Raw genomic sequence first — 139,629 nt, 5'->3', positions numbered from 1 at the left:
TCACCTCCCGCCGCCGATCGCACCGAAGCCCAGGAGGGCGATCCCAGCTCGAGATCCCGCGCCTCCGCCTGGGCTGCAACGTGGCCACGGGAGCCGGGAGACCCCGCCCGGGAGGCTGGAGTTAACGCCCCTCCCCGCCCAGTATTCGCCAGGCCCGGGATCTCCGAGGCCGCCTCGAGGTCTGCCAGGGCGGGAAACTGAGGCCCGAGAGGGCGGTGAACTGCCCGAGCCACAGCACTGGTCGGTGCGGGCGGCCTCGAACCCAGAGGCCCCCCTCGGACGGTCCGCGGGCCTCAGACCCAGCCCACCGTCCGGAAAACTCTGTCCATCTCTTCCTCTCTGGTCCCCCTCTCCCTGCTCGGCCCACTTTCCCGGCAGAGCCAAACCAGGGATGTCTCTGGGTACCTCCCTAGGATGGGCTCCTACACAGCCCGCGAGGGCCAGCCAAGCTTTGTTGGCCACCCACCGGGCCACCGGGGTCGGCTGATTTCTGCCTCTGGAAATTACCCATTTCGGCTTCCCTGGCCTGAAACCCACCGGCAGCCCCCAGGCTCTGCACTAGTGGGTGGAGGAGGAGGCCTGCGGTGAAGGTCGCAGGAATGCACAACCAAACCCAAGAGACTGGAACTTCTGGAAGACCCTGGAAGCCGGAGGTGTCCTCAAACATCTGCCCATGAACCTGGCTCCCGCCTCAGAGCCTTTGCCCTTGCAGTTCCTGCAGCCTAGAATGGCCTTCCTTCCCACCCCCAACCGCAGCTCCACTCCTCAGGACGCCTCTGGACACAGATTTGAGTCTCTGCTCAGTGGTCCCCTCTGGGACCATTGTAAAGCAACCTGCCCTGCAGTCTCTGTCCCATCCCTGGGGTGTTATTTCCCTCAGAGCACTCACTGCTACAGTAAACTTTCCTATGCTCATGCTTTTATTTTCTTGTTTATTGCCTGTCTCCCCTACTAAATTTTATTCAGTTAATACTGTACACCATAATAAATGTGTTAGAAGGTAATAAGTGGCATGGAAAAACAGAGGAGGGTAAGGGACATGGGAAATTGTGGGAGTAGGGAGGTTGCAATTGCAAATAGAGTGGTCAGGGTAGGCCTCACTGAGAAAGTAACATTGGACAAATACTTGAAGGAAATGAGGGAGCCAGCCATGCCAATTCCAGGCAGAGGGAACAGTCAGCGCAGTGGCCCTCAGGCCTGTTGTGCTTGAGGACCTGCAAGAAGGCCAGTGAGGCTGGGAGGCCTGGGGAGGGGCAGACAGTAGGAGGTGGGGGTGGAAGGGGTGGGATGGGGCTCTGTAAATCTGGGAGGGCTGTTACTCTAGACAGGGCTGTGAGGAGGGACCTGAGCGATTTCAAGGCATACTCTGGCTTCTGTGGCGAGAATCAATGTCAGTGGAGGCTGGAGACCAGTGAGGAGCCTGCTGCCACTATCCAGGCGAGATGTCACAAACGCGGCAAGAGCGGGGAGGGAGAGGCAGCCAGAATTAGAATGGCTGTTGAAGGTAGAGAACACAGGATTTGCTGAGGAGTTGGATGTGGGGAGTGAGGGAAAGAGCAGGCAGGACTGCACAGTTTTGGCTTGAGCACCTAGGAGAGTTGTCATTATCTGAGATGTGGAAAGTGGCCGGTGCTTGGTCTGGGTTATGTTTGAGACACCCAGTGGCCATCTGAGTGAAGGTGCTGTTGGGGCTCAGAAAGCGATGCCTAAAAATATGGCACTTGGGCATGCTGAGTACTTTGAACCAAAGGACACTGGAAGAGCCTCAGAAGCAAAGAATCTCTCTGACCTTCTCCTGCCCCCCTTCTTTCTCCCGTTTTTCTCCTGCAAGGCAGGCCATAGAAACTAAAAATCCTCCTCCCTAAGGTGAGTTATAGCAACTACAAATATTGGCTGGGCACAGTGGCTCATGCCTGTAATCCCAGCACTTTGGGAGGCTGAGGTGGGCGGATCACGAGGTCAAGAGATCGAGACCATCCTGGCCAACATGGTGAAACCCCATCTCTACTAAAAATACAAAAATTAGCTGGGCGTGGTGGCGTGCGCCTGTAGTCCCAACTACTTGGGAGGCTGAGGCAGGAGAATCCCTTGAACCTGGGAGGCGGAGGTTGCAGTGAGCAGAGATCGCGCCACTGCACTCCAGCCTGGTGACAGAGGGAGACTCTGTCTCAAAAGAAAAAAAAAAAAGAAAAAAAAGTAACTACAAATATTACTGGAAACATCCCCCACCTTTCTGTGTCGGGCCTGGCCATAAAGGAATTCTCTGACCTACCTTGCCTGATACTAGGTCGTAAGACTCTCATTCCAGAAGGGGTCCTGCCCTCCTCCCAGCAGGAGGGAATGCCACACAGAGAGAACAAGAAGAATCCGAATCTGAACAGACATTGCTGGGTTTCCACACTCAGCTATTAACATTAAATCATTCCCTTTTGTCTAATCGCGTTTATACACAGTTGTCCATTCCTTATTCCTTTTTTTTTTTTTTTTCTGTTGCCCGGGCTGGAGTACAGTGACACAATCACAGCTCACTGCAACCTCGACCTCCTGGACTCAAGCAATCCTCCCACCTCAGCCTCCCGAGTAGCTGGGACCACAGGCACCTGCCTGGCTTTTTAATTTTTTGTAGAGACGGGGTCTCACTATGTTGCCCAGACTGTCCTTAAATGTCTGGCCTCAAGCGATCCCCCTGCCTCAGCCTTCCAAAGTGCTGGAATTACAGGCATGAGCCACCAGACCCGGCCAGGGCTGTCCATTCTTCATCAAACCGAGACAGAAAAATAAAGATTTCCCTGAGTATTTGTGTCTTCATTCCTGAAGGCTCTCAAGTCACATAAAACATTGAGTAAATCCATCTATTACGCTTTTCTCTTGCTAACCTATATTTTGTTTGTAGGAGTGTCCGCTGTGACCTTTGGGATGAGTAAGGGAAAATATCACACCTTTCTGCTCCTACAATGCCCAGAACAAAGCATTTGGCACTTAGCAGTTTCTCAATAAATACTTGATGAATGAATGAAGAAGGAAGTAGCCCAGTCTGTGCGAGCAGTCCCTGAGCGTCAGGCGGGGAAGGAGAGCCGGCTGCCTTTGCGGGAGCTGTGACCGCCTGCTTTGGTGCCTCCCACGCACCCTCCTTGTAGAGACGATTAATCCCAGACTTCCATTTTCCTAGCAGCTCACTAGGCGGGCCTTGCTTCAGAGCAGTCTCTCATTTCCTCTGCACAAAGCCCTCAACAGGTATTCACTGCACGGCCGCTTACTGAGCGCCCACGGTGAGCCTGGCACGATCCTTGCCCTCTTGGTCCCCACAGAGGTGGAAGGACAGGCCTCGCGGGGTCCGGGCCACGAAGGACAGCCCCGAGTCCGTTCTGCCAATGCCAGCCTCGCTGGCACGCAGGGCGGGAGCCCAATGGGGAAGGGCTTAGGGAGGCTGGGAGGCCGGACCCATATGGGCGGGGCACAGCGTTGCTAGGGGGGATTCTGATAGGTTGCGCGAAGGGTTGCCTTCGTGAGGCCCCGCCCTCACTGGAACGCTTCAGACTTATCAGGTTACCGGATTCGAGTCAGAAGCGGCGGCAGGTCTGAACGCTTCGGTAGGATAAGTGCGGTGGGAGGGGGCTCTGCGGTTTTGGGGGGCCCAGGGCGGGAACCCGGACCCGGCTGGAAGTCCGGAGCCTGGCCGCAGCCCCGCCCCTCCGCTCTTTCTTGGTGACCTTAAGCCAGTGGCTGCCTTTTTCTGAGCCCGGGCGGGGCCGAAGGCGGCCCGTAGGCCCTCGGGACTCCCAGCACTGCAGAGGGTGTGAGGTCTGACATCCAAGACACGTTGTTTCGTATTTCTGAAGGAAGAACTCAAGCTCCGGGAAGTGATGGCTGGGGATGGGGCGGGCAACTTGGGGACCGAGTGTACGATCCACGCCTAAGGTTGAGGGCGGCCGAGCTAGCCAGGCAGCCGTGACCCCATTGCTTTTCAGACGTTTCTTAGCTTCCAGAGCCCAACACATACAGCTGATACACGCAGACCAAATCTGGTCAGGTCCTCGGAAGCTGAGTCCAGAGCGATGCTGCTGAAGACAGGTACCTACACCGGCTGGGGTGGCTTGGAAGGGTAGGGGTGAGTGCTACAAGGAGTGCTTTGGCGCTTCTTCCCTAATGTGGGTATGTGGGGAGACAGGTTCCTCTCTCTTTTACTTAGAGCTGGGCAGGAAGGGAGGAGATGCTTCCCCATACGGGAATCATTTCTCCTTCAAAGGGGCCCTTCCTTTCTCACTTCCTCTCCCTCAAGCACAGAGGCCCTAACTGATGGATATCAGCATGTGCGGAGAACCGCCTGTACAGTCCCTACAGTAACTCCATATTACAGATAAGGAAACTGAGGCCCGAGGGGGAAAGGTCTCACTTAGGTGAGCTGATTGGGTGCCCATCCTGGCTGGCTTACTTCTTAAGCCTCTCTGAGGCCTCTTGAGGGTCTGTGGTAGAGAGCAAAGAGCTCTGGACTGGGGCTCAGGAGACCTGGAGTCTGGCCAATGATCCCGACTTAACGATTTTTCAACTTTACTGTGGTGTGAAAGCGACGCACATTCAGTAGAAACCACAGTACGTATACAACCTGTGTTTCAGTATTCAGTAAATTGCATGAAATATTCAACAATTTATTATAAAATAGGCTTTGTGTTAGATGATTTTGGCCAGCTGTAGGCTAATGTGCGTTGTCGCACTTTTTTTTTTTTTTTTTTTTTGAGACGGAGTCTCACTCCGTCGCCCAGGCTGGAGTGGAGTGGAGTGGCGCAATCTCGGCTCACTGCAATCTCCATCTCCCAGGTTCAAGCAAGTCTCCTGCTCAGCCTCCTGAGTAGCTGGGATTACAGGCACTCGCCACCTCACCCCGGTATTTTTTTGTAGTTTTAGTAGAGACAGGGTTTCACCATATTGCCCAAGCTGGTCTTGAACTCCTGACTTACTGTGATCCGCCCACCTTGGCCTCCCAAAGTGCTGGAATTACAGGCGTGAGCCACCATGCCTGGCCTGTCCACACTTTTAAGGTAGGCTAGGCTCAGCTATGATGTTTGCCAGGTTAGGTGTATTAAGTACATTTTTGACATAATATTTTCTTTTTTATTATTTTGGGATGGGGTCTCGCTCTGTCACAGCCCAGGCTAGAGTTCAGTGGCACGATCTCAGCTCACTGCAGCCTCCGCCTCTGGGGTTCAAGTGATCCTCTTGCCTCAGCCTCCCGAGTACAGCGCATGCCACCACGCCTGGCTAAGTTTTTGAATTTTTAGTAGAGACAAGGTTTCACCATGTTGGCCTGACCTCAAGTGATCCACTCGCCTCGGCCTTCCAGAGCATTGGGATTACAGGCATGAGCCACTGCATCTGGCTGATGTGATATTTTCAACTTACACTGGGCTTATGAGAACGTAGTTCCGTGGTAGGCCTAGGAGCATCTGTACTGTTAAGTTCTATATATGGGATGGGAGGAGCTGATGGGGGTTATAGGAAGGGAAGGACATAAGGTGTTAGTTTTGCTAATTCCAGGTGTTAGTTTTGCTAATTCCAGGTTAGTTTTGCTAATTCCAGCACTGCTGTGGTGACGGCCAGACCTCAAGCCACTGCCTGGCCCAGGCACCATCCTCCCACTTACTGCTTTGCAAGAGCCAGCCATTGCAGGAAGAGCCAATTCTACCCTAAACCCAGGAGTCCAGTTTCCCTTATATATAGGCAGGCAGCCTCTGTAGGGCTGAGCAACATACAGATGGGGTGGGATGAGGGCTGGAGCTGTGGGGGCAACTGATAGTCACCATCCCCTCCTCCCTTGCCCCCTAGTGCTCTTGCTGGGACATGTGGCCCAGGTGCTGATGCTGGACAATGGGCTCCTGCAGACACCACCCATGGGCTGGCTGGCCTGGGAACGCTTCCGCTGCAACATTAACTGTGATGAGGACCCAAAGAACTGCATCAGGTGAGTAAGGTCCACACTCACCTGATGAGCCTTGCCCAGGGCCCTGCAGATTCGGGGGCAGGAAGTGGAGAGTCCACTAGAAAAGAGGGCAAGGTCAGAGTTCTCCATCCCAGAGACTGCAGCCAGAAGTCACTCGGACTGTCTGACACCTAGCCCCATGACCTGTCTGGAGCCTCTGCAGGGACTGTCAGGCCCCAACCTGGTCACGAGGCAGGGACCTTACATGGACCCAGCCCCTGAGATAACTCTTAGAAGGTCAGGCCAGGCCCCCTGTACTTCCTCTGACCCAGTCCTAGCTTTTGGCCTGGGGCCAGCCACTCCTTTCAAGCCAGCTTGCTTATGGCTCATCGCACAATCTCTGGTGGTCATTTACACTGATACCTGGCTTAGGGCTCAGCAAGGTCATGGTTTTTATAGCCCAGATTCAATCAGAGCTGAGGCAGGGTGTGGGTGAGGGCCGGGCTGGGTCCCTGAGCTACCCCATCCCTCTGCCCCTCACTAGTGAACGGCTCTTCATGGAGATGGCTGACCGGATGGCACAGGATGGATGGCGGGACATGGGCTACACATACCTCAACATTGATGACTGCTGGATCGGTGGTCGCGATGCCAGTGGCCGCCTGATGCCAGATCCCAAGCGCTTCCCTCATGGCATTCCTTTCCTGGCTGACTACGTGAGCCGCACCCCAGCCCTGCCCTTGGCCTCAGGGCTAGACCACTCCTTTCACCCTACCTCGCTTAGGGCTCACTTACATGATTGAGATCTCACAGTCTAGTGGGGGAAACAGACAAATCAACACCGACTTTTGGCCTATTCTGTTGAGTGAGAGCCAGAAAGGGCATCTCACGCAGCCTGGTATTCCAGGAAGGTTCCCTGGAGGAGGCATTTCTTGAGCTGAGCCCAGAGAGATGGCATTGGAGGCAGAGAGGATGGCAGGAGCAAAGGCCTAGGGGCAAGAAACAGCCGCTGGGAGATGTGTGTTGGGGGAGAGGTGGGCCATCGTGGGCAGAGGCCGGGCCAGCATGCTGGGACCATCTCCTTTGGTCCGTGGGAGCCACTGGAGGTTTAATGGGACGGGGTCAGATATGCCTTGAGGAGGCTCCTTGAGGGTCCTGCTTGAGCCCACTGTGTCCTCAAACCCCCACAGGTTCACTCCCTGGGCCTGAAGTTGGGTATCTACGCGGACATGGGCAACTTCACCTGCATGGGTTACCCAGGCACCACACTGGACAAGGTGGTCCAGGATGCTCAGACCTTCGCCGAGTGGAAGGTAGACATGCTCAAGCTGGATGGCTGCTTCTCCACCCCCGAGGAGCGGGCCCAGGGTGAGTTACGCAGCTGGCTGGGGCACGCAGGCAAACGGGGAGGGTGGCCATGGAGACCCACCCAGCGCCCACCTGGCTGAGCTTCCCAATTCCCCCTACCCAGGGGTTAGGGGGATTGTGGCTCCCAGGCTCCCTAAATATGAGTGGCAGCATAGCCCACCCTGGAAGCATTTGAGGCTCTGGGTATGTGGGGAGGCACCTACTGTTTGGAGCTTGTTTCTTCACATCTGTTGGGAAAAGGTCTGGGCTAAGGCCCCAGACTGCCTCCTGCACTTCCTCAGGACTGAAATAGGTTGGGCTTTCTCTAGGGTACCCCAAGATGGCTGCTGCCCTGAATGCCACAGGCCGCCCCATCGCCTTCTCCTGCAGCTGGCCAGCCTATGAAGGCGGCCTCCCCCCAAGGGTAAGCCATTCTGCCCCCTGCCTGATGGCGCTTCCCACACCCAGGCCTCCTTACCTCCTGAGTGCCAGGCTTCAGGGACGGGGCCTTCCAGAGCCAGGGCTGCTCTCACCACAGGTGCCCATATGGTGATTTGTAGGTGTCTAGAGACCTACATTAAGTAGCCGCAAAGAGCAGGTGGGCTCAGCCAGCCCAGAGAGGTGTGTGTGTTGGAGGGAGTGGCGGGCCTTAGAGAAGAGGCCCTTGTGAAGTGGGCTGAAGGAGTTGGCATCAGAGGCAGGAGAGCCATCTGTGCTGGCACACAGTGCCCAGGATTCCAGGAGGTGCCCATTAGGCGAGGAGACCCAGAAGGCTGGGGAGGCCAGGCAGGTGGGGCCAAGCCTCGGAGGAGCCTGTGGGCTCATGAGGGCTCCCTTAGCATGTTTGACACCAAAAAGGGTGGGCTCAGGCCTCTGGAGCTGAGAAGACAGCAGACAGCAGTTTCTCACTGAGAGAACATGGGGGTGGGTGGGTGTCAGGGAGGGTTGTTTGTGGGTGCACCAGCCTGGGCCCACACCCTGGGTTTGACCCAAGCTGGCATGAGAAGGCAGGGTAGGCTCCTGGCACCAGCATGCACAGAAGGGAGACCCCGGTAGCCCCACAGCAGGGCCACCCTCTGAGGCCCTCCTCATCCTGAGCAAGCCGGTGGGGCCTGTTCTCTTCCCTCTTCCCCACTCTCTGTCTCTCCTGCTGAGCCTCCTCAACTCCTGTGTGGGTCTCTGGGCTGCAGCATGTGATTCTGGTGCTGGACTCTGCCTTCCCCTCGACATCCAGGTGAACTACAGTCTGCTGGCGGACATCTGCAACCTCTGGCGTAACTATGATGACATCCAGGACTCCTGGTGGAGCGTGCTCTCCATCCTGAATTGGTTCGTGGAGCACCAGGACATACTGCAGCCAGTGGCCGGCCCTGGGCACTGGAATGACCCTGACATGGTACCAGGATGGAGGGGGATGTCCCTAGGCCCACCATCTGTGACGACCCTGCTCCCCACTGCCCTGTGCTTTCTTCCTTCTTGGAGGCTCACTGCCGGGTTCTAGGTCAGCGCTTCTGAAATGTGTCCCTGAACTGGTTGCTTTAGACTTGACTTAGAAGCTGGTTTCCAGGGCCCCATCCCCCACGTTTTGCATCACAATGTTCAGGGGAAGAACACTGGTAACCATCTCCCCAGGCAATTCTGATGTTTCTGAAAGCTCAAGAACTTGGGTCTGTAGTGACCCTGGAATAAGATGTTATTGCTGTGCAGGTTGAAGATCACGACCTTGCTATTCCTAGTGCCTGGACTGCTCTCCCCCGTGTGCCTCTGATCCTTTTGTCAATTTCCTGCCTCATCCTCCACAGGGACAACTGGCCCTCACAGTCCTGCTTCTAGCCCTTCCATTCTATCTCGGTCATTGCCCTGTGACATTTTGTTGTTGTTGCAATTTATAGCTTTATAGTTATCTGTTAGTCAACAAGCATTTACTACCTGATTGATCCTATGATGATTATAAGAATTACAAGTGCTAAGCCAGGTGGAGGGAGCAACCTGGAGGAGCAGGAACTGGCCTGCTGTGGAGTCCCAGCTCTAGCTCTGCCATTTTACCTTGGGCAAGTAACTTAATTTGTTCTGTGCCTCAGTTTTGTCAATTGGAAAATAAGAATAGTAGCTACCTTATAGGGTTGAGGGTTAAAATAACTCTGAAATGCTTGGCACAGTGATGGGCACACAGTGCTTAAATTGTTGTCACTAAGCCTGTAATTGTGTCCTGACTATGGATTGCTTGCCCTGGGGTCAGGAGTCCCCCTTGGTCCATTCAGCTGTGGCTAGGGCAAGTGGGTGTGGCCAGTGGTAGGTACAGGGACTTTGTCCCGTTCTGTTTCTTACCACTGTCACCTTGGAACATTTATTGACTTGACCTAGTTTATAAGCTTTTTGACAACAGGAGCCCATTTGATCATCTGAACAACCTGTGATGTAGCCAGGGCATATTACCACCCCCATCACCCCCATGGGGTTTTTGTTTTTTATTGATTTATTTATTTTTTGAGACGGAGTCTTGCTCTGTCGCCCAGGCTGGAGTGCAATGGCGCGATCTCGGCTTACTGCAACCTCCACCTCCCAGGTTCAAGCGATTCTCCTGCCTCAGCCACCCGAGTAGCTGGGATTACAGGCGCCTGCTATGACACCCAGCTAATTTTTTTTTTTTGTATTTTTTTAGTAGAGATGGGGTTTCACCATGTTGGCCAGACTGGTCTCAAACTCCTGACCTCATGATCTGCCCGCCTCAGCCTCCCAAAGTGCTGGGATTACAGGTGTGAGCCACCATGCCCAGCCTATTTATCTATTTATTTAGAGACTGAGTTTTGCTCTTGTCGCCCAGGCTGGAGTGCAATGGCATGATCTTGGCTGACCGCAACCTCCGCCTCCCAGGTTCAAGCGATTCTCCTGTCTCAGCCTCCCAAGTAGCTGGGATTACAGGCATGCGCCACCACACCTGGCTAATTTTGTATTTTTGGTAGAGATGGGGTTTCTCCGTGTTGGTCAGGCTGGTTTCGAACTCCTGACCTCAGGTGATCTGCCCTCCTCAGCCTCCCAAAGTGCTGGGATTACAGGCGTGAGCCACCGCGCCTGGCCTTTTGTTTTTTGAGTCAGAGTCTCACTCTGTTGCCCAGGCTGGAGTGCAGTGGTGCAATCTCGGCTCACTGCAACCTCCACCTTCTGGTTCAAGTTATTCTCGTGCTTGAACAAGTAGCTGGAATTACAGGTGTTTACCACCACGCCTGGGTAATTTTTATATTTTCAGTAGAAATGAGGTTTTGCTATGTTGGCCAGGATGGTCTCTAACTCCTGGGCTCAAGTGATTCACCTGCCTCTGTAGCAGGACCAGCCGCAGACAAAACTCCTCAGACACCAGATTAAAGAAGGAAGAGGTTTTTATTCGGCTGGGAGTGTCGGCAGACTCGTGTCTTAAGAGCCGAGCTCCCTGAAAAAGAAATTCTTGGCCTTTTTAAAGGCTTACAACTTTAAGGGGTCCATGTGAAAGGGTCATGATACATCAAGCAAGCGTGGGAAACGTGACTGGAGGCTACATGCATCAGCTAACAGAACAAAAAGTTTTACAATGCTTTTTTCATACCGTATCTGGAATTTACAGATAACACAAGTAGTTTAGGTCAGGGGTTGATGTTATTATTATTACTTTTTTTTAACTCCTAGGGCCAGGTGGTGGTGCCAAGGTTGTCTGGCTATTTATCTTACTTTTGTTTATTTCCAACTTTTTGCTTTTTCTCTCCTCCTGTCTTGTGAACTAGGCAAGGTTGGGAGAGGAGGGCAGCAGGAGTAGTAGTGGTCTCTTCCTTACCTCAGCCTCCCAAAGTGCTGGCATTTACAAGCATGAGCCGCCGCACCTGGCCATCTGCCCACCCCCCTACCGCCGACTCCTGTTCTTGATGGAAAATAAAAAGCTGATGCTCAGATGGAAGGTGACTTAACTCCCCCAAGGCCACAGGGCTGGGGAATGGTGTTTGCTGAACCAGGCCTCCTCCACATACAGCCATCTTTCCCTAATCCCTAATTGCTCTTCCTTGGCTACAAGTTTGAGGATGGTCCCTGTGTCTACCTCCTTGAGGAGATGAGAGCTGACTACTCCTCTTCTCTGCCCCCAGCTGCTCATTGGGAACTTTGGTCTCAGCTTAGAGCAATCCCGGGCCCAGATGGCCCTGTGGACGGTGCTGGCAGCCCCCCTCTTGATGTCCACAGACCTGCGTACCATCTCCGCCCAGAACATGGACATTCTGCAGAATCCACTCATGATCAAAATCAACCAGGATCCCTTAGGCATCCAGGGACGCAGGATTCACAAGGTACTAGGGTGTGGAGGGAAGGAAGGGGAGGACTGAGGAACTGGGTTCTCCTGAGAGAAAGGCTGCCAGCCTCCCTGGGGGCAACACCTGGCGAGGTACAGGAGTCGCCCAGTCCCCAACCAGGGCTACCCCTTCTGGTTGCTTATGGTTGAGGACTCTGATGGGAGCTGCTCCAACTGTCCTCCTCTTGCTGGGTGAGAGCAGGGCTGAGCAGGACAGCTCAAGGGAGTAGGGGATGAGAGGCGTCAGCCACATAAGTGCACATAGGAAGGGTGAGGCACAGAGCTTCTATACACCCGTGATGGCCTGCAGAGAGCTTGGGCTTCCCTCCAGAGCAGGAGGAGCTGGTTTGTTTGTTTTTGAGACAGGGTCTCACTCTGTCACCCAGGCTGGAGTGCAGTGGCACAATTTCGACTCACTGCAATCTCTACCTGCCGGGTTCAAGCAATTCTCGTGCCTCAGCCTCCTGAGTAGCTGGCACTACAGGCGCCTGCCACCACGCCCAGCTAATTTTTGTATTTTTAGTAGAGACACCATGTTGGCCAGGCTCGTCTCAAACTCCTGGCCTCAGGTGATCCACCCGCATCAGCCTCCCAAAGTGCTGGGATTACAGGCATGAGCCACCGCACTCGGCCAGGAGAAGCTGTTATAGCCAAGGAATACTACGACTACTAGTGGCTGCTATTTATTGAGTACCTACCATGTGCCGGGAGTTTTAGATAATTTTTCTCAGCAAGGTAGTTATCTTGCCATTTTACAAATGAGAAAAATGAAACTTCGAGAGTCTGAGTAACTTTATCCCAAGGCTACACAGTTGGTACAAACAAGACTGGACTTCAGTGTCACCTCAAAGCCTTTTTTTTTTTTTTTTTTTTTGAGATGGAGTCTCACTCTGTAGCCCAGGCTGGAGTGCAGTGGCACCATCTCAGCTCACTGCAACCTCTGGCTCCCAGGTTCAAGCGATTTTCCTGCCTCAGCCTCCCAGGTAGCTGGGATTACAGGTGTGCGCCACCACACCCGGCTAATTTTTTTTGTATTTTTTTCAGTAGAGACAGGGTTTCACCATGTTGGCCAGGCTACTCTCAAAACTCCTGACGTCAGCTGATCCACTGGCCTCGGCCTCACAAAGTAATGGGATTACAGGCATGAGCCACTGTGCCTGTCTGCCTTTGCTCTTTACCAAATCCTGGATTCTGGTAAAAAGAAACCTACAGAACTACGGAAGGCACCTATAGAACTGGTGATGCCCAGAGGAAGTAACAATTCCCTGCCAGAGGGGCTGATGGTGGAGCTGGGCCTGGAAAACCTTCTGGAGGATGGGAGTTCACATCCAGCTCCACTCTCCACCCTCCTGGAACAGAGTTCACTGTTCCCACTGGACAGCACCCTCCAGGCCAGCACTGGCAGCTGTTTGGGGCCAGCACTCATACGCTGTACTGTTGTTGCGCTTCCCTGTTTCTGCGTTTATCCCTCCCGTTGTCCTATGAGCTTCTGGGGCAGGGCCTCATGCAGCACTTGTCTCAGTGTGCTAGCATAGGGGCCGGGCTCAGAGTAGGTGTTCATGAGTATCTGCTGAGTCAGGGAAGGTGGGCAGATAGGGTTAGATAAGCTGGGGTGCTGGAGGCCCGTGGCATCCTCCCTAAACCTGTGTGACATGGAGCTGTGAACTGGGGGACCCAGAACTCAGGGAGGGCCAGGGAGGCAATGGTAGGTCGTGTCTGAGCAAGGGACCCCAGCCAGTAGCCACCTTCTGTGCCCAGGAAAAATCTCTCATCGAAGTGTACATGCGGCCTCTGTCCAACAAGGCTAGCGCCTTAGTCTTCTTCAGCCGCAGGACCGATACGCCTTATCGCTACCACTCCTCCCTTGGCCAGCTGAACTTCACCGGGTCTGTGATATATGAGGTGAGCACCCGGCTGCCTGCAGCCACCCGCCTGGGCTTCAGATTTCTGTGGGAGGGTATTATGGGGGGTGGTTGTTCACATATGGCCTCCCCTGAGCCGTGGGCTTAGGGCCTCTGGCAGGTGCCCATGGGGAGCTGCAGGCACTGAGAGCTGCAGCCAGTGCCGTGCTCTGCACCAGTATTTTCAACCTATGCAAACAGAACTACTGCATATAAATATGAATCCCATTAGCCTCTAGGGCTGTACTCCTCCTCCCAAGGGTCAGCACTTGCTGGCACGTTCCTCACAGTTTTCCATGGGCTGGGGCTTTCTCCACTGCCCGTGCTTGGGCACCTGCTGGATTTGCTGGTGGAGAAGTGATGGGGATTCAGGGTTCCCACTTCTGTAGGGCATACTGGAAGCCCAGCACAGACAGGCCAAAGTCCAGGCAGAAGGCTTCTACATCCTCTAGGGGGGGGGTCTCTGTGCAGCCACTCTCATGGTGGCATTGGTGATGTCCCTCCCCACTGCAGGCCCAGGACGTCTACTCAGGTGACATCATCAGTGGCCTCCGAGATGAAACCAACTTCACAGTGATCATCAACCCTTCAGGGGTAGTGATGTGGTACCTGTATCCCATCAAGAACCTGGAGATGTCCCAGCAGTGAGGAGCTGGGACATGTGACAGGCTGTGGTGGCACCACTGAGCCTAGACCATGGAGCCTTGGCATGCCCAGGGCAAGTGGGGAGGTTCTCTGCTCCCCAGGCCTGCTCGGTGACTGACCCCATCATACCCAAAGTGCAATCTCACGGCCAGGTTCTATGCCCTGTCCAAGCGTAAACCCTCTTGGAAACTTCTTTTGGGGCAATTTTCCTGTGGCCTTCCTGGCCTCTACTTCCATGTGGCAGCCCCACAGACATTGCTGAGCAACTTGCCAGCCTCCTGAGCTCCATGCCCATCAGGACTCTAGCCTCTGACCTTGCTGTTGACTCTGAAATCAGGATTTGGAAGTTTTCGAATTAGGAGTAGAGAGATCTGACCTCTTGCCAGGAATGCCCATGAATCATGTGATTGGCTTTTCTACCCATAGAGGGCCTTGCAGCCTGATACCACCTGGGAGTGAGGGTCACAAAGGAGACCTTGGCTCCCTCAGGTCACCAATAAACCTGTTCTTTAATCAAGTAGTTGTAATATGGACCTGGGGTACCTTTAGTTAGGGACTCTGGTGGCACTACACAGGGTGCTGGATTCAAATCTCACCTCTATGGATGATGTCTGGCATCGTCTGGCCCCTCCTTTTCCAAAGTGACCAGAAGATTGTACTTCCTAGAGATGCCAGACTTGCCTCACACCCAGGAGCTGCCCCTGCTGTGCCTGGCAGTGGTGATGGTGACAACACAATGAGGCCAAGTAGCAATGCTCCCAGGTCCTGCAGCTTGTGCTCTGCCCAGCAGTGCCCCTGGCCCAGCACCTCAGCCTGCTCTTCTCTCTGGTGGCTCCACCCCCACCCCTACTTCTTTTCCTTTATTTATCTCCCAACCTGGCTGCAAAGGAGGTTCATATTCCCCAGATGTGTCCACAAACCTGTCCAGGAGTTGTGTCTTAAAATTGATTTCCTGTCCCTCTTCCTAAGGACAGGGGTAACAGTCAAAGTGAAGGAATGATGGGTTCTTGCCTGTCTTGCTTTGGTCCTTATTTCCCAAGCCCTCCTCTTTTAGCCAAGGCTACAGGGCACTTGTCTTCCCTGGTGGCTCTCTCCCCTTTGGAGAGAGCTAGTGGCAGAGCAACCTAGCTAGGTCCTCCTTGGGCTTTGAATGCAGGAGCACCCAGTGCCCCAGGCCTTGCACTGTGCTGCCCAAGGAGTATTTTCTGGGTGGATCTCCCATACTCCTCAGGGTTCTGAGGTCCTTGTATTTAGGATATGGTATAAAAACTTACATATGCACATTTTGTTACATCATTTAAGATTACTGAAGCTTTACTGGTTAAGTATAGGGTCACCAGAGAAAGTTCCTTTCCCCAGTTGATGTCTTGAGGCTGTTGAGAAAGTTAGGACAGAAGCCTACCTCATCCCAGGCCTGCCCGTCCGTGCATAGCTCTGCCTTTGGGTCTTGTTCATAGTGCTGTTCAGGCAAAATGGAATAGTCTCAGGTGGGAACACCTTCTCTTGCTAGCTCCAGGAAGGCTTTGTGGGAAATGAGTTGAGACCATGGACTTGGGAGTTGGGGGCCAGAGTTGAGCCTGGACTTGACCAATTAATTCCCTTACCTTTCAGCCCAAGATAGCTACATGTCTTTACTTGCTGTATAAGTTATCCTTTTGTCCTGGGGGTGCCTGATTGATCCTATCTCTTCACCCTTCATTCTTTCAACAAACATGCCATCTATCTCCCAGGACATTTATTCCCTTCTATTCAAGGCCAGTTAGGAATGCAATTATTTTTTTTTTTCAGTTAAATACAGACTTGTCTGGACCCAAGGTACCCTTTCTCTTTTTAAAAACTTTTTATCATGAAAACTTTCAAATACAAAAATAAAATGGTAGAGTGAACCTCCATGTACCCAGCATCCAGCTCCAGTAACCATCAACGTGTACCATTATTTCATCTCTCTTCCTGCACATGCTCTTCTGATGTGTGAGCTAGAGTATCTGAAAGGAAATTTCAGAAAACCCTAAAAACCACTATGTCTCTAACAGATAAGGGCTTTAAAAATACATATATGAGCTGGGCGCGGTGACTCATGCCTGTAATCCCAGCACTTTGGGAGGCTGAGGTAGGCGGATCACAAGGTCAGAAGATTGAGACCATCCTGGCTAACACGGTGAAACCCCATCTCTATTAAAAATACAAAAAATTAGCCGGGCATGGTGGTGGGCGCCTGTAGTCCCAGCTACTCGGGAGGCTGAGGCAGGAGAACAGCGTGATCCTGGGAGGCGGAGGTTGCAGTGAGCCGAGATGGCACCACCACACTCCAGCCTGGGCGACAGAGCCAGACTCCATCTCAAAAAAAAAAAAAAAATACATATATATATATATACACACACACACGCACATATATGTATATATATGTATATATATACGACCTTAATACAATTTTCCTATCTAAAAAAACATAATTTTAAAATAATCTAATAACCAATCCATGTTCAGTTTTTGCCAGTTGTCTCAAAAATCTCTATAGTTTGTCTAAATCAAGATCCAGTAAAATAGTCCAGTACGAACTACTGAAAGTTTGCTCCCTTCATAAAAGCATTGAAAAACCTGCCACATACTATCAAAATCAACTTTCACAGAACTCTGGAAATTAGCCAAAAGCTTGCAGCAACCCAGAAAACTTCAACTGAAAAAAAAAAAAGTTGAATTCTAGTAGAAACAGCAAGCTATGTGGTATTTTACCTTATTGCCAGATTTTAAATCAGCTAGTTTAAACATGTTCAAAGAGCCAAAGGAAGCCGGGTCTAAAGAAATAAAGGAAAGAATAAGAATGATGCCCAAACAGAATAACAAGGAAGAGATAAAACTGTAGTGGGGAAGAAAGCACAAATTCTGAAGTTGGAAAGTACAATAGTTGAAATGAGAATTCACTGAAGAGGTTTAATAATAGTAGATTTGACAGAAAAAGAATCAGCAAACTTGAAGACAGATCTGTTGAAATTAACCTCTCTGAGAAAAAGAAAGAAACAAGAATGAAGAACAATGAGCAAAACTTCTAAAACCTTTGGGATACCACCAAATGTACCCATATACACATAAAAAAAGAGAAAGGGGCAGAATATTGGAAGAAAGAATGGTTGAAAATGTCTCACATTTGATGGAAAATATTAATCTACCTATCCAAGAAGCTCAGTGAACTCCAAGTAGGTTAAACTCAAAGAGCTCCATACCTAGACATATCATAATCAAACCCTCAAAAGACAGAATTTTGAAAGAGGCAAGATAAAAGCAACTCATCACACAAGGGAGTCTCAATAAGATTTACAACTGACTTCTCATCAGAAACCATGGAAACAAGAAGGCAATGGGTACATTTAAAAATAACTAAGTATAATTGGATTGTTTGTCACAAAGGATAAATGCTTGAGGCACTAGATACCCCATTTTCCATGATGTGATTATTACAGGAATGCAATGCCTGTATCAAAACATCTCATGTACTCCATAAATATATACACCTACTATGCAGCCACAAAAATTAAAAATGAAAAAAAAGGCAGTGGGTTGACATATTCAAAGTGTTGAAAGAAAAAGACTATGAAAAAATCTGTTATTTGGCCAAACTATCTTTCAAAAATGAAGGCAACATGAAAACATTCCCAGATAAACAAAAACAGAGTTCATCTCTAGCCACCCTGCCCCACATAAAATACTAAAGGACATCCTTCAGGCCAAAATGGAAGGAAACTAGTAACTTGAATCCACACGGAGAAATAAAGAGCACCAGTAAATGGAACTACATAAGTAAATATAAATGATTTTGGTTTGTAAGTCATTTTTTGTCCCCATCTGATTTAAAAGGTAACTTAAATGCAATAATTATAAACTAAGATGGGTAGACTATGTATAAAGATGTCATTTGTAACAATAACAGCATAAAGGAGGAGGGGAACAGCTATATAAGAAGCAAAATTTTTGTATACAAGTGGCATGAATTAGTATTAATCAGAATGAGATAGTTCAGAATAAGATGTTAATGGTAATCCCTATGGCAACCACAAAAAATCTTTAAAAATCTAGTAAATATATGACAGAGATAAAATGGTACAAAATAAAATGTCTAACACAAAAAAGGCAGTAATGGAAGAAATGTGGAACAAAAGAGACTTAAGACATAACACACAAATAGTAAAATGACAAATGTATAAACCTTATCAATAATTACATGTAAATGGATTAAACATAGATCGACGGAATGCATTTAAAAGATACACACACAAGTGCACACACAATCCAAAAATGTGCTTTGTTTAAGAGACACTTTAGACTCAAAGACATAATAAGTTGGAAGTAAAAGGACAGAAAAAGATACACCAAGCAAATGGTAGCAAAAGTACTAGGGTTGGGGGGAGGGTCTATGTTAATATCAGAAAAATACTTTAAGACAAAAATTGTTACTAGATCCAAAAGATTTTATAAAATTGAAAGGATCAATCCACCAAAAAAGATATAATTATACATATTAGTATACCTAACAAGAGTCCAAATATATAAAGCAAAACCAGACACAATTGAATACAGAAATAGATAATTCAACAATAAATGTTACCAATTATATTACCAATACTAATTATAAACCAATTAGACCTAACAGACATCTACAGAACATTCCACCCAATAGCAGCAGAATATACATTCTTCTCAGTACAAATGAAACATTCTCTAGGACAGACCATATGTTAGGCCATAAAATAAGTATCACTAAATTGTAAAAGACTGAAATTGCCAGGCACGGTGGCTCACACCTGTAATCCCAGCACTTTGGGAGGCCAAGTCGGGCAGATCACCTGAGGTCGGGAGTTCCAGATCAGCCTGACCAACATGGTGAAACCCCGTCTCTACTAAAAATACAAAAATTAGCCGGGCTTGGTGGCAGGCGCCTGTAATCCCAGCTACTCTGGAGGCTGAGGCGGAAAATCGCTTGAACCCTGAGGCGGAGGTTGCAGTGAGCCAAGATCGCGCCACTGCACTCCAGCCTGGGCGACAGAGTGAGACTCAGTCTCAAAAAAAAATTAGCTGGGCGTGGTGGTGGGTGCCTGTTGATGCAGGAGAATCATTTGAACTCAGGAGGCAGAGGTTGCAGTGAGCTGAGATCACACCATTGCACTCCAGCCTGGGTGACAGAGCAAAACTCCATCTCAAGAAAAAAAAGAAAAGAAAGAAAAAGAGGACACACACTTTCAATTTCAGTATCTACCAAAAAGCTACAGTAATAAAAACAGTGTGGTACTGGTATAACAATAGACATACAGTTGAGAGTCCAGAAATAAACCCATACATCTATAGTTAATTGATTTTTTTTCTTTTTTAGACACCAGGTCTCACTCTGTTGCCCAGGCTGGCGTGTACTAGTGTGACATAGCTCAGTGCAGGCTTAAACCCCTGGGTTCAGGCGAACCTCCCACCTTGGCCTCCCAAAGCACTGGAATCACAGGCATGAACCACTGCATCCAGCCAGTTAATTGATTTTTTTTTTTTTTTTTACAAAGGTACTAAGACCCTTCAATTAGAAAATAGTATTTTAAATAAATGGCGCTGGGACAACTAGATATCCACATGTAAAAAAAAAAATGAATGTAACTCAAAATGGTTAAAAGACCTAAATGTAAGACTGAAAACTATAAAACTCTTAGAATAAAACATAAGTATAAATCTTAGTGACTTTAGATTATGCCACAGTTTCTTAGACAGGACACTAAAATCAGAAACAGGCTGGGTACGGTGGGTCATGCTTATAATCCCAGCACTTTGGGAGGCCAAGGCAGGTGGATCACCTGAGGTCAGGAGTTTGAGACCAGCCTGGCCAATAAGGTGAAACCCTATCTCTACTAAAAATACAAAAAAAAAAAAAATTACCTGGGCATGGTGCCATGCGCCTGTAATCCCAGCTGCTCAGGAGGCTGAAGTAGGAGAATTGCTTGAACCTGAGAGGTGGAGGTTTCAGTGATCGTGCCACTGCACTCTAGCCTGGGTGACAGTGTGAGACTCTGTCTCAAAAAAAAAATTTTTTTTTAAATCAGAAGCAATCAAAAAAATGATAAGTTGGACTTGATCAAAATTCAAAACTTTTCTGTGTCAAAGTATACTATCAAGAAAATTAAAAGAGGCCCCGCACAGTCGCATACACTTGTAATCCCAGCACACTGGGAGGCTGGGACGGGAGGATCACTTGAGGCCAGGAGTTCAAGAGCCTGAGCAACATAGTAAGACCTTGTCTCATTTTTTTTTAAATAAAAAATAAACAAAGTTAAAAGACAACTCGCAGGATGGGATGCAGCATTTGTAAATCATATACTCCGACTAGGGTCTAGTATCCAGATATATACAACTTAATAAAAAGGCAAATGACTTAATTAAAAATAGGCAAAGAATTTGAATAGACATATCTCCAAAGAGTTATACAAATGGCTAATAAGCTCATGAAAAGATGCCCAACATTGGCCAGGTGTGGTGGCTCATGCCTGTAATTCCAGCACTTTGGGAGGCCAAGGCAGGTGGATCATGAGGTCAGGAGTTCGAGACCAGCCTGGCCAACATAGTAAAACCCTGTCTCTACTAAAAATACAAAAATTAGCCAGGCATGGTGGCATGCACCTGTAGTCCCAGCTACTTATGAGGCTGAGGCAGGAGAACTGCTTGAACCTGGGAGGTGGAGGTTGTGGTGAGCCGAGATCGCGCCACTGCACTCCAGCCTGGGTGAGAGTGACTCTGGTCTTAAAAAAAAAAAAAAAAGAAAAAGAGGAAAAAAAAATATGCCCATGTTACATTGTTAGTCATCAGTCACTGTAGAAACCTGCCTGGCAGTTCCTCAAAATGTTAAACAGAGTTACCATATGATCCAGCAATTCACTCTTAGGTAAATGCCTAAGAGAAATTTAAAAATATGCCTACACAAAGACTTGTATGTGAATGTTCATAGCATTATTCATAATAGCCAAAAAGTATAAACAACTCAAACGTCTATCAACTGATGAATGGATAAACAAAATGTGTTATATCCATGCAATCCACACAGTATATCCATACTGACACATGCTACAACACGGCTGAACCTTGAAAACTTTAGCTAAGTGAAAGCCAGACACAAAAGTACATGCATTGTATTATTCCATTTATAAGAAATGTCTGGAATAGGCAAACCTACAGAGACAAAAAGTAGATAAATGGTTGCCAAGGGATGGAGGGAAGAGGAAATGAGAAGTGATTGCTAATGGTTATGGGGTTTCTTTTTAGGTAATGAAAATGTTCTAGAATTACAGTACTTACGGTTGCCTATCTTTCTGTACAAATAACACATGGCTTTTGCCTCCTGACTGGAGCCTTTCAGGTATACAGAGAGCCTACAATTAGCTGCTGTTCAAGGATCCAGGTGAGAGACAGGGAGGCTGGGACAGGGGTGATCGCAGTGAAGATGAAGAAGGACTGGCCAGATCTCCAGGACTCAGTGACCGTTGGGAGGGGCTGCCAAGGCAATATGCACAGGCCAAAGACACATTGGAAAAATAGACAAAAGTGTTAGAAATTGTTGAAAAGTACCTATTTTGCCACTCTTATTTCCAGCAACAGTCTAGAATTTCTGGACTCTAAGGAAAAAATACAAGTGGGTTCCAGGCCTGGCACAGTGGCTCATGCCTCTAATCCCAGCACTCTGGGAGGCCAAGGTGGGTGGATCGCCTGAGGTCAGGAGTTCGAGACCAGCCTGGCCAACATAGTGAAACCCTGTCTCTACTAAAAATACAAAAAATTAGCTGGGCATGGTGGTACACACCTGTAGTCCCACCTACTCGAGAGGCTGGGGCACAAGAATCGCTGGAACCAGGTGGAGGTTGCAGTGAGCCGGGATCACACCACTGTACTCCAGCCTGGGTGACAGAGCCAGACTCCATCTCAAAAAAAAGAAAGAGGAAAAAAAATACAAGTTGGTTCCTGTTTAAAGAGCTTCAAGAAGTTCTCAGAAACTATTCCTCAAGACAGTCCCTGGAGAGGCTGTATGTGAAGGCCTACAAAGACAGACCTTTACCTCTACAAAGACCCTTTACCTCTCCAGGTTGGAACAAAGCCATCTGCACTGACTTGGGGTGTGTAAAATAATAAATTGAGATGATTTTCCTTACTAAAAAGACTGACCGGTTTATAGAATGAGAATAAGATGGTAATTTAGTTGTATATCCTAATACCTAGATTTAAATCCTTGCTCCACTTACAGCTGTGCAATCTTGAGCACCCTACTTAATCTCTCTGTGCTTCTTCCTCTATAATGGGGATAATGTATTATAATATTCTACTTCCTTTATAGTGGGGATAATAGTTCCTACCTCATGGGATTATCACTCAGGAATTAAGTGAGCTAATTTATGTAAAGCACTGAGAATGGCACCTGAATAAGTAGTTACTCAGGCCCAGGCTTTTCTACATGGTGGTTTTTGCCACCTAGCTTGGGAGCCCTCAGACATTTAAAAAGCTGTGGGAAATCAGTCTCTCCCTCTAAATGGGCTTCCCATCCCTCCCCTGACCCCAGCCTTTTAAAGACCAGGTTTAGGTTTCCTGAACAATTAAGCAGAAAATGCAGAGTTCCCATATACCCTCTCTTCACTCACTGTTTCCCCTATTGTTAACATCCTGCATTAATGTGGCAGATTTGTTATAATTGATAGTACTGATACATTATTAGCAAACGTTCATAATTTACATTAGGGTTTACATTAGGGTTCACTCTTTATGCTGTACATTCACTGGGTTTTCACTAATGTGTCATGAGGCACACCCACTGTTACAGTATCATACAGAATAGTTTCACTGCCCTAAAAATCCTTGTTCCACCTGGTTCATCCCTCCCTCCCTTCCCTCTCCCCCACTCCTGGCCATCACTGATCTTTTCACTGTCTCCATAGTTTTGCCTTTTCCAGAATGTCACAGAGTTTGAATCATACAGTAAATAGCCTTTCAGATTGGCTTCTTTCACTTAGCAATATGAATCTAGGGTTCCTCCATATCTTTTCATGGTTTGATAGTACATTACCTTTTAAGCAATGTGCTTAAATGAATAATATCCCATTGTATAGATATACCACTGTTTATCCATTCAACTATTCAAGGACATCTTTGTTGCTTCCAGGTTTCAGCAATTATGAATAAAGCTGCTATAAATATTTGAGTGCAGATTTTTGTGGACATAGATTTTCAACTCATTTGGATAAATACCAAGGAGCACAATTGCTGGGACATATGGTAAGAGTATATTTAGTTTGGAAGACAGTTTGGCAGTTTCTTACTAAAGTGTACCATTTTGTACTCCCAGGAAGCAATGAGCGTTCCTGTTGCTCCACATCCTCACCAGAATTTGGTGTTGTCAGCATTTTGGATTTTAGCCATTCTAATAGGTGTATAATAGTATCTGTTTTAATTTGCAATTCCTTAATGATATATGATGTTCAGCATCTTCTAATATGTGTGTTTGCCATCTGTTTATCCTCTTTGGTGAGGTGTCTGTTTGGGTCTTTTATCCATTTTTTAATTAGGTTTTTTTTTTGGGGAGGGGACAGGGGAATGGAGTCTCACTCTGTTGCCCAGACTGGAGTGCAGTGGCATGATCTCGGCTCACTGCAACCTCCACCTCCTGGGTTCAAGAGATCCTCCTGCCTCAACCTCCTGAGTAGCTGGGATTACAGGCAGGCGCCACAACACCCAGCTAATTTTTATATATTTTTAGTAGAGATGGGGCTTTGTCATGTTGGCTAGGCTGGTCTCAAATTCCTAACCTCAGGTGATCCGCCTGCCTCGGCTTCCCAAAGTGCTGGGATTACAAGCATAAGCCACCATGCCTGGCCCAGGTTGTTTTTTTTGTTTTTTTAATTATTGAGTTGTAAGAGTTGGATTTTTCGTTTGTTTTTAGAGACAGGGTCTCCCTCTGTCACCCAGGCTAGAAGACACTGGCACAATCATTGTTCACTGCAGCCTCAAGCAATCCTCCCACCTAAGCCTCCCGAGTAGCTAGGACTATAGGAATGCCCAGCTAATTTTTGTAGTTTTTTGTAGAGACAGGGTCTCACTATGTTGCCCAGACTGGTCTTAAACTGGCCTCAAGCAATCTTCCCACTTTGGCCTCCCAAAGATTACAGGCATGAGCCACCTGTAAATTTTAGATATAAAAGATGGCAGAATGTGCCACACCAAAATGTGCCACTTTTTTTTTTTTGAGATGGAGTCTCGCTTCTTTGCCCAGGCCGGAGTGCTATGGCACAATCTTGGCTCACTGCAACCTCTGCCTCTCAGGTTCAAGCAATTCTCCTGCCTCAGCCTCCCCAATAGCTGGGATTATAGGCATGTGCCACCATGCCTGGCTAAATATTGTATTTGTATTCAACCTATCATTTTTTTCTTTTTTCATGCTTTTGATGTTGTTTCTAAAGACTCACTGGAAAAGCCAAAATGTTTTTTTTTTTTTTTTTTTTTTTTTTTTTTTTTTTTTTTTTTTTTGAGACGGAGTCTCGCTCTGTCACCCAGGCTGGAGTGCAGTGGCATGATCTCCGCTCACTGCAAGCTCTGCCTCCTGGGTTCATGCCATTCTCCTGCCTCAGCCTCCTGAGTAGCTAGGACTACGGGTGCCCGCCACCACGCCCGGCTAATTTTTTGTATTTTTAGTAGAGACGGGGTTTCACCGTGTTAGCCAGGATGGTCTCGATCTCCTGACCTTGTGATCCGCCCACCTTGGCCTCCCAAAGTGCTAGGATTACAGGAATGAGCCACCGTGCCCGGCCTCCTATGTTATCTTCTAGAATTTTTATAGCTTAGTGTTTTACAATTAGGTCTATATTGAGTTAATTTTTATGAAAAGTGTAAAGTCTGTGTCTAGATTTTTTTTTCTTTTGGGATATGAATGTCCAATTGCGCTAGCACCACTTGGGAAGACTATCCTTTCTCCATTGAATTACCTGGGTCCCTTTGTAAAAAATGTTGGCTATATTTGTGCGGTACATTCTGGACTCTTCTGTTCCACTAATCTACTTGTCTACTGCTTTGCTAATACCACATTGTCTTGATTACTATAACTTTACAGCAAGTCTTAAGGATCAGTCCTTTGACTGTTCTTTTCAGTATTGTGTTGGTCATTTGTGAACAAAGTAGGTTTTTCCTTCATTCTGAATATATATGCCTTTTATTTCCTTTCCTTATCTTACTGGATTAGCCAGAACTTCCAACAGGAGGTTCAATAGAATAGGAATAGTGAGAGGGGACACTGCCTTGTTCCTGATCTTAGCAAGAAAGCATCTCATTTGCCACCACAGAGTTTTATGTCACCTGTAGGGTTTTTAGTTTTTGGACAGATGTTTTTTATCAAGCTGAGGATATTCCCCTCTATTCCTAGTTTGCTGAGGGTTTTTGTTTGTTTGTTTGTTTGTTTGTTTGTTTTTTAAGACCGAGTCTCGCTCTGTCACCCAGGCTGGAGTACAGTGGCGCGATCCTGACTCACTGCAAGCTCCGCCTCCCGGGTTCACACCATTCTCCTGCCTCAGCCTCCAGAGTAGCTGGGACCACAGGCGCCCACCACCATGCCCGGCTAGTTTTTTGTATTTTTTTTAGTAGAGACGGGGTTTCACCATGTTGGCCAGGATGGTCTCGATCTCCTGACCTCGTGATCCACCTGCCTCAGCCTCCCAGAGTGCTGGGATTACAGGCGTGAGCCACCGTGCCCGGCCTGCTGAGGCTTTTTATCATGAAGAGAAGCTAGATTTTTTAAGTGCTTTTCCTGTATCTATTGATATGATATTTTTCTTCTTTTTTTTTTTTTGAGATGGAGTCTCGCTCTGTTGCCAGGCTGGAGTGCAGTGGCACAATCCCGGCTCACTGCAACCTCTGCGTCCCCGGTTCAAGTCATTCTCCTGCCTCAGCCTCCCGAGTAGCTGGGATTACAGGTGTGCACCACCACGCCTGGCTAATTTTTGTACTTTTAATAGACACGGGGTTTCACCATGTTGGCCAGGATGGTCTTGATCTCTTGACCTTGTGATCTGCCCGCCTCGGCCTCCCAAAGTGCTGGGATTACAGGTGTGAGCCACCGCACCCAGCCTATTTTTCTTCTTTAGATTGTTGATGTGATGAATTATATTAATTTCAAATGTTGAAACTGTTCTGCACACCTGGATAAATTCTACTTGGTCATGGTGTATTTTTAATATATTCTTGGATTCCGTTTATTAATATTTTGTTTTGAGGATTTTTGCATCTATGTTTATGAGAGATACTGGTCTGCGGATTTTCTTTCTTAAAATATATTGACTGGTTTTAGGCTGGGTGAGGTGGCTTACGCCTATAATCCCAGCACTTTGGGAGGCCGAGACGGGCGGACCACAAGGTCAGGAGATCAAGACCATCCTGGCTAACACGGTGAAACCTCGTCTCTTCTAAAAATATAAAAAGTTAGCCAGGTGTGGTGGCGTGTGCCTGTAGTCCCAGCTGCTGGGGAGGCTGAGGCAGGAGAATGGCGTGAACCCGGGAGGCGGAGCTTGCAGTAAGCTGAGACGGCGCCACTGCACTCCAGCCTGGGCAACAGAGTGAGACTCTGTGTCAAAAAAAAAAAAAAAATTTGATTGGTTTTTTTTGGGAGGCGGGGGGTTTTTTGTTGTTGTTTTTGAGATGAGACTTGCTCTGTGCAGTGGCGTGATCTCAGCTCACTGCAACCTCCGCCTCCCAGGTTCAAGTGATTCTCCTGCCTCAGCCTCCCGAGTAGCTGGGATTACAAGCGCCCGACACAACACCAAGCTAATTTTTGTACTTTTGGTAGAGATAGGGTTTCACCATGTTGGCCAGGCTGGTCTCGAGGCATGAGCCACCACATCTGGCCATGGTTCTGGTATTTACATAGTTTTGGTCTCAGAGAATGAGTCAGCAAGTGTTTCTCTCTGCTCCGATTTTCTTTTCTTTTTTTTTTTGAGCTTGAAAATAAATCTTTATTTTCAGTTATTACCCACCAGTAAGAGAAAGTTAGGTTCACAGTTTTAGCTCTTGACACAAAGTGAACTAGGAGGCAAATTTATATATCCATCAGATATAACTAATGGACCAACTTTTTAAGTTCAGGCTATCTTGAAAGCTTGCAACATACCAGATATTGCTATGTTGTCTCTCACGACAGCAATGGATGACACTGAGAAGTTGTGTTTTGAATAGCAGGTGTTTTCTATAGTATGTTGCTGGAAATCAAGAGATTTATAAACATGCTGCATGTTTGGAAATGAGTTAGATACCTGAAAAGTCTAAACACACTGATTTAGGAGTGTATATGTTGTCATCTCAAGAGGGGTCAATAGTTCCTATGGACTAAATTAATCTCTGGGTAGCACGTATGTTTGTAAATATAAAATTATATTAGACATTAGCACCAGTGCAGAACATGCTCAGCATCGTAAGATCCAAAACACCAGGAAGTTTATCCATCATTAAAAACAATTACCTCCTTCCTAAAATGTCAGAAGAGTACGTCACTGAGATTAATAAATCTAATCCAAAAAAGTAACTCTTATAACATAAAATTTCTCCTTTAGAAGTATATGTGAGAACCAATCAGCTAAATAGAAATATTTAAGATTGAAGATGTCCAATATTTTTAAAATGGGACATTACCATATACAGGTAGAACATTTCTAAAAACGATGGACAAACAATTCTTAAAACTTTTAAAAAAATTTCTTCACTGTTTATCAATAAATGGGGCAGAATAAAAGACAATCCTAGAAAAACTTTTTTATTCATCATTCTATGTGTGTTTTAGTAAGTGGTGATGCTCCCATTATAGGAATCTATTATTAACCTAATTTTCTAATGGAGGAAGAGAGAAAAGATAATTACCACTTTCTGTGGAATACTCAACTTAGGACCAAATAATAACAATCTAGGAAATTTAGAAACAGTAAAGATTTTTGGTTTATATTTCATGGATAGTGCTGCTGTTCCAACCTTATAAAGTAAAGCTGTCTGATTCCCAAATTCCAAAAATTAAAATACTCCCTGCCTCACCCTACCAACCAGTGAGTGCCCTTTGGTTTTTGTTTGTTTTAGAACAAAGAAGGTTAAATGGTTGCTGATTATGGATGTACCATTTTGATTCTGGGACCTTTCACACACAGAAATCATACCAAATGGCCAGACACTTATTTTACAAAACAGTTTAAATATTACACATTGGCCAAATCAACTTATTCCACCCACCCTGGTGGAGGGGGAGAAAAAACCCATACCTATAAAACTACTTCACTTGACAGGATGTGTCTATCAACAATAAGTAGCTTAAACAACTTTCACCAATTAAGATGTCTAGTTTAGATTTTAAAATGGGAAAGTCAAGCATTTTAAAAGTAAATATAGTTGAAAATGTAAATCAGTTGTAATTTGAACCTTAATGAACCATGCAAGTCTCTCCTCCTATTTTCTGGAACATATTGAATTTACCAGTGAACTCACCTGAGCCTGGTGCTTTATTTTTTGGAAGGTTATTAATTATTGACTCAATTTTTAAAATACATATAGGACAATTGAGATTGTCTGTTTTTTCTTGTGTGAGTTTATCTTTCAAGGAATTAGTCCATTTCATCTAGGTTATCGAATTTGTGGGCAGAGAGTTGTTCACAATATTCCTTATAATCCTTGTAATGCCCATGGGATCAACAGTGATTTTTCTCTTTGATTTCTATGAAATTTCACTTCACAGAAATTTGTCCTTTTTCCTTAGTTAGCCTGGTGAGAGGTTGTTTTTTGTTTGTTTGTTTGTTTTGTTTTTGAGACAGTCTCGCTCTGTCGCCCAGGCTGGAGTGCAGTGGCATGATCTGGGCTCACTGCAAGCTCCGCCTCCTGGGTTCACGCCACTCTCCTGCCTCAGCCTCCAGAGTAGCTGGGACTACAGGTGCCCACCACCATGCCCGGCTAGTTTTTTGTATTTTTTTTAGTAGAGACGGGGTTTCACCATGTTGGCCAGGATGGTCTCGATCTCCTGATCTCGTGATCCGCCCGCCTCGGACTCCCAAAGTGCTGGGATTACAGGCGTGAGCCACCGCGCCCGGCCGAGGTTTTAAAATTTTATTGATTTTAGGCTGGGCATAGTGGCTCATGCTCCTAATCCCAGTGCTTTGGGAGACTGAGACAAGAGGATTGATTAAGGCCAGGAGTTCAAGACCAGACCGGGCAACATAGTGAGATGCCCATCTCTCTTAAAAAAATAAAAATAAAGAAAGAAAGAAAGAAAAAAAAATTAGCCAGGTGTGGCATGTGCCTGTAGTCCCAGCTATTCAGGAGGCTGCGGCAGGAGGATCAACTTGAGCCCAGGAGTTCCTAGTTACAGTGAGCTATGATTAAGCCACTGCACTCCAGCCTGGGTGACAGAGTGACATCCATCTCTACAAAATAAATTTTTAAAAATTTATTTTTTGAAACACAGTCTCTGTCACCCATGCTGGAATGCAGTGGCATGAACATGGCCCACTGTAGCCTTGACTTCCTGGGTTCAAGCAATCTTCCTGCCTCAGCCTCCCCAGTAGCTGGGACTACAGGCACACACCACCATGTCCAGTGAAAGTTTTTTATTATTTGTAGAGACAGGGTCTCCCCTCGTTGCCCAGGCTAGTCTCGAACTCCTGGGCTTAAGCAATCCTCCTGCCTTGGCTTCCCAAAATGCTGGGATTACAGGCATGAGCCACTGTACCTAGCCAAAACCAAAATTTTTATTGATCTTTTCAAAGAACGAAATTTGGTTTTGTTGATTTTCTCTATTAATTCCTGCTATGGCTTGAATGTTTGTCCCCTCTGAAACTCATGTTGAAACTGAATCCCCAGTGGGGCTGTATTGAAAGGTAAGGCCAGCTGGTCGCCGTGGCACATGCTTATAATCTCAGCATTTTGGGTGGCTGAAGTGGGAGGATCGCTTCAGGCCAGGAGTTCAAGACCAGCCTAGTCAACATAACGAGACCTTGTCTGTAGAGATAAAAAAAAAAAATTTTTTTAAATTAGCCGGACATAGTGACACATGCCTGGTGGGATAGGGACAGGGATGGATAGAAAGCATTCTAGGCACAGACTTGGTGAAATAGGAGAGCAAGGCACATTTGGGTAACTCTTCTCCAAACAGAAAAGACAACTATTGCCTCTCTGAGGCAACAGAGAAGGAAATCTTTTCTTTGGTTAACAACTTAAAACTCTAGCTGCAGGGCGGGCGAGGTGACTCACGCCTGTAATCCCAGAACTTTGGGAGGCCAAGGTGGGTGGATCACTTGAGGCCAGTAGTTCAAGACCAGCCTGGCCAATATGATGAAACACTGTCTATACAAAAATACAAAAAATTAGCCGGGTATGATGGCAGTTCCCTATAATCCCAGCTATTCGGGAGACTGAGGCAGGAGAATAGCTTGAACCTGGGAGGTGGAGATTGCGGTGAGCTTAGATCGCACCACTGCACTCTAGCCTGGGCAACAGAGCAAGACTCCATCTCAAAAAAAAAAAAAAATCTAGCTCCAGTAGTTTTGGCTAGCGTGTCAAAGATTGTTGAAAGAACATTTGGACTTTAAAAGCAATTTGCTTCTCCTCAGTTGTGCACATGCATGCAGCTGATCCAGAATGGTTGCTGGCCCTTCCCTCCATGCACATGCCTACAACTGGCCTTTAAATTCACAAGGATGCACACTACCAACCCCACAGCTACACACACACATAACTGCCACTGTGTGTGTGCCTAGAGTCAACTCCAGCCTCTACTGTTGGTCCTGGCCTTCACCACAATATATGCCCAAATCTGGCCATTGCCATCACACATGTGCCAGCAGCTGGCTCCCACAACTGAGCATATACACACCACCAGCCCTAGCCCCACACCAACAACTTGTTCCAGTCCCTTGCTGCTGCACCTGGAAGCATTGCTGAGAACTTCAACAGCCCTTGCAGCCACTGTAGGCCCCCACACCTCTTGTCTCCAAGGACCACACAGTTGCTGACATCACAGACCCAGCTCCCTGAGCCAATAAAACACTGTACTGCTCCATGAACCTGGAGCTGCCACATGCCCCCACACTTTGTGGAGGACCACTAGAACCAATGCCATGGCACACTGCAGCATGCTGCCCACCCACTCCTGAGGAGTGAAAGTCTTTCCTTACCAAAGCTACTCTATAAAACCTAGAAGAGATGGATTGCTTCTTCTCCTTTTTTTTTTTTTTTTTTTTTTTTCTTGACTCACTGCAACCTCTGCCTCCTGGGCTCAAGGGATCCTCCTACCTTAGCCTCCTGAGTAGCTGGGACTACAGGTGTATACCACCACGCCTGGCTAATTTTTGTATCTTCTTTGGTAGAGACAGGGTTTCACCATGTTGCCCAAGCTGGTCATCTCAAACTGCTGGGCTCAAGTGATCTGCCCACCTTGGCCTCCCAAAGTGCTGGAGTTGCAGGCATGGGCCACCATACCCAGCCAATGATTACTTCTCTAAATGTGCAAACACCTATGCAAGGCTAGAAGGATCACAAGGAATCAGGGAAACATGACAACACCAAAGGAAGAAAATAAGCTTCTAGTAAATAATCCAAAGAGATGGATATCCATGAACCGCCTGATAAAAAATTCACAATAATTGTTTTAGAGAAATTCCACAAACTACAAGAGAACACAGATAAACAATTTAATGAAATCAGGAAAAGAATACAAGAATGAAATGAGAAGTTCAGCAAAGATAGAGAAAAATTAAAAAGAAACATTCTGGAGCTGAAGAATATAATGACTGAACTACAAAATGCAATACAGAACTTCAGAAGATGACTCAAGTAGAAGAAAGAATCTGCAGACTCAAAAACAGGTTGTTTGAAATTATCTAATTGGAGGAGAAAAGAGAAAAAAGAACTAAAATGTATGAAGAAAGCTTATAGGATTTATGAGACACTATCAAGTGAACTAATATACACATTATGGGGTTATGAGATGAAGAAGAGAGACAGAAGGAAGTAGAAAGTGTATTTGAAGAAATAACTAAAAAGATTCCCAAATCTTTGGAAAGAAATAGACATCCAGACTGAAGAAGCCCATAGGATCCCAAATAGGTTGAACACAAGTCTACAACAAGACACATCACAATGAAACTGTTAAAATCAAAAAATTTTGAAAGATGCAAGAAAAAAGCAACTTGTCATTCAAGGGAATCCCTATGAGACTATCAGCAGATTTCTCCACAAAAATTTTGTAGGCCAGGAAAGAATGGGATAATATGTTCCAAATATTGACATAAAATGGCAACCAAGAATACTATACCCTGCAAAGCTATCCTTTAAAACTGAAAGAGAGATAGTCTTTCCCACATAAACAAAAACTGAGTTTGTCACCATTAGACCTGTCTTACAAGAAATGCTTAAGGGATTTCTTCAAATGGAATTTAAAACATGCTAATCAGCAATGTGAAAGCATAAATCTCACAGGCAAAGGTAAATATAGTCAAATACAAAATAATATAACACTGTAATGGTGGTGCCCAATTTACCCATAACACTACAAAAGTTGAAAAATAAAAATATCAAGAATAACTATAACCAAAAAAATTTGGTAATAGAGTCACAATATAAAAAGAAGTAAACTCTGACTTGAAGAGTACATAGTGGAGGGGAGTATGAGTGTAAAGTTATTGTATGCAATTGAATTTAAGTTATCATTAAATAGATGGTCGTAACTGAAAGAAAATGTAGCCAGGTATGGTGGCTCATGATTGTAATCCCAGCATTTTGAAAGGCCAAGGCAGGTGGATCACTTGAGATCAGGAGTTCGAGACCAGCATGGCCAACATGGCAAAACCTCATCTCTACTTAAAATTCAAAAATTAGCCAGGCGTGGTAGCACGCACCTGTAGTCCCAGCTTCTCAGGAGGCCGAGGCACGAAAATCACTTGAACCCGGGAGGTGGAGGTTGCAGTGAGCCGAGATCATGCCACTGCACTCCAGCCTAGGTGACAGAGTGAGACTCCATTAAATAAAATAAAATAAATAAATGAAATGAAATAAAATATATATACAAGCCTCATAGGAACCACAAAGAAAAACCCTGTAGTATATACACAAAAGATATAGACAAAGAAGAATGAAAGCAAACCAAAAAATCATCAAATAACAAAAGAAGAAAGGAAGAAAACAAAAGAGCTGCAAAACAGATTGAAAACAATTAACAGAATGGCAATATTAAGTCCTCACCTACCAATAAATACTTTAAATGTAAATGGATTAAACCCCCCCAATCAAAAAGCATAGGGTAGCTTAATGGATTTTTTAAAAAATCCAGTAATATACTGTCTACAAAAGGCTTACTTTAGCTATAAAGACACTCAGACTAAAGGTGAAGGGATAGAAAAAGATACTCCATGCAAATGGTAACCAAAAGAGAGCAAAAGTGGCTATACTTTTATCAGACAAAACAGACTTTTTTTTTTTTTTTAAAGACAGAACCTCGCCCTGTTGCCAGGCTGGAGTGCAGTGGCATGATCTCGGCTCACTGTAACCTCTGCCTCCTGGGTTCAAGTGATTCTCCTGCCTCAGCCCCCCAAGTAGCTGGGACTACAGGTGTGTGCCACCACGCCCAGCTAATTTATATATTTTTAGTAGAGATGGGGTTTCACCATGTTGGCCAGGATGGTCTCACTCTCTTGACCTCGTGATCTGCCTGCCTCAGCCTCCCCTCCCAAAGTGCTGGGATTACAGGCGTGTGCCACCGTGCCCAGCCAAAACAGACTTTTAAGTCCAAAACTGTTACTAGGCACAAAGAAGTCATATAATGATAAAAGTTTCAATTCAACAGGAAGCTATAACAATTATAAACATGTTATGTACTGAACATCAGAGCACTTAAATATATAAATCAAATATGGACAGATATGAAGAAAGAGGTTAAAAACAATTTAATAGTAGGAGAATTCAATACTCCACTTTTAATAATGGATAGCACATTCAGGCAGACAACCAATAAAAAAACAACTGATTTGAATAACACTATACACCAAATGGACCTAACATACAGAACTTTTTAGCCAACAGCAGCAGAATACAATTTCATCTCAAGTATACATGGAACATATTCCAGGATAGGTCACATGTTAAGTCACAAAACAAGTTTTAACAAATGTAAGAAGATTGAAATAATACCTGGTATCTTCTTAGGCCACAGTGGAATGAACTAGAAATTGGTAACATAAAGAAAATAGAAAAATTCACAAATTCATAAAAACAATACACTCTTGAACAACTGGATAAAAGAGGAAATCCAGAGAGAATTTTAAAATATCTTGAGACAAAAATAAAATTCTAACTTTCTAAAATTTACAGGAATCAGCAAAAGCCGTTCCGTAAGGGAAATGTATAGCATTAAACACCTATGTTCAAAAAGAAGAAAGATCTCGGTCAGGCGAGGTGGCTCACACACCTGTTATCCCAGCACTTTGGGAGGCCGAGGCAGGCAGATCACTTAAGGTCAGGAGTTCAAGACTAGCCTGGTGAACATGGTGAAATCTCGTCTCTACTAAAATACAAAAAATTAGCCAGGCGTGGTGGCAGGCAACTATAATCCCAGCTACTCGGGAGGCTGAGGCAGGAGAATTACTTGAACCCAGGAGGCGGAGGTTGCAGTGAGCTGAGATCGCACCATTGCACTCCAGCGTAGGCAACAGAGCAAGACTCTGTCTCAAAAAAAAAAAAGAGAGAGAGAGAAGATAGATCTCAATTAAAGAACCTAACATTGGCCAAGGCATGGTGGGAGGCCAAGGCAGGTGGATCACTTGAAGTCAAGAGTTCGAAACCAGCCTGTCCAACATAGTGAAACCCCACGTCTACTAAAAATACAAAAAATTAGCCGGGTATGGTGGCGCCTGCCTGTAGTCCCAGCTACTCTGGAGGCTGAGGCAGGAGAATCGCTTGAACCCAGGAGGCGGAGGCTGCAGTGAGCTGAGGTTGAGCCACTGCACTCCAGCTCTGGGTAACAAAACAAGACTTTATCTCGAGGAAAAAAAAAAAAAAAACCTAACTGTACAAATCAAGAAACTAGAAAAAGAGGAACAAACTCGACCCAAAGTTAGCAGAAGGACAGAAATAAGAAAAATTAGAGCAGAAATAAAATAGAGAATAGAAAAAACTAAGTTGGCTTTTTAAAAAGATCAACAAAATCAACAAGCCTTTAGCTAGATTAAAAAAGAAGATTCAAATAAATAAAATCATAAATAAGAGAGGAGACATTACAATGGATGACACAGAAATAAAAAGGATCATAAGGGACTATTATGACAACCTATATGCCAATAAATGGAATAACCTAGAAGAAATGGATAAATCCTTAGTAACACATACACTACCAAGACCAAATCAAGAAGAAACAGAAAGCCTGAGCAGACCGATAACAAAGAAGGAGTTGAATCAGTAATCAAAAACATTCCAGGCTGAGCGTAGTGGCTCACACCTATGATCACAGTACTTTGGAACGCTGAGCCAGGAGGATTGTTTGGGCTCTAGAGTTTGAGACCAGCCTAGGCAACACAGGAAGACCTCACTGATACTGGAAAAAAAAAAAAAAAGCCTGTAATCCCAGCACTTTGGGAGGCCAAGGCGGGTGGATCACCTGAGGTCAGGAGTTCGACACCAGCCTGTCCAACATGGTGAAACCCTGTCTCTACTAAAAAAAGTACAAGAATTAGCCAGGCATGGTGGTGGGCGCCTGTAATCCCAGCTACTTGGGAGGTTGAGGCAAGAGAATTGCTTGAACCCAGGAGACGGAAATTGCAGTGAGCCAACACGGTGCCACTGCACTCCACCCTGGGCAACGGGGTGAGACTCCGTCTCAAAAAAAAAAAAATTAGCCAGGAATGGTGGTGTGCACCTGTAGTCCCAGCTATGTAAGAGAGGCTGAGGCAGGAGGATCACCTGAGCCCAGGAGACTGAGGCTGCAGTGAGCAATGATCACACCACTGCACTGCAGCCTAGGCAACAGAGTAAGACCCTATCTCGAAAAAGAAAAAAAAAATCCAGCTGGACGCAGTGGCTCACGCCTGTAATCCCAGCACTTTGGGAGGCCGAGGTGGGTGTATCAGCTGAGGTCAGGAGATCGAGACCATCCTGGCTAACACGGTGAAACCCCGTCTCTACTAAAAATACAAAAAATTAGCCGGGTGTGATGGCAGGCGCCTGTAGTCCCAGCTACTCAGGAGGCTGAGGCAGGAGAATGGCGTGAACCCAGGAGACGGAGCTTGCAGTGAGCCCAGATCACACAACTGCACTCCAGCCTGGGTGACAGAGCGAGACTTGGTCTCAAAAAAAAAAAAAAAAAAAATCCAACAAAGAAATGCCCAGGACCGATGGTTTCATACGCTAATTCTACCAAATACTCAAAGAACAGTAGGCCTTCTTAAACTCTTCCAAAAATTAAAAAAGAGAATGCACTCCCAAACTCATTTTATCAAGTCAGCATTACCCTGATTCCAAAGCTAAAGATAACATAAGAAAATTACCAGGCAATATCCCTGATGAACATAAATGCAAAAATCGTTAATAAAACACTAGCAAACCAAATTCAACAGCACATTAAAATGATTATACAACATGATAGAGTGGGATTTATCCATAGGATACAAGGTCAGTTAACATATGAAAATCAACCAATGTAGTAAATCACAATAAGAGGAAGGAAACACAAAAAACAGATGATCACATCAGTAGACCTAGAAAAAGCATTTGACAAAAGTCAACATCCTTTCATGATAAAGACTCAACAAAACAAGTATGGAAGAAATTTACCTCAATGCAATAAAGGTCACTTATGAAATGCCCACAACTAACATCACACTCAATGGTGAAAGACTGAAAGCTTTTCTTTCCTCTAAGATACAGAACAAGGAAAGGATGCTCACTCTTATCACTGTTAATCAACATAGTACTGGAAGTCATAGCCAGGGCAATCAGGCAAGAAAAACAGAGGCTTCCAAGTCAGAAAGGAAAAAGTAAGATTATTTTTGCATGCCATGATCATATACATAGAAAACTCAAAAGACTACACACACACACACACACACACACACACACACACACACACACACACACACACACTCTCTCACTCTCTCTCTCTCTCTCTCCCCGCACCTCCCCCCGAAACTGGTAGAACTAATAAATGAATTCAGTAAAGTTTCAGGACACAAAATCAACATATAAAACTCCACAGCATCTCTATATACCAAAGATGAACTATCTGAAAGGGAAATTAAGAATGCAACCTCATTTACTTTAGCAACAAAAATTTTAAAATACTTAGGAATTTATGGGACTCAGCAAAATAACTGACACAAATAAATAGAATAAAAACACAAATAAGTGGAAAGACATCTCATGTTCACAGATTGGAAGAATTAATATCGTCTAAGTGTCCATACTACCTAAAGCAATCTACAGATTCAATGCAATCCCTATCAAAATCCCAATTGCACTTTTTACAAAAATAGAAAAAAAAATCCTAAAATTCATATGGAACTACAAAAAACCCTGAATAGCCAAAGCAATTTTGAACAAGAACAAAAAGCTGGAGATATCACACTTCCTGACTACAAATTATCTATCTTACAAAGCTATCACCAAAATAGTATGGTGCTGGCATAAAAACAGACACAGACAAAATGGAACAGAACAGAGAACCCAGAAATAAACTCACATATTAATGAACAACTTACTTTGACAAGGGTGCTAAGAACACACAATCGGGAAAGGATAATCTGTTCAATAAACAGTACTGGAAAAACTGGATATCTACACACACACACACACACACACACACACACACAAATGAAATCTGACCTCATCTCATACTACACAACAATCAACTCAAATAGACAAAAGGCTCAAATGTAAAACTTGAAACTGCAAAATTCCTCGAAGAAAACATTGGGAAAACCTTGACATTGGTCTTGTAATAATTTTCTCAATATGACACCAAAAGCACAGGCAATGAAAGAAAAAATAGATAAGTGGGATTACATCAAACTAAAAAGCTTCTGCAGAGCAGAAGAAATAATCCAAAAAATGAAAAGGCAACCTACAGAATGGGAAAATAATGTTTGGAAACTATATAGCTGATAAGGGATTAATATCCAAAATATATAAGGAACTCATACAACTCAATGCTAAAAATACAAATAACTGGATTAAAAAATGGGCAAAGAACCAAAATAGACAGTTCTCAAAAACGGAAATTCAGATGGCCAATAAGCATATGAAAATGTGTTCAACATTTGTAATCATCAGGTAAATGCAGATCAAAACCACAATGAGATATCACTTCACACCTTTTAGGCTATTATCAAAAAGATAAAAGATAACAAATGTTGTCAAGGATGTGGAGAAAAGAGAACCCTTGTACACTGCTGTTAGGAATATACATTCATACAGCCATTATGGAAAAAGTATGAAGGTTCCCCAAAAATTAAAAATAGAACACATGGCCGGGCACGGTGGCTCACGCCCGTAATCCCAGCACTTTGGGAGGCCGAGGCAGGGAGATCACAAGGCCAAGAGATCAAGACCATCCTGGCTAACATGGTGAAACCCCATCTCTACTAAAAGTAAAAAAAATTAGCCAGGCATGGTGGCAGACGCCTGTGGTCCCAGCTGCTCGGGAGGCTGAGGCAGGAGAATGGTGTGAACCCAGGAGGCAGAGCTTGCAGTGAGCCCAGATCACGCCACTGCACTCCAACCTGGGCGACAGAGCGAGACTTGGTCTCAAAGAAAAAAAAAATAGAACATATGATCAAACAATCCTATAGGATAGTAAAGGGATATCTGTACTCCCATTGTTCACTGTAGCATTTTGCACAACAGTCAAGATATGGAAACAACCTAAATGTCCTTCAGTGATGAACAGATAAAGAAAATGTGATTATACACACATACAAAACAGATTATTATTCAGCCTTTAAAAAAGAAAATCCTGCCATTTGTAACAAAATGAATGAAGCTGGAGGAAGTTATGTTAAACAAAATAGGCAAGACACAGAAAGAGAAATACTGCATGATCTCCCTTTTATGTAGAATCTAAAATAGTCAAACTATAGAAACAGAAAGTAGGATGGTGGTTGCCAGGGGCTGGGAAGAGGGGGAAATGGAGGATGTTGGTCAAAGGGTATAAAAATGGTAACTATATACAGGTAATAGATATGTTAATTAGTTGGAATGTGATGGTCATTTCACAATGTTTCACAAAAACATTCAGTTGTATACATTAAATATATATAATTTTTGTATGTCATAAATATTAAATTATTGCAAAATAATTTAAGAGACAAAAAAGTGATTCACCAACTGTGTTTAATAGCTACATATTAATGATGGCAGCAGCAGGCCATCTGGAGCAGCTGCTGCCATCACGCTGGCTGCAGCAACTAGGCATGGCCAGGGCTGCATGCTCCATGGAGAAGGCAAAAGCCAGGGACAAGCACGAGACCCGCCCCTTCCAAGTTGGGGTGGGAGCTTCCTGGATGCTGCTGCAGCCGCCCAAGCCATGGCTGCAGACCCAGGCATCCCTGTGCTCTCAGGGCCCAGAGGGGCAGGTGGGAGCTCCACCCTCCCAGGCACAGCTCCAGCTGCCCAAACCGTGGCTGCAGACCCAGGCATCCTTGCACTCTTGGGGGCCCAGGAAGGCCCCCCTTGTTGCGGGAAGTCAGGGACCCCAAACGGAGGGACCGGCTGAAGCCATGACAGAAGAATGTGGATTGTGAAGATTTTATGGACATTTATTAGTTCCCCAAATTAATACTTTTGTAATTTCTTATGCCTGTCTTTACTGCAGTCTCTAAACATAAATTGTAAAGATTTCATGGACACTTATCACTTCCCCAGTAAATATCCTTGTGATTTCCTATGCCTGTCTTTGCTTTAATCTCTTAATCCTGTCAGCTGAGAAGGATGTATATCGTCTCAGGACCCTGTAATAATTGCGTTAACTACATAAATGGTACAGCATATGTGTTTGAGCAATATGAAATGTGGGCACCCTGAAAAAAGAACAGGATAACAGCAATTGTTCAGGGAATAAGAGAGATAACCTTAAACTCTGACCACCGGTGAGCCGGGCAGAACAGAGCCATATTTCTCTTCTTTCAAAAGCAAATGGGAGAAATATCGCTGAATTCCTTTCTCAGCATGGAACGTCCCTGAGAAAGAGAATGCGCACCTAGGGGTAGGTCTCTGAACTGGCCCCCTCGGGGCGTACCTGTCTCTTATGGTCGAGATTGCAGAGGTGAAATAAACTCCAGTCTCCCATATCGCTCCCAAGCTTATTAGGAAGAGGAAATTCCCGCCTAATAAACTTTGGTCAGACGGGTTGATCTCAAAACCCTGTCTCCTGATAAGATGTTATCAATGACAATGGTGCCCGAAACTTCATTAGCAATGTGATCTCGCCCTGCCTCCACTTGCCTTGTGATATTCTATTACCCTGTTAAGTACTTGATGTCTGTCACCCACACCTATTCGCACACTCCCTCCCCTTTTGAAAATCCCTAATAAAAACTTGCTGGTTTTTGTGGCTTGTGGGGCATCACAGATCCTACCAATGTGTGATGTCTCCCCCGGATGCCCAGCTTTAAAATTTCTCTCTTTTGTACTCTGTCCTTTTATTTCTCAAGTCAGCCGACGCTTAGGAAAATAGAAAAGAACCTACGTGATTATTGGGGCAGGTCCCCCGATACCCCCTTGCCCTTGCAGGCATGGAAATGCCTGTTCCTACTGCCTAGCTTCTCCCTGCCTTCTCTGATCTCAGAGCAAAGTTGGGCAGTGCTGACACACCAGCCCCCTGCCGCCCTGGCCCCCTCCAGATTTTGGGCACAATGAGCATAGAAGGAAACTGAGGGGAGCTGAGGGCAGCTTGGCTTGGCACCTACAGCCTGGGTACCATCAACGGCAGGAGGCAGACAGGTTCCTGGGTAGAAGGGGATGGGTCCCTGGTGAGGTCACACCTTCAGGCCAGGGAGGGCTTGAAAGCTGGGGGCCAGGATGCCAGTCCCATGGACTGGAGTGAGAACTTGTGGTGGCTTTTCTGGGCCTGCCCATGGCCACATATGGACCAATCGATATGCATTTCTTCCCCTCTGAGGCCCATAAAATCCCTGGGCTCAGCCAGAGCTAAGCAGATGTTGGGACGACCAGCTGCAGAGAGGAGCTACCCATTCCAGGACCCCTCTCTGTTGAGAGCAGCAGACATCAGCACAATGAGCTGCAGTAAAGAGCTACCCACTCCAGGGCCTCCTCTCTGCTGAGAGCCACAGAGATGACAGGAAGACCTGCCTGCAGATAGGAGCTACCCACTCCAAGGCCTCCTCTGAGCTACTGTCACTCAATAGCTCCTGTTTGTCTTGCTCACCCTCCACTTGTCTGTGTACCTCATTCTCATTGCTCACCCTCTACTTGTCTGTGCACCTCATTGAAGAACTTTGGACCCACTAAATGAGGCTAAAAGACCTGTAACACAAACAGGGTTGAGACATGCCCCTTGCTCAACATGTTGTGGGCAAAGAGAAGAAAAGAAGAGCTGCAGCCCTTTGGGAAGCCCAGACCTGGGAGCTCTCCAAGCCAGGGCTGTGACTCCCTCTTTGGGGCCCTATGGTTCCTGGCATCTCCAAGCTTCTGGGCACCACCTTTTCCCTGGTGCCAGCTGTGGAAGCTGCTTGGAGTGCGACTGGTCCAGCTGCAGCCTCGTGGAGAGCTGGTGCCCATGCTGGTACCTGGAGCTGACCACCCCACTGCAGCAGCTGGCACATCTGACTGAAAAATAGCCAGACCCCACACTTCCCCACACACCCCTTGTCACTCCATGCAATCTCCCTTGGCAGGCATGGGATCCAGGCCGGTAGCATGAGCCAAGTGCAGCCTGCCAGGCCGGGTGGGTGGAATGAGCCCAGTGGGCCCAAGCAATACTTGGGCAGAGGTGCCACTTGTCCACAGAGGTTTCTGGCCAGAAAAGTGACACCCCAAAGATACCATAATATTAATAATTAATACCCTGTTTTATTATTTATAATAAATTCTAATTACTAAAAATTACAAGTTTCTTATATTGGCTACTAAATCATACATCTAAACTAATCAAACTGCTGGTCACATCTGTATAGACCCTTTCCCTTTGACAGAACCCCTTCTTTCTAATCCATTTAGGAAGCTTCAAAAAAAGTTTATTCTCTAGCAGTCCATGGTTGTCTGCCCCACCCTCTTCAGGCTCCAGAAGACTCTCAAGGCAAAGGCCAGGAAGAATATCGTACGTTTCACTTCCTACCTGACAATGAGGTAATCTGTGTAACAGAATAAATTTTTACATTATTAATTTGAATTGGGCTTCTACATTTTATATATATACATACATGATTTTCAAACAAGCAACCAAGTGCTAGGCAAGGAAAGCCAAGTCAACATGAAGGCAAAGGCTTTCTATTACCTTTTGGGTAAACCCAAATCCTGAGATTTGGATTAGGATAGATGCTTAAGAGATAGAGGTGATGCAGACCAACAGCACAGCTGAGAGGGCAGAATCTGGAAGTTTAAGGAATTGTCAGACTCTCAAGGATAAGGAGGCCTTTGGGGTCCTACTTCCCAGTTCTAAGGAGCAATATGGTACACAGAGTTGGATCTCTGACACCCTGGTTCTAAGCCCTACCCAAGATTCTGGGGTCCCAAGGAAACAAGCTTTTAGACTTGATGGGACTGCCAGGACTGGATAGTGGCTGTTTCAGAAGCAGTCTGATGACCAGAAGAAACTTCTCAGCATTTTGGTGCCAAATAAAATCTGGATACCTTTGCATAATCTTAGGATTTGTGAGGAGCCCACCAACAAAGCAGATGGTGGTGGGGATCTTGGTAACAGAAATAAATTTACAGAAAACAAAGACATGCAATATTTCTTGAACATATTAATCTATGGATTGAAAAATCGGCCAGGCACAGGCCGACGCCTGTAATCCCAGCACTTTGGGAGGCCGAGGCGGATGGATCACTTGAGGTCAGGAATTCGAAACCAGCCTGGCCAACATGGTGAAACCCTGTCTCCACTAAAAACACAAAAATTAGCCGAGCATGGTGGCAGGCACCTGTCATCCCAGCTATTCAGGAGGCTGAAGCAGGAGAATCGCTTGAACCTGTGGGGCAAAGGTTGCAGTGAGCCGAGATCGCGCCACTGCACTCCAGCCTGGGGGACAGAGCCAGACTCTATCTTGAAAAAAAAAAAACCAAAAAAGAGGAAAATCACACCAACTATATGTTTTTCTCCTGATATCTCAGGATAGCTGAGCCAGGAAGGTTCTGCTCCAGCAGGCTGGGGAGCATCCACTTACCCATGAAAAGGAGTATTTGGAGGCTCATTTTAGGGGCCAATACCAGATAGTCCAGGACTAAAAGGTCTTCTTATTTCTATCCCTTTATATTTCTAATAGGAAATGAAAGAGTAGACAACAGAGTATAGTTTCTGTATTGCAGCTGGGGAAGAGACATGAAGAGTGGAATCCACCAGCACAGTGAGTGAGTCAGAAAGAAAGTACTCAAAATGTCAGTGAGGAGCTGAGGAACTCAGCACATGAGTGCTCTCAGCATGCAGAAGGCTCAGCTGAATTCTGACTGGATTTGTCCTCAGCAAAGCAAAAACCAGGGTCCTTTGAATATACAGGACACAAAGCTCTTCTTATAGAACAAATTGGACTGAGCCTTTGGGGGAAACAACTGTACCAGACAGTGGGAGCTAACTAACAGTAGGTGTGCCACGCAGCACCATGTGGGTCCAAACTGTGGCTCCACTTGGTTCTATCCTTACACAGTCACAGCCTTTGGTTGTACTGGGGCAGTTTGGTGGACCAGGTAAACAGGTACCCTTTGCACAGGAGAACATGGTGGAATTCCACCTTTAAGAAACTCGAACCTGCTACGCTTTTCAGGTAACTGGACCCCACCTCAAATCTACCTGGTACAAGTATAACTAACATGAAGAGCAGAAGAGAAGTCTAGTTTGTATTCTTTTAGAATTCTAATCCCCAAATATTTGCCAGAGATCAGTTACTCGGAAAACTTTCTGATATAAAAAAGGCCTCACCCATTCACCCTGTTCTCAACTTACCATCACATTCCAGCAGACACTGAAAAGCTGAACAAGGGAAACCTTATCCCTGCTCTAGTTGGTTGAGTCTCTCCTCTCTTCCTCTCCTTGTCACTGTTGCCCACGTACTGTAGTTTGGAAGTAAGAAAAGAAGAAACTTAAAATATCTCATTATTTTCCTCCAAAAATTTTAGGGATAAAAGCGCCAGATCCTATGACCCATGTTTAAGATCCAATATTGCCTGGATTCCCTGTTTGGAAACTTTAGAGAGGTTTACAGCCACACTTTCCCTTTTCACTTCTTCCCTTCATGCCAGTTGCCTGGGCAAAGTGGCTGTCCCTGTGTTTTGACATTCCAGCTTCCTAGACCCATAACTCTATCCCAGTAATTTCTGAGAGGAAGCAGCAGCTACTTTCTATATATTTTATCTTCAAGATGTCCCACCCTGCTTTTTGTAAATTGGACATAAAGCTCTTTTACTTGGAATGGGAGGAAGAATGGTCTTTTGACTTGTCTTCATTTTTGGAAAGAGCTTTAAGGTCTAGCATACTCCAGATACCTGAAGTCCATTCTAATATCCCATAATTCCAGAAAGTGTTTCTCAGTTTCTTCCACTGAACAAAATGTTTACTGAATATTCTAAAATCAAATAATTTTGAAAAAACTGTAAATTTTGAAAATCTCTCCTTCTTGGAGATTTTGTCCATTAGTATAGTCAAGGCTCTAAGAAGTAGTAAAGAAACCAGTTTTCTTGTCTTTTTCAATTATATTTAACCCAGTTACTCCATTTCACATAAAACCCATTAATATCTACCTGACTTCCTTAAGAAAGGCTGTCCTTGAGAACGTGGGAGCATCTGGTTTCCTAATTTTCACTATGCAGATCAATCAATGACTCTAAGCTGTGTTAAGGAAAGCATTTAAAACTTTTAAAAAGCTCCATATACAAAGAAGTTAATCACGAAGTTGTAATAACAAAAACCTGGAAACAGTTCAAATACCTTAAAAGAGGGACTGAGAAAATACGTTATGGTGTAATTGTGTCACAGAATATTATGTGGTCACTAACAATATTTACAAGCATTTCTTCAAAACCTATGAAAATGTAAAATATCTGGTGAAACATTATATAGCATGATTTCAACTACATATAAGAAATATGCATAGAAGGCCAGGCGCAGTGGCTCATGCCTGTAATCCCAGCACTTCAGGAGGCTGAGACAGGAGGATTGCTTGAGACCAGGAGTTCAAGACCAGCCTGGCCAACATGGCCAGAACCCATCTCTATAAAAATAAAAAAAATTAGCTGGGCATGGTTTTACCTGCCTGTAATCCCAGCTACTCAGGAGGTTGAGGCACGAGAATTGCCTGAACCTGGGAGGTGGAGGTTGCAGTGAGCCAAGATTGTGCCACTGCACTCCAGCCTGGGTGATAAAGCAAGACTCTGTCTCAAAAAAAAAAAAAAATGCATAGAAAATATATTGATTTAAATGTCTTCTGGGTCAAGTGCACACCACAACACCTGGCTTTTTTTTTTTTTTTTTTTTTTTTTTTCCTAGAGACAGGGTCTCGCCATATTGCCCAAGCTGGTCTTGAACTGGCCTCAAGTGATTCTCCCACCTTATCCTATCAAAGTGCAAAGTGCTGGGATTACAGGCAACGTGCCACCACACCTGGCTACTAATGTGTTTTTAAGGCCTCCCTTTTAGGTGGCTTGATGAGCCTACAATAAGATAAGGAAAGGCCAATGAAATTAAGAACTTTGCCTACCTTGCCAGAGTGGGAGAATGGTGAGCTCTGAAGGGGCTGAAAGCCTTGAAACAGTCTAGAATAGTGGTCCTCAGCAGGGATGGTACTGCCCCCCAGGGAGCAATTAGGAAATAAGTGGGAGCATTTTTGGTTATCCCAATTAGAGGCCATTATTGGCACTTAATGGGTGAGGAGTCGAAGATGAGAGACATCCTGAAACGTACAGGGCGGTACCTTAATTGTCCTATGTCTCCTGACTTTCAAATGGCTCTCCAGCCAGTGATGTAGGTGAAGCATGTTTATAATCATTTGAGCCTACAGCCTAACTCTGTTTTATATGACTTTAATATATACAGAAATTTTCAGGAATTCAACCACTGTGTAAATCAAGGGAAGACTAAACTTTGTTTTATTTGGAAAATTTTCAAAGGTTGTTCACCATTTTGGAGAACAATATTGCCAATAGCAATGGAATTCAAGTCACCAAAGCAACATATTCATATCAGTTAGCATTTCTAATCTTTATACCTATGGTGACTATGTATATGGGAGTGAACCCTTGATTACTTCAGTATGTCTTCTAGTGTGGTAGAATCTGAGCATTTATATATTAAAACACTTAAAATTTTACTACAAACTCCTTTTATTTCCTCTATCACATTTATGGCCTATTAATTTTGGTTGAAATGGTGTGGAATCATATGCAATTATCCACAAACTTCATTGAAGTGAAGGAGACATTACAAAATATTTGTTATAAATATACAAATATAAACGTTTGTTATAAAATATAAATATTTGTTATAAAATGGGGCATTCAGTCTGATGAGGCTGAAAATCACTATAGTATATGCTCCCTACAACTTGCTTTTCTCCTTATCAACAAGTCTTAGAAATTTCTGCATACGTAGTATGGGCATACCATAGCCTATTCATATATTTCCTATTAATGGACATATAGGTTATTTCTAATTTTGTGCTGTTAGAAACAATGAATATAATGAAATCTTCCCACATGCATCTTTGTGCACACATGCAAGTTTTCTCGGAGGCAGATTTTAAGATGTGAAAGTGCCATATCAAGAGTTTTAATATTTGTAAATCTTTGGAGATAAAAATGTTTTCTCATCTCAGGTTGCATTTCCCTAACACTAGTCGAGCTGAACATCTTTTCAAACATTTTCTGGTCATGCTATTGCCTTGGTTATTCGGCAATTCATATTTCTGTCATTTTGGGGAGAATTGATTTGTAGTTATTCACGTATTCTGACTATAAATTAATATATATGTTGAAAATCACTTTTTCCTATTCTGTTGCCTATCTTTTAACTTCTGTCATAGAGAAGTTTTAAATTTTGATATAGTCAATTTATCATGCTTTTATTTGTTGTTTTTGGTCTCCTCAAAGAAGGCTTTCTCTACCTCTAGACATAGTTTTCAACAGGTGTATAATACTCCATTTTGTGGATCCACCGTAATTTATAATACTCTTACTATTGAAAATTTAGCTTTCTCAAACAACTAAGTGTTCAACATGACGTTTTTAGCATGCATCTTAGTGCCTAGCAAACGGAGCATAATAAATGTTTCTTGAATGAGGATGGGAAGACAGGAACCCTGAATGTGAGTGTGGAAAAAGTTATGTTTAAAAATGCAACCCAATGTCAACCAAATTACTGGGGAATTAGCCCCACAATAGTATTCTTCCTTTGGCCAGCTACTTAAGAGTTGATTCTGCTTCTAAAATCTAGGCACAGAAGTAAAGTTTCACCTTCCCCCATAAGATTGCCCTTCCAAAGGGTGGAACAACTACCTGCGAGAAGCCTGTGATCACATACCTGAGTCCTCCTCCTTATCCTGACTTCAATTTTAGGGTACCTCTTTGCTTGGTGAGTCTTCAAGGTTTACATCTTAGAAGGTTAAGAATGGACCTGAGAAGAGGAGGCAGAGGGAAGAGAAGCCTCGTTTTCAGGAGCCTGGGCTGCTGTAGATTCATGAGGCCTGGCTCCTGATCCAGCAGGTGAGGCTCTGTATCCCACAGGCGGGCCTTCATTTCCTGCAGGTGGGGCTCCATATCCGAGAGGTGGGGCTCCATATTCTGCAGGTGGGGTTCCATATCCAAGAGGTGGGGCTCCATATCCTGCAGGTGGGGCTCCGTATCCAAGAGGTGGGGCGCCATATCGCACAGGTGAGGCTCTGTATCCCACAGGCGGGCCTTCATTTCCTACGGGTTGGGCTCCATATCCTGCAGGTGGGGCTCCGTATCCGGGAGGTGGGGCTCCATATCCTGCAGGTGGGGCTCCATAGACAGTAACTGGGAATTATAATGGAAGGAAAAAAATTCAGTTACCTTTAAGTCAAGGAATATGTGAGAAGGAAGAACTTAAAAAATAATGCTGAAGCAAACTGACGCAAGAAGAGAAGTCAGGCAGAATAATGCTAAAGCTATTTCCTCTAGCTATCACCAATTGAAGGCATATCACTTCCTGTTGTGCAGGGATTCAAATCAACATGAAAACAACCCTATCAATAGATCGGTGCGTTACTTATACTCGTGCACAGATACGTGTTTTACTTAATAAAGTTTGATTATGAAAAAAAGTAATACATGCTTAATGAGGAATATGCGTTTGGAAAATAGAGAAAAGAGGAATGGAAAAAAGCCATCTATAATTCTACCATTGAACACTTACTATTTTGGTGTATTTCTTTGTAGAATCTCTGTGAATATTCTTTATATAATCATGATCATATCAGCCATATTATTATTATTATTATTTTGAGAGGGAGTCTCACTCTGTTGCCCAGGCTGGAGTGCAGTGGCGCGATCTTGGCTCCGCCAAGCTCCGCCTCCTGGGTTCACGCCATTCTCCCACCTCAGCCTCCTGAGTAGCTGGGACTACAAGCACCCGCCACCATGCCCAGCTAATTTTTTTGTATTTTTAGTAGAGACAGGGTTTCACCATGTTAGCCAGGATGGTCTCGATCTCCTGACCTCATGATCCACCCGCCTCGGCCTCCCAAAGTGCTGGGATTACAGGCGTGAGCCACTGCGCCCGGCCAGCCATATGATTTTTTAAATCTGGCTCTTTTACTTAATATTATAAGAAATGTCTTCATATTGTTAATTTACTTCATAAATTCAAAGCTGGATAATATTTCATCATATGGATAGATGACTCTTTTTGTTGTTTCTGACTTTCCAATTAACCTTACAATAAACATGAGTTTTACTTATTACCTTGGGTTACATTCCCCAAAGTGATTTAACTGGATAAAGTGAATGGACAGCTGTAAAGTTATTTTGCTTTAATCCAAAATTTATTACAAAACTACTGTAATCAAGACAGTGTTTTACTGGCACAAGGACAGACTTAGAGACCAATGGAATGAATTAAGAGTCCAGAAATAAACCCAAGCATCTATGAACAGTTGATATTTGACAGAATGCCAAGACCATTCAATGGGAAAAAAACAGTCTCTTCAAAAAATGATTCTGGGACAACTGGATATCTGCACGTAAAAGAATGAGGTTCTTCCCTCACTTCACTCTACAGATAAAAATTAACTTGTAGTGAATCAATGGCCTTAATATAAAACAGAGGTGGCCCATCTTTTGGCTTCCCTGGGCCACATTGGTGAAGAATTGTCTTGGGCCACATATAAAATATACTAACACTAACGATAGCTGATGAGCTATTTTTAAAAATCTCATAACATTTGAAGAAAGTTTATGAATTTGTGTTGGGCTGCATTCAAAGCCATCCTGGGCCATGGGTTGGACAAGCTTGATATAAGAGCTAAAACTATAAAATGCTTAGAAGAAAACAGAGATAAATCTTCATGACATTGGATTTGGCAACGAATTCTCACATTTTACATCAAAAGCATGAGTAACAAGAGGAAAAAAGAGAAATCTGATAAAAATTAAAAACCTTTGTGCATTAAAAGCCATTTTTGCCTGGGCACAGTTGTTCACACCTGTAACCCACTGGCCGAGGCAGGCAGATCATTTGAGCTCAGGAGTTCTAGATGAGCCTGAACAACATGGTGAAACTACATCTCTACTAAAAATACAAAGATTAGCTGTGCATGGTGGCACACACCTGCAGTCCCAGCTATTCAGGAGGCTGAGGCACAAGAATCACTTAAACCCGGGAGGCAGAGATTGCCGTGAGCCAAGATGGTGCCACTGCACTCCAGCCTGGGTGACAGAGGGAGACTTTGTCTCAAAAAAAAAAAAAAGTCATTATCAAGAATGTGAAAGAAAACCTAAAAATATTTACAAATAATATATCTGACAAGGATTTCATATCCAGACTATATAAAGAATGCTTACAACTCAACAACAAAAAGACAAGCAATCCGATTTAAATAATAAAAAAAATAGGCAAAAGACTTGGACAGTTCTCCAATGAAGGTATATAAAAAGCACATTAAAAGATGTTCAACATCATTAGTCATTAAGGAAATGCAAATTAAAACCACAATGAGATACCACTTCATACCCACTAGGATGGCTTTAATATAGATTTTTTTTTTAAAAGAAGATAAGTGTTGCTGAGGATGTGTAGAAATAGGAACACTTACATTTACACAGGAATGTAAAATAGTGCAGCACTGGAAAATAGTTGGTGGTTCCTCAAAAAGTTAGAGAATTTACATATGACCCAGAAATTCCACTCCAAGATGCATATCCAGGAGAAATGAAAACATATGTCTACGTAGAAAATTATATACAAATGCTTATAGCAGCTAGTATTCATAATAGCCAAAAGGTGGAAACAAGACAAATGTCCATCAATAGAGGAATGAATACACAAATTGTGGTATATATGTACAATGGAGTATTATTCAGCCAGGAAAAGAAATGAAGTATTGCTACATGCTACAACTTGGAAGAACCTCAAAAACATTATCTTGAGTGAGATAAGCCAAACACAAAAGGTCACATATTGTATGATTTCTTTTATGTGATATATTCAGAATAGGTGAATCAATAAAGACAGAAAGCAGATTAGAGGATACCAGGGGATCAGAGAGGGGACAATGGGGAGTAACTTCTTAGTGGCTATTAGGTGATAAAAAGTTTTGAAACTAGACCAGATGCTGTGGCTTACACCTGTAATCCCAGCACTTTGGGAAGCCAAGGCAATAGACTTGCTTGAGCCCAGGAGTGTGAGACCAGCCTAAGCAACACAGTGAGACCCTGTATCTACAAAATTTTTTTTAAAAAAAGGCTGGCAGGGGCTGGGTGTGGTGGCTCAAGCCTGTAATCCCAGCACTTTGGGAGGCTGAGGCGGGCGGATCACAAGGTCAGGAGATCGAGACATCCTGGCTAACACAGTGAAACCCCGTCTCTACTAAAAATACAAAAAAAAAAATTAGCCGGGCATGGTGGCAGGCGCCGGTAGTCCCAGCTACTCAGGAGGCTGAGGCAGGAGAATGGTGTGAACCCGGGAGGCGGAGCTTGCATCGTGCCACTGCACTCCAGCCTGGGCGACAGAGCAAGACTCCCTCTCAAAAAAACAAAAACAAAAACAAAAACAAAAACAAAAAAGGCTGCCAGAGATGGCTCATGCCTATAATCCCAGCACCTCGGGAGGGCAAGGTGGGCAGATGGCTTGAGGCCAGGAGTTCAGAACCAGCCTGGGCAACATAGGGAGATTTCTGTTTCTACAAAAACACATAAAAATTAGCTGGGCATGGTGGATTGCGCCTGTGGTCCTAGCCTACTCCGGTGGGGGGTACTGAGGTAAGAGGATCGCTTGAGCCCAGGGGGTCGAGGCTGCAGGGGGCCATGATAGTACCACTGCACTACAGCCTGGGTGACAAAGTGAGACCCTGTCTCCAAAAAAAAAAAAAAACCACTTTTTGAAACTAGAGACAGCTGGTGGATGTATAATATTGTGAATACGTCAAATACTGCTAAATTTTACACTAAATACCACTGAATTGTACACATTAAAATGTTAATTATATGTTATGTGAATTTCACCAACTGAAAAAATGTTAAACCCTAGCAACAATTACTTTAGTCTGAATATTAGATTGTAATAACCTTTAAAAACCAAGGTAACAATTAAGGTTACAAATAAGTAGCCTTTAAGTTACATACAAAACTAAAGACCCATGGACATGCATATCAAGTTCCAAGGAGAACTCAAGAAAAGTCCCATATTTTTGTGTGTGATGGCAGCATTAGGAGACCCTTGGTGGCCCACCAGTAGGCAGTGGACCATGTTTGAGAATTACTTTCCAGAAACCCCATTCAGTAGCAGTGGACTTTAACAACACAAACTGTTAAAGGACCCAGGGCTTGAGTCCTCAGTAAGGTTGAAGGGTGTGGCACAGGTATGATGACTATGCTATGTGAAATAGAAACAAGGAAGTGGGCAAGAGCATATATTTTCTGCTCAGGCTATAAACAGGAAGTGACCCTTCCCACTAACAGGATTGCCAAGTATGTTCCGGGTTTGTATATATCATTAAAAGTAAGCCTGAGTCTTATGTTGGGAAGCCCTCTCCCTCTCCCTCTCCCTCCCCCTCCCCCTCCCTCTCCCCTCTTTCCACGGTCTCCCTCTGATGCCGAGCTGAAGCTGGACTGTACTGCTGCCATCTCGGCCCACTGCAACCTCCCTGCCTGATTCTCCTGCCTCAGCCTGCCGAGTGCCTGCAATTGCAGGCACGTGCTGCCACGCCTGACTGGTTTTCGTATTTTTTTGGTGGAGACAGGGTTTTGCTGTGTTGGCCGGGCTGGTCTCCAGCTCCTAACAGCGAGTGATCCGCCAGCCTCGGCCTCCCGAGGTGCCGGGATTGCAGATGGAGTCTGGTTCACTCAGTGCTCAATGGTGCCCAGGCTGGAGTGCAGTGGCGTGATCTCGGCTGGGTACAACCTCCACCTCCCACCCGCCTGCCTTGGCCTCCCAAAGTGCCGAGATTGCAGCCTCTGCCCGGCCGCCACCCCGTCTGGGAAGTGAGGAGCGTCTCTGCCTGGCCGCCCATCGTCTGGGACGTGAGGAGCCCCTCTGCCTGGCTGCCCAGTCTGGAAAGTGAGGAGCGTCTCTGCCCCGCCGCCATCCCATCTAGGAAGTGAGGAGCGCCTCTTCCCGGCCGCCATCCCATCTAGGAAGTGAGGAGCGTCTCTGCCCGGCCGCCCATCGTCTGAGATGTGGGGAGCGCCTTTGCCCCGCCGCCCCGTCTGGGATGTGAGGAGCGCCTCTACCCGGCCGCGACCCCGTCTGGGAGGTGAGGAGCGTCTCTGCCCAGCCGCCCCGTCTGAGAAGCGAGGAGACCCTCCGCCCGGCAGCCGCCCCGTCTGAGAAGTGAGGAGCCCCTCCGCCCGGCAGCCGCCCCGTCTGAGAAGTGAGGAGCCTCTCCGCCTGGCAGCCACCCCGTCTGGGAAGTGAGGAGCGTCTCTGCCCAGCAGCCACCCCGTCCAGGAGGGAGGTGGGGGTCAGCCCCCGCCAGGCCAGCCGCCCCATCCGGGAGGGAGGTGGGGGGGTCAGCCCCCCGCCCGGCCAGCCGCCCCGTCTGGGAGGGCAGTGGGGGGGTCAGCCCCCCCCGCCCGGCCAGCCACCCCGTCCGGGAGGGAGGTGGGGGGTCACCCCCCACCCGGCCAGCCGCCCCGTCCAGGAGGTGAGGGGCGCCTCTGCCCGGCCGCCCCTACTGGGAAGTGAGGAGCCCCTCTGCCCGGCCAGCCACCCCGTCCGGGAGGAAGGTGGGGGGGTCAGCCCCCCCACCCGGCCAGTCGCCCCGTCCGGGAGGGAGGTGGGGGGGTCAGCCCCCCGCCTGGCCAGCCGCCTCGTCCGGGAGGTGAGGGGCGCCTCTGCCCGGCCGCCCCTACTGGGAAGTGAGGAGCCCCTCTGCCCAGCCAGCCGCCCCGTCCGGGAGGGAGGTGAGGGGGTCAGCCCCCCGCCCGGCCAGCCGCCTCGTCTGGGAGGTGAGGGGCGCCTCTGCCTGGCCGCCCCTACTGGGAAGTGAGGAGCCCCTCTGCCCGGCCACCACCCCGTCTGGGAGGTGTACCCAACAGCTCATTGAGAACGGGCCATGATGACAATGGCGGTTTTGTGGAATAGAAAGAGGGGAAAGGCGGGGAAAAGATTGAGAAATCGGATGGTTGCCGTGTCTGTGTAGAAAGAGGTAGACATGGGAGACTTTTCATTTTGTTCTGTACTAAGAAAAATTCTTCTGCCTTGTGATCCTGTTGATCTGTGACCTTACCCCCAACCCTGTGCCCTCTGAAACATGTGCTGTGTCCACTCAGGGTTAAATGGATTAAGGGTGGTGCAAGATGTGCTTTGTTAAACAGATGCTTGAAGGCAGCATGCTCGTTAAGAGTCATCACCGCTCCCTAATCTCAAGTACCCAGGGACACAAACACTGCAGAAGGCCGCAGGGTCCTCTGCCTAGGAAAACCAGAGACCTTTGTTCACTTGTTTATCTGCTGACCTTCCCTCCACTATTGTCCTATGACCCTGCCAAATACCCCTCTGCGAGAAACACCCAGGAATGATCAATTAAAAAAAAAAAAAAGGTTAGGGTGGTAAAGGCGATGTTATATGTATTTTACCACAATGAAAAAAATCACTTAAAGAAATAAAAAAATGTCATTAAAAAAAAAAAAAAAAGTAAGCCTGAAACCAAAGCCCAGTCACTTGCTGACTTTGCCACTGGGTTTCAGTCTGGAAACAAAGTCACAGATGTGACCATTTTCCAAGCCCCTAAAGCTCTGCTGCTGCTCCTGCAGGGGTGCTGGAGGCAAGCCTGCAAGGGATAGATCTTTGAGCCTCTGGCATAATTTTCCACCTTCCAGGAAGAACCTCTCTGCCATACCTTACCTGAACAAGGCATCTGTGGAGTGCACATATTCCCTTCCCCAGTAATTACATAAATTCCCATAGAGCTGAACCAGTCATTTAAGGTTCTAAGTGGAAATCCTCGGGCAGCTGGAAAGACAAATTTGGCAAAATATGAACTCTTTTAATTAAGTCAGATATATAGCAGATATCAACTGAAGAATTAACAGAGTATTTAATCACCACCTTACATGTGTTTCCAACAATGCTCTTGAGACACAAGATAAAAAAGAAACATGGGCTGGGTGAAGTGGCTCACACCTGTAATCCCAACATTTTAGGAGGCCAAGATGGGAGGATTGCTTGACCCCAGGAGTTCAAGACCAGCCTGGGCAACATGGCAAGACCCTATCTCTACAAAAAAATTTTTAAAAATTAGCCAGGCATGGTGGTGCATGCCTGTGGTCCTAGCTACCCAGGAAGCTGAGGCAGGAGGATTGCTTGAGCCTGGAAGTTTGAGGCTGCAGTGAGCCTTATCTGTGCCACTGCACTGGAGCCTCCAGCCTGGGTGACAGAGTAAGACCTTGTCTCCAAAAAAAAAAAAAAAGAAAGAAAGAAAAGAAATATGACCCTTGTCCTGAATGGCACGTGTCTTAAGGGCAGAGATTGTATCTCATTTGCCTGTGCTTATTCCAGGCCTAGCATAGCACCTAATCATAACAGATATTCAGAAAAAACTTCTAAGTGAGGATTCTACCAAGTTGGTAAGATATATCCATTAAAGACCAATGTGAGGAAGTGTGGTACCGAAGAAAACACTTTTGTCTTGTCTCCCCTCTGCATCTCTAAGAACACTTGTGATGGCATTTAGAGGCCACCTAAATAATCTAGGGTAATCTTGTCATCTCAAGATCCTTAAATTAATTACGTCTACAAACACCCTTTTTACAAATAACATAACAGTCACAGTTTCTGAGGACTGGGATGGGGATATATCTGTGGATCCATTATCAGCCTACCACACTGAGTTTTGCCTATGGCATGTGACCAGATGTAATGTAGACAGTTTCCAGGCCTGGCCCATAAAAATTTCCCAGGGGAGATCTTTATTCCCTTCTCTGCTGGCTGTACAAAGAGGCCATGGAAGCCATGGGTTAAAGATCGCAAGGACCGGCCAGGCATGCTGGCTCACGCCTGTGATCCCAGCACTTTGGGAGGCTGAGACAGGTGGATCTCCTGAGGTCAGGAGTTCAAGACCAGCCTGACCAACATGGTGAAACCCCGTCTCTACTAAAAATACAAAAATTAGCTGGGCTTGGTGGTGGATACTTGTAATCCCAGCTACTTGGGAGGCTGAGGGAGGAGAATCACTTGAACCCGGGAGGTGGAGGTTGCAGTGAGCCAAGATCGCATGATTGCACTCCAGCCTGGGTGACAAAGCAAGACACTGTCTCAAAAAAAAAAAAAAAAAATATATATATATATATATATATATATATACACACACACATATATGAGATTAAAAAATTATTTGTAGTCACAGTTTGAAAGAGTTCTGTGGTACATCCATTAGATCAGTGCTATAAGTCTTGACAGTACCTCTACTCCCCTCTCATGTAAGATGGGGACTAAACCTGAGAAAAGCAAAGGCAAGTCCAGAGAGAAGAAAAAATAAAAAGCCACACCAAAGAAAGAATAACTAAGGGCTCCCTGACCCAAGGAAGAGACGCTCAGTAGATATCTGAGGTCAGTGTTTAAATGGACAAAAGACTATCAGGTATAATTAGTCACCTGGGTGTCTGGCTGTAAGCTCCCACTAGATTGCAAGCTCCTTCAGGATAGGAAGGGACTGAATAATCTTTGTGTTCCTACCCTGTAACATGGTACTTGACAATTGTAGGTAGGCCCAGGAAATGCCTGCTGAATATGTGTGTGAATACCAACTGCCTGGCCACAAAGGCCAGCAAATCTTGGCTGAGTAGAAGTCCTGCTTTAATTCCACAAGCCTTAAAACCCCAAAGTGGGCTGGGCATGGTGGCTCATACCTGTAACCCCAGCACTTCGGGAGGCTGAGGCAAGAGGATCATTTGAGTTCAGGAGTTCGAGACCAGCCTGGGCAACATGGTGAAACCCCAACTTACAAAAATACAAAAATCCCTGTCTCAAAAACAACAAAACAACAACAATAGCAACAACAACAAAAAAAAACCCAAACAAACAAACAAAAAACCCCAAAGTGCTTAATATCTTTATCAGCATCACTTACCAGCAGAGGCAGCTTTCACCATCAACTGGGCAAATTCAATGGCACCTCCATTTCTGAAGACTAATTTAAAAGTAGCTTGTCCTTCCCAGCCACCTGGGGGAAGAAATGGCACACACTCACCAAGAAACTGGCATAGCTGACAACAGAAAGACTGCCACAAGCACCAAGGGAAGCACTACCTGACAAAGTAGGGCAGCTTTTGTTTGAATTTCAACATGATCCAAGTTTGAATCTTAAACCTTTTAGAAGATTTTGAGGGAAAAAAAAATACACACTTCTGAGGGAACACTTACCATATGGAGCTGCCTGAATAGTTCCTTTAATGAAGTTTGCAGCAAATACTGGTTGTTCAACAGTGAGGTTCGTCATCAGATCAAATGGCATCATAAAAGACAACATGGGATCACTGATGGAGCATGAAGTTATGAAAATCACCTACGCAAGGAAAGAAACTTTGGAAAAGGAATGCAGAATTTGTCCATGGATTGAGACTTACAAGAGCAAGGTGCATTCTGGTCTAACTGAGAAACATCATCTTTTCTTCCATCACCCTTCAGTGTGGAAAATCCCAAAGCGCACGTTTAAAAACACTTCAAAAGTCAATGTTTAAGTTTTCCTCATTTCAAGGAAAACAAATGTAGAGTTAATCAGCAGATTAAAGTAGAAGTAGAAATTACCCGGTATGAAGTGAGAAACAATGTTCCTGTCTTTGTACCACTAAAGACATTTGAGCCTTCTGATCGCTGTGGGAAGGAGAGCTCCACATTCGGAGACCACTTCAAGAGACTGTAGAAAATGAGGAACAGACGGCACACGATAAAGAATGTATGTAAAATGACACACATAAAGTTCTTAACGCAATTTTTTTTTTTTTTTTGAGACAGAGTCTTACTCTGTTGCCCAGGCGGGAGTGCAGTGGCGCGATTTCAGCTCACTGCAAGCTCCGCCTCCCGGGTTCACACCATTCTCCTGCCTCAGCCTCCCAAATAGCTGGGACTACAGGCGCCCGCCACCATGCCTGCCTAATTTTTTTGTATTTTTGTAGAGATGGGGGTTTCACTGTTAGCCAGGATGGTCTCAATCTCCTGACCTTGTGATCCGCCCACCTCGGCCTCCCAAAGTGCTGGGATTACAGGCATGCCACCGTGCCCGGCCCTTAATGTAGTTTTTTTTTTTTTTTTTCCAGAGTAAGCACTCAATAAACATTAGCTGCTGCTACTGCTACTATTACTACTACTACTATTTTATTGAAATAAAAAGGAATTCAAATGATCTTATTCTCTGACAATTTACTCTTATTCTTCTCCCTCTTCATCATCGGATTCTTTTTCTTGTCAAACCTACTCCTATTCTCAATGTGTGTTCATTAATTCTTATACTTCTTGTGCGGTAAGTGTAAAGCACTGTGCTAATAGAAATGGTTCTTTGACGCTGGTAAAGAAAGTAAGGCAGCAGACTGCCCCAGCCCCCTCTGACATGTTCCCTCAGCCTGTCGTGCTCTCTCCTTACTGTTAACCTGGAACACTTGGACTCACCTTACTGTCACTCATCCAATCCTGCTGGGTTCTTTTTTTTCTTACTTTATCTTTCTTTCTTTTCTTTCTTTCTCTTTTTCTTATTTCTTCTTTCTCTTTCTTCCTCCCTCCTTCCCTCACTTCTTTCTTTCCTTTCCTTTTGACTTTCCTTCCCTTCTTCCCTTCCATTCTTCCGTTTCCTTCTTCCCTTCCCTTCCTTTCTTTTTTCTCTCTCTCTTTCTTCTTTTTTTTTTTTTTTTTTTTTTTTTGAGACAGGGTCTCACTCTGTTGCCCAGGCTGGAGTGCAGTGGCATAATCTCTGCTCACCAACCTCCACCTCCTGGGCTCAGGTGATCCTCCCATTCAGCCTCCTGAGTAGCTGGGACCATAGGCAAGCACCACCATGCCTGGCTAATTTTTTTTTTTTTTTTTTTTTTTTTTTTTGAGAGGAGTCTTGCTCTTGTCCCCCAGGTTTGAGTGCAATGGCTCGATCTCGGCTCACTGCAACCTCCGCCTCCCGGGTTCAAACGATTCTCCTGCCTCTGCCTCCCAAATAGCTGGGATTAAGTCGCCTGCCACCACGCCAGGCTAATTTTTGTATTTTTTGGTAGAGACAGGGTTTCACCATGTTGGCCAGGCTGGTCTGGAACTCCTGACCTCAGGTGATCCGCCCGCCTCGACCTCCCAAAGTGCTGGGATTACAGGCATGAGCCACTGCACCCGGCCAATTTTTTTGTATTTTTAGTAGAGATGAGGTTTCACCATGTTGCCCAGGATGGTCTCAAACTCCTGGGCTCAAGAGATCTGCCTGCTTTAGCCTCCCAATGTGCTAGGACTACAGGAATGCGCCACCATACCCAGTCCCCCAGCCTTTTCTTTCTTAATGATATATGTAACCAATGTATAATGATCATTAGGTACAATGTCTGCCTTCTTTGCTACTCTAGCCCTAGCAAACAGTGGGTGCTCTAAATAGTTATTAAAAGAATGAATGAAAGCATGAATACAGATCATAATGCAAACAATATATGACATACATAATATAAATGTATGCCATACATTTATTAGTAACAAACTGTCATAGCAATTTAGTGAAAGAAGAGATTCGTTTTAGTTGAAGTAATTAGGAATGACCTAATAGAAAGACTGCAATTTGAGCTGATTAAGAGATGGGTAGTATTCTGGCTGGGCACAGTGGCTCACACCTGTAATCCCAGCACTTTGGGAGGCCGAGGCTGGCAGATCATTTGGGGAGTTAGAGACCAGCTTGACCAACATGGTGAAACCCCATCTCTACTAAAATACAAAAAGTATCCAGGCATGGTGGTACATGCCTGTAATCTCAGCTACTCGGAAGGTTGACGTGGGAAGATTGCTTGAGCCATGGGGCACAGATTGCAGTGATCCACTGCACTCCACCCTGGGCAACAGAGTATGACCCTGTTTCAAAAAAAAAGAGAGAGAGAGAGATGGGTAGCATTCAGTAGGTAGAGGTGAAGGTAGAGGACAATCCAGATGGGAAGCAAACAGCATTCATGGAGGTGCAGGAGCAGATATGGAAAGCAAACTGCATACTTGGGAGAAGCCTAGTGGTATGGCTTCATCAAAACACAGTGTGGAAGTGAGGTTAGGAGAAACAGTGAAATAAAGTTGGAAAGCTATGCCGGAACTACAGCTTAAAGACATCATTTGATAGGCAAGGAGAAACTGTGAGCTTCAGATTTCTCAACAGGAAAGTCACATAATCAAAAAGGTAGTGTATCAGAGGGATCAGTTTAAGAATTCCTAAAATAGTCCTGATGCAAGGTAAAAACTGGAACTAGGGTGGTAATGTGCAGATTAAAAGGGGAGGATTTTTAAAAGACTATGAAAATACAGGACATTAGCAAAAAACTGTGGAATGGGAATCTTTAAATGTCAGTCTAGCCATAAAAGCAATAAATAAAGCAAAAGAAAACCTGTCAGAATCAACTTTTTCAGAATTCTAGAATCTAATCAAAAGCTTATGGTAACTAGGGGAATGCTTAAGCAATTTTTTTAAAAAGCCAAATCTCAGTAAGTAAGCTTTATGACATTTTAACCTACCCTGGTATCATCCCCCACTACTAGCTTGGCAGCAGCTTTGAAGACAACAATCTATATTCCCATGATAGATACGAAGTACTGGAGGGAGCAGAACACACTTATTTTAAAAAATTGTAGTTTGACTTGTCTGGTGGCTCCTTGAAGGACTGGCTCAAAGGGCATGTATTTAATTTGTAATTTTCCTGGGACTGATGAGGTTACCGGGGGGCATTTGTCAAAAACATTTCCGGCCGGGTCCGGTGGCTCATGCCTGTAATCTCAGCACTTTGGGAGGCTGAGGCGGGAGGATCACCAGAGGTCGGGAGTTCAAGACCAGCATGACCAACATGGAGAAACCCCGTCTCTACTAAAAATGCAAAATTCGCTGGGCCTGGTGGCATGTGTCTGTAATCCCAGCTACTCGGGAGGCTGAGGCAGGAGAATTGCTTGAACCCGGGAGGCAGAGTTTGCAGTGAGCCGAGATCTTCCCATTGCACTCCAGCCTGGGGAACAAGAACGAAATTTCATCTCAAGAAAAAAAAAAAATTTCCAAGCCAATGTATTAGTTGCTGCTACCTAGCGAAAGGGATGACAACTGGGGCAAAAAAAAACAGACAAATTGAAAAGCTAAAGGAAAGGATGAGCAATGAGATGCTTTGAGGAATAAAGGCTTCGAAAAGCTCACACATATTCCTGAGAAACAAGAAAGCCATACACATACATGTCCAGGGCTAGATTCATACTAAAAACAAACAAAAAATGAAACACGCACACACTGAAGAGGCACTAAGCTTTCACCTCTGATTGACAATTAGAAGTGATGCAAAAAGGCCTCGGTGCGGTGGCTCACGCCTGTAATCTAGCACTTCGGGAGGCTGAGGCAGGCAGATCACCTGAGGTCAGGAGTTCAAGACCAGCCTGGCCAACATGGCGAAATCCCATCTTTATTAAAAATACAAAAATTAGCTGGGCGTAGTGGTGGGCGCCTATAATCCCAGCTACTCAGGAGGCTGAGGCAGGAGAATTGCTTGAACCCGGGAGGCAGAGGTTGCAGTGAGCCAAGATCATGCCATTGCACTCCAGCCTGGGCAACAGAGCAAGACTCTGTCTCAAAAAAAAAGGAAATGATGCAAAAAGAAGTGAAGGTGAAGGCAGAGTTGTAAACTGCCTGGCTGAGTAAGAAAGGCACGCTCATGCTCCAACACACACAAAGCCCATCTGCAAGGGCTGGGAGATTTTGTTGCTGTTGTTCCAGACATAGAAGAAAATTTCTGTCAAATCACTAGCTGGCCACTGAGGTAACAGAACTGAGATTCCAGTGGCCACAAATAACAAAGAATACAGACTTTACAAAATTAGTACAGAAAAGTCACTGTACAAACAAATAACAAGCAACAAAAATATACCCTGAAGAAGAGGGAGATTCTACTTTCCAGAGTTACTACATTAAAATATTCAAAATGTCCAGTTTTCAACAACAACAAAAATCACTAGGCATGCAAAGGAACAAGAAAGTATGGGAATACACAGGAACAAAATAAATTAATAAAAACTGTCCCTGAGGAAGCCCATACATTGGATTTATCAGACAACACTTTAAATAAACTATTGTAAATATACTCGAAGAGTTAAAGGAAACGATGTCCAAATAACTAAAAGAAAGAATACAAACAAAGTCTCAGGAAGTAGAGAATATAAGTAAAGAGGCAGAAATTATTAAAAGGAACCAAACAGAAATTCTAGAGTTGAAGACTACAACTGAAATGAACAATTTAATCACTGGGGCTCAACAGCCAATTTTGGCAGGCAGAAGAGAGAATTATTGAACTTGAAGTAGGTCAATGGGAATAACGGTTACTACCTGAGTAACACAAATGGGAAAAAACGAAGAAAAAATGAACGAAGTCTAAGAAATCTGTGGGACACCATCAAACATACCAATATATCTAGAATGGGAATTCAAGAAGGAGAGGAGAGAGAGAAAGGGGAATAAAGAACATTTGGGGCCAGGCGCGGTGGCTCATGCCTGTAATCCTAGCACTTTGGGAGGCCACAGTGGGCAGAATGCGTGAGCACAGGTGTTCAACACCAGCAAGGGCAACATGGTGAAACCCTATCTCTACAAAGAATACAAAAAATTAGCCAAGCATGGTGGAGTGCACCTACAGTCCCACCTATCCAAGACACTGAGGTGGGAGGATTGCTTCAGCCTGGGAGGTCAAGGCTGTAGTGAGCCACGACTGTACCACTGCACTCCAGCCTGGGTGACAGAGGGAGACCCTGTCTCAAAATAAGAAAAAAGAATATCTGAGCCGGAAACAGTGGCTCATGCCTGTAATCCCAGCAGTTTGGGAGGCTGAGGCGGGAGGACTGCTTGAGCTCAGGAGTTTGAAACCAGCTTGGGCAACATAGTGAAACCTCACCTCTACTAAAAATTTAAAAATTTGCCGGTGGGGTGCGGTGGCTCATGCCTGTAATCCCAGTACTTTGAAAGGCAGAGGCAGGTGGATCACCTGAAGTCAGGAATTTGAGACCAGCCTGACCAACATGGTGAAACCCCATCTCTACTAAAAATACAAAAAATAGCCAGGCGTGCGTGGTGCATGCCTATAATCCCAGCTACTCTGGAGGCTGAGGCCGGAGAATCGCATGAACCCAGGAGGCAGAGGTTACAGTGAACTGAGATCGCACCAATGCACTCCAGTCTGGGCAACAGAGTGAGACTCTGTCTCAAAAAAAAAAAAAATTAAAAATTTAGTCAGGTGTGGTGGCATGCATCAGTAGCCCCAGCTACTCAGGAGGCTGAGGCAAGAGAATCACTTGAGCCTGGGATGTCGAGGCTGCAGTGAGCTGTGATCGTGCCACTGCACTCCAGCCTACATGATAGAAACCCTATCTCAAAATAAATAAATAATGGCCAAAACTTTCCCAAATTTAATGAAATACATGAATCTACACATCCAAGCGCAACAAACTCCAAGTAGAATAAACTCAGTTCCACACTGACATGCATTATAATCAAATTATTAAAAGCCAAATACAAGGAATCTTGAAATTAACAAGATAAGTGACTCATCATGCACAAGGAATCCTCAGACTAGCAGCTGATTTCTTTTTCTTTTTCTTTTTCTTTTTTTGAGATGGAGTTTCACTCTTGTTGCCCAGGCTAGAGTGCAATGGCACAATCTTGGCTCACCACAACTTCCACCTCCCAGGTTCAAGTGATTCTCCTGCCTCAGCCTCCCGAGTAGCTTGGATTATATAGCTGGGATTACAGGCATGCACCACCACACCCAGCTAATTTTGTATTTTTAGTAGAGATGGGGTTTCTCCATGTTGGTCAGGCTGGTCTCGAACTCCCGGCCTCAGGTGATCTGCTCACCTTGGGCTCCCAAAGTGCTGGGATTACAGGCATAAGCCACCACGCCCGGCCAGCAGCGATTTCTTATTGAAATCATGGAGGCCAAAAGGAAATGTGATGACATATTCAAACTGCTAAAAGTAAAAAAAACGCTCCTTTTTTTTTTTTTTTTTTGAGACAGAGTCACGCTCCGTTGCCCAAACTGGAATGCAGTGGCATGATCTTGGCTCACTGCAACCTCCACCTCCTGAGTTCAAGTGATTCTCCTGCCTCAGCCTCCTGAGTAGCTGGGACTACAGGTGCGTGCCACCATGCCCCACTAATTTTTTGCATTTTTAGTAGAGATGGGGTTTCACCATGTTAGCCAGAATGGTCTCGATCTTCTGACCTCGTGATCCACCTGCCTCGGCCTCCCAAAGTGCTGTGATTACAGGCGAGAGCCACCGTGCCCAGCCCTAAAAACAAAAAACTCTTAACCAAGAATTCTATAAGTGGCAAAACTATCCTTCAAAAATTAAAGAGAAATTAAGACATTACCAAATAAACAAAAAATGAAAGTTCTTTACTAGTAGATTTGAAATACAAGAAATGCTATATTTTATAATATGTTTTCTGATTACAATGGAAAGAAACTAGAAATCAACAGCACAAGGAAAACTGCCACAAATATGTGGAAATTAAACAATACACTCTTAAATAAACGAGTCAAAGAAAAAATCAGAGGGAAATTAGAAAGTACCTAGAGAAAAATGAACATGAAAACACAACATACCAAAGCTTATGGGTTGCTGTAAATGCAGTGCTAAGATGTTTATAGCTGCAGATGTGTACTTTAATAAAGAAGAAAGATCTCAAATCGACAACCTAACTTTATGCCTCAAGGAACTAAAGAAAAACAAATGAAGCCCAAAGCTAGCAGAAGGAAGAAAATAATAAAGATTAGAACAGAGATAAATAAAAGCGAGAATAGAAAAAAATAAGAAAAAAAATTTAAGTTCAACAAACTTGACAAACTCTTAGCTAGATTAAGAAAAAGAGAGAAGTCTCAACTAAAATCAGAAATGAAAAAGAGGATATTAAAACTGATGCCAGCCAGGCATGGTGGCTCAGCCTGTAATCCCAGCACTTTGGGAGGCCAAGGCAGGTGGATTACTTGAGGCCAGGAGTTTGAGACCAGCCTGGCCAACATGGTGAAACCCCATCTCTAGTATAAACATTCAAAAAAATTAGCGAGGCATGGTGGTGGGCACCTGTAATCCCAGCTACAAGGGAGGCTGAGGCAGGAGAATCACTTTAACTCAGGAGGCAAAGGTTGCAGCGAGCCAATATTGCACGACTGCACTCCAGCCTGGGCGACAGAGTAAGACTCTGTCTCCAAAAAAACAACAACAAGAAAAACAACAACAACAACCACCAAAAAAAAACTGATGCCAAGGAGTTACAAGGATTAAAGAGAAAACCAAGGACAATTGTATGTCAAGTTGGATAACCTAGAAGAAATGGATAAATCCCTAGAAAAACACAACCTACCACACTGAATCATGAACAAACATTAAATATAAACAGACCAATTAACTAGTAAGGAAATTGAATCAGTAACCAAAAACCTCTCAGCTAGGTGTGGTGGCTCATGCCTTTAATCCCAGCACTTTGGGAGGCTGAGACAGGAGGATTGCTCGAGGCCAGGAGTTTCCGACCAGCCTAGGCAACTTGAAAACCTCATCTCTACAAAATATTTAAAAAAAAACAGTTGGGTGTGGTGGCACACATCTGTAGTCCCAGCTACTCGGGCGGCTGAGGTGGGAGGATCACTTGAGCCTCAGAGATTGAGGCAGCAGTAAGCTGTGATCATGTCACATCACTGCACTCCAGCCAGGGTGACAGAGTGAGAACCTGTCTCAAAAAGAGAAAAAAAAACCTCTCAACAAATTCTATTATACAAAACGTTTAAAGAATTAACTAATCTTTCTGAAACTCTTCCCCAAAATTAAAGACGAAGAAACACTTCTAGGCTTACTTTATGAGGCCAGCATTACCCTGATACTGAAGCCAGACAAAGAAACTACAATAAAATAAAATTACAGGTCAGTATCTCTGATGAATATTGATGTAAAAAATCCTCAACAAAATACTAGCAAACCACATTCAGCAGCACATTAAAAGGACTATACACTATGACCAAATGGGGTTTACTCCTAGAATGCAAGGATGGTTCAGCATAGGAAAATAAATCAATGTAACACACCATATGAACAAAATGAAGGGAAAAAACCATGCGATCATCACAATCGATGCAGAAAAAGCATATGAAAAGATTCAGTATATTTTTGGCCAGGCGTGGTGGCTCACGCCTGTAATCCCAGCACTTTGGGAGGCTGAGGCGGGTGGATCACAAGATCAGGAGATCGAGACCATCCTGGCTAACATGGTGAAACCCCGTCTCTACTAAAAAATAGAAAAAATTAGCCGGGCGTGGTGGCAGACACCTGTAGTCCCAGCTACTCAGGAGGCTGAGGCAGGAGAATGGTGTGAACCTGGGAGGCGGAGCTTGCAGTCAGCCAAGATCGTGCCACTGCACTCCAGCCTGGGCAACAGAGCGAGACTCCATCTTAGAAAAAAAATAATAAAAAAAATTAGCCAGGTGTGGTGGTGGGCACCTGTAATCCCAGCTACTCAGGAGGCTGAGGCAGGAGAATCACTTGAACCTGGGAGGCGGAGGTTGCAGTGAGCTGAGATCGCACCATTGCACTCCAGCCTGGGCAACAAGAGCAATAATACACAAATGACCAATGAGCATATAAAAAGATTGTCATTACTAATCATCAGAGAAATACAAATCAAAACCACAATGAGACATCACCTTATACCCATTAGGATGGTTAATATTTAAAAAACCAACAGGTCCAGGCATGGTGGCTCATGCCTGTAATCCCAGCACTTTGGGAGGCCAAGGTGAGTGGATCACTTGATGCTAAGAGTTTGAGACCAGCCTGGCCAACACAGCGAAACCCCGTCTCTACTAAAAATACAAAAAACTGGGTGTAGTGGCATATGCCTGTAATCCTGGCTACTCAGGAGGCTGAGGGCATGTGAATCACTTGAACCCCGGAAGCTAAGGCTGCAATGAGCCAAGATCCTGCTGCTACACTACAGCCTGAGTGACAGAGTGAGACTCTGTCAAAAAAAGGGAAGGGAGGGGCAGGGAGAGGGAAGGGAGGGAGAAAGGAAAGGAAAGGAAAGGAAAGGAAAGGAAAGGAAAGGAAAGGAAAGGAAGAGGAGAAGAGAAGAGAAGAAAAACAAGTGTTGGTGAGGATGTGGAGAAACCGGAACTCTTGTGCACTGTTGCTAGAAATGTAAAATGAGTAGCTGCTATGGAAAACAGGCCGGAGGCTCCTCAAAAAAAATTAAAAATAGAACTACTGTACAAGCTAGCAATCCTGCTTCTGGGTATACATCCAAAAGAATTGCCAGCAGTGTCTCGAATAGATATTTGAATACTTATGTTGATAGCAGCACTATTCACAATAACCAGGAGGTGGAAGCAACCTAAATGTCCATCAGTGCATGAATGGATAAACAAAATGTGGCACATACATACAATGGAATATTTTTCAACCTTAAAAGAAGGAAATCCTGTCACATGCTATAACATGGACGAACCTTGAGGATGTTACGCTAAGTTAAATAAACCAGCCACAAAAAGACAAATATTGTCATTACACTTACATGAGGTATCTGAAGTAGTCAAATTCATAGAAACAGAAAGTAGAATGGTTGTTACTAGGTGTCATGGGGAGAGGGATAGAAGGAATTGTTTAATGGGAACAGAATTGTTGGGAAAAGTATGGTGAAGTGGGCACTCAGAGTACTGAGAGGAATGTAAATTGATATAATTCTGTAGGGCAATTCTGCAATAAGTATATTTTAATGTATAGTCATGTATATTTTAATATTTTGAACAATGATTTTATATTTTCAATAAATATTTTTAATCTCTTTTTAAAAGTCTAATCCTCTGACCTCACAATTCCCCTATCCCAAAGAAACATTTTGACAGGTAGGCAAAATTATGTTTTCAAAAATGTTCATTGCAGGAATGTTTAATGACCAAAAAACCACAAACAAACAAAAAACAAAACAAAAACCCAGACTATTCCAGATTAGGGGCTGAGTAAAGATTTATGCACACTGGAATACCAGCCATTGAAAATACTGATGTAGATACACTAGAAAACATTCCCAATATACTGGTAAATGAGGAAAATAAGTTATAAAGCAGTTGGAGAAAAAAACTGTTTATTTCCATGTGGAAAAGTACAGAAGGACATATACCAAAATGTAAACATTACTGGTAAAAATTTGGGATAACAGATTTTTTTTTCTGATTTTTCTATAATGACAGGTTTCCAGCACATGTTTTAACAATGCATAAAATAAAACAACTCAATGATTCCCATTTTACAGTAGAGTCTGGCCCATATGTTCATGACTTCTCAGCTGGGGTCAGAAAAAATCTCTACAAAACACAGCAAGCTGTGATCAATTTTTCAACTGTGTATTGTGAATAGGCAAGAGGAGTCAAAATATAACGGGAACTCCGAACAGTTCATGGAATTAAAAGATAAAAACATAAACCTTATTTCTCAACATAAGTTCCAACAAGTTCAAGACACTTTAGTAAGCTATGACACAAGTCATTTAGTCCATCCCTAAAGAACTGAGGGTCCTGGAAATGTAATCATGCCAAGGCAGTCTTTTTTACATTTTTAACAGAAGAAAAATGGGTGCCCAATCAGGATTTTTAAGATTAGGAAACAAAGCCGGCTGGGCGCGGTGGCTCACGCCTGTAATCCCAGCACTTTGGGAGGCTGAGGTGGGCGGATCACGAGGTCAGGCGATCGAGACCATCCTGGCTAACACAGTGAAACCCCATCAGTGGGTTTAGTCTCTACTAAAAATACAAAAAATTAGCCGGGTGTGGTGGCGGGTGCCTGCAGTCCCAGCTACTTGGGAGGCTGAGGCAGGAGAACGGCGTGAACCCGGGAGGCAGAGCTTGCAGTGAGCAGAGATCGTGCCACTGCACTCCAGCCTGGGTGACAGAGCGAGACTCTGTCTCGGAAAAAAAAAAAAAAAAATTGGGAAACAAAATAAATTAGAAGGAGCCTAATGATCCATGAATGCCTAATGATTTCCCATCAAAACCCTTGCAAAATTGCCCTTGTTTGATGAGAACGATGAACAGGAGCATTGTCATGGTGGAGAAGAACTCTCTAGTAAAGCTTTCCTGGGTGTTTTTCTGCTAAAGCTTTGGCTAATTTTCTTAAAACAAAGCAGATGTTACCATTCTTTGACCCTCCAGAAAGTCAATAAAGAAAATGCCTTGAGCATCTCAAAAAAACTGTTGCCATGACATTTGCTCTTGACCTGTCTGTTCACTTTTGCTTTGAGTGGACCACTTCCACATCTTTGTAGCCACCGTTTTGATTGTGCTTTATCTTCAGGATCATACTGGTAAAGCCATGTTTCATTTCCTGTTACAATTCTTTGAAGAAATGCTTCAGGATCTTGATCCCACATATTTAAATTTTCCACTGCAAGTTCTGCTCTTGCCTGCAGCTAATCTGGGCACTACACTTTTGGCCCCCATTGAATGGAAAGTTTGCTCAACTTTAATTCTGTAAACTGAACCAAATGATATGTGTACAGTATTGGTTATTGTTTCTGCTGTTAATCATGAATTCTCTTCAATTAGGGCATGAACAAGATGAATTTTTTCCTCACAAATTAATGTGGATGGTCTGCCACCACAGGCTTCATCTATTTATTTATTTTTTTTTTTGAGACAGAGTCTCACTCAGGAGTGTCACCCAGGCTGGAATGCAGCGGCGAGATCTCCACTCACTGCAACCTCCTGAGTTCAAGCAATTCTCCTGCCTCAGCCTCCCGAGTAGCTGGGATTACAGGAACCCACCACCACCCCCAACTAATTTTTGTATTTTTAGTAGAGATGGGGTTTCATCATTTTGGCCACGCTGGTCTCAAACTCCTGACCTCAGGTGATCCACCTGCCTCAGCCTCCCAAAGTGCTGGGATTACAGGCGTGAGCCACCATGCCCGGCCTATTTATTTATTTATTTCAGACAGAGTCTTACACTCTGTCACCCAGGCTGAAATGCAGTGGCGTGATCTTGGCTCACTGCAACCTCCACCTCCTGGGTTCAAGCGATTCTCCCGCCTCAGCCTCCTGAGTAGCTGGGATTACAGGCACGCACCACCACGCCTGGCTAATTTTTTTATTTTTAGTAGAGACGGGGTTTCATCATGTTGGTCAGGCTGGTCTCGAACTCCTGACTTTGTGATCTGCCCACCTTGGCCTCCCAAAGTGCTGGGATGACAGGCATGAGCCACCATGCCCAGCCTATTTATTTTTTGAGACAGAGTTTTGCTCTTGTTGCCCAGGCTGGAATGCAATGGTGTGATCTTGGCTCATTGCAACCTCAGCCTCTCAGGTTCAAGCGATTCTCCTGCTTCGGCCTCCCGAGTAGTTGGGATTACAGGTATCACCACCACACCCAGCTAATTTTTTGTAATTTTTGTAGAGATGGGGTTTCCTCATGTTGGCCAAGCTGGTCTGGAACTCCTGACCTCAAGCAATACACCCACTTTGGCCTCCCTAAGTGCTGGGATTACAACCGTGAGCCACTGTGCCCTGCCCAGGCTTCGTCTTTAACATCATCTTGTCCCTTCTCTTTTTTGAGACAGGGTCTCACTCTGTCACCCAGGCTGGAGGCTGGAGTGCAGTGGCACAATCTCAGCTCACTGCAACCTCCACCTCCCAGGTTCAAGTGATTCTCCCACCTCAGCCTCCCAAATAGCTAGGACTACAGGCACATGCCACCACATCCAACTATTTTTTGTCTTTTTAGTAGAGATAGGGTTTTACCATGTTGCCCATGCTGCTCTTAAACTCCTGGACTCAAGTGATCCACCGACCTCAGCCTCCCAAAGTTCTGGGATTACAGGCATCAGCCACTGCACCCAGCCCTTGTTCCTTCTTTTTAAATTTTATTTATTTACTTATTTTGATATGGAGTCTCGCTGTGATGCCCAGGCTGGAGTGCAGTCACGTGATCTCAGCTCACTGCAACCTCCACCTCCTGGGTTCCCACAATTCTCCTGCCTTAGCCTCCCAAATAGCTGGGATCACAGGCATGTGCCACCACGCCTGGCAAATTTTACATATTCTTAGTAGAGACAGGGTTTCACCACGTTGGCCAGCTGGTCTCAAACTCCTGACCTCAAGTGACCCACCTGCCTCGGCCTCCCAAAGTACTGGGACTGCAGGCGTGAGCCATCGCGCTTGGCCTCTTGTCCCTTCTTATTACATTATCCATTTGTAAACTGCTGATTTATTTGGGCCATTTCCCCATAAACCTTTCCTAAAGCATCAATGGTTTCACCATTCTTCCACCCAAGCTTTACCATAAATTTGATGTTTGTTCTTCCTTCAATTTTAGCAGTATTTATGTTGCTCTGATAGGAGCCCTTTTTCAAATTGATATCTTATCTTTCTTAGTGCCTCAAACTAAATCCTGTTCAGTCATGTTATAACAAGTTAGTATGAGTTAATTTTGGTGGAAAAATAATCTGGAATCCATGCATAGTTTTTTCGCAACCCATATTTTCCATGATCTTTTTGAAGACTCCTCATAGAATCAATCTTCTCCTGCTCAAGTTTTTTTTAGTTTCTTTTTTTTAATAACATCTTTTATTTGTATACAAAGTACAAACTTGCTTTATTCGGATTTTTTTTTTTTTAATTTATTTTTAGTCAACTTACTCCCTTTTATTTATCAGCAGTTTGCTCTGACAGAATAAATTACAAACTGTTGTTTCGATTAATCCTTTTAATCACCATGTCAGGCACACAGGTTGGAGGATATTAGCTCCCATTTAACAAAAAGTGGAAACACTGTACCCACATTTAGTGTAAGACAGAGCTAGGATATAAGCCTTGGGCTTCCATAGTCACAACTGCTTTTTTCCATAACTTTGTAATACATCATTTTAAAGCAATCTGATTTCACAATGTTTTACAGTGTAAGAGTAACATCTATAGCATCTCTTCTTGGCAGGTTACCTCTGGAGAGAACCAATGTAATTACCTCATAAGCTGGCACTTTTTTTTTTTTTTTTTTTGAGATGGAGTTTCACTCTTGTTGCCCAGGCTGGAGTGCAATGGCGTGATCTCTGTTCACTGTAACCTCTGCCTCCTTGGGTTAAAGCGATTCTCCTGCCTCAGTCTCCCAAGCAGCTGGGATTATAAGCATGTGCCACCATACCTGGCTATAGTTTCTTTTTTTTCTTTTCTTAAATTTTATTCTGTGAGATGAGGTCCCACTATTTTGCTCAGTGTGGTCTTGAACTCCTGGCCTCAAGTGATCCTCCCACCTTAGCCTCTCGAATAGGTGGGACTACAGATGTGCACCACTATCTCTGGTTCTTTAAAGTAGTTTCTATCCAGGAAGCTAGGGTACTAATAGGGCCTTCTTTGGTGAGAAGAAAACAGAGAAAGAGTCCTTTTCTTTCTAGAGGGACAGCTGGAGTACAGTTTATGCACAGTACCTAAGTTCAAATCCAAATCCAAGCTCTCCCACATGCGCTTTAAGCAAATGACTTCTTTTTGTTTTCCCACCTGTGAAATGAGGGAAAACAGTACTGATCTTCACTGTAGATAGACTGAGTTTTTTTGTTTTGTTTTGTTTTGAGACAGAGCCTCACCCTGTTACCCAGGCTAGAGTGTAGTGTCATGATCTCAGCTCACTACAACCTCCCCTCTGCCTCCCAGGCTCAAGCAATTCTCGTGCCTCAGCCTCCTGAGTCGCTGGGATTACAGACGTGCACCACCATGCCTGGCTAATTTTTGTATTTTTAATAGGGACAGGGGTTTCACCATGTTGGCCAGGCTGGTCTTGAACTCCTGGTCTCATGTAATCCACTGGCCTTGGCCTCCCAAAGTGCTGGGATTACAGGCGTGAGCCACCACGCCTGGCTGGTAAAGTGGTTTTAACTACAGTATAAAGCTCTTAGAACTAAGAACAGTACTTGAAATAGTGTTCGATAAATGCTATTAAGTATTCAGGAGCACAAAATGGATCCCATAAAGGTAATTCAAAGGACCACAAAAATCAGTGTTTCTGTGTTTTGTTTTTTAAAACATGCTTCCTTCCCTTCCTCCAACACACAAGCAGCGAAGTAGAGAGACACCCATAGCCCGAGTGAGAAGACACCCAAACACCAAATTAGAAATGACTTCACAGTCAGCCCTGGAGTCAAAGCCGATTCCCGGACCAGTCCCATCCCACAGCAGCCTGCCTCCTCTTTCAACATGACAGAGGCTGCTGTGTCCTTCGCCAAGGACTCCCTGGCAGGTGGAGTGGCCGCAGCCATCTCCAAGATGGCCGTAGCACCCATCAAGCGGGTCAACCTGCTGCTACAGGTGCAGCATACCAGCAAGCAGATCACTGCAGATAAGCAATACAAGGGCATTAGAGACTGCATGGTCTGTATTCCCAAGGAGCATGGAGTCCTGTCCTGGTGCGGTAACCTGGCCAGTGTCATCAGATACTTCCCCCACCCAGGCTCTTAACTTCACCTTCAAAGATAAATACAAGCAGATCTTCCTGGGTGGTGTGGACAAGAGGTCCCAGTTTTGGTGCTACTTTGCAGGGAATCTGGCATCAGGCGGTGCCACTGGGGCCACATCCTTGTGTTTTGTGTATCCTCTTGATTTTGCCCATACTCGTGTAGCAGCTGATGTGGGCAAAGCTGGAGCTGAAAGGGAATTCCGAGGTTTCGGTGACTGCCTGGTTAAGATCTACAAATCTGATGGGATTAAGAGCCTGTACCAAGGCTTTAACGTGTCTGTGCAGGGTATTATCTACCGAGCTGCCTGCTGCCTACTTCGGTAACTATGACACTGCAAAGGGAATGCTTCTGGATCCCAAGAACACTCACATTGTCATCAGTTGGATGATGCACAGACTGTCACTGCCGTTGCTGGGTTGACTTCCTATCCATTTGACACCATTTGCTGCTACATGATGATGCAGTCAGGATGCAAAGGAACTGACATCATGTACACAGGCACATTTGACTGCTGGAGGAAGATTACTCATGATGAAGGAAGCAAAGCTGTTTTCAAGGGTGCATGGTCCAGTGTTCTCAGAGGCATGGGTGGTACTTTTGTGCTTGTCTTGTATGATGAAACCAAGAAGTACATGTAAGTTATTTCCTAAGATTTTTCCCCCTTTGAACAGGCATGTTGTATTATATAACATATCTTGAGCATTCTTTTCTTTTGAGACGGAGTCTCCCTCTATTGCCCAGGGTGGAGTGCAGTGGCGCAATCTCAGCTCACTGCAACCTCCACCTTTTGGTGGAGCAATTCTCCTGCCTCAACCTTTTGGTTCACCTTTTGGGTGATTCACCTTTTGGGTTCAAGCAATTCTCCTGCCTCAACCTCCTGAGTAGCTGGGACTACAGACATCCGCCACCACTCCCGGCTTTTTTTTTTTTTTTTTTTTTTTTGTATTTTTAGTAGAGATGGGGTTTCACCATATTGGCCAGGCTGCTCCTGAACTCCCGATCTTGTGATCCACCCACCTGGGCCTCCCAAAGTGCTGGGATTACAGGCGTGGGCCACCGCGCCCGGCTATCTTGAGCATTCTTGACAGACTCCTCGCTGTCAATCTATTAGTGGCAACTATTCACTGGTTGGAAATGGGAAGCAACAATATTCATCTGACCAGTTTTCTCTTAAAGCCATTTCTATGATGATGATGATGATGGGACTCAATTATGTTTTTTATTTCAGTCACTCCTAATAAATAACAAATTTGGAGAAATAAAAATATCTTAAGAAAAGAAAAAAGAAAAGAAAAGTCTTCACACCATGGAATGACAAGTGCTCAAATGGCTCTCAGTAAGTGCTCACGGGGACACCACTGTCAGAGTGGTGAGCAATCATCTACCACAAAATGGAACAAAGCAGCAGAGGTACGTAGGAAGCAGGTGAGAACATACAACCTCTAAGGCCCATATAAATCTGTCAAGAAAACTTTCTGGAGGAAGGAAAGATAGAAGAAAGACCTGGATATCAGCATTTGGTAACGTCTACTTCGATCTTCCTGACAACTACATTCAAACTGACCTGAGTGTGCTGGCCCCAAGCACATCATCCAGCTTGAGTTTCAATGCTGGTTGGGAGAAAAGGAAATTGAGGGCAAGTCAGAGCCCAGAAAGGAGCGCAATTTAGAACTGCACAGCGGGGGAGACTGAGTTTGAGTGTAGGAAACGGGAAAGGGGGCGTGTGGGGTAAAGAGGTGAGCGCAGTGGAGTCAGGCCTTAGTGAACAAGTGTGCTTGAAGGTGGAGATGGGCACCCCTCTGGCTGAGTCTGCTCCAGTAGAGAGCTCAGGGGCCAGCAGCAGGCACCGCAAGGAGCAAAGCAACTGGTGTAAGCCCCACAGCTTCCTGCGACCAACAGTGCTTTGTTGTGCCCAGGCATCTGTTCAGTCCCATCTTTTATTTTAAGACAGGATCTGGCTCTGTTACCCAGGCTGGAGTGCAGTGGTACAATCTGAGCTCACTGCAGCCCAAACTCCTGGGTTCAAGCGATCCTCTTACCATCGCCTCCCAAGCAGCTGGGATTATGGGTGCACATCACCATGGCCCACTAATTTTCTACTTTTTGTAGAGATGGGGTCTCACTATGTTGCCCAGTCTTGTCTCAAACTCCTGGGCCACCTCAGCTTCCCAAACTGTTGGGATAAGAGGCATGAGCCACTGCACCTGGCCTCAATTTTTTCAATCTTTTGTTTTTAAAAGCAGACATCTCCCTGGTTGGAGCAAGGAGGAAACAGGGCTTTAGAAAGTTTCGAGGTCCAAGGAGAAGCCCCACAACAGTTTGAGATCTTTCCAAAATGATCCACGCTCGACCTCCTCATCCCTCTTACCAAAGTGCGACACCTTGTTCGTGGAAGTAGGAGATACACACCCAGTACCTGTCCTCATCCAACAAAGTCGCAGGCACCCAAGGGCAGCCACGCTGCCACCGAAGGCCCCCGGCTGCTCACAAAAGCCGGTCAGCTCCGGCCTCTCTTCTAAGGACACACGCGTCTCGCACCCCCTCCCCTCCCCGCCCCGCCCTGAGGAGACACGCGTCTGGGCCCCGCGCCTTGAAAAGGCGCATTCCCACCCCCACCCTTCAAACGCGCGAGGCCACGCGTTCCGGCCTCCGCCACCTCCACATGCCGGAACACCAGTGAGGGGCGCGCGCTCCCAAAGGTCGGGGACGGAGCTAAGAGCGCCGCGCCCAAAAAAGGCGGCAAAGTCCCTGACTCGCTGAGAGTTTCCGAGCCGCCATGTCTATCCCATTCGTCTCCTCTCCTCCGACAGCACGCCGTGCTTCCCCTCAGGCACCTTTCACCGTTAGGGATGAGGGCTCCGCGGCGGTTCTCGGTGTGGCTCTGATTCACCGCCATCTTGCTTCGGGCCTCCTGCCGCCCCGTAGATGGAAAGGGGCGGGACCTGCGCCGAGCCGTGGGGCGCGGTTCTGAAGGGGAGGGCGGAGATTATGACGTAAGGAGGAGGAGGAGCGAGACCGGGTCACGTGATGGGGCAGTGCCCGGGGAGCGGGGCGGAGTCAGGGTAGAGGTCCCCGCCGAGAAAGGGGAGAAAGAGGCGGGCCCTGAGAATTGGCTCGGAGCGCGAAGGGGTGAGTGATAGGTGAGTGGCCTCCCGACCTCACCTGCCCCCTTAGCTCCCTGCCTTTAGGTATGGACTTGGGTTGGTCCTGTCAGGAATGATCTCAGCTCACTGCACCTCCAACCTCCCATGCTCAAGCCATCTTCCCACCTCAACCTCCCATCCATTACTCACTTTGGTTATGAAACACTAGAAAATAATGACTGAGGCCCCATCTCACGCCAACTGAAGATGAACTGACCTCACAAAGTGTTTTCATCTCTAATATCTGTGGCTATTTCTTACCAAGAGAGTCTCACCCTCCACACATGGGTGAGATGACATAATGGCTGATTTGGTCAAGGAGCACAAATAAGACAGGCCAGGCAGTTACTGTTCAAACAGCAATGTTTAGTTGTACAACACATAAAGTCTAGCAACAATTACAGGACCAGTTTGAGTGTCTGTTTGCTTGTTTTCAATTGGGAAATTTAACTGTAATGTCACCATAAGATTGGCTGGGACTGGTAACATTTAAGAAACGGGTTGTTCTTGCATCCCCTAGGCGTGGGCCTCTTGCTCCATCAGGACTTGGTTGTAGATGAATGGCCCACAAGTCACCAGCCTTTGAGCAAGTTGTGTCCAGGTGGAGACAGGAAGAGGGTGGGCAAAGGGGAATTCTATAAAGACACAGTGTGTGGGGCAGTGGCAGTCAACATTCGCAAACATTCATGCATCTGATGGGGGGCTTTGCCCTCCCTTGGGTATTTTCCATTAGCCTACAGTGACCACCTGTGGTCAGGCTAATTCATTACTCACATTAATGGGGAAGGGGGTTGGGGGTAGGAGTAGGTAGGGTAGGTGGGAAGAGATCCCTCTTATTGCTGAGTGGACAGAAGGGTGCTAGTTTTTCCTTAGCGTGTACATATTGTGGGTTTCTGGGGGTTTGTGTGTGTGTTTAGTTTTTGTTTGTTTGGACAGAAGAAAGTCAACTCCAGCAATGTCTTCTTAGGAAAACCACTCTTCCTCAGTGGCTGCGTTATGAGGTGGGGAGGATGTACAACTGCACTCTGGGCCAGCCACAAGTGGTGATTTTTTAAAAAGTGATCCTAGCCCTTGCTCCCCAACATCTGTAGTGACCCACCCTCATGAATACCTTTAAATAATGAAGGAGACACCCTTGTCCCACTTTGGGGCTCACACAGCTGATCTCAATGAATCTAGTAAGCAGAAAAATTGCTTTCTTGACCCTTTAAGGAAGCCAAGAGTAGCTCATGCAGATGAATGGGTAGGGAGCAATGCCATTGCCCTTAGAGATGGTTACAAGTAGCTGGGATGGGCTTACAAGGGCAGAAGGAGCTCTTGATGAGTTCTTTCACCCTGCAGATGGGCTAGGACCGGCTGACGCAGATGATGCAGTAGGGCTGTGCTGGCAGAACCCCACTCCACTGGGAGGAGAGGAGTGGTTTGGATAAATGGAGGATGCAACTGGTCTAAAGAGGCAGCTGGCCCCTCCCACCTACTGAGGGCTGAGAGGGGCTGTGGTGGTGAGCTGGATGAGCACAGCACTAAAAAGGGCTTGGCCCTGCAGCAATAACAGCTGAGAGGAATGGAGGGAGAAGCAGCGCTTGAAATGGCCTTCATTCAGCAGTGGGGCAGGGGGTGGCTGGCACAGGTGGAAGGACAGTGCCCAGGAGGCCTTCTCCCTGCAGGGGGGTTGAGAACGGTTGAGGGTGTGGAGACCAGCAGCTGGCAGCAGACATATAAAATACCTTCTCCAGGGAGGCTGAGATCATGGTTCAGGGGTGCCAGGCACCATTCCTACTCAGCCTTTCCAACGCCCACCTCCCATGCCCATAGATCTTCCCCTGCTGGTCCAAGGTCTCCATACAGGACTGCTTCTACAATAGCCAAGGATCCCTGTTCTGTTGAAATGTATAACCTCTGGGCTGTAGCGCTGCTGCTGTTCTGTCCTGACAGGTGCCTACCCTGTAACTTTGTGAGCAAGGGAGGATGAGGGCTGGGTTGGCAGCCTCCAGGGAAGACCGAGACCATAGGTTGGGGTCACTGGTGACCTGATCACCGCCCCCCTTTCTCCTGGTCCATTGAATCTTGGGTCTTGAGTCTATGTTTTTTTCCCTAGCACCTGAGTGATAAAAGACTGGGATTATAAGTGCTGGGATTCATAGAGGACCAGTGAAACACCTAGGCTGAACCAGGAGATGGGACAGAAGGTTGTATGAGGTTATTGTAAACAGTTTCACTTGGTGTTTTCCCTTCCCTAAGGCTAAACTGTTTCCCTGGCCCCGAATTTCATGAATCTTACAGATTAAAGGAAAAGAGTAACTTACTTGTACAACAAGCAGGGGAAATATATGCATTAATAAATACAGGGCTTCAGGGAAAGGCAAGAAAAGCCTAAATGTATGACGGTGGGTATCATTGGGAATGTCTACAGGAGTCAGGAGGAGAGGGAATTAGGGAAAAGTAGAGAAAGACAGACATAAATATAATTAGCTTCAGCACAAAAGTGATGGGGAATAGAAAAGAGAGGTCAAGTATGTATGAAGCAAATGGAGCAACAGAGAAACCTGCTTAGAAGGGAGAGAAGTCTGACGGAGAAAACGGAGGTGTGGTCAAAAATTTGTCTTTGAAGCCAAATTACTAAGAAAGACAAATTATGTATATTGTTTCTGATACTTCTTTAGAATTAGTTCTAGAACCTGATGTCCCAATAAAAGGTTGTCTCACATGACTAGCATGTGTGCTTCCTTTAACTGGACACTGGGAACTGCATAACTCACTGTGTTTCCCTCTTTACATTGGCTGCCTATGAGCTCAGGGCCTGTTCCGGTGCTTGACTACAGAAACTTTCTTTCCTATTCCTTTCTTTGACCCAAATTTCTCTGGCAATCTGTTTGTACTGTCCTGTAGTTTTGTGATTTTATGTGAAGGCAGTCTAAAGTCATTTCTGGAAGTAGACTGGGCATAAATGCTAAATATAGGAATGAACCTAAAGTAGATTCATCTAAAAGGAAGTGAGAGATGTCAGAGACAGGCAGGAGAGGGAGAGAAAGCAATATATGAGGGAAGGAGGGAGAGGGAGAAAGAAGACAAAGTCGGAAGCAGAGACAGGCAGTGGCCTGGCAGCAGAGGCCAGTTGAGTGGAGAGCAGCAGTAGGCTCTGGTGACCGGTGGTAGCTTTGTGACACTGAACACGACACAGACTGAAGGGTGGAGCTCCATTTGTAGGCACTGATGCTTTCTGCAAGAACCCAGCTCTGGCCTACTTCTCTGCCTTCTCATGGCCTTCCTTTTCCCAGGAAGCCCCAGCCTTACCCCCAGACCACCCCCAACTTACAGGAGGGTTGTCCTGAACTCCCTGCCCCCTACTCAGGTCTAGCTCCACTGCCATCTGTCCTTGGAGAATCTCTATAGCCCCAGTTTGTGTGCAGGTTCCGAGAGAAGAGTTGCCTGTGGCTCACCTGCTCCCAACACTTTTAAATGAAACCTCCCCCAGATCTCCTGAGTGAGGCAAACAGCTTTGTTTTGGGACACAAGGAAAGGAGACAGATAATGGACAGGCATGGAGGAGCCAAACTTACAAGGGACTCTCCAGGGAGGGCAGTGAAAATACCTCACCCCTGCATGCACACACACAGGCTCTCTCACTCTCTCTCTGACACACACACACACACACACACACACACACACACACACAGACAAGATGCTCCACAAATACCAGACAGGCCTGTGGGACAGAGTTGAGAGGAAGAAGGTGGTTGGTGGTGGTATTTGGGATGTGTGTGTGTGAAGTGGGTATGTGTGATGACACAGAGAAGTGGTCGTCATGGGTTACTGTCGTGGCTTTCCTCTGTGTCCACGCTCACCGGAGGGAGGCCTCCATTGTCATTGAGCCGCTTGGCCCTGTAAGTCTCATAGTGGATGTTGTGTGTCACTTCCTTGAGGTCCTGGAGGTGGGTCCTAGAGGACACAGGGTGAGAAGAAGAGGGCTGCAATTAGGGGCAGGAAGAGGAGGCGGTGACACACATCACTTCGAGGGACTGGACCCAGTGAATGGGACCCACTCCCAGGAGCTAAGGATTCTTCTACAGCACGTTCCATTTTGCAACAGGAGCTGGAACTGGGGCAGAAAGCTCTGTCAGAGAGACCTGGAGATGCAGGAGGTGAATCTGAACAGATAGACCCTGACCCCAAATAATTCAACCTGCTGTCTGGACAGCTGGAGGGGAGACATCTTACCTGATGACAAAGTCTCGAAGCAGGGCAAACTCACAGTGGTTGAGGTTTTCCACTATGAACAAAACAAAACAAAGCAAAACAGGTAGTCAGTTCATTAATACAGCAACACCCAGGAGGTGAGCTTCTGTTTGGGTCACGGAGGCATTTAGGAGAAAGCTATGGGACAGGTCATTTTTTGTAACCCTTCCAGAGATTTGCTCACTTGGGTGTACTGGATTTGATTCATTGAACAAATATTAAGCAGCTACAATGGGCACGACATCCTTCTAGACGCTGTGGCATAATAGCCAAGAGGGACTATAATTTTTACCATTTTATAGAAGAGAAAACTAATACCAAGGCTGAGAAACTGGCCAAGGCCTAAGATACACTTCCCATTCTTCAGAAGCTTATAATCCGGTTGGAAGTAACACAGAGAAAATAATAATTGAGCCATTTTAAAAAGGTCATGCACTACATGACAAATCCAATTCAACATATATTGAATACCTAGTATTTGCAAATCATTGGCCAAGCACTGTTGGAACAGAATGAGGATTAAGACATGGGGCCAGGCACTGTGGCTCATGCCTGTAATCCCAGCACTTTGGGAGGCCAAGGTAGGAGGATTACTGGAGCCCAGGAGTTTGAGATCAGCCTGGGTAACATAGTGAGACCCCACCTCTATTAAAAATAAAAATAAAATCGCCAGGCATGGTGGTTCACACCTGTAATCCCAGCACTTTGGGAGGCCAAGGCAGATGGATCACCTGAGGTCAGGAGTTCAAGACCAGCCTGACCAACATGACAAAACTCCATCTCTACGAAAAATACAAAAATTAGCTGGGCTAATTTTTGGGCTAAATAAAAAATACAAAAATCGGGGTCCGCACCTGTAGTCCCAGATACTTGGGAGGCTAAGGCAGAAGAATTACTTGAACCTGGGAGGCAGAGGTTGCAGTGAGCTGAGATTGCGCCACTGCACTCCAGCCTGGATGACAGAGTGAGACTCCGTCTCAAAAAAAAAAAAATCTGAGTCTGAAATCAAGTTTCACCACTAACAAGTTATGTGCTTTGGACAAGGCTTTTAACCTGAGCTTCCGGTGCTTTGGTAGCTTATACTCTGAGAACAGGAGCACCCGCTCTCCTCCCTTCATAGGGTTATCATATTGAATGAAATCATTAAAGTGATTCTTTGACCACTTTCAGAATCATCAAGACCCGCCCAGGGTCACATCCATTCATAATAAAATGGAAATGGCAACACCTGAACAACCCTCCGGCAGTTTGTCAGATCACATCCCCCTTCCTATGAAAACCTTTCTCCAGTTTTTCCAGGCCTTACTAATCTCTCCATGTTCTGAACTCCTTTGATGCGCTAAGTCAGTGCCACCCAGTCAGGTGCTAAATCAGTCTCTTGTTACTCCTGCCTGTGAGCATTGTCTTCTCAATGAGACTGTAAGCTCCTTATGGGCAGAATCTGGCTGACATTCATTTCATATGTCCTGAGACAGTGCCTTGATCTACAGATGCTTAATAAATGGTGACTGGATAACTGATCAGCAACCAGTTCTTCCAGAAGATGCAGTGAATTACCTTCGATGATCCCCCATGGAGTTTTTCGGCCGAGGACCCTCTTGCCATTCACTTGGTACTCCTTGTCACTTCCCACCACAGCAAAAGGCATGCTCTCCTGCTGTACGGGGCAGAAACACAAACCAGACACATGTGCACCGTCATCCTCCAACAACCTGGACATTCAGGAGCAGGATGGCATATGGTCCTCTAGCCTTGAACCACACACTTCTGATGCTCATTCAGAGATACTACTGATGGCAAGGGCAAGGCTCAGTCTCTTGAAAAGAGCACCCGACTGAGATTCAAGAGTCCTGGGTCTAGTCCCAATTGTACCTCTGCCTCGCTGGTTAACCTCAGGAATCAGCTCTCCTTCAGCTGCAGAGCGCTTTGTACTTTCTTTTTTGAGACAGAGTTCACTCTTGTTGCCCAGGCTGGAGTGCAATGGCACGATGTCAACTCACTGCAACCTCCACCTGCTGGCTTCAAGCAATTCTCCTGCCTCAGCCTCCCGAGTAGCTGGGATTACAGGCATGCGCCACCATGCCTGGCTAATTTTTGCAGGTTTTGTAGAGATAAGTTTTTGCCATGTTGCCCAGGCTGGTCGTGAACTCCTGGGCTCAAGCGATTCTCCCACCTAGGCCTCCCAAAGTGCTGGGATACAGGCATGAGTCACCACGCCCAGCCAATTTAATTTTTTTAAGTTATTCTAGGTGGGGGAAGCCTATAAGCCACTCACTTAGTCTAACCCCTGCATTTCATAGAGGGGAAACTAAGGCAGGGTCTGACCACAGCATAGATCCTCCTGGACCCCAGCCTGATGCTCTTCCTGCCTGCTGCCCCTCCCATCACCCCATATACTGTTTTTGCCAGACCTTGTGGGGGAAAAGGAGGCTTTTATGTGGTCTGGGGATAGAAGGCTTTCTGGGTACAGGGAGCCCTTCTGTGGGTTCACAGTCCAGGGCCATAGTCCTCCCCATCCCCCTATGTCACTTCTGGTCTGGGTCAGGCAAGGTTGGGGGGAGTACAGAAAGGGAAAAGACAGAGGACGTGCACAATACACATCCCAGAGGTCGCAAGGGGGCATCAGTGGAGGAGCAGTGCCCCAGGCACCCACCCTGATTTTGTCATTCTCCGTCTTATCCTCCAAATCCTCATCAAATTCCTTCTGGGGGTAGAATTCAATGCCATTTACTTCAAGCTCCTTGCGAACCTAGAGGCGAGGAGAAGAAACAAGGTAGTCAAGTGTCAGGGTAATGGAAAAGAGGGGTGTGTGCACCTGTGTGCGTGAGCTGAGGTCAGAGAGCCAAATCCAGCCTTGGATAATCCACAGTCATCTCTGAACTCTGAGACCCTGAGCAGCAGGAAGATGGTGAATAAATGCAAGCCCCAGCTATACAATTACAACCTAGCCTGAGAGGAGGAAGACGCCAGGAGGTGCAACTTCAGGTCCCAGGCGCCTCGCAACCAGCTTGCTCATCTCAGGGTCCGCGAGACTGGGATTTACACAAGCAGCACAGGTGAGCCCACTGGGGAGTGCTCAGACCCCTGCATGTTATATTCCTGATTGGAAGGAAGAAAGGTGAGGCTCCCCCTACTCCGAGACTGTTTGCCCTCTTTCAAGGTCGACTTAAGTCTTGCCTTCTCCAGGAAACCATCCAGGACCTCTTCATTGTTCTATTTGATTATAAGTTTTGTTTGTTTGTTGTTTGTTTGTTTGAGACCGAGTCTTGCTCTGTTGCCCAGGCTGGAGTACTGTGGTGCGATCTTGGCTCACTACAACCTCCACCTCCCGGGTTCCAGTGATTCTCCTGCCTCAGCCTCCCTAGTAGCTGGGATTACAGGCATATGCCACCACGCCCAGCTAATTTTTGTATTTTTAGTAGAAATGGGGTTTCACCATGTTGGCCAGGCTGGTCTCGAACTCCTGACCTTAGGTGATCCACCCGCCTTGGCCTCCCAAAGTGCTGGGATTACAGGCGTGAGCCACCGCCCCCAGCCAATTGTAAGTTTCTTTTTTTTTTTTTTTTTTTTGAGATAGAGTGTCACTTTGTCGCCCAGGCTGGAGTACAGTAGCACGATCTCAGCTCACTGCAAGCGCCGCCTCCCGTGTTCATGCCATTCTCCTGCCTCAGCCTCCTGAGTAGCTGGGACTACAGGCACCCGCCACCACGCCCGGCTAATTTTTTTGTATTTTTAGTAGAGACGGGGTTTCACCGTGTTAGCCAGGATGGTCTTGATCTCCTGACCTCGTGATTCACCCGCCTCTGCCTCCCAAAGTGCTGGGATTACAGGCATGAGCCACCACGCCCAACTGGATTGTAAATTTCTTAAAGGCAGCAATTGTCTTTTCATTTCTCTCAAATCGCCCCTCCCCAACCCTGTACATTCAGCACAGGGCTGAGCTTATAGAACATGCCAGTGAGGGCTGGGCACGGTGGCTCACGCCTGTAATCCCAGCACTTTGGGAGGCCGAGGCGGGCAGATCACGAGGTCAGGAGATCAAGACTAGCCGAGACCATCCTGGCTAACACAGTGAAACCCCATCTCTACTAAAAAGAGAAAAACAAAATTAGCCAGGCGTGGTGGTGGGAGCCTGTAGTCCTAGCTACTCAGGAGGCTGAGGCAGGAGAATGGCGTGAACCCGTAAGGCGGAGCTTGCAGTGAGCCGAGATCACGCCACTGCACTCCAGCCTGGGCGACAGAGAGAGACTCCAAAAAAAAAAAAAAAAAGAGAAGATGCCAGTGAGGACTAGTGGCCAGTTGACTCACTAATTAGCCTAGCCCTTCAATTAGGCTAACGTTGGAGGAGTGATTTCTTATGTACACAGTGATACATGTATTCAGTGGTCTTCACAGGTAGGTTTGGAGGGTGGGAAGAAGGCAGCCCAGAGCTGTGCCATCTTTTCTTCATCATAGTCCCCAGATACCACCAACCTCAGCCTCTTGAATGGTTAAGAAGGGGGCTGGGGTGGAGAATTGGGGGAGGGTTGAGGGTGGGGGTGAAGGCAGAATGATGACGGCTAGGAGATGGCCTGAACCCAGCGGAGAGAAAGGAGGGGATGGGAACAGGAAAAGAAGACAGGGGGCCTTCTCACCCTTTGCTTGAATTCAGACTTCTCCTCCAGGGTCATGGTGTCAGCCTTAGCAATGACAGGGATGATGTTCACAACCTTGCTGAGGTGTTTCATGAACTCAAGATCCAGAGGTCGCAAGCTGGGGCACAGAAAAGGCAGAATCATCAGAGCCACCTTGCCCTCCCCAACTCGGCCACCACCACCACTCCAGGACACCCACAGGAGAAGAGGACTGGGCTGGGCATCTGGCTGAGGCCAAGAGGCTGCTACCTCTCGTCTCCGACACAGCCCCACTGCCTTGCCGTCTGTAGAGCAGCCTCAACACCTGCCTTTTTCTTTTTCAGTCCCCATGCAGATCCTGCCTCTCTTTAAGCCCCCCTCAAACCACCACTTCAGAACATCTTTTCTGACTCAGGGATTTCTTTCTCCTGGGAGCATCTGTGGACTATTGTCTCTACTCATATGTCCTTGTGCATGTGTGTCTTTTTTCCTTTTTTGTCTGTCTCAAAAACAAAAAACAAACAACAACAACCAAAAAAAACAACACTGTGTGTGTCTTTTTTTTTTTTTTTTTGAGACAGGGTCTCACTTTGTCACCCAGGCTGGAGTGCAGTGATATGGTCATTGGCTCACTGCAGCCTTGACCTCCAGGGCTCAAGCAATCCTCCCACCTCAGCCTCCAGAGGAGCTGGGACCACAGTTGTGCACCACCATGTCTGGCTAATTTTTAAATTTTGTGTACAGACAATGTCTTGCCATGTTGCCCACGCTGGTCTTGAACTCCTGGACTCAAGCAATCTTCCTGCCTCGGCTTCCCAAAGTGCTGGAATTATAGGCGAGAGCCACCGTGCCTAGTGTGTACATCTTGTTCTGCCTATCAGACTACTTCTTGACAGGTCTCCTCCTAGCCCCCCGAGTTAGTCCTGCAGGGCCAAACTGGAGGCCTTGCCCTTCCCACAATCTGACAGTCTATGCCCCCATCCTACCTCAGGCTCTGAGACCCCAACTTGGCTCTATTTTGCAATCTCAGGGACTCACTAAGTCAGGCTGTCTGATGGTTCATTCTGACCAGGGGGTCGAAGCCTAGGGAGGGATAAAACCAGCCTTCTGTTGAGTTCCTGGGTCTAGCCCAGGGGTCTTGTTTCATCTCTCTTCTCCCCCTACCATCACTGCCTGGTTCCTAGAAAATTTGGGGCTTACCTTGCTTGTGCCATCCTCTGAAGAGCTTAACTCTAGCCCAGCAGCTGGGCTTAGTAATGTTATGGGACCCCCCTCCCCCGGTCTCTGCAGGAAGGTTTCTGGCCTGCCCCCTAGGATCTCCATCCTCTGCCTGTTCCCAGCACTTCCTTCATGGGGCCCACCTGTCACTCACAATCAGAGTTCCCAACATGCTTGTGTGTGTCTTATTCTGCCTATCAGATAGTACTTCATGACAATGGTTGGCCTTCATCTCTGAACACACAATGCCTCACTCCAGGCTGGTACCTTCTAAATGCCTACAACTGGGTCCCTACCCTCCAAACACCAGCCCCAATCCAGGAGCCCTGCACTGCCCTATTTCACCCTTCTTGCTGCTCCCCCCAACTCCAATTATTTTCCAAAGCAGGTATTTGGTGAATAAATGAAGTGCCCTCTGCTCACATTCACCAAGTCCTCTTTGATGATACAGTTGTGCCATGCTGCTGGGACACCAGTGGGCAGATATTGGTGGCTGATGTTGGACAGCTTTAACCTCCTAGCAAGAAAGTCAAACTTCCTCGTGGGAAGTCTAGGGAATCCCAAGGTCATGGTCCATGACTATGTACCAACCCACCTGGCTGGAAGGGCTAGGACTCAGCTAGGGAGGCCTAGCTGAGTCAACGTATGGATCATCCAATCCAGATGGGCACAGATGATACAAACCAGACCGGGCCTGGCAATAGGGGTAGGGTTGGTACATACGAGTGTCCTGTGGGAGAGATGAAGTAAAGGCAGCAGTGGACACGAGTGTCAGGGATGCGTTTCTTCCTGGCGATGTTGACCTCCTCCTTCAGGAACTTCTCGTACTGCTCATTGATGTACTTCTCAATGGGCTCCCAGCTGATGGGGAGGGAAAGTAGATAGATGCATCAGAAGAACAAGACCTAGGGCTCAGCTTAGGCATGATCTGGTAGCAATCTCCTTACATTCATGTCATTCCCTGGTTGGTGGGCCTAGGATACCTGCTGCCAGATTCCCCCTCAGCCCCCGCACCGATGGCTTTCCTGGATGGTTAGTTAGCAGGGGTGGAGCTCCCCAGGGGCCCTGGCCTGGGCTGTCGGGAACTACAGAGCATGGAGGGTGCAGATGGTTCTCAACGTGAATGAATCTGCACCATAGTAAGTATCTTCCCAGCAGAGTCTTTAGGGCAAAGATCTCAGAGGCAGACAGATACCAGTTTTCATTGTTGATTTGGTCTCCAAAGCCTGGGGTGTCGATGACGGTCAGCTTCATTTTGACACCGCCTTCCTCTATCACTGGGGGTGAAAAGAAAATGTACCAGAGAGGTCAGTCCTACAGCTGACCCCAGGTACCTGGCAGCCTACTAGCCAGGGAGACCCAGGCCTTGTCTTCAGGATCAGTTATTGGAAAAGTCAAATTTAGGGTCTTTTCCATCTTGATATCATGGCTTATGCTGTTCCCTGTACCTGGAATCTGGAATACCCTCTGTACTCATTTCTTTTTCTTCTTCTTTTATTTTTTTTAAGAGACAGGGTCTCACTCTGTCACCCAGGCTAGAGTGCAGTGGTGCAATCACAGCTCACTGTAGCCTCGAACTCCGCAGCTCAAGTGATGCTCTCGCCTCAGCCTCCCCAATAGCTAGGACTACAGGTATGCACCATCATACACAGCTAATTTTTTTTTTTAAGAGACAGGGTTTCGGGCCGGGCGTGGTTGCTCACGCCTGTTATCCCAGCAGTTTGGGAGGCCGAGGCAGGCGGATCACGAGCTCAGGAGATCAAGACCATCCTGGCTAACACAGTGAAACCCCATCTCTACTAAAAATACAAAAAAAATTAGCCGGGCGTGGTGGCGGGTGCCTGTAGTCCCAGCTACTCAGGAGGCTGAGGCAGGAGAATGGCATGAACCCGGGAGGTGGAGCTTGCAGTGAGCCGAGATCGCGCCACTGCACTCCAGCCTGGGCGACAAAGCAAGACTCCGTCTCAAAAAACAAACAACAAACAAACAAAAAAAGAGATAGGGTTTCACTGTGTTGACCAAGATGGTCTCGAACTCCATGACTCAAGCGATCCTCCCACTTTGGCCTCCCGAAGTGCTGTGATTACAGGCATGAGCCACCGTACCTGCCCACTCCTTACCTCTTTCTACCTGTCTAAATCCTGTACTTTATCATCCACCTCAAATCTCACCTCCTTCCATTCGAGCTCCCTGCTCTCTCTTCCCTGAACCTGCAGTCTAAGGAGTTTGCTTCAGAGTGAAGTGCTCACGTCTGTTCTGTCTTAAGGTTGCCTTTTATTGGTCTTATTCTTCAATAAGCCCCATTCTTTCCCCTTTCCAGCAGAGGCACTCACTGAACAAAGCCCATAGGGGTCCCTGCCTGGTCCTCACCATGCCCGATAGCTTTGATCTCCACTGTCTTGGGGATCTTCTCCTCCCGGTTCCAGCTGGAGGCCTTGCGGCTCACTTGGGATTTGAAGAGCGTGTTGACCAGCGTTGATTTGCCCAGTCCACTCTGGCCTACAGCAAAGCAGGAGGAGGAGGTAGGGAGACTCTGCATCCACCTCCTGAGCCTAATATTTCCCCATAAGCTTACAGAATTCTAGAGCCATGATCCAGGCCACACCTTGTCTGACCACTCACTGGGGGATGGCCAGGCTGAGTGGGGATTGCAGGCAGGTGGGAATGGCTTCCTGCTTACTGCAGAGGGCCTTGGGGAAACATCACTTGGATTCCATATTCTCTCCTTCCCAGAGCCACAGGACCACTGGGAAAAGGGACAACCTCTGCATATGTCTAGTGTCGTGGTTTTCTGTTTTCTTGTGATTCCATTTTTTGCTTAGGTTTTCACTTTTTAATGATACTAAAAGGAAAAATAGAATGACTTTGCATCCTGATACTGCCTCACAGTGCATATTGTACATTCACATTTGTTAGCCAAATTCATTTTTATATCAGCCCTGTGGATCCTGAAGCAGAACTATCTTTATCCTCAGTTGAGATGGTCCTAAAGAGATGAATCCTCTTCTAACAAAATATGTGCAGAGCAACATAACTAATACATGCAAGACCAGGAACTCGAACCCTAATAACATCTTGGCTCTATATCCACTCTTTATTCTAGTGTAGTGGTTTTTAGATTGTGCTCCCAGAAGCCTTAGTGTCCTGTGAAGACACATGCCAGAGAGGGCACTGTGAGAGGAGGAGGAGGCTGGGCAGGCAGGGCCCCTGCATCCACTTCCTTCGCTATGGCTCCCTTTCACCTGTTTTCCAGATGCATATCTGCAGAAGACTTCATTTCAAGGAAAAGTTTCACAGCTAAAGAACATTTGAAAACCACTGGTCAGGCCGTTTGCGGTGGCTCACACCTGTAATCCCAGCACTTTGGGAGGCCGAGACAGGCGGATCATGAGGTCAGGAGGAGATCGAGTCCATCCTGGCTAACACGGTGAAACACCGTCTCTTCTAAAAAAAATACAAAAAATTAGCCCGGCGTGGTGGCAGGCGCCTGTAGTCCCAGCTACTCAGGAGGCTGAGGCAGGAGAATGGCATGAACCTGGGAGGCAGAGCTTGCAGTGAGCTGAGATCGCGCCACTGCGCTCCAGCCTGGGCGACAGAGCGAGACTCCGTCTCAAAAAAAAAAAAAAAAAAAAAAAAAAAAAGGGAAAACCACTGGTCAGGCCAGGTGCAGTGGCTCATGCCTGTAATCCCAGCACTTTGGAAGGCCAAGGCGGGCAGATCACTTGAGGCCAGGAGTTCGAGACCAGCCTGGCCAACATGGTGAAACCCTGTCTCCACTAAAAATACAAAAATTAGCCGGGCATGGTGGCACATGCCTGTAGTCCTAGCTACTCAGGAGGCTGAGGATCGTTTGAACCCAGGAGGCGGAGGCTGTAGTGAGCCGGGATCACGCAACTGTACTCCAGCCTGGGCAACACAGCGAGACTCTGTCTCAAAAGAAACAAACCCACTGGTCTGAGCAGAGCTTCTCAAACTTCAACACGTACAAGAATCCCACAAGAAAGACTTGCAATTGACAAGCAGCCTCGGCATTGCCCGGACACTAGTAGGAAATGCAGAATCTCAGGCCCCACCCCAGATCTATGATTCTGAATCTGCATTTTAACTGGGCTTCCAGAAGAGTCCTATGGACAATAAGATCTAAGAAATACTGGGCTGGTGAATTCTTGTGATTATATTAGAAAAAGAACCATGCTGGGGTACAAGGGCCTAGAGTTCCAGACCCACCTGCATTGTTTTCCCTGAATGCCTTTGGATTAGTCATGCCTTGGTTTCTTTACTGATAGGATGGTGAGGAGAGAGGAAATTGGACAAGACCAGGGATGGTAAATAAGGTGCATTTCTCATTCCTGCTGATTATCTGGTAGTAGTCACCTAGACCATTATGTTAAAAAGGCTACATCTGGGCTCAGCACTGAACACGTGCCATGACTGACTAGCAGTCTGCCATGCACACCACTGGGGAGAGAAGTGGCTCACGGGTGTTGGATTTGCCATGCTTGCTCTGAGATGTTTTCTAAGAGCATTCGTTCATTAATTATTCTTAGGTGCCAAGTGTTGTCCTAAAATTTGGAGGTACTATGGTGAACAAAACATGATCCTTACCCTCAAGGAGCTGCTTAGTGTGACAGTGACCAAAACATAAGCAGACAATTATAGTATGTTGCAATAACCACTATGAAAGAGAATAGCCACAGGGTATTGAAACAGCATTGCCAAGGGAATCCAACCCAGTCTCTCTGGGACTAAGGAAGACTTCTGGAGAAATGCAACTAAGCTGAAACCGGAAGGTTGATTTCAAAAGAGTCATGAGTTCTAGCCAGAGGGAACAGCAGATGCAAAAGCTCTAGGGTAGGAGAGAGCATGGCATATGGACGAGCACTGCCTCTTCTGAGTGAGGGGTACAATGCTAGATGGGAAGTGCTCAGAGATGAGCTGAAGAGGTACAATCAGGACAGTCTACGAGTTTAAACTTACCCTGAGGTTAAAGGAGAGTTATTACAGAGTTTTAAGTAAGTGGGGTGACTCGATAAGTTTTGCAAGGTGGGAAGATTATTTGGTCACTGGTGGACAAGGGATTGGAGAGGAAAGGAGACAGAGAGCTAGGAGGGTTGGTGCCACTCCGAGTGTGGCCCATAGGGGCCCAGCTACCAGGGTCCCTGACCCATTTGCTACTGGTTCTTGAGATAAGAAGTCTGCCTGAGGAGAGAAATCTACCTTGTCACTGAGCACACTGTTTAGCTCAGTGGAGGCTTTTTATAGCAAGATTTTCCAGATGATTTATACTCTGGCCCAAGCCCCAGCTGAGCTTATCTTGCTGCAGGTCAGCACTTTGACAGCACAGAGTCAGGTGGCCACGGCAAGCCAGGTGAGAGAAAGTCAGTATAGGGTGGCAGCAAGAGAGAGGAGAGAAGTGGGCAGACGTAAGAGATACGTATGAGGTAAAATGGACAGGACTGGATGACTGATTGGGGGATGAAGGAGGAAGAGGACAGAAGGATGACGCCAGATTCCTTTTTCAGCACTGACTGGACATCTCACTGAGACGGGGCAAAGGTCCCTTCCTACTCTTTTTTTTTTTTTTTTTTTGAGATGGAGTTTCACTCTTGTTGCCCAGGCTGGGGTCCAATGGTGCGGTCTCAGCTCACTGCAACCTCCGCCTCCCAGGTTCAAGTGATTCTCCTGCCTCAGCCTCCAGAGTAGCTGGGATTACAAGCATGTGCCATCATGCCCAGCTAATTTTTTTGTATTTTTAATAGAGACAGGGTTTCACCATGTTGGTCAGGCTAGTCTCAAACTCCTGTCCTCAGGTGATCCACCCACCTCGGCCTCCCAAAGTGCTGGGATTACAGGCGTGAGCCACCACGCCCAGCCCCTTCCTACTCTTACATTCTGTGACGCAGTGATGCTACTCAGTGACCAAATCCCTGGAAATTCTCTCAAAATTTTTTTTGTTTTTTGTTTTTTGTTTTGAGGCGGAGTTTCACTCTTGTTGCCCAGGCTGGAGTGCAATGGCGCAATCTCAGCTCACTGCAACCTCCACCTCCCGGGTTCGAGCGATTCTCCTGCTTCAGCCTCCCGAGTAGCTGCGATTACAGGCATGCGCCATCACACCTGGCTGATTTTGTATTTTTAGCAGAGATGGGGTTTCTCCATGTTGGTCAGGCTGGTCTCGAACTCCCGACCTCAGGTGATCTGCCCACCTCAGCCTCCCAAAGTGCTGGGATTACAGGCGTGAGCCACCACACCCGGCCTTCTCTCAAAGTTTTAAAGCACTACAAAGGAGTAGAAATAAGACCACCCTTCATCCAATCCTTCCACCAGCTCTCAGAGGTAAGGAAGAACATTGCTGATTCTCTCATGTCACAAACCCAAAAGCAGGATCAGAGTGGTGAAGGGGCTGCCTGTGTACACCGAGCTGGTGATGGGGGGCTGGGCTGGCATCCACCTGAAGCTCCTACCCCTGGGTCAGCTAGTCTTAAGGGGAGACAGGGGTCAGGCCTTTGTGATCAGCATGGTGAAATTCTCCCTTCTACAAACAGCTCATCTTAGAAGAGCCAGGGTCACAGCCATTCGGGGGAAAGAAATGGGATCCTTGGTGCTGCCCGCCACCAGGCCTGCAGCAGCCCCACAGCCTTCCGTACCAACGACCATGATGTTGAAGTCGAAACCGGTCTTCATGGTCTTCTTGCGCATCTGCTCGATGATGGTGTCGATGCCGATGTAGCCCAGCAGGTTGGAGTTGATGCTCATGGGCTTCATGGGCACCGCTGGCTTAGGCCTGGGCTCAGGCACCAGCTCTGACATGGCTGCGTCCGTCCTGGTCTCTGGGAGCCCTGCAGAGCCAAGGTGGGAGGGGTCGGAGGGGTGATCAGGAGGACGGCAGAGGTCACATGGAAACCATGGTATTTTTCTCTTGCTACAGAATCATACAAAGTTGGGCCTGGAAGGGATCTTAGTATCATCCAGTCCAGGTCCCTCATTTCATAGACAAAGAGACTGAGGCCTGGAGGAGAAAGAACTAAACTAAGAACACAGAGCAGGTCAGAGGTAAAATCTGGGCCAGTGCCAGCTTCTCTGGTTGCTGGGCACTTTCAAATGCACCTCACTGCTCTGAAGCCCACATCTGTGCGTCTAACCCAGGGGCTTCTCCATCTTGGCACTAATGACATTTGAGTAATTATTGTGGGAGGCTGTCACATGCATTACAGGATGATTAGTGGCACCCCTGATCTTAGTAGCCCCCCAGGCTGTGACAACCCAAAATGTCTCTAGGTGGTACCAAATGTCCCCTGGGAAGCACCATTGCCCTGGCTGAGAACCACTGGTCTAAGAAATGTCTGGGGTTGTTCAGACCTGAGTCATGCCTCCCTCCCCAAATAAAGGGCAAAGACTTTTTAGGATCCTGCACTAACATCTATTAACTGTCACTGACCTCGGCTGCTTCATCTTTTAGAAGCAAACAGGGCTACCCTTCTCTGGAGAGTGGCTACCACTCTCGTCTCCCAGCCTCGATGTCCTCTCTGTACCATGAGCACCACTGCAGAGTAGGGGTGTCTGTACCTGGAGGAGCCCAGACACCCTCCCAGCCATTGTTCTGAATCTGTGGAACCAGTGGGGAGGGGATGAGAACCAGATGAGGGCAGTCACTTGCCTAAGACGACACAGTGTGCTCTTGGAGTGGTGGATAGCAGATGAAAGAGAAGGCTGAGGAACCAGCCCCTCCCTAGTGAGGAAGGGCAAACGTCCCCCTGAGTTTAGTGGATCATGGGTGTGTTCATACACAGGAGAAATCTGTGGGTTTCCTTATCAGGCCACTGTCCACCAGGGCAGTTCCAGAATAGAGCACCTCCATTTCCCCATCCATACGATTGGGGTATGGGGTGAAGTGGAAAGAGCCTGGCTCTGCTACTTCTCAGCTTTGTGGACTTGGGAAGACCACCTCCCCACTATGAGCCTGCATCCCCCTCTATAAAATGGAAAGATCATCACTAAGACTGTGGTGAGCTTTCGTGAGACGTGATGCTTAGAAGCACTGAGCAATGGCCGGGCGCGGTGGCTCACGCCTGTAATCCCAGCACTTTGGGAGGCCAAGGCAGGCGGATCATGAGGTCAGGAGTTCGAGACCAGCCTGATCAACATAGTGAAACCCTGTCTCTATTAAAAATACAAAAATTAGCCAGGCATGGTGGCAGGCACCTGTAATCCTAGCTACTCAGGAGGCTGAGGCAGGAGAATTGCTTGAAATCGGAAGGCGGAGTTGCAGTGAGCCGAGATCGTGCCACTGCACTCTAGCCTGAGCAAAAGAGTCAAACTCTGTCTCCAAAAAAAAAAAAAAAAAAAAGGCACTGAGCAATATCTTACAGTCCCAGACCCTTTTGCCCCAGCCCCTTTCAGGTCTGTAGGGGAAATGAAACAGTACATGTGAAAGCACTGGTTAAAGGAAGGTGTCCCCAGATGCCAGTTACACAAGCATGGTTGTTGGACTCCATGTGCTCTTGAAGACACCTTCCAGCTCTGCCGTTCTAGAATCCTATGTTTCATGACTAACACCCTGCAGAGTCTCAACCTTACAGGGAGGCCTGATGGAGCAGCAGATGGGCGGGAGGGAGAGGGGACAGAAGTGTTCCCTTCCCACCCCTAAACCCAGCCAGGAGCCTACTCTCATCTCCCTCCACCTGGTCCTTCCACCGGTACTGGCAAGACCCTCTCTCCCAATGGGAAACTGTTCTTTCTTCTGTCACTCCCAGGCACAGCCAAATCTGCCAAAGCCTCAGGACCTCCCCAGGGCCTGGCATGGCTCTCTCTTGCTTCCCAGGAAGCTGTTCCCAGCCAGGCAGCTCCGCATGGCAGCAAGATTGGCCCAGCCCTGCAGCAGCTGACTCTCAGCAGCCTGGCCCTGCTCCTCCACTCTTGCACGTGGCTCACAGGCCCCACTCAGCACACCTGCACTGGGACCAATGCCCCATTTTTCCTGCCCAGCTGCTCACACAAGCTGGGCCTTTCCATTGCCCCTTATGCCTCTGCAGCTGAGCCCATTTGGTCTCAACCTGTGTTATAAGATAGAGCCACATGGTTTGGGGGGGTGGTCTTATCCCCATTTTACAGACTTGGAAAGTATGCCTTGTATTTACTTATGAGAGGTTGTGTAAAGATTCCTATAAAGTGTGTGCTCTCACCATGGCCTGCTCCGCCCTGGCCTGTCAACTGCAGCATCCTAAAAGAGCACTCCCAAAAGATAGACCCTGATGGAGAGAGGGTCCTACCAGATTCCCAAGCAGCATCTAGGGGCTACCACAGGCCCACTACAGGACCAGGACCTGGTAGATCTCACTTTCATTCCTCCAACAAGCACATATGAGCACCCACTGTGTGCACTGTACACAGCGCCTGCTGGCAAGTCAGCCTCCCCACCACATGCCAGTGACATGCCAGTCACATGCTAACAAGCCACCCATCAGCCCCAAGTACAGTAAATGTGTGCAGGTCACTGTGCCACAAGCTTTGCTGGAAGATCCTGTTCCCCCTCCAACCCCTGGCTCCCTCCTCCTCCTCCTCCTCCTCCTCCTCCAGCATTCAGCCCCACTGCTACTCCCAGGAAAGCCTCTGCTTTGCCTTCTGATGTGGATGGCCCTCTTCTGTGCCCACTGCACATTTTCTGGTACTCATCACATTCACTCATTCATTCATTCCATCCCATCTAGGCCATTTCATATGCTGTCAAATGGGGGTCTACACCAGCCAAGCCCTAGGCTAAATTCCAAGGACACTTATGTACCCCAGACAAGGTTGTTGCCCTTGAGGGCCCCCTGTCTGGTAAGGGTGCCTGACAAATAAACAAAGACCTCTGGGGCACAGAACCAATGCTGCTCCGGAGCTGGATTCTGTAGTTCCATCCTCTGCCCCTACAACTCCCCTGTTCCCACCATGTCAACGTCAGATGGGCAGGTGACCCAGGCTTGAATCCTGGCTGGGTGACCCTTATGAGCCTCATTTTCTGCTCAGACAACTGGGGATAGAACCTACCTTGCTGGGTTTCTATGAAGGTTATACAGAATGAAGAATGTAAATTATCTGGCACAAATACGTACTAGTTCTCACCCTTCTTTAGGGCGGGGCCGTGTCTTATTGATCTCTGTGCCCCAGTCTACCCAGCATACCACAGGCACTCCTCAATAAGTGAATGAATGAATGATGAGTGAATGAGAACTTCAGAGTGAGGCAGGTATCAGACACATCACCTTTCTCTTCCCTCAGATGCTTCTCCCCATGCAGAGCAGCTGACCCCCAGTGAGCAATGGCTGTTGTCTCCGCCACAGTCAAGGGAGTAGAATTGTTGAGACCTCCTCCTTCCTCTGCAACAAGGATTGGAGGGGGGCTCCCCAAGGGTGGGGAAGAGCTCGGGTCACAGCAGGGTGCAGCTCAAGTCTGCCATCCTGGCTAGATGGTCCTTGGGGCCCCCCTCAGCTCCTGGCTCTCCTAGGGCCCCTGGAGAAGGGGGATCTGCCTGCAGCACCCTCTGCCAGAAGCTACCTGCCCCATCAGTGCTCCAGGGAGAGGCACCATCCACCTGACTCGGTGCAGCCAAGTCCCCCACAGAAACAGCCCCTCCATTCCCATGCTAAGCAAAGACCCTGGCACTTCCTTTTACAGGCAAATGAATGGCTTTGGCTTTGTCTGGCCCAGGGACCCCACCCCTGTGTTAGGAAGGTAGCAGCTGGGGGAGGGTACTTTTCCAAAATAGCACCTGCTTAGTGCAGGCCCCCCCTCTTCCTTCCACCCTGAAGATGGATCTTCCTCAGCCCCCCGCAGCCTTCAGGACCCCACCACCCCCCACAAAGGCAATTCCAGCCCACCCCAGTTCCAGCCCTAGGCTCTGGGAAAAGGAATCACGAAAGCTCTCTCGGTCCTTTCCCATTCGCAGGAGCAGAGGGCCCTGGGACACCCCTTCCCCCATCCCAGTCCTCTGGAGGCCAACGGGTTCCCTTGGAGACCACCAGCTGGTGCCTGTCTCAGCGTGTGCCTGTAGGGGTTGGGGGGGAGGGGACGTATGTATCAGTGCACAGGTCTCTCATCCGGCTGGCATGGCCCTGGCACCTGTGCGTGGTGTGTGTGTGTGTGCGTGTCTTGGTGTACTCCAGCATGGGGCTTTCTGTGCGCATCTGGGTCCCTGCTTGCGTGTCCGTGGGTCCCTGCGTCTCCCCGCGTCTTGTGTCTGCCTCTCTCCAAGATTGTCTCTCTCGAGGTGGGTGCCACCGTGTGTGCGTGTGTCCGCGCATCTGTCACCGCGCGTGGGCTCCTCGGCGCGGAAACCCTCCCCCAGGAGCGCCTCCAGCCGCGGTGGCCGGGGCCGCAGCCTCCTCCTGGCGGGTGCCGGTGGCCTGGCCGGCCGCCCTACCTTTGGACATGAATCCTCCTTTGTCTCCGTTCCTCCAGGGAGATGCTCCGGGCGCGGGGCTGCAAGGCTGAGCGGGGCGCGGGCTCCCCCGGGCCGAGCGGCCCCTGCAACCGGGCCTCGCCCCTTCGCGCTCTCCTCCCACCGGCCCGGCCCGCGGCCCCGCCGCGCCGCCCCTGCGCCCCGCGCCGCCGCGCCCTCCCCGGGACCTCGCCTCGGCTCGCTCGGCGCGGCGCCGCGCCGCCCCTGTCCGCGCGCACCGTTGCCGCCGCCGCCGCCAGCCGCCGCCGCTGCCACCCGCACCACGTGACCGCGCGCCCGTCGGCCCCGCCGAGGGCCCCTCCCCTTCCCGCGGCGCCCGCGCCCGCATGCGGGAACTGGTCCCGGGTCCACGCTGCGGGCGGTCCAGGAGCCGCCCCCGCGGGCTCCAGGTGCCAGGCCCGGAAAGGTGCCTGCATCCCAGTCCCGTCTCTCCCCGCTGGACCTGCTCCCCGCCCCTTACCCACTGGGCTGCGGCGGAGACGGGCGGGGGGGCGCAGGGGACCAGTGGCAGCTGCGGGCGGCCGTGAGCGCGCGTGAGTCACGCAGGGGCTGGGGTGTTGCGCGGGTGCCTGTAGAGCCGAGTCAGGGGCCCGGGTTCCAGGCCCTGCTCCAGAATGATGAACCAATAACCTTGAGCCAGACAGGAACTTCCCTGAGCCTCAGTTTGCCCATTAGAAAAAAATTTCACGCATTCAGTGGATACCAATGGACAGCATATTGCCTCACAGGGGTGAGGACAACCATCCCTCCCCTCGAAGGTTCTGGGTCTAGTGGAGGAGACAGGAAGATGGAATGTCCTAATGCAGGGGCCGGGGTGCACACAGGGAACTGAGGGTGCAGGCAGGTGGGCACCCTGGGGAGAGGGGGCTTGGAAGACTTCTTGGAGGAGATGAGGGCCAGATGGAAAGGCAAATGGGAGTGGAAGGGAAGAATGGAAAGGGAGAGGTATTCTGCAGAGAGAGGACAGCAGAGGTGAGGGTCTCCAGAGGTGAGAGCTGCGTGGTGCTGGTGGACAGCCCAGAGTCCTTGGTGTCGCTGAAGCAGAGAAAATTCCAGACAGGTGTGTAGAGCTAAATAAGAGGCTGGAGAAGTCCGCACGCAGCCTTGGAAGCTGGACTTTAATGGAAGGTAATGGTGAGTCACTGACGAATATTAAGCCGAAAGTGCTGCCATTCAATATGTGAGTCGTTGCAGCAGTTGTGTGTGGACAGGGAACAAGCTGGTGGGTGGGAGGTGGCCTCACAGGGGCAGAAGGATGGAGGGGAGGGGACAGCCAGCCAGATAGTTGAGTACTGAGGAGGTAAACCAACAAGGTGGGAAGTAGACTGGATGAGATGGCAAGAGAGAGATGAGGAAGAAGAGGATACCCGGGTTTCTAGGCACCTGATAGAAGGTAGGCAATGCCTACAGCTGAGAGAGTGAGATCAGGGAGGCAGGAGTCAGTTCAAGAAGAAAAGGGCTACCTCTGGACATGCCCGCGAGACATCCGGGTAGATAAGCCTAGCAGGCTGCTGGCTGCCCACATCTGCACTTCAGGAGACAGGGCTGGGCTGCAGATGGAGGGAGAGCTGAGATCTCGTAGGGAGAAGTGAAGACCAGAATTTAGGTGAGGTGCCCAGACTGAGTGTGTGGGGTGGAGGGAAAGGGGTCTGACAATCTAACAACTCAATTCAGGCATTAGATTGGATGCCTTCTAGGCACCTTTCCAGACCCAGAAACTCTGAGCCCTTGAAATGTTGGGAATGAGGCTGCCCAAAGTAGAGATTTTAACAATCTGGATTCCAATCAGCTTACTGCCACCAGCCAGCTTTGGTGTGACTTTAGGCATGTCACAGGCTTTCTAAGACCAAATGAATGTCCAGCCCTTGGGTTGCCCTATTTAGAGTTATGTGTAGGACTTCCATATATACAAGGCTCCAACTTACCTTTCAGGATTAAAGGGCTGGGGGTGGGGGACCAAGAAAGAGACATTCAGGTAAGACAACTTTTAAGCAACAGATACCTTCCTAAAAGGCTGAGCGTAAATGGATTTGGAAAGTCTCGAGTGAGGTCATTATCTCACATCCAGAGGAGGCTGCAGAGACTACCTATTAGACAAATCACAACTTCCTAAAGCGCTAGTCAGTATTTTCACGTAGGAGGTAGGAGGCTTGCTTTTTTTTTTTTTTTTGAGACGGAGTCTCGCTCTGTCGCTCAGGCTGGAGTGCAGTGACGCAATCTCAGCTCACTGCAACCTCCGCCTCCCGGGTTCAAGCAATTCTCTGTCTCAGCCTACACACCTGGCTAATTTTTTGTATTTTTTAGTAGAGACGGGGTTTCATCACGTTGGCCAGGCTAGTTTTTTTTTTTTTTTTTTTTTTGAGACGGAGTCTCACTCTGTCACCCAGGCTGGATTGCAGTGGCGCAATCTCGGCTCACTGCAAGCTCTGCCTCCCGGGTTCACGCCATTCTCCTGCCTCAGCCTCCCAAGTAGCTGGGACTACAGGCACCCACCACCACACCCGGCTAATGTTTGTATTTTTAGTAGAGACGGGGTTTCACCTTGTTAGCCAGGATGGTCTTGATCTCCTGACCTCGTGATCCACCTGTCTCGGCCTCCCAAAGTTCTGGGATTATAGGTGTGAGCCACCACGCCTGGCCTGGCCAGGCTAGTCTTGAACAACTCACCTCGTGATCCACCCGCCTTAGCCTCCCAGAGTGCTGGGATTACAGGTGTGAGCCACTGCTTTTAAAGGTGGACACACCTATTGATCACCTGATTATTCCAGGTCTTCAGGAAACAAACAACCCCAGGAGATGCTAAAAGGAGGACTCACCATAATTGCTCCTCCACAAGTTACCCCTGTTAACCTTTCTTTTTCTTTTTCTTTTTTTTTTTTTGAGACAGGGTCTTGCTCTGTCACCCAGGCTAGAGTGCAGTGGCACAATCATGGTTCACTGCAGCCTCGACTTCCTGGGCTCAAGCAATTCTCCCACCTCAGCCTCCCCAGTAGCTGGGACCACAGATGCATGCCACCATGCCCTGCTAATTTTTTATTTTATTTTATCTTATTTTATTTTTTGAGACAGAGTCTTACTCTGTCACCAGGCTGGAGTGCAGTGGCACAATCTTGGCTCACTGCAGCCTCTGCCTCCCAGGTTCAAGTGCTTCTCATGCCTCAGCCTCCCAAGTAGCTGGGACTACAGGCATGTGCCACCACACCTGGCTAACTTTTGTATTTTTAGTAGAGACGGGGTATCACCATGTTGGCCAGGCTAGTCTTGAACTCCTGACCACAAGTGATCCACCCGCCTTGGCCTCCCAAAATTTTGGGATTACAGGTGTGCGCCACTGTGCCCAACCCTTTTTTTTAATTTTTTAATTTTTTTATTTTTTTGAGACGGAGTCTCACTCTGTCACCCAGGCTGGAGTGCAGTGGTGTGATCTCGGCTCATTGCAAGCTCCACCTCCCGGGTTCACGCCATTCTCCTGCCTCAGCCTCCCAAGTAGCTGGAACTACAGGCACCCGCCACCACGTCCGGCTAATTTTTTTTTTTTTTTTGTATTTTTAGTAGAGACGGGGTTTCACCGTGTTAGCCAGGATGGTCTCAATCTCCTGACCTCGTGATCTGCCCGCCTTGGGCAGATCCCAAAGTGCTGGGATTACAGGCGTGAGCCACCGTGCCCAGCCCCTTATTTTTTATTTTTTGTACAGACAGTCTCACCATTTTTCTCAGGCTGGTCTTGAACTCCTGCACTCAAGCAATCCTCCCATCTCAGCCTCCCAGAGTGCTGGGATTACAGGTATGAGCCACCACACCTGGCCAAAACCTTCTTTCTGATAGTTCCCCTCAGCCTGACCTCAGACTGGCAGGTTAGAACCCAGCTCAGGGTACAGTCCCTATGTCTGGCCCTACAACCCCCATTTCCTTTTCTCCCAACCCATTCAACCCTGACCTTAGAGTCCTTCCTCCCTTTCTCAACCCATGCAAGCATGATCCATCTCCAAGCTCACACACCTCCCCCTCCCGGCAGCCTAGTCCATCCCCAACCAAGTTTCTGCATTTACCTTTGTATTCTGTGGCCAGGTCCAGTGAGGCAGGCTCTGTGGCTCTGTCCATGGCAGCATTAGTGTTGTCCAGGGCTGGGTCTGTGGATCTGCTTGGCATTAGCAGGCATGTAGCAACGTCTGATATGGTTAGGTTATTAACACTGCCCAGTGTGGTCTTCCCAGTGGCTGGGTCTGGGGTTACTGGCACAACTGAACCCACAGCTGTGCCCATCCTGCTTGTGTCCAAAGCAAGAGAATTCTTAGCCGTGCCCAGCTTGGCTCTGTTCACTCTGGCCAAAGCCATGGCTGTTTCCAACCTACTGGTGCCCACTGTAGCTGTGATTGTGTCCGGCTTGACTGGGTCTGATGTTGCTGAATCCATGGCTATACCCTCTGTGGTCATATCTGGTTTGGCTGTGCTTCTTGTAGCCATGGCTTTGCCCAGCTTGTCTGGTTCTGAGGCTATCAAATCCATGACCATCCCTGGCTTGGTTGTCCCAACTGTAGTCAGATTCATGGCTGTGCCCGGCTTGATTGTGCCTGCTGTAGCCAAGTTCACGGTTTTGCCTGACTTGACTGTCCCTACCGAAGACAAGTCTCTGGCTGTGCCCAGCTTGATATCCAGAGCAGGGAACTCTGTGCCTGTGTCCAGTTGGGATGTGTTTGGTGTGGCTAAATTGATAGCCAAGCTAGGTCTGTTGGTGGCCATTGTGGCTAAATGTCTGGCTGCGTCTGTCCTTGTGTCCATTGCAGTCAAATTCACAGCCGTGTTGGCCCTTTGGAGACGCCCCCGGGGTCTGGGGATCCCCCTGGCCCGGGGCTTGCCTTTTCCTGGAGAAGCTCTGGTAGGCATGTGGTCAGTCACTGAGACAAGGTGCCCCTGGCCCAACGAGCCTGGCTCTGCAAGGACTGGTGCACTCTGGGCTAACTGGGATTGGAAAGGTAAGGCTAGGTAGGAACTCACCAGGGGCTTCTCCGTGGCAAGCATCCTGTTGGATTTGGTCAGACCTGGGTTCCCTGGGCCCTCAGAGTGGACCCTGCCCCCTGGCACTAGGGTCACAGGTGGCGAGCCTGGCGAGGACACCCTCCCTCCTTCATGGGGAGCAGCCTTCTTTCCTGGGGTAGGCAACTCTTCCCAGTGAGAAAGTGGGCGATCCAGGGACCGTGCCTGGCTGTTCTGACGGAGAGTCAAGGAGATGGAGCTGAGCTTCCTGGGTACAAGGCTGCTGGTGGGCAGGGGGCTCAAGGAAGCCCCCAGAGCGATGCCCGTCTCCTGTGGGGGCACACTCCGGGTCCTGGCTCCAAGGCCCAGCCGGCTGGAGGTCTGTGGGATATGGCTTTGGGGGAAGGTATCCAGATGGATGGTCTTCCTGAGGACGGGGGTGAGGGGGGACCCTCCTCCAGGGAGTCTCGAGGGGCGGATAGGGCGCCCCAGCACATGGCTATGGGAGAAGGAGGTTCCCGGGCCTGGAGCTCCATGCGACTGCATCTCTGGAGGAGCAGGAGCAAAGTCGTGGTCCATCCAGGTCGTTTGTCTTTCCCTGAGGCAATCAACAGAGAGAAGAGGCCAGGCAGGGGTGAGGAGCTCAGGCCTGGAGGTCTCAGCTCTCCCCTTCCTGACCAGCAGCTGAGCATGCCGGGTCTGAAGGGGCCTGGTTCTGGGGACTGTCCAGTCCTTAGTGGAGGATGCATGTAACTTCCTCCTGTCCTCCTACGGCTCCTACCTGCTGCAGACCGATCTGTACCTCATACCTACCCCACCCCGGCCAGCCACCACACAGTGGGGTGGGCACGTCCAGTGAGCGGTCTGCCTCCAGCATGGGGAATCTCAGGCTGGGCTTACGTCTCCCTTTGCCTGGGCCTGAGTGTGGCCCCTGTCTCTGTGGACAGCTCTATGGAGGTCACATACATGTTCAGGGACTCCAGAGGAGGGCAGTGCTTACTGGAGACGTCTCCCTTTCTCTTCCAGAAAGAACCAAAGGGCTGTGGGTTCCCACCCACAGCAGCCAACATAGGAGCTCAGGTGTCCAGGTGGCAGGATGAGAGAGGACCAATTTGGCTTAGAGCCCCAGAACCAAGAAAGAGCCCTGAGCTGGCCTAGTGCTGGAGTCAGAAACAGAGCCAGCCCTGGAGAAGGTGAGGTTGGGAAATGGAGAGGCAGTGAGTGTTCACAGAAGGAGCTTATCTGGTGAACAAGCCATGGTCCCTGCCCTTGAAGAGGCTGCCATGCCCAGGGATGCCAGGCAAGGAAGTAGGCAGGGCTCCACCAAGCTAAGCATTAGGGGTAGAAAGGCTAGACCTGAGCTGGGGCTATTCCTACAGAAGGCCCAAAGGTGAGAAAGTGTGGCATCTTTCTGAAAATCCAACATGGGGCTGGCTCCTAGGCTGTATGTAGCAGGGAGAGCCAAGGCTGCAGGTGAGCTGGGGTCCAGGCCAGGCTACAGCAAAGCTTAGGCCAGGGAATGTGACCCATTCCGATCTGTAGGTGGGAACGGCCACTCGGGCAGTGTGACAGAGGGATCAGATGGGAACAGAATTGAAGCCAGGATCCCATGAGGACATAGTTGAAACTCTCTGCTCCGTGGGCTGTGGAAGGGGCAGGGCTAGGGCTGGGGCTGGAGGAGGCTGCACTGCACAGGGGTAGAAGTGGCGGGACTGCCCAGGGTAGGGAGTGGGCACAAAGGGGTGTCGAGGATGAAGCTCAGGACTCTGGCTGTGGTCTTAGTAGATGGGCCACTCCCTGCTACTCTGGACTCCAAGTAACTCACCCTCTGGAAAAAAGTTGGTTTGGTTGCTTTTAACACAGCAGGCTGGGACCTGCAGCTGGGGGACAAGGCCAGGGCTGGTGGGAGGAGTCAGTTCCAGAGGGCTCATGGGGAGGGGAGTGATCATGTAGCCAGGTCCTTGAGGTCTGCAGCAGGGACGGGGAAGGCAGGACACCGGACAGGGAAGGCATCACCCCTCACAATGGTGCCCCCAGCCCCTCATCCCTCTCCAGCCATATATTTGTATCCAAGACTGTCCTGGCCTCCAACCCTTTCCCACCTGGCCTATCGCTGCAGCCCTGAACTTCTGCCCCCTCCTGCACAACCACATACACCTGGGCACACACATTTACCCTGCACTTAGCCACAAACAGCTCCCCTCAGTGTGCACACCCACACACAGAGCAGGCCAGAGGACAGGGTGTCCGAGGGCATCACCCAACTCCCCATCCCCTCACTGCACTCCCATCTTCCATGGATTGCTTGGTCCTTCCCCACCCCACCCCCACCACCCTCCCACCCCCACAAACCCCCACACCCTTCCACCCCCCTACACACCTACCTTGATCAGAGGACAAGAAGGATCCAGTGTGTCTGGGAAGATAAGGCACACACAGGCCCCTCACCTCCCCTGCACCCAGAGTCTGGCCATGGTGGCCAGCTTAGGGGCCTCATCCCTCTGGTCCCCTCCTCAGCTCCTGCTCAGCCTCCAGGCCACAGTCCCCAGGCACAGGGCCCAGCCCTCTGCTCACTGTCCCACCAGCTACATCCCCGGAGACCGTGCTGGGCTGGGCTCTGGTGCAGGGAGGGGCTGGCTTCCTAGGAGTGGGCGGCTGTGAATGGCTGCTCTGAGCCTCTGGAATCCTGAAGAGCCATGGGAGGCTGGTAACGGCCAGGCTGGCACTCACGGCCACCTGCAGGGAGGTTCCCTGCAGCCTGCCCTCCCCAAATCTGCTCTGTCTCCCACAGACTCTGATGCCTGGGGAGTCTGCAGTAAAAACAGGGGTACTCCAAATATGGCTGCACTCTGGTAGTCCCAGCGCGAGTCTCCCTCTGGCTCTGCCTCTGTGCCCTTCATGCCCTGTTCAGCTCTGCAACCCTCAGACCATCTTGCCCACTCACCTGGTCTTTCCTCAAGGGGGCTGGAGTTCCTGGAGGCTAGAGCTCCTTCCACAACTATTCCCTGAGCCCCAGCTTGCTCCAGCTGGACCCTGTACCCAGACCCTAAGGGTGTGAAGAGGACCCCGCCCTAGGCCTGCCCCTGAGGGGACCACAAAGCCACCCAGCCTGGCTCTGGCAATGCAGACTCTCAGCAGCCCCTGGCCCTGGGGCTGGGATGGGAGCCCTCTTCTGTGTTCCCACAGCCCTCGGCTGCCTCTGTCATAGCAGTGGTGATAATAACAATGGTGCTGATAACAGCTACTATTTCCTGAGCACTTGCTCTGTGCCCGGCACCATGCCAGGGCTGGGCGGAGCTCACAGTCTGCTAGGAAGATAGGTATGTAAACAGATCCTATAGTACTATCCTGTACAGTGATGGCAGATGTCCTCCGAGCACTCACCCTGAGTCAGGAACTAGGCTAAGCATTCTCCTATCTCCTTTAATCTCCGCCTCATCACCTGCTTTTTACCGAGGAGGACATTGCAGCCCACACAACACTGTGTTGTCTGGTCTGCTCTCCTGTGTGTCTCTCTCTTTAGCGAGTGAGCTTCTGGAGCTGTGCTGGGCAATACAACTTTCAGTGATCATGGAAATGTTCTATGTCTGTGCTGTCCAGTACAGTAGCCACTAGCCACAGATGGCTACCGATCACTTAAAATGTGGCTACAGCGACCAAGGAACTGGATTTTTTAGTTTATTTTAATTTGTGGCTACCATATTAGCTCAGCTCTGTTTCATTTGTTGTTGCTGTTGTTGTTATTAGTTTTTTTGAACAGGGTTTCACTCTGTCGCCCAGGCTGGAAGACAGTGGCGCCATCATGGCTCACTGCAGCCTCTTGGGCACAAGTGATCCTCCCACTTCTGCCTCCAGAGTAGCTGGGACCACAGGCATGCACCACCATGCCCAGCTAAGTTTTTATTTTTTGTAGAGATGGGGATCTCCCTATGTTGCTCAGGCTGGTCTCAAACTTCTGAGCTCAAGCAATACTCCTACCTCCACCTCCCAAAGTGCTGGGATTACAGTCATGAGCCACCATGCCTGGGTGGAAAGCTCAGTTATGAAGGTCCTGGATCTTCTTCTCTGGGCCCCAGGGTCTGGCAAAAATTGGCTTCAGTAAGTTTCTTTTTCTTGAGAGTCTCACTCTGTCACCCAGGCTGGACTGCAGTGGCGGGATCTCAGCTCACTGCAACTCCGCCTCCCGGGTTCAAGCCTCAGGATTCTCCTGCCTCAGCCTCCCAAGTAGCTGGGATTACAGGTGTGTGCCACCACGCCTGGCTAATTTTTGTATTTTTAGTAGAGACGGGGGTTTCACCATGTTGGCCAGGCTGGTCTCGAACTTCTGACCTCAAATAATGCATCTGCCTCAGCCTCCCAAAGTGCTGAGATTACATGCATGAGCCACTGTGCCCAACCGGTAAATTTCTTTAGAAAGAAATAATGAATGAATGAATGATTGAATGGTGATTGTGTGGGCCTAGCACCCATCCCTCTTTTTTTTTTTTTTTTTTTTTTTTTGAGATGGAGTCTCACTCTGTCACCCAGGCTGGAGTGCAGTGACGCCATCTCGACTCACTGCAAGCTCCGCCTCTCGGGTTCACACCATCACACCATTCTCCTGCCTCAGCCTCCCGAGTAGCTGGGACTACAAGCGCCCGCCACCACGTCCACCTAAATTTTTTGTATTTTTAGTAGAGATGGGGTTTCGCAGTGTTAGCCAGGATGGTCTTGATCTCCTGTCCTTGTGATCCGCCTGCCTCGGCCTCCCAAAGTGCTGGGATTACAGGCATGAGCCACCGTGCCCAGCCCCTATCCCTCTTCTTATCCTTTCTCTCCCCTTACAGCTTTAGGTTCTCAAACTTGGCTGGGCTCTGGTTACCAGGGCAACGTGCTGGGATCCCAGTGGATGGGGGAGAGCAGCTATCTGGCGCTTCCATGCTTTGAGGCCCTGAGAACTGGCCTGACTTAAGGAAGAACAGAGGGTGCTGGGAAGGAGAGGGCACAGCTCTGCCTGGACGGATTGGAGCAAGGGAGACTTTCCTGGGCCCAGCCCCATTGGATTACATGATCTCTGTGAGATAAGCAGCCTTGGGCTGAAATCAGGGGCCCTGGGTTCTCTCCCCACTTTGGCCAACGATTCACCAGGCAACGTCTATCAGATTAACTTGTGCTTCTGGGACTCAGTTGCCTTTTAAAATAGGGATCAGATGCCCTCATGTGGTCGGTCTCTTCTACTTCAAGATCTACAATTCCTCCATCTTGCTCCCTGCCAGGCTGTTAGGGCCTTGAGAGCAAGGCCTGAGTCATGTTCATCTCCGCATCCTCCTGCCCATCTGCCCTGCTTAGAGGCTTAGAGGACACTGCCTGCCCAGTAATTACAGGCCAAGTTTCAGCTGCCCTCTAGGGGCCCAAAGTGACAATGGCCCTCTCCTATCTACACATATGGTGCTTTCCCATCAAAGGAAAGATCCATAGGCCTGGAAGTGGCCTCAGAGGACAGAGGCCTCCACTCAACCACAAAACCATTGTGGTGGCCTCCCAGACAAGTGTCATAGGCTCTGGAGTCCTTCAAGCCTGGGTTTGTTACAACTATGTGATTTTCAAACAAGTCAATCCCCCCATCTCATCTGTAAAATGGAGATTATATCAGTCAGAATGAGTTAAATTATGCTGCAGTAACAACCATTCCCAAATCCCAGTGGCTGATAACATACTGATTTTTTTTTTTTTTTTTTAAGACAGGGTCTCACTCTGTTGCCCAAGCTGGAGCGCAGTGGCACTATCACAGCTCACTGTAGCCTCGACCTACCCAGGCTCAGGTGATCCTCCCACCTCAGCCTCCTGAGTAGCTGGGACTACAGGCATGTGCCACCATGCCCAGCTAATTTTTCTTCTTCTTCTTTTTTTTTTTTTTGAGATGGAGTTTTGCTCTTATTGCCCAGGCTGGAGTGCAATGGCATGATCTCAGCTCACTGCAAACTCTGCCTCCCAGTTTCAAGCAATTCTCCTGCCTTAGCCTCCTAAGTAGCTGGGATTACAGGTGTGTGCCACCACACGCAACTAATTTTGTATTTTTAGTAGAGGCAGCGTTTCACCATGTTGATTAGGCTGGTCTCAAACTTCTGACCTCAAGTGATCCACCCTTCTCAGCCTCCCAAAGTGCTGGGATTACAGGCATGAGCTGCGTCCAGCCTAATTTTTCTAATTTTTGTAGAGACAGGGTTTTGCCATGTTGCCCAGGCTGGTCTAAAACCCCTGGCCTCAAGCGATCCTCCTATTTCAGCCTCCCAAAGTACTGGGATTATAGGCCTGAGCCACCACACCTGGCCGCAATGATACATTGATTTCTCATCCATGTCTCATGTCCACAGTAATTTGGGTCCACTAAGGCTCTGCTCTGTGCCCTCTTCCCTCTGGGACCCAGGCTGCCTTCTAGTGCATTGCTAGTCGTGTGGCAGAGGGAAGGAGGGAGTGACAAATTGTGGACTAGCCATTAGTCCATTAGCCATTAGGCCTGTACTCACTTCTAATTACAACTAATTGGCCAGAACTAGTCTTATGGCCCCACCCATCACAAGGAGGCAGGGAAGTTTAATCCTACCTTGTGCTGATAGCTGGAGAGTCAGAAACCTTTGGTGAACAGCAGTGAGGACCCACTTGCATGGTTGCCATAAGAATGCAATGGGGGGCCGGGCGCGGTGGCTCAAGCCTATAATCCCAGCACTTTGGGAGGCCTAGGCGGACGGATCACGAGGTCAGGAGTTCAAGACAAGCCTGGCCAACATGGTGAAACCCTGTCTCTACTAAAAATACAAAAAACTTAGCTGGGCGTGGTGACGTGTGCCTGTAATCCCAGCTACTTTGGGAGGCTGAGGCAGGAGAATCATTCGAACCCGGGAGGCAAAGGTTGCAGTGAGCCGAGATCACACCATTGCACTCCAGCTGGGCAACAAGAGCGAAACTCTGTCTCACAAAAAAAAAAAAAAAAAAAAGCAACGGGGGCCAGGCGCGGTAGCTCACACCTGTAATCCCAGGACTTTGGGAGGCTGAGGCAGGCAGATCACCTGAGGTCAGGAGTTCAAGATCAGCCTAGCCAACATGGCAAAACCCCATCTCAACTAAAAATACAAAAATTAGCTGGGCCTGGTGGCGGGCGCCTATGATCGCAGCTACTTGGGAGGCTGAGGCAGGAGAATCACTTGAACCGAAGGAGTAGAGGTTGCAATGAGCTGAGATCACACCACTTCACTCCAGTCTGGGCGAAAGAGCAAAACTCTGCCTCAAAACAAACAAACAAAAAAATGCAATGGGCAATTGCTAGTCCATGAGCTCAGTCCATGTTAGCCATTCAAATTGTTGCCTTGGCACTCTGATTTCCTTTTTTATGTATCTTCCATGATTTCTCATCAGTTCCAGCTGTTTACAGCTGCAGAAATAGAGGGAAATGGACCTGCCAAGGTTCACACAGTGAATCAGTAGCTGGACACCTAGGTCTCCAGGCTCCAAATACTGAGCCCATCATACCTTATGAGGGAGGGAGAAGAAAGCTCTGCCTGCCAGGGGTTCTCTGTAAGGGTGGTTGACTGAGACTGTGATAGTCTTTTGAGGGAGCCTGCAGCCTTTGCCCTTCTCCCAAAGCTGGTCTCTCAGCCTTCCCAAGCCCTTCCTGCTCAGCCAGTGTGAAGAACTGAGGGGGCGGAACAATGAGGAGCCTGTGCCACCCTCCAGGGCTGGAATCCGAACATTGCAGCCATTCTTACTCAGGGACCCTGTACATTCCCGCCTCCTGTCCTCCTGTTCTGGGCTGAACCGTGACACACCTGCCCTTCCCCATCCTGACAGCTCTCAGATGATGGGAAAGCTCCCAGGACTCTGCAAAACCTCTCAAAGCATTTTAAAAACCTGCGCACAGCTTGACGCCCAGGAAACCTCCAAGCCTTTCTGAAATCTTGGTCTCTAAGCAAACAGGCAACTCCTGGCAGGACTTCCAAAGAAACTAGCCCCATTCTTGCAACAAGCAAGCTTTTAAGGAGGCCTGACCAGTGCCAGTAAGGCTGCAAGCCAAGATGAGAAGATGTGGTCACTGCTCCCCACTGACGTGAACAAAATCGCAACACAAGATGAGCATTGTAATGGGGAAAGCTGCTGGGGGAGCCAGGGAAGGCTTCCTCGAGTAGGTGGTAATAGGAAGGTCATCGGGTTCTCAGTCTGGGTCTAAGCCTTCCTTGAAAAGCCACTTTCTGGTTGCTTAATCCGCCTGCCCTCCTGCCACTGGCTCACTTGCATTCTGTGTTTTGGCCACACCACTCACAGTCCTCAAAAAGGACTAGGTTCTCTCCAGAGTCCATGGCTTAACACTTGCAGCCTTCTTTCCCTTTGCAGGGAAAACTCTTATTCCACCTCCAGAACCCAGATTAATAGTCATATCCTCCGGGAAGCCTTCCTTGACAACCCCCTTCCCCAAAAACTAGGCACTTCTTCGGTTCCGTTTTCAGTTCTGCACACATACTTCTCTTGCTGCAGGTACAGTTTTATAATTTGTCTGTTGGCCAGGCACAATGTAATCCCACCACTTTGGGAGGCCAAGGTGGGCGGATCACTTGAGGTCAGGAGTTCGAGACCAGCCTGACCAACATGACAAAACCCAGTCTCTACTAAAAATACAAAAATTACCCTGGCATGGTGACGCGCACCTGTAGTCCCAGACACTTGGGAGGCTGAGGCAGGAGGATCGCTTGAACCTGGGAGGCAGAGGTTGCAGTGAGCTGAGATCACACCACTGCACTCCAGCCTGGGCAACAGAGTAACACTCCCTCTCAAAAAATACTACTACTACTAATAATAGTTTGTCTGTTTATACCTCTGTAACCTCCAGTTTGTGAGCTCTTCTGATGCAGGGACATCCTCTTTTCCATTACATTCTTGGTGCCAGGCCTAGGTATGTGACATGCGTCTGTAGAGTTCAAGAGGATAGCTATGGGCCGGGCGCAGTGGCTCATGCCTGTAATCTCAGCACTTTGGGAGGCCAAGGCGGGCAGATCACGAGGTCAGGGGTTCAAGACCAGCCTGGCCAACATGGTGAAACCCCCATCTCCACTAAAAATACAAAATTAGCTGGGCATGGTGGCGCGTGCCCATGATCCCAGCTATTTGGGAGGCTGAGGCAGGAGAATCGCTTGAACCCAGGAGGCAGAGGTTGCAGTGAGCCAAGACTGTGCCACTGCACTCCAGCCTGGCGACAGAGCAAGACTCCATCTCAAAAAAAAAAAAGAGGATAGCTATGTGATACATGGCGTTTATACAGTGCTTTCTTCCCCACTATCTCTGACATTTGCCATCACCCGGTGAGGGAGGTAGGGCAGGAGTGATATGAAAATGAACAGGGCTTGGATGGGCACAGTGGCTCATGCCTGTAATCCCAGCACTTTAGGAAGCTGAGGTGGGCAGATCACGAGGTCAAGAGATCGAGACCATCCTGGCCAACATGGTGAAACCCTCTCTCTACTAAAAATGCAAAAATTAGCTGGGTGTGGTGGTGCGTAGTCCCAGCTACTCGAGAGGCTGAGGCAGGAAAATTGCTCCAACCTGGGAGGCGGAGGTTGCAGTGAGCCAAGATCGCACCACTGCACTCCAGCCTGGCGACAGAGCGAGACTCTGTCTCAAAAAAAAAAAAAAAAAAAAGGAAAAGAAAAAAAAAAAAAAGAAATGAACAGGGCTATACGGAGAACCTGACAGGAGCTGAGCACAATGCCAGACACTGGCAGGGGACATTTTTTTGAGCTTTAATCATCTGTGATTCTCAGTGCCTGACACAAAAATGTTTGGTTGTGTTTCTGAGAGCTCAGGAAACTTGCCCAAGGATGTGCAATTTAAATCAATGGTTTTATAGGATTTACTATTATCAGGTCTTGACCTCGAATCGCTCCTAGTCCAGTCCTCTGGCATCCCCTCGCAGATGGAAAAAACATCCTGCCTCCACGGGCAATGGCCTGTTTCTGTAGGCTCTGCCATCTGGGTCAAACCTTCCCTCCCCTCCACTGTGTTGCTTTTACTATACCATCTGAGGCATTTCTTTTTCATATTTAGAACCAGAAAAAGGTCAGGTGCCATGGCTCACTCCTGGAATCCCAGCAGTTTGGGAGGCCAAGGCGGACAGACCACTTGAGGTCACGAATTCAAGACCAGCCTGACTAACATGGCGAAACACCATCTCTACTAAAAATACAAAATTAGCTGAGCATGGTGGCGCATGCCTGTAATCCCAGCTACTGGCAGGAGAATCACTTGAATCTGGGAGGTGGAGGTTGCAGTGAGCCAAGCCTGGGCAACAAGAGCGAAACTCTGTCTCAAAAAAAAAAAAAAAAAAAAAAAACAGAAAAAAATTGTCTTTCATGAAGAGTGAATCTCTCCCTTCTATCACATAACAATAAAAAGATGGGCCAGGTGTGGTGGCTCACGCCTGTAATCCCAACACTTTGGGAGGTGGGAGGATTGCTTGAGCCCAGGAGTTCAAGACTAGCCTGGGCAACATAGCAAGACCCCATTTCTAAAAAAGGAAAAAAAAAAAAAGCCGGGCGCAGTGGCTCACGCCTGTAATCCTAGCACTTTGGGAGGCTGAGGCTGGTGGATTGCCTGAGGTCAGGCGTTCGAGACCAGCCCGACCAACATAGAGAAACCCCGTCTCTACTAAAAATACAAAATTAGCTGGGCGTGGTGGTGCATGCCTGTAATCCCAGCTACTTGGGAGGCTGAGGCAGGAGAATTGCTTGAACCCGGGAGGCGGAGGTTGCAGTGAGCACCATTGCATTCCAGCCTGGGCAACAAGAGCAAAAACTCTGTCTCAAAAATAAATAAATAAATAAAATAAATAAATAAAGCCCTCTTTGTGTTTCTCCTTTCCCTCTGGCTGCCAGGAGGCTTAGAGACAAGTAATAATAACAGCATTACAGTAGCAGTCAGAATTAAAATATTTCCTCCTTACACCCATGTTATGTGGCTCCTTCAACTGAAACCTTCTTGAATCTTTTAGGGGAAGAACAGGTGTAAATAAACATTTATGCAATGAGCCCAGGGGAGAAGTCTGGGAAAGGATCCAGGTTGAAGAGCAGAGGGCTTGGATGAATCTCTCAGCCTTCCTTTGATGGCAGCCTAGGGTGAGAAATCTTGCTACAGCCGTTGAATGGAGGCGGCCCTCCCGAGAGGAGGACTGGCCACCTTGAGGCCTCCGGCAGGGTCACAGTCAGCACCCTTCCTGCCCAGGCTGTGAAGCTCGTGACCATGAACACATTTACACTTCAGACTCTATGTGGCTAGAATTTTTATTTTTAAGGAGGAGTCAGAAAAAGATTCTAGTGTGAAATCTCCTGACTGGTGAATGTTGGCAACTAATTTGCATTTTTTCAAAACACTATGTGGGACAAATCAAACTTGGCTGCAGGCCAGATCATGCCTGGAGGCCCTCCCTCGCTCAGCCAGTCAAGCCTAATCTACCTCCAAAAGAGTCTGTTGTGGTCGAGGTGGGGATGGGGGAGTTTACATCATTTTTCCTGAAACCTGCCTTTTCCTCTCCCTACATCCCAAGGGATCTGCCTTGTTCTGAGATGACCCACGCTGAACCACCCACAGGACACTGCCCCAGCCTTGGGTGACTGGCCTAACATGGACACTTGACCTAAAATGAGGCAACGAATCCCACCCCAGAGATATTTGCACTGGGGGCAGAGCAAGGGACTGGTAGCTCCAGGGGCTGGAGCTGTGAGATACAGAAATTGCCAGCAGCTGGCTGCTGTGTTTTCCATGCTGAGGGTGTGAGAGTGGTGACTAACAAGAAAAAGAATCCTAAGGGGGTCTGCATGCCTGGCTCTAGTTGTCCTAAGCCCACTACTTTCCTGTCCTAAAGGGACAGAATACCGCAGTGTCCTCATGGTATCTAGCCGTCTTGGCCAAGCTAGGACAGTCAAGTTTCTGTCCCTTGCAATGATCACTCCTAACTGGATTGGCCTGGGCCCTTTTCAGTCCTGCCTCTGACCATGGCTGGGAAAGAGTTTTCTGGATGAACAGGGGCTGCACTGAGCTTCTAATCCCAGCCTCACACCCCTAACTCTCTGAGAAACTAAGGCAGTTTGGCTGGGCGCAGTGGTTCTTATCTATAATCCCAGCACTTTGGGAGGCTGAAGTGGGTGGATCACTTGAGGTCAGGAGTTTGAGACCAGCCTGGCCAATATATTGAAACCCTGTCTGTACTAAAAATACAAAAATTAGCTGGGCGTGGTGACGGCTGCCTGTAATCCCAGCTACTCGGGAAGCTGAGGCAGGAGAATCGCTTGAAACTGGGAGGCAGAGGTTGCAGTGGGCTGAGATCGTGCCACTGTGCTCCAGCCGAAAAGAGTTGGACTCTTTTTGTTGACAGTGTAAGGCTCTGTTGTTTTGCATCTTGGTTCTGCCTGAATTTGTATTCTAACTGGTAATCTACCCCAGGAGTTCCAGTTGACATTTTTGGGGTGTTTTGTTTTGTTTTGTTTTGTTTTGTTTGAGACAGAGTTTCACTCTTTTTGCCCAGGCTGGAGTACAATGGCAGGATCTTGGCTCACTGCAACCTCCACCTCCCAGATTCAAGCAATTCTCCCACTTCGGCCTCCGCAGTAGCTGGGATTACAGGCATGTGCCACCACACCTGGCTAATTTTTGTATTTTTAGTAGAGACAAGGTTTCACCATGTTGGCCAGGCTGGTCTCAAACTCCTGACCTCAGGTGATCTGCCCACCTCAGCCTCCCAAAGTGCTGGGATTACAGGCATGAGCCACTGAGCCCAGCCCAGTTAACATTTTTGATTGTCCTAACAGGAGAGGGGGCAATTGCAACTGGCATCTACTGGGGAGAAACCAGGGTTGCTAAACATCCTACAACGGGCAGGACAACCCCCTACAACCAAGAGTGATCGAGTCCAAAATGTCAGTACTGCAGCTCTTGAGAAGCCCTGGCCTACCTTCCCTGAGATTTAGTGTTCCCATCCCTAAAATGGGGACTATGGAGCTGTCATATTTTTCATGAGGACCCAGTGAGTTGACAGACATGATCCTCATTTCAGGAAAAGACAGGGTCCTGCAGAGATCATCATGAAGTCTTTATTATTGAGAATAAATTAAGATGGAAGCCCCAGCGAAGGGGGGCGGGGTGAGGCAGGTTGCCAATCTGTGTCCAAAGTGGGGCAACAGAGTCTCCACACAGGAGGAGGGTTCTAGGGTGGGCTTGGAGTCTGGCAGGGCCTGGCTCAAGGGGTCTGGGTTTGGCCCCAGAAGTGTGGCACAGGACAGGGAGGGAGGGCAGGGGCTGCTGCCTGCTGCCTCAGTCTTGGGGAGGGGGAAGGGCTAGGAAACTCCAGCAGAGGGAGGGGGTTGGGACCCACTATGGACAGTCCTCACACAGCCCACGGAGTTCACCCCGTTTCCACCACCTCCTGCCCTGCCTGGGGCCCCCACACTCTCTCTCACATATACACATCTCATCTCCCCATGCTTGCCCGCTCCCCCCAGACTCTCTCTCTCTCTCTCTCTCTCCTCCCCAACCCTCTCCTCTACCACGGTCTTATCCCTCTGCATACCCCCACCACACACCCTCACCAGTTCCAAGCCTGAGCTCCGCGGGGTGCGGCTGGGCTGGCCCAAGCTGACATCCCTCCAAACGAGGTTCTTAGGTTCTTTCCTTGGGTTGGCTTCGACCTGCCTAAAGCTGCAGGGCTGGTGCCATTGAGTGGAGGCAGGGGAGCTGGGGACTTCACGAAGAAATGAGGGCTCGGGAGCCTCAGGACAGGCAGCCATAGACATGCCTGAGTCCAGTGGAGGGCAGAGTGCTGCGCAGCGCAAAGGCACTGGGGCCCAGCGGAGGATGCCCCTGAGCTTGGGAGGGTGGGCTCTGGGTGAGTCGGCTTGACACGGAGAGCAAGCCCTGGGCCAGCCAGGCACCTAAGTGCCCCACCTCCACTGCCAGCGCACCTGGGGCCTCTGTCGGGAGGGCCCAGGCTGCAGAGGGATAGCGTGGAGGGCCAACAGGCCGGCCTCCCTCTGCCTTGGGGGTCTCCGGGCTGGGCGGGCGGGGCGGGCTGGGGGAGGGCGCCCGGTGCCGCCCGCCTATCCCCTTTGCAAGTCGGCTCAGACCTCCGGGCCGCCGAAGGCCAGGTTGTCGCGCACCATTAGCGTCTTGCGGAGGTCGCGGTCCACCAGGGGGCGCTGCATGCGCCACTTGTGCGCCTCCTGCAGGCCCGGCTCGAAGTAGTAGATGCAGGCGCCGAAGCCCACCAGAATGAGGACCGAGATGACCAAGTAGACCGGCACGAACCAGTCCAGGAAGTGCGGCATCGCGGCGGCCTAGGCTGCGGAGACACAGGGTGGTGAGGGCCAGCAGAGGTGCTCCCTGTCCCGCCCACCCAGAGGGAGACCTTCAGGCTTCACAGAGCCCGAGGCCCAAGCATCACTTTACAAATGGGGAGACTGAGGTCCAGGAGAGCAAGGGCGGGGAAGCGGCTGATCAAGACCACGTGGTAGGCCGGGCGCGGTGGCTCACGCCTGTAATCCCAGCACTTTGGAGGCCGAAGTGGGTGGATCACGAGGTCAGGAGATCAAGACCATCCTGGCTAACATGGTGAAACCCCGTCTCCATTAAAAATACAAAAAAAAAAAAAAAAAAAAAAAAAATTAGCCGGGCGTGGTGGCGCATGCCTGTAGTCCCAGCTACTCCGGAGGCTGACGCAGGAGAATGGCGTGAACCTGGGAAGCAGAGCTTGCAGTGGGCCAAGATCGTGCCACTGCACTCCAGCCTGGGTGACAGAGCGATACTCCGTCTCAGGAAAAAAAAAAAAAAAAAGACCACGTGGTGACTCAGCCACCCAGGCCTCGTGGGCAAGCACAGAGCTATCCCCACGCCATGGGGACACCCAGCTCCTATTCACCCTTTAAGGAGTCTTAGGCTGGGCACAGTGGCTCACGCCTGTAATCCCAGCACTTTGGGAGGCCGAGGTGGGCAGATCACCTGAGGTCAGGAGTTCAAGACCAGCCTGGCCAATATGGTGAAACCCCATCTCTACTAAAAATACAAAAATTAGCCTGGCGTGATGGCACGCACCTGTAATCCTAGCTACTTGAGACAGGAGAATCGTTTGAACCTGGGAGGTGGAGGTTGCAGTGAGCCGAGATCGCGCCACTGTGCTCCAGCCTGGGCAACAGAGCGACTTAGCCATGAGCAGTTCTGGTTCAGTCTCTTGCCAGGATGTGTGCCCTTGGGCAAGTTGCCTAACCTCGCAGGGCCTCAGCTTCCTCCCCTATGGAAGGGGAAAGGGGCAACACCTCTACACTGGTCCTAGTGAGGATTCAGTGGGGTGACTGATCCCTGGATGGGGCCTGTGCAGGGCACTCGGTAAAGGACAGGTTGGGCGATGCCTCCTCTGGTCTCCTTGTGCCCCTGAGCCCCGGGGCCCAGCCCTGACTGCAGCTGCCATGGCTGCCAGTTGCCAGCACCTGCCCCTGAGATGAGTAGGTCTCCCAGCCACCTGCACGCCCTAGCCAAGTGTGGCCTGGTGAAAGTGTAGTGAACAAACACCCATAGAAGGAGACCTGGTTGATATCCAATGGAGTCTACACAAGTCCAGTTTCATAGTTGTAAGGACATGGCCCCTAGGACCAAAACACTTGGGCAAGATATTCAGACCTTTGGTTTCTACATCTATAAAATGGGAATGGGGCTGGACGTGGTGGCTCATGCCTGTAATCCCAGCATTTTGGGAGGCCAAAGCGAGTGGATTGCTTGAGGCCAGGACTTCGAGACCAGCCTGGGCAACATGGCAAAACCCCGTCTCTACTAAAAACTCAAAAAATTAGCTGGGCATGGTGGCACATACCTGTAATCCCAGTTACCCGGGAGGCTGAGGTGGAAGGATCACCTAAGTCTGGGAGATGGAGGCTGCAGTGAGCTGTGATCGCGCCACTGCACTCCAGCCTGGAGCAAGATCCAGTCTCAAAAAAAAAAAAAAAGGGAATGGTAACAAGTACCCAGGTGATAGAGCTTTTGTGTCTGCTGAATGAGTTAATTTATGTAAAATATTCAGAACCAGTGCCTGGCACATAACAAGTGCTACATAGTAAGTTTGTTCTTATTCTCTGAGCCTCAGTTTCCTTATCTGTAAAATGGGGATAGAAATAGCACCCACGTCCTAAGGGTACTTTGAATTTTTTTTTTTTTTTTTTTTTTTTTTGAGACGGAGTCTTGCTCTGTCACCCAGGCTGGAATGCAGTGGCGCCATCTCGGCTCACTGCAAGCTCCGCCTCCCAGGTTCACACCATTCTCCTGCCTCAGCCTCCTGAGTAGCTGGGACTGCAGGTGACCGCCACTGCGCCCAGCTAATTTTTTGTATTTTTAGTAGAGACGGGGTTTCACCGTGTTAGCCAGGATGGTCTTGATCTCCTGACCTCGTGATCCGCCCGCCTCGGCCTCCCAAAGTGCTGGGATTACAGGCGTGAGCCACCGCACGCAGCCTGGGTACTTTGCATTTTTAACAAGACAATGCCTAAAGAGCATTTTGCGACCGGGCCAATGGCTCATGCCTATAATCCCAGCACTTTGGGAGGCCAAGGAGGATGGGTCACCTGAGGTCAGGAGTTCAAGACCAGCCTGACCAACATGGTGAAACCCTGTCTCTACTAAAAGTACAAAATTAGCCAGGTGTGGTGGCACATGCTTGTGATCCCAACTACTCGGCAGGCTGAGGCAAGAGAATTGCTTGAACCCAGGAGGTGGAGTTCCAGTGAGCCACGACTGTGCCACTGCACTCCAGCCTGGGCAACAAGAGTGAAACTCTGTCTCAAAAAAAAAAAAATTAAAATTAAAAAGCATTTTGCACCATTCTGCCTGGCACAGAATCAGCACTTGGTCAATATCAGCTATTGTTATTTCCACTGAACGAGAGGCAGAGAAGGCAGGAAAATGGAAGGCAGCAGGTGTAAGGTACGTCACAAACCTTATATACACCCAGACTCTTTTTTATTGTTTTTGTTTTTGAGACAGAGTCTCATTCTGTTGCCCAGGCTGGAGTGCAATGGCATGATCTCGGCTCACCGCAAGCTCCACCTTCAAGCGATTCTCCTGCCTCAGCCTCCCTTGTGAGTAGCTGGGATTACAGGCATCTGCCACCATGCCCAGGTAGTTTTTGTATTTTTTAGTAGAGACGGGGTTTTGCCATGTTGGCCAGGCTGGTCTCAAACTCCTGACCTCAAGTGATCCTAACCTCGGACTCCCAAAGTGCTGGGATTACAGGCATGAGCCACCGTGCTCGGCCCACCCAGACTCTTTAGAATGGCCCAAAGGTGCCCATCTGCTCCCTGCCAACCTCCCCCTCCTCACATGGCACACTATGCGCGGTCACATGGAACTGCCTGTCCGTCACCTACATGCGCCTGCACATTATGCAGTCCTCATCTTTGCATATGCTTTCATTTTGCATATGCATTCTTGTTCACTTGGCAAATTCCTACTCATACTTCAAAAGCCAGATCACTGTCTGGCTGTGGTGGGTCACGCCTGTAATTCCAGCATTTTGGGAGGCCAAGGCAGTGGATCACTTGAGGCCAGGACTTCAAGACCAGCCTGGCCAACATGGAGAAACCCCGTCTCTTCTAAAAGTACAAAAATTAGCCAGGGGTGGTGGCAGGCACCTGTAATCCCAGCTACTCAACAGGCTGAGGCAGGAAAATCGCTTGAGCCTGGGAGGCGGAGGTTGCAGTGAGCCGAGATGGTGCCACTGCACTCCAGCCTGGGTGACAGAGCGAGACTCCATCTCAAAAAAAAAAAAAAAAAATCAAAGTACCCTTAGGACGTGGGTGCTATTCCTATCCCCATTTTACAGATAAGGAAACTGAGGCTCAGAGAATAAGAACAAACTTACTGTGTAGCACTTGTTATGTGCCAGGCACTGGTTCTGAATATTTTACATAAATTAACTCATTCAGCAGACACAAAAGCTCTATCACCTGGGTACTTGTTACCATTCTCTATTTTTTTTTTTTTTTTTGAGACTTGATCAGGAGATCAAGACCATCCTGGCTAACACGGTGAAACTCCGTCTCTACTAAAAATACAAAAAATTAGCCAGGCGTGGTGGCAGGTGCCTGTAGTCCCAGCTACTTGGGAGGCTGAGGCAGGAGAATGGCGTGAACCCCGGAGGCAGAGCTTGCAGTGAGCCGAGACGGCGCCACTGCACTCCAGCCTGGGCAACAGAGCGAGACTCCATCTCAAAAAAAAAAAAAAAAAAAAAACAGATCACAGATCACAGATCACAGATCACAGATCATCTCCTCCAGGGATAGGATGATGCAGGGCCTATTGAACCCACCCCCAACCTTCGCTAGTTATAAGAAAGGTGTGACGTGAGGAGCCCACCTCTGCCTGCCCGGCAGGTAGAGCACTGTTTTGACTTCCTCCACAAACCTCACAACAGGCCTATGGGGCAAGTGTCACTATCCACATTTTACAGATGAAGAAACTGAGGCCCAGACAGGCTCACTAACTTGCCTTGGCTTACCCAACTGGAAAGTGGCAGAGCTAGACGCCAAACCCCAGCGATGCCCTGAGGCTTGCGTCCTCCAGGGGAGGGAAAGGCACCTGAGCAGGATGAAATGAGCAGATGCCCACCTTGCTTCTGGGGAGGGAAGCAGGGGGATGGATGGAAAGAACTCCAGGTAGGTCAGAGAGAAGCCCTCACTCTTCTGACCTCCGTCTCCAGACTCCAGCTCCTCTTGTCTCTCTACTCCCAGGTGGGCCTGTGAGGGGAGCTGTGGCCCCAGGGGAGGGAAAGATGCTGTTTCCTGGTCCTGCATCCATCCGGAGCCCCTCTCCTACCCCAAAGGTCCTCACTGGCTGTTCTGAGGCACCGACATTGTCTTAAAGTGCCCTATTTGTGAAGGAATAAAATGAAGAGTGCACTGATTATCCAAAGTGACTAGTGCAGCCAGGGCAGGGGAGCGTGTAGGACCCAGCACCTTTTAACCAGCTGCCTTTCTGGGGAGCTGGAGAGAGTGCAGGATTGTCTGGTGCTGCCAGGGTTGGTGAACGTAGGGAAGGAGCACCTCAGGCAGGGAGGCTGCTCCCTGTGTGACTTAACTGTGTCCAAGGTGACTCATGCCCCCTATCCAGGCCCAGCCAGGCCCCCAGTTTCCTTCCAGCTTAAACATGCGAATGGAGGGCTGGGGCAGAACAGAAGCCATTTCAGCTGCAATGCTGGGGGATGTGGAATAGAGATCAAGGTCCCCCAACCTCTCCAGCCCTGTGCACAAAATCCCAGGCATTCTGAGGCTGACTGAGGACCCCGTGGTCTCTTCCTGATTTCTCAGGGAACTGACCTAGGTGGAAAAGCAACACACTCACTGGCCTCCTGTGTTATCTTGGCCCCTTCTTCACCCTCTCTGGGCCTCAGGGTCCCCTGTGCACAGTGACAGGGTGGGGATGGGGTTACCAGATGATCTATATGGAATTTTCCAGCCTCATTTAAGCCAATGTGCTGCCTGAGACAGTGTGAGTTTGCAGAGCCCCTCTCCCTACCTCCCAAGCCATTGGCACCACTCGGTGCCCTCCGTGTGCCCAAAGACCCACCTCACGCCCTGCAGATGCCAGTTCCGGGGGCTCTGTGCTGAGCACACCGCCTCAGCCTGAGCAGCTCAGCGTCGGCCCGTGGACTCATTCGCAGCTGCTGTCCCCAGAGACACTGCCATCTGCGGCCGCCCTGGGTGCTGGAGGCAGAGATAGGGCAGGGCCAATGCAACCCACGGGAGACGAGCTTCTCACACCCGGGGGCTCTGAGTGGGCCAGGAGGGGGCAGTCCTGGACTGGCTCAGCACCCTGGTATCTCTCCCTGCCCATCAGAGACCCTTCCCCCTAGCCCCCACTCTCAGGATGGCAGGAGGTGGGACCTGTCTCAGCCAATCAGCAGCCTGGCAGAGCAAGGGCTTTATCTTCCGTTGCCCTGGCAACCAGCCTTCTCTTCTGGATCCCTGGTACTGTGCACGTGGTACAGCAGATGACAGAGCGGCAGGATTGGGGGAGTGCGGGGAGGGCGAATCACCCAGCAGGCTGCAGGACCCCAAGCCTGGTGGGCCTAGAGAGGAGAGGACCATGGCTGATAACTCTAAGGGTCTGATGGTCTGCCATTTGGGGAGCAGGGAGATACTGGGGTAACTGGCAAGCGGGTGGGGACAGAGAATCAGTGACCAGTAGAGCTCAAGGGGGTCATATGTTATACAAGGAAAAACCAAGACTGAGTCTGAGAGTTCAGACACATTGGCTCAATGTAACATTTCCTATGCACCAGACACTGTTTTCAACGCTTTGATTATATTAACTCAATTAATTCTTATTCATGGTCACACAGCAAGAAAGTAGCAGTGCCAGGGTCAGAGCCCTAGCCTGGCTTTCAGGACCCTTGCAAATGGCTCCCCCTCCCCATTCTGCCTCATCTACCCCACAGCACCCCTGGCTGGTGTACAGCCAGCACAGGCATTGAGCACTCCCATCTTCCAGCTGGCCCCAACATCACTTCCTGCAGTCCTCCCAGCTGGATTGGTGTTGAGACCCCATTTTGGGATGAGGCAGAGAGGTGATGCTGCTGGCCTTCTCCTTCTCCCAGAGCCCTCAGCTTCTCAGTGACTGAGCTGGAATTCAAAGCCAAGAGCTGACGTTGGGGGTGGGGTCCACCTTCCCAAGCATGGATCCTCCCCCTCCCCCTATGCCATAGACAAGGTATCTGCCACGTGTTGAGGGCTATTGTCTCAGGAGGGAGAGAGCAGCCCCCTAGGGCCCACAGGGCGTGGCTGGGAAGAGGCTTCCAGGAACCACCTCCCTAGGGAATCCGTTCCCAGAAACCTGGGGATGGGCAGGGGGAAAGCCTCTGGGTGAGGTGGCTTCAGGACCTAGGTCCCCCACCACAGACACCTCTGCGCCATCTAGGGGCTCTTCAGGTATGACGGGTCCTTTCCAGCATATGTGGGACTGGGGGGTGACTGTGAGTTCACAGAGGGTTTGTTTTTTTTGAGACGGAGTCTCGCTGTGTTCGCCAGGCTGGAGTGCAGTGGCACAATCTCGGCTCACTGCAACCTCTACCTCCCGGGTTCAAGCGATTCCCCTGCCTCAGCCTTCCGAGGAGCTGGGACTACAGGTGGGCACCACCATGCCTGGCTAATTTTTTGTATTTTAGTAGAGGCGGGTTTACCATATTGGCCAGAATGGTCTCGATCTACTGACCTCATGATCTGCCCACCTCGGCCTCCCAAAGTGCTGGGATTACAGGCGTGAGCCACTGCGCCTGGCCTTTTGCTTTGTTTTTTAAGACAAGGTCTTGCTCTTTCACTCAGGCTGGAGCACAGTGGTGTGATCATGGCTCACTGCAACCTCTGCCTCCTGGGCTCAGGTGATCCTCCCACCTCAGCCTCCCGAGTAGCTTGGACCACAAATGCATGCCACTATGCCCAGCTGATTTTTGTACTTTTTGTAGAGACAAGATTTTGCCATATTGCCCAAGCCGGTCTTGAACTTCTGGCCTCAAGCTATCCTCCTGCCTCAGCCTCCCAAAGTACTGGGATTACAGGCGTGAGCCACCACCTGGCCAAAGTGCTTTTTAACATTTTGGGGTGGGAGAGCAGAGGAGTTGGGGAAAGAATCACAAAGGGGCAGGAGTAAACTTTTTGGGGTGAAGGTATGTTCAGGCTCTTAATGGTGATGGTGGCTTCTTAAGTATATACATATGTCAAACTTATCAAATTGTACCCTTGAAATAAGTGTAGTTGATTATACGTGTCCCTTATGCCTCAATAAATCTGTAAAGTATGTGATCCATGGCCTGTCGGCATTGTTTTAGCCACTGATTCCTTATTCATACAAAAGCTTATGGGAAGCTCAATACATAACAGAGATAAAGTGGAGGTTGCTTCGGTTCAATGGTTGGGTAGGGGTGGGGGTTCTGGACCCCACCCACTCGGAATCCCCCCTGTCTCTCACAGGACCCCAAGTCATCTCCCCAGGGCTCCACAGAAGCCGATTTGAAAAATGCTGGCCCAGAGGACTCTGATGACCCTGCCAGCTTGGGTGTTCAGGATGTAAGAACCTCCAGGCCTCTATCTGGCCTCCTCCCCATCCCTACCCTTCATCATGTATGGATCTTAAACACAACTACTTTCTGTTCAGCCAATGATCACCGCCCCGGTGAAGTGGAGTGCAGGCTCCCCAGGGACACAGAGCAGCTTCCCGTGGGTTCCTGCTGCTCCTGGCTGCTCCCCGATGGCCTCCCCAACTGCAGTGCCCTGTCTCTTGTTACAAGTGGTAACTCCCTGAAGCAGTTTGGCCCCTCTGGGACCAGGGTCCTCAGGGCAGGCACTCAGCACATGCTGACCCAATGGGTCTCAGCCCGGCCCCTCCTGGAAAGTCCCCACCAGAGTCCAAAGTCTTTTCCCAGCCCACCACTCTCTAAGGGCCTCAGTCTCCGGGAGCTCAATCACCTCCGTGGCCTCACCTCCTCCCCTGTTCTTCTTACTCCATCTGCCACAGCCACTGGCCTCCTTGCTACGCCTCGGAAGTGCCAGGAGTGCTTCCCACTCAGGGCCTTTCCACTTGCACTGCCTTCTGCCTGAGGCCTCTTCTTCATCATACTTAAGGGGCCCCTCTCTCACTGAATTCAAGCATCTGCTCAAATGTCACCTTAGGGAGGCCTCCCTGCTCTAAAGTAGCCTCCTCCCATCCATCTCTTCTGCCAGACAGCTTTAGTTTATCTTTCTTTTTTTTTTTTGAGATGGAGTCTCACATGTCGCCCAGGCTGGAGTGCAGTGGTGCGATCTCAGCTCACTGCAACCTCCGCCTCCCAGGTTCAAGTGATTCTCCTGCCTCAGCCTCCCGAGTAGGTGGGATTACAGGCGCCCGCCACCGCCACCATACCTGGCTAATTTGTTTGTTTGTTTTTTGTTTTTGTGATGGAGTTTCGCTCTTGTTGCCCAGGCCAGAGTACATTGGCATAATCTCAGCTCACTGCAACCTCTGCCTCCCAAGTTCAAGCGATTCTCCTACCACAGCCTCCCAAGTAGCTGGGGTTACAGGCATGCACCACCACGCCCAGCTAATTTTGTATTTTTAGTAGTACAGACAGGGTTTCTCCATGCTGGTCAGGCTGGTCTCAAACTCCTGATGTCAGGTGATCCGCCCGCCTCGGCCTCCCAAAATGCTGGGATTACATGCGTGAACCACCATGCCCACCCTGCTCAGCTAATTTAAAAATTTTTTTGTAGAGATGAGGTCTCACTATATTGCCTAGGCTGGCCTCAAACTCCCGGCCTCAAGTGATTCACCCGCCTCGGTCTCCCAAAGTGCTGGGTTATAGGCATGAGCCACGGCGTTCAGCTTACTTTATTTTCTTGTCATAGTGCCTACTACTGCTTGACTTTCAGGAAGTCCTCTCCACACCCCATGCCATGAGGAATGAAAGCCGTATCTGTGCTGAGGGCAGTGGCTCTATGGGGCCATTTACGTCCTGATCTTTCCGAGCAAGACACAGTTAGTTTAGTCTGCAGTAAGAAGGATTTAGGCTAGGCAGTGTCTCTGCTCTCCCAGTTATTACAACAATGAACACACTGTCATCATTGTCTATCCCACCCCCATCAAACTAAGTTAATCAATAATGTCTGATTCAACTGACTTCCTAGGGTAGGGCATTGGGTCTGGGCGTAGGAAATGATGAATGAATGACTGCTGAGAATGAATGGATGGATGTAATCTATCCATTCACTCAACAAATATTTATTAACTACGATGTACCAGGGACTTTTAGAGTGCTGGACATACAAAGTGACAAAGTCTCTAACCTCTTGTTTCTTACATTTTAGATGTAGAGACAGTGAACAAGTTATTATATAACTGTTGGCAGAACCAGTTTGCTATGGGCCCTGAGCGTCCCTGCATGTTCTTGCTGGGTATGTCAAGAAAGCAAGACCCTGACAGCTCTGTACTCAGGCTGTGTTTGCAGCAAGGAACCTTGAAAGATGAGGTAAAGTCTCCCACTGGACAAAGAACAGCATGCTTACCACTCACTGTAAAAGCAGTCAATTGGCAGGGCCTGCTGGTGTGCAGCGGTGGTCCCAGCTACTCAGGAGGCTGAAGCAGGAGGGCTGCTTGAGGCCAGGAGTTTACGACCCACCTGGGCAACATGGCCAGATCCCCATGGTGGCACTTGCCTGTAGTTCCAGCTACTCAGGAGGCTAAGCCAGGAAGATTACTTGAGCCCAGGAGTTTGAAGCTGTAGTGAGCTATGATCGTGTCACTATAGTCCAGCCTGGGCAACAAAGTGACGCTCCAAAAAAAAAAAAAAAAAAAAAAGGGCCAGGCACGGTGGCTCACGTCTGTAATCTCAGCACTCACTTTGGGAGGCCGAGGCGGGATCACTTGAGGCCAGGAGTTTGAGACCAGCCTGGGCAACTTGGAGAAACCCCGTCTCTACTAAAAATAAAAAAAATAAGTCGGGCGTGGTGACGCGCGCCCGTAGTCCCAGCTCCTTGGGAGGCTGAGGCAGGAGAATCGCTTAAACTCGGGAGGCAGAAGTTGCAGTGAGCCGAGATTGCGCGCATTGCACTCCAGCCTGGGCCACAAAGCGAGACTCTGTCTCAAAAAAAAAAAAAAAGTACTGTGTATGAGCATGAATGAATGAAAGTGAACAAAGGAATCACTAAAAACCTGCTTACTGTGGAGCGTGGAACCAAAGGCCTGTCCACCACTTGTTCCACGGGTGGCGCTGGAACGCCCCTCAGAAAAGGAGATAAAGGTTCGGTTCCTTTAAGAGGCCCCGTCCCGTCCCGCGAAGCCCCGCCTATAAGGAGGCACGTGCCCCCAGGCCGCGCTCTAGGGGCTGGACTCAGGGCGGTTTGAAAGATCGGCGCGCACCGCAGGAGCAACGGTTGGTCTTGCGGCTGTGATGTCGGTGTTGAGGCCCCTGGACAAGCTGCCCGGCCTGAACACGGCCACCATCTTGGTAGGTGCAGGCGGCCCCGCTTCCCCCGCTGATTTTTCCTCCTGGGCGGTGCTTCAGCCACTAGGTCAACTGAGCTCTCTGAGGCGCCAAGCCAGCGCGCGCTACCGTGGCGGGGGCGGGGAATAGGCGGAGAGCCATGCTCTGAACCAATTGGAGTAGCCGCTCTCTGAGGTTGAGGGACGCACCCACCAATAGGTGCTCGGCGGACCCTTTCCCAGCTTCTGATTGGCGAGTTCCCGCGCCTGGAATTGGTTTTCCCGCGTCTGGGGGTCTGGCCTCCTGGAGAGGCCGGCGGTGGGAGCGAGGGTCGGGTAGTAGAGAGTGCGGTGCCCACAGGCCTGCAGCGGGTCCAAACCTCAGGCCCCCAGCCCGTGCCGCTTCGCGGGGTCCACTTCTCGGGAAATGTCCTCCGAGCCGCCTGCTGGCGGTGTCCCGATCCCCCCGGGAGTGGGTCGAAGGGCCAGGCCCTCCCCAGCGGGTGCTGTGCCTAGGGCTCGACTGTCCTCTCTCTCTCCCTGCGCAGCTGGTGGGCACGGAGGATGCTCTTCTACAGCAGCTGGCGGACTCGATGCTCAAAGAGGACTGCGCCTCCGAGCTGAAGGTGTAAGTAGCCGCGGCTGTGGCCTGGGCCCACGTGTCTCTCACTCCAGAGGGATTCGGTCCTAGCTGCTAAACTCCGAAGCCCAGCGCCCCCTCCTCTGAGGCTGGTCCTTCTCCCTGCATGCAGCGTAGCTGGCTAGTCCCATGCCGTCTTATATCCCAACCTCCCGTTGCCGAAGTGGTGACTAAACAGAGCCCGTTTCTGGCAGAGGGAATCAGACAGGAGTAATCTGAATAGGACCGGACCTGTCCTGCCTCTGTGCTGGCCCAAGGAGTCGTGGCCACAAGAGCCTCGGGTGGCTAGGATGAGGTGGGGAGCCCTTGACGGCTCCCTTCTTTCCACATGAAGGGCAGCATTTAAACGGTAGCTGTGAGGGGGGTACGGATATCTTGAGTCCTGCAATTTCCTGTTTTTCAGCCACTTGGCAAAGTCCCTCCCTTTGCCCTCCAGTGTGAATCGGCCCCGAATTGACCTGATCGTGTTTGTGGTTAATCTTCACAGCAAATACAGGTGAGAGCCAGAGGAAGGGGCAGTCAGGGCTCAGGCAGGCCTGGCTCAGGACTGTGCTGAGACGGTGACCTAACTTGTGATGGGAAGTGGTGAGGATGGGAGAGGCTGGCTGAGGTCAATCTGTAAGGTGAGGAGAGAGGAGCCAGTGGTCAGTGCACAATGTTTAAAATACACAACGGCCGGGCACAGTGGCTCACACCTGTAATCCCAGCACTTTGGGAGGCCAAGGTGGGCAGATTGCCCGAGACCAGCCTGGGCAACATGGTGAAACCCCATCTCTACTAAAATACAAAAATTAGCCAGGCGTGGTGGCATGTACCTGTAGTCCCAGCTACTCGGGAGGCTGAGGCAGGAGAATCACTTGAACCCAGGAGGCAGAGGTTGCAGTGAGCCAAGATCGCGCTACTGCACTCCAGCCTGGGCAACAAAGTGAAACTCCATCTTAAAAAAAAAAAAAAAAAAAAATTAAAGGACAAATATTTCTCCAGAGAAAGTCACCCTCTTGTCATTCTCTGGCCTCTAGGATCAGAGAAGCAAGGACTTCTGCTTTCTCCGTTGTAAAGTTTTGTTCTCTGGTTTGTTTTCTCACCCTGGCCTGGCCACCCCAGCCTCCAGAACACAGAGGAGTCCCTGCGCCATGTGGATGCCAGCTTCTTCTTGGGGAAGGTGTGTTTCCTCGCCACAGGTGGTAAGTACGTTCCTCGCCTGTTACTGCCCACCCCCAGCCAAGGGAAAGCTGGGGCGGCCGTAGGCTTCTTGCTGAGGCACCCTGGGTGATGGAAAGAGCATGTATTTTACACACACTGGGGCCTATCGGAGGGTGGAGGGCAGGAAGAAGGAGAAGATCAGGAAAAATAACTAATGGGTACTAGGCTTAATACCTGGGTGACAATGATCTGTACAACAAACCCATGACACAAGTTTTAACTACATAACAAATCTGCACATGTACCCCTGAACTTAAAAGTTAAATTTAAAAACTGAAAGAACACATATACACATACTTTGGAATCTGACCTGTTGTCAGCCTTTCTAAGAGTGAATCTGAGCAGATAACTCTGCCATTGCTTGGAGTTGCCTAGTGGTTGCCTGTGGCTTTCGGTAAAATCCAAACTCTAAAGACATAAAGCACTTTGCAGTTTGGCCTCTGCCTTCTGGGCTAGTCTCATCTCCGGTGACTCTCCTTCTCTGGGTCAGCTTATCGTTCTCTGAAAAAGTCCTGCTGTTCCTGAGACTTTGTAATATTAACAGTGAAAATAATAATGGCTGACATCTTTTGAGCTCTCACTGTGAGGCAGACACGGTAATTGCTTTGTTTTCATATTCCTGTTGGAGGTAGGTATTATTACCTCTGTTTTACAGTCATGAGGTTAAGTTGCCCCAGGCCCCTAGATGAGAAGTGGTAGAGCCAAGGTTTACACCTAGGTAAGTCCTGGTGTAAAAAGGGCCTGGTGTAAAAAAAAAGGGCCCGTCCCTTTTTTTTTTTTTTTTTGAGACGGAGTCTCGCTCAGCCGCCCAGGCTGGAGTGCTATGGCGTGATCTCAGCTCACCGCAACCACCGTCTCCCTGGTTCAAGCAATTCTCCCATCTCAGCCTCGCGAGTAGCTGGGATTACAGGCACCCGCCATCATGCCCAGCTAATTTTTGTATTTTAGTAGAGATGGGGTTTCAGCATGTTGGCCAGGCGTCTTGAACTCCTGACCTCAGGTATCCGCCTACCTCAGATAGTGCTGGGATTACAGGCCTGAGCCACCGCACCTGGCCGTCCTCTTTTTGTTTACTCTAGGCTTCTGTCAAATACGTTTCCTCTTCTTTGTCTTGCTAACCCCTACAAATACCTCAAAACTCAGCCCCAGTGTCACTCCGGCATGCATGAGGTGTCTGACCTGTCTGCCTTCCCAGCTGAACTGTTAGCTCCTTGAGCAGAGTGCCTGGCACAGATAATTCTCAAGAAGCATTGGTGAGCAAATGCAGGCCAAGTAATTTCTAGATGTCAACTCACTGACTCTAGAGTGACTCAGTGGGGTAGGAGCTATTATTATCTTCATTGTCTAATGTGATATTCTTGACTACCTAGAAAAGAAAGTAGAATAGGACTGTCACCCTCGTGATTAGAAAGAAACCGAGCCCCAGAGTGGGGAAGTGAGTGACTCTGCCCAGCACTTCCTGAATTCCAGCCAGGAAGGTAGAGATTGCAGCTATAGCACTCATGGCTTCTTTCCAGCTGGGCGGGAGAGCCACTGCAGCATTCACCGGCACACCGTGGTGAAGCTGGCCCACACCTATCAAAGCCCCCTGCTCTACTGTGACCTGGAGGTGAGCATGCTGATCACAGAGACCAACACTACACTCGGGTGCGGGGAAAGGGTGGTCAGCACACAGTGGGCACATTGGGAATGCTTATCGAAGGACTTGGTATCCGAGCGAGGCAGCTCCTGAAGGGGAGGGAGACACAGGATCCTGGTTTGAGTGGCGTTTCTACTCACTGGCTATGACCTGGGCAGGTCACCCTGAGCCTTGGGGTACACAGGTGTGAAGTGAGGATGATGTGCTTTCATCTGGAGTGCATCTTATATGCCAGGCTCTAGCACGTGCTGCCCTGCTTTTGCTTTTGCTGAGTTTCTGCATACTCAGTTATAACTAAGTCTTATGTGTATGTGTTTGTGAGTCCACTCTCCTGCTGGGGTGTAAGTGATTGTGAGGCCAAGCGTATGTCCGTCTCTTTAACTGGTGCATCCTTGTGTCCTCTGGGAGTCAGAATGCCTGATTTCCCCTTAACTCTCTGATTTCAGATCTTGTCTGGTCCCACCCCAAGCCAGGGTACCCAGCAGGCAGTAGGGATGTTTGTTGGGTAGGTGGGTAGATGGTTGGATGCATATGTAGGGAATTCTGCCCCAACTGGATTCTGTTGGTGTTTCTCACAAGGTGAAACTAACCACGAGGGGTAGGAAAGTAGCGTTTTTGTTGTTGTTGTTGTTGTCGTTATTGTTTTAGATAAGGTGTTGCTCCGTTGCCCAGGCTGGATTGCAGTGGTGTACTCATGGCTCACTGCAGACTTGAGCTCCTGGGCTCAAGTGAACCTCCCACCTCAGCCTACTGAGTAACTAGGACTACAAGCATGCACCACCGTACCTAGCTAAGTATTTATTTATTTATTTACTTTTTTTTTTTTTTTGAGATGGAGTCTTGCTCTGTTGTCCAGGCTGGAATGCAGTGGCGCGATCTCGGCTCACTGCAAGCTCTGCCTCCCGAGTTCACGCCATTCTCCTGCCTCAGCCTCCCAAGTAGCTGGGACTACCGGCACCCGCCACCACGCCCAGCTAATTTTTTGTATTTTTTAGTAGAGACGGGGTTTCACCGTGTTAGCCAGGATGGTCTCAATCTCCTGACCTCGTGATCCGCCCGCCTCGGCCTCCCAAAGTGCTGGGATTACAGGCATGAGCCACTGCGCCCGGCCACTGTTTGTTTACTTTTTAATATAGCGATGAGGTCTTGCTGTGTTCCCCACACTGGTTTTGAACTCCTGGCCTCAAGCGATCCTCCCACTTTAGCCTCCCAAAGTGCTGGGATTACAGGAGTGAGCCACCGAGCCTGGCCTTTAGCCGCTTTTTATGCAGGATAAATCCTGATGACCTTTTGCTAAAGAGGCCTCAGCAGGAGTTGATGTGCTCCCCCCGATGGGTCTCCTGAGGGTTCCCAGGGCCCGCACTGCCACACCCATGTGCCAGGCCTGCTCCATTCCTTTGGAAACCTGTTTATTGGTTTTGAGATACATTTTGAAGAGTTGTGTTTCTGCTCTGTTCTGGGTCTTGTGCCTGTTACCGAAAGCAAAGTGATGAAACGCAGGGAGAACCGAGTCAGCACATGATCTGTGACCACCAATCCATCACCACTGTCTAGACCAGGGTCCCTTATCCTGGTGTCAGGGCACTCCTCTGGTCTAAGGGCAGAATTCAGAGGATAGCAGTCTGTGGCTGTCGCCAGTAGAAATGGGGATGTTTTCATATCACATTAGGATTGGGCAGGTCTCATCACTGCCTCATGTGGCAGCAGCCATTAGGCCTGCCCCTTGCTCGATGCATCGATCACGATACACACTTGACTCTATCACGCATTTGTTTTCCTATTTGATGACCACTTTTTGAGCCCCTGACCAGATCAGCACTCTGATCTCACAGATGGGACCCTGAGGCCTGGGCACACCTGAAGTGCCTGCCCCACCAGGCTTTCCTCCCAGAGAGAACAGGCGACTTGCTCAGGGTCAGACAGCTCGTGAGTGAGGGGTAGAGCCAGCTGTTCTGCTGTCCTAGCCTGCTGACCATGTGACTTTGAATAGGTCACTTTGTCTGCCACGAAGCATCTCTAAAGGGGAGTCATGATCTTTGCTCCATAGTTCAGGTGCTGGTGGGGGACAGTGGTGCCTACTCACCCTGTGACAAGTGGTGTAATTCTGTCTGTGGCCATGAGGTGGCGGGCCAGGCCAGGTCCTGGGTTCTCTCTTGGCCTGGGCAGGAAGCAGGAGGTCCCAGCCTGGTTCCAGCCGCAGCAGGAGCTGCAGAAATGCCTGCTCAGGACATAGGCCTGCATGCCTCAGATGGAGCACTCAGGGTTTGAACTGGCCTCCTTCTTCATGCTGGTGTTGTCCTCTTCAGAACACTCTTCTGCATAATTGAGTTTGAGCCCCACCATGTATCTTGAGGCCTTTGCGTGGCAGGAATTACCGGCCCCGTTCCATTGATGAGGAAACACAGGAAGGTGTGTGATTGGCCCAGTGAAATAATTGCCTAGGTCTGCTGGTAGGGCTCTGTGCTGGGCCCTGGGAACACAAATGAGTCAGATATTGGCCCTGCCCTCTCAGAATCTCATGAAATAAGCAGACATGTAACATACGCAACAGCAGAAGGATTTGCTGAGCTCTGGGAGCCTGGTGGTAGAATTAGGTCATTTCTTCTTGGATGTCATGAGCAAAGTCATGATTGTGGTCAGACCTGGGCATTTGGGTCACGTCTCTGGAGTGACGTGGATTGGAGGAAGCCTGGCCAGAGGCAGGAGGCTGGGTCGAGGCTGCTGCAGGAGGCAGGTTGTGGAACCCAAGCCTCAGCAGCCTAGAGGTAGATTTCAGGAACAAAGGCCACCAAACTTAGAGGACTTATTAAAAAAATACTTCCTGAGTTTCTGTGGTGCCAACCACTGTTCTAGGCTCCAGGGACGCAGCACAGAACAAAAGAGTCAAAAACCCCAGCTTCCTGCTGGGCACGGTAGCTCACACCTGTAATCCTAGGGAGGCCGAGGTGGGAGGATCACCTGAGGTCAGGAGTTTGAGACCAGCCTGGCCAACATGGTGAAACCCAGTCTTTACTAAAAATACAAAAAGTAGCTGGGCATGGTGGCACGCACCTGTAATCCCAGCTACTCAGGGGCCTGAAGCACAAGAATCGCTTGAACCTGGGAGGCAGAGATTGCAGTGAGCCAAGATGGTGCCACTGCACTCCAGCCTGGGTGACAAAGCGAGACTCTGTCTCAAAACAAAACAAAAAAAGCCCCAGCTTTGTTCTAGTCAAGGAAACAAATGGGGTAAATGACGTGCTGGAAAGTGGAGGCGTGGCGTGTCAGGTGGTGGTAAACAGGCAAGAGTTAGGCAGGGTAACCAGGGAACGCCCCTGCAAACAGGACTTTTAAATAAATAAAGACCTGAAGGAAGTAGGCAGGCAGGCCATGGAGATACCTCGTGGCAGGAGGAACAGCAAGTGCATGGGCCGAGTGTGGGACTTGCCTGGTGTGCTCAAGGTCTGGCAGGCAGGCCTGGGTGGCTGCAGCACAATAGCAAAGGGCGGGTTGGGGTGGAGAAATCAGGAATGGTGGGGCTGGATCAGTGGAGCCTGGTGGGGAGCTGCTGGAGGGCTCGGGGCCAGGGAGGGATGTGGCCTGACTTGGGTTTTAAATGGACCCCTCTGGCTGCTGGGAGGAGAGTGGACTGAAGGGAAACTAGGGCAGAAATAGAGAGACAGGTCTGGAGGCTCTTTCTTTTTTTTTTTTTTTTTTTTTTTGAGACAGACACTGGGCAGCATCGTGTTCTTCCAGCGGACGTGTCTAGAACATCTGTGCCCGGGCCTAGAGCAGTCTTGTCCCTCTCTGGCCCCACAGCTCCCCTGGGCCCATTCCTTTTTGATGGCACCTTCTTATCTGTGGTGAGGGCCACCCGCTGTCCCTCCCTCCTTCCTATCCCTGTATCTTCTGCTCCCTGGTCTTGAGTATCTGGGGCCCGAGCTGCCCGGGCATTGGTTGGAAGTAGCCCTGATTCAGAGCTCAGCTCTGGAGTCACTAGCTGGGTGACCCTAGACAGTTTGTTCGACCTAGCCAGCCTTGTTAAGCCTTCATTTCCTCTTGAGCAGGAGGTCAGGCTCTGGATGTCTCCGGAGGTTGTTTGAAGGATTGGGCAAGCTGAGGCAGTTGGAAGCTACTCAGGTGTGGCATGAATGAGGGCGTGGCTGTGGTGGGCAGTGGTGACCTGAGCTACCCCCAAGTCTCCGCCCCCAGCCCTGCTCTGGCAGCCCCTGCAGCTGCTCTGGGTGAGGGAGCAGGGCCAGCCGCTGCATTCTATCTCACTGCTGTTCTCTGCTCTCCCCACAGGTGGAAGGCTTTAGGGCCACCATGGCGCAGCGCCTGGTGCGCGTGCTGCAGATCTGTGCTGGCCACGTGCCCGGTGTCTCAGCTCTGAACCTGCTGTCCCTGCTGAGAAGCTCTGAGGGCCCCTCCCTGGAGGACCTGTGAGGGCGGCTGGCCCCTGGGCTGCCCCTTCTCATGGCTTCGTGCTGACTCCATAAACATTCTCTGTTGAGGATGTCCAGTCAGGGCTTGACAGGCCCAGGCTCAGCCCCCAGTGGTTGGGAAGGTTCCCTGCAGTGCCAGTGCTGCAGCAGGGAGAGCTGGGCAGAAGCAGCGAGGGGGCCCAGCTGGTGAGACTGTAGCCCCCTCCCACTCCCACACTCACTCTTGCAGAGCCTGTGTCTTTAAGCAGCTGGCGTGTTACATCTCCATTTAAGGTTTCCTTTGAACAAAAGGTCTGTGGCTAAAAAAAGTTTAAAAATCACTGGTCTCATTCACCACTTTGACTTTGTAGATGAGGAAACTGACTCAGAACAATTAAGAGTAGGGCAGGGTGGGCCAGGTGCAGAGGCTCACGCCTGTAATCCCAGCACTTTGGGAGGCCGAGGTGGGTGGATCACTTGAAGTCAGGAATTCGAGACCATCCTGGCCAACATGGTGTATCCCTGTCTCTACAAAAATACAAAAATTAGCCAGATGTGGTGGTGGGTGCCTGTAGTCCCAGCTACTCGGGAGGCTGAGGCAGGAGAATCACTTGAACCCGGGAGGCGGAGGTTGCAGTGAGCTGAGACTGTGCCACTGCACTCCAGCCTGGGCAACACAGTGAGACTCCACCTCAAAAAAAAAAAAAAAAAAAAAAGCGAGACCAGCCTGGCCAACATAGTGAAACCCTGTCTCTACTAAAAATACAAAAATTAGCCAGGCATGGTGATGCAGGCCTGTAGTCTCAACTACTCGGGAGGCTGAAGCAGGAGAATCACTTGAACCTGGGAGGCGGAGGTGGTGTTGAACCGAGATTACACCACTGCACTCCAGCCTGGGCAACAGAGCGAGACTCCGTCTCAAAAAAAAAAAAAATGCTGGGTGCGGTGGTTCCCACCTATAATTCCAGCACTTTGGGAGGCCGAGGCGGGCAGATCACGAGGTCAGGAGATCGAGACCATCCTGGCTAACAGTGAAACTCTGCCTCTACTAAAAATACAAACAAATTAGCCAGGCATGGTGGCGGGCATCTGTAGTCCTAGCTACTTGGGAGGCTGAGGCAGGAGACCGGCATGAACCTGGGAGGCGGAGCTTGCAGTAAGCTGAGATCACGCCACTGCACTCCAGCCTGGGCGACAGAGCGAGACTCTGTCTCAAAAAAAAAAAAAAAGGAGTGGGGCGGGGTAAGGGGAGCTTGGACTCGTTATGCCAATCAGACTCCACATCCTGGCCCTGCTATTATAGAACCTGGTTGTTGCCTCTTGGAGCTTGTTTTCTCAGATGTGAATGGAGATGAGGTTCTGCTCACCTTGTCACGTTGGGAGGATTGAATGAGATGATGGACATGCCTGGGACTGTGTGACCCCCCATTCCTGCGTGTAGGTTGCTGTGTTCATAACATGTGTTAATGCCTTGCACCTTGCTAGGTAGGCACTCAGTGAACAGTAACTATTTGAAATCACATGGAAAGCCGAGGCGGGCGGATTGCCTGAGCTCAGGAGTTTGTGGTTGGCCTGGCAACACGGTGAAACCCCGTCTCCACTAAAATACAGAAAATTAGCCGGGCATGGCAGTCTGTGCCTATAGTCCCAGCTACTCGGGAGGCTGAGGCAGGAAAATTGCTTGAACCCAGGAGGCGGAGGTTGCAGTGAGCTGAGATCGTACCACTGCACTTCAGCCCAGGCAGCAGAGCGAGACTCTATCTCCAAAAAAGAAATCACACAGCGGAGTTCAGAAACTGGTGCAAATTAGGAATTACACCACTGTCAGAAGTTTGCAAGAAGTGAGAAAAGCTGGCTGGAGGTCTCGTTTTGGGGTTGATGGCGAGAGATTGTACAGTGCCAGTTGCTTTCCTTCTCCCTTGGGTCTAATTGGAGATTGTAGAGGCATCAGAAGTGGACTCTAGAAATCCCGTAGAGAGTCAGGTCCTGACTCCCTTGGAACATGACAGTGCTCTCCCCACATTCACCCTGCACGTGCCAGGGTATGCCCACCAGCCTCAGGCCTCAGGATGGACCCCAGTTGAAGCCCTGGGCAGCACTGCACCAGCACCTCGGGGCCTGTCTGCTTTTTTCTTTTTTTTTTTTTTTTTTGGTTGGTGGGGTGTGGAGTCTTGCTCTGTCGCCCAGGCTGGAGTGCAGTGGCGTGATCTCAACTCACTGCAGCCTCTGCTCCCTGGTTCAAGTGATTCTCCTGCCTCAGCCTCCCGAGCAGCTGAGATTACAGGTGCACGCCACCATGCCCAGCTAATTTTTGTATTTTTAGTAGACACAGGTTTCGCCATGTTGGCCAGGCTGATCTCAAACTCCTGACCTCACGTGATCTGCCACCCTTGGGCTCCCAAAGTGCTGGGATTACAGGTGTGAGTCACCGCGGCCGGCCTAAGGCCTCTCTGCTTTGATGTCACCATCGCAGCTGGGCCCATGCCCTTCACTGAGGGGTGGGCCGCCTTCTAACTCCTTGTAGGTGTCGGGGATGCGGCCCTATCTGCCCCTTTCTGTAGGTTCCTTCTGGAACTTAGCTCAGGCCCCACCCCTAGTGCTCAGTAAGGGTTTGTAGACACCTGGCTGACTTCCTGGCAGTCCCTTGGGCTCCGCTGAGGACTTCAGCCACGTAGATTCCGGTCGAGGCCCCACATGTCACCCGACATTTGCAGGCACGTCATGCTTCACAGAGCTCTTCTCACACAGCAGACCTGTGAGGTAGATGATGTTTCCCCAATTCACAGTTCATGAAACAGACCGTTGTCATGGGAGGTGTGTCACAGTCACACAGCTAACTGGCAGCAGAGCCAGCCCCACTCTGCTTCTCTCCAGTTTTTCTGTGTGCCTGCCTAATCCTTGAAGAAAGGTTTGGAGGCCAGGCGCAGTGGCTCACGCCTGTAATCCCAACACTTTGGGAGGCCACGGTGGGCAGATCACTTGAGGTCAGGAGTTCGAGACCAGCCTGAGTAACACGGTGAAACCCCGCCTTTACTAAAAATACAAAATTAGCCGAGCATGGTGCCATGCACCTGTAATCCCAGCTACTTGGGAGGCTGAGGCAGGAGAATCACTTGAAACCAGGAGGCAGAGGTTGCAGTGAGCTGAGATTGCACCACTGCACTCCAGCCTAGGTGACAGAGAGACTCCATCTCAAAAAAAAAAAAAAGATTTGGGCATCTCCACTGGGCAGGCCCTGAGCTGGAATACAGAAGGTGGAGACAGCCCGTGTGCTCCAGAAAGCAGCAGTCTGCAAGCCATGGTTCCTGCCTCAGGATGGGACCACTAGAACACAGCATCGCGAGAGGGCAGGGGGTGGCAGGATAGGCCCGAGGGCAGAGGCCCTTAGCGTGGGAGCAGAGTGGTGCAGGCTCTGGGCCTGAGCAGGCCTTCGCCAGCAGCAAGAAGCCCCTCGGGCACTTG

At 48.6% G+C, this 139,629-nt stretch overlaps 6 protein-coding genes and 1 pseudogene across 29 annotated transcripts in view; 3 read left to right on the top strand and 4 right to left on the bottom strand.

The window, feature by feature from the left end:
* PHETA2 (PH domain containing endocytic trafficking adaptor 2) overlaps positions 1–353 on the bottom strand; it is a 5,447-nt gene extending 5,094 nt beyond the window's left edge. For 4 of the 7 annotated variants that reach the window (XM_003814644.6, XM_063603339.1, XM_063603341.1 and 1 more), the window contains exon 1: positions 5–353. The gene's annotated coding sequence lies outside the window, so the exon portion shown is untranslated. The remainder of the gene's footprint in view (positions 1–4) is intronic. The other 3 variants (XM_063603335.1, XM_063603337.1, XM_063603336.1) reach the window with 1 other exon arrangement.
* Positions 354–3,448: 3,095 nt separating this feature from the next.
* Positions 3,449–16,017, top strand: NAGA (alpha-N-acetylgalactosaminidase). 4 transcript variants are annotated; one of them, XM_008967411.5, is made up of 10 exons: positions 3,449–3,590; positions 3,969–4,071; positions 5,821–5,956; positions 6,459–6,630; positions 7,105–7,282; positions 7,591–7,685; positions 8,496–8,657; positions 11,371–11,568; positions 13,329–13,472; positions 13,985–16,017. In XM_008967411.5, the coding sequence occupies exons 2-10, from the start codon at positions 4,056–4,058 to the stop codon at positions 14,117–14,119; spliced, it is 1,236 nt and encodes a 411-aa protein (XP_008965659.2). In that variant the 5' UTR covers positions 3,449–3,590; positions 3,969–4,055; the 3' UTR covers positions 14,120–16,017. The 4 variants fall into 4 exon arrangements, with proteins under 4 accessions (XP_008965659.2, XP_054961373.1, XP_008965660.2 ...); XM_055105398.2 differs by having other exon boundaries at positions 3,458–3,576; XM_008967412.6 differs by having other exon boundaries at positions 3,510–3,590; positions 3,980–4,071.
* Positions 16,018–41,186: 25,169 nt separating this feature from the next.
* On the bottom strand, positions 41,187–76,632 carry WBP2NL (WBP2 N-terminal like). 4 transcript variants are annotated; one of them, XR_611101.4, is made up of 9 exons: positions 76,500–76,632; positions 57,756–57,864; positions 57,372–57,513; positions 57,079–57,171; positions 54,855–54,962; positions 47,853–48,328; positions 45,080–45,167; positions 44,286–44,392; positions 41,187–42,477 (listed from the first exon to the last, which is right to left on the bottom strand). XR_611101.4 is itself a non-coding variant. In XM_003814643.5 (6 exons), exons 1-6 carry the CDS (start codon positions 76,559–76,561, stop codon positions 47,934–47,936), a joined length of 909 nt encoding a protein of 302 aa, XP_003814691.1. In that variant the 5' UTR covers positions 76,562–76,632; the 3' UTR covers positions 41,187–47,933. The 4 variants fall into 4 exon arrangements, 2 of the variants coding, with proteins under 2 accessions (XP_003814691.1, XP_054961369.1); XR_008622471.2 differs by lacking the exon at positions 54,855–54,962; XM_003814643.5 differs by having other exon boundaries at positions 41,187–48,328.
* LOC134730120 (ADP/ATP translocase 2-like) lies at positions 70,597–74,366 on the top strand (annotated as a pseudogene).
* A 521-nt stretch (positions 76,633–77,153) lies between the features above and the next one.
* Positions 77,154–116,230, bottom strand: SEPTIN3 (septin 3). 7 transcript variants are annotated; one of them, XM_034949032.2, is made up of 11 exons: positions 102,362–103,884; positions 93,520–93,711; positions 89,246–89,374; positions 88,071–88,152; positions 87,599–87,736; positions 85,679–85,796; positions 83,698–83,793; positions 82,602–82,701; positions 81,027–81,078; positions 80,654–80,747; positions 77,154–78,469 (listed from the first exon to the last, which is right to left on the bottom strand). In XM_034949032.2, the coding sequence occupies exons 1-11, from the start codon at positions 103,863–103,865 to the stop codon at positions 78,404–78,406; spliced, it is 2,571 nt and encodes an 856-aa protein (XP_034804923.2). In that variant the 5' UTR covers positions 103,866–103,884; the 3' UTR covers positions 77,154–78,403. The 7 variants fall into 7 exon arrangements, with proteins under 7 accessions (XP_034804923.2, XP_003814688.1, XP_008965658.1 ...); XM_003814640.6 differs by lacking the exon at positions 102,362–103,884 and adding an exon at positions 98,274–98,579; XM_008967410.5 differs by lacking the exon at positions 102,362–103,884 and adding an exon at positions 98,274–98,479 and having other exon boundaries at positions 82,602–82,698.
* CENPM (centromere protein M) lies at positions 98,695–136,508 on the top strand. 6 transcript variants are annotated; one of them, XM_055105396.3, is made up of 6 exons: positions 98,695–98,845; positions 128,831–128,910; positions 129,326–129,418; positions 130,027–130,106; positions 131,643–131,734; positions 136,049–136,508. In XM_055105396.3, the coding sequence occupies exons 2-6, from the start codon at positions 128,876–128,878 to the stop codon at positions 136,187–136,189; spliced, it is 441 nt and encodes a 146-aa protein (XP_054961371.1). In that variant the 5' UTR covers positions 98,695–98,845; positions 128,831–128,875; the 3' UTR covers positions 136,190–136,508. The 6 variants fall into 6 exon arrangements, with proteins under 6 accessions (XP_054961371.1, XP_063459400.1, XP_063459401.1 ...); XM_063603330.1 differs by lacking the exons at positions 98,695–98,845; positions 136,049–136,508 and adding exons at positions 127,142–128,307; positions 132,413–136,041 and having other exon boundaries at positions 129,942–130,106; XM_063603331.1 differs by lacking the exon at positions 98,695–98,845 and adding an exon at positions 127,144–128,307 and having other exon boundaries at positions 129,942–130,106; positions 136,049–136,095.
* SMIM45 (small integral membrane protein 45) lies at positions 116,377–123,205 on the bottom strand. The gene is made up of 2 exons (XM_055105397.2): positions 122,901–123,205; positions 116,377–117,636 (listed from the first exon to the last, which is right to left on the bottom strand). Exon 2 carries the CDS (start codon positions 117,620–117,622, stop codon positions 117,416–117,418), a length of 207 nt encoding a protein of 68 aa, XP_054961372.1. The 5' UTR covers positions 117,623–117,636; positions 122,901–123,205; the 3' UTR covers positions 116,377–117,415.
* Positions 136,509–139,629: the final 3,121 nt, after the last annotated feature.

Source organism: Pan paniscus, chromosome 23 (assembly GCF_029289425.2).
Source record: "Pan paniscus chromosome 23, NHGRI_mPanPan1-v2.0_pri, whole genome shotgun sequence".
Taxonomy (NCBI): Eukaryota; Metazoa; Chordata; class Mammalia; order Primates; family Hominidae; genus Pan; species Pan paniscus.
This window is presented reverse-complemented; position numbering and strand designations above follow the sequence as displayed.

What these genes read in the sequence shown, in the direction of transcription:
- NAGA (XM_008967411.5), top strand. An exon ending in GACCCAAAGAACTGCATCAG is followed by an intron (nt 5,957 to 6,458) that starts GTGAGTAAGGTC and finishes GCCCCTCACTAG; the next exon opens with TGAACGGCTCTTCATGGAGA. An exon ending in AGGGACGCAGGATTCACAAG is followed by an intron (nt 11,569 to 13,328) that starts GTACTAGGGTGT and finishes TTCTGTGCCCAG; the next exon opens with GAAAAATCTCTCATCGAAGT.
- WBP2NL (XM_003814643.5), bottom strand. Translation starts at nt 76,561, where the DNA reads ATGGCGGTGAATCAGAGCCACACCGAGAACCGCCGCGGAGCCCTCATC. An exon ending in CTCATCCCTAACGGTGAAAG is followed by an intron (nt 57,865 to 76,499) that starts GTGCCTGAGGGG and finishes CATTTTCTACAG; the next exon opens with TCTCTTGAAGTGGTCTCCGA. An exon ending in TCCACAGATGCCTTGTTCAG is followed by an intron (nt 48,329 to 54,854) that starts GTAAGGTATGGC and finishes TATAATTCCCAG; the next exon opens with TTACTGTCTATGGAGCCCCA.
- SEPTIN3 (XM_034949032.2), bottom strand. Translation starts at nt 103,865, where the DNA reads ATGGACCACGACTTTGCTCCTGCTCCTCCAGAGATGCAGTCGCATGGA. An exon ending in CTTCAACATCATGGTCGTTG is followed by an intron (nt 89,375 to 93,519) that starts GTACGGAAGGCT and finishes GCTTTGCTGTAG; the next exon opens with GCCAGAGTGGACTGGGCAAA. An exon ending in CGGAGAATGACAAAATCAGG is followed by an intron (nt 82,702 to 83,697) that starts GTGGGTGCCTGG and finishes TGCCCCGTACAG; the next exon opens with CAGGAGAGCATGCCTTTTGC.
- SMIM45 (XM_055105397.2), bottom strand. Translation starts at nt 117,622, where the DNA reads ATGCCGCACTTCCTGGACTGGTTCGTGCCGGTCTACTTGGTCATCTCG.
- CENPM (XM_003814639.5), top strand. Translation starts at nt 128,251, where the DNA reads ATGTCGGTGTTGAGGCCCCTGGACAAGCTGCCCGGCCTGAACACGGCC. An exon ending in TGCGCCTCCGAGCTGAAGGT is followed by an intron (nt 128,911 to 129,325) that starts GTAAGTAGCCGC and finishes CCTGTTTTTCAG; the next exon opens with CCACTTGGCAAAGTCCCTCC. An exon ending in GTGTTTCCTCGCCACAGGTG is followed by an intron (nt 130,107 to 131,642) that starts GTAAGTACGTTC and finishes GCTTCTTTCCAG; the next exon opens with CTGGGCGGGAGAGCCACTGC.